Source organism: Akebia trifoliata, chromosome 3 (assembly GCF_017979445.1).
Source record: "Akebia trifoliata isolate Shusen 1 chromosome 3, ASM1797944v1, whole genome shotgun sequence".
Lineage (NCBI taxonomy): Eukaryota > Viridiplantae > Streptophyta > Magnoliopsida > Ranunculales > Lardizabalaceae > Akebia > Akebia trifoliata.
Window position 1 is genome coordinate 46,551,130 of NC_141377.1, and position 143,776 is coordinate 46,694,905.

Here is a 143,776-nt window from a genome sequence, read left to right on the forward strand (position 1 = left end):
ACAAATTCAACTATTGTTAAATGTTTCACAACTACCCGAACATTTTTTATCGTCAATTGATAGAAAGAGAAATACACTATCTTCTTTTGCCTCTCCCACTTTTTCTCTTTCCAAAATATTTCAAACTAGAGAGCCCGAGTGGGTTGGAGGGCTCTGGCTTAGTAAAGTGGCAGTTGGGAGAGGATACAGAGTCCCAAGCCTTAGTGTTTAGAGTTAAACGTATACATGTTTAAAATATAGAAACTGTGGTTAATCCTTGTAATCATACTTGATTTTAAGCCTGCTTAATTAGGGTGGGACACAAATTTTAATTTCATTAAATCAATGCTCGATTAGTGCCTAACAATATCCGGCCCACTACTATATATATAGGGGACTAATCATGGAACATATGTAGAAACAATGTAATAATAATATAACAACAACAACAACAACAATAATAATAATAATAATAAAACATATTATAAATTAACAAAATTACTTGCATCTCTAATCATTTTTCAATTAAGATGGAGATTGAACTCTTATTTTGATAATAATAAATAAAAAAATATTATCAAAGGGTTCCAAATGATTTCAAAAGGTGCATGATATTAATTTTTTACAAAGACCCAAAATCAACCCAAACCTGTAAAAATTGGGCTTTGGGGTCTTTGGCATATTAGGCTGATCTGATTAGGTATAGTTTGCCTCTTCTTGAAGGGAGCAATATTCTTAAACAAGAGGGTCTGATCTTCCATTCTAAGGGAGCTCATTGTACTATTCTTAAACATGTATATGTATATATATATATATATATTTGATTCAAATGACTCCAAACATTTGGAAAAAGGCCTACTAATGCATGAACTTTTGGTAAAACCTGTATTGGGCTCACACACTTGAGCAATTTTCATAATTGACCAAGGCCATCAATTAAAAGGATAGGGTTTCAAACCAAATGAGAAGTTGAGGCTGAAATCTAAGGTCTATAAATTCATCAATCAAGCAGAATATTTGGTCAATAGGACCACCAAGAGCTGATAAAAAATCAAAATATTGAAAGATTGTGCTATGCCACAGGACCACAGACCAGAATAATGTCTGTATTATTAGTATGTGACCTTCCTCTGCCCAAAAGATATACAACAGGAATCAAATCTGCCAAATATCTCCATCCACTGTGTTAGAGATGATCCTTCAATGAGCCTTGTGGAAGGAACTACCATATTCAACTATCATGTTAATTTTAGAGAACTGTTAATGTCGCACCAACTTTTACTAATGCCACACCAATTCCTATGTAACTCGATAACGAATTGCACACGGTTGGTGTGGCGTTAGTAAAGGTTGGTGTGGCAATAGAAACTCTTGTATTTTATTGCAATTTCAGATGGTTACGTGATTGGATAGTGGATCTAATTGACATTCCCAAATTTAGCCGTACCAAACATGTAGAAAATGTGAATTTTAAATACTTGAATTGGTTATAATAATAAAAAATAGTTTGAATTTATATTTAATATAAATGATCTTTCTAGAAGCTTTGGACCCAAATTTTCAATTGTTGTTAGAACTACACATGCCATGCCCTACTTTCGAAGTTTTGCTCCGTCGCATACTCCAAGGAAAGTCCCGGCTTGTGAATGGTGGAGCTTAGTTCCATGTAGTTGTAATCATTTTAAGAATTTATTCTTATCCCCTCAATCATGGTTTTAGAATCGAACAAGTTTTAGTTGAGTTGGCTCAGTCATCTCGAATTTGTCTGTGATGTCTCGTCAAAATTACCAAACAATACACTCAATTCAGCAACTTATTGCAACAACAACAACAACAACAACAACAACAACAACAGCCTTTTATAAAAATCTCAGCAACAACAGCTTTACATACTACCTTTCTCAGCAGATCCCATGTTCTATAACTTGGTGGATGGAGTAGGTTTTAAAATAATGGACGGACAAGCGGAAAATAACAATTGATACATAAGTCCTAAATCTAGATCAAATAATTGATTGCATACCTCTTTTATGGACCATCAAAAGAGGTATTCCTTTTTATGATGATTCGGGATGTCCAATCTGCCTTTTCAATGATTTAATCAATCAGTTCGATTGACCGTATCTAGGCCGTGGATTAAAATATTTTTCATTATGGGCTTATCATGATTGTAGGAAGAATACGTTCAAATAGAACAGCTACAAAATCAGCAATCAGGATTATATATTGAGTCTGTGATGAATGCAACAGTTTCGGAATGTGGCTGACGTGGTCAAGGCACCGAACCATAGATCTTTTTCATCGGAATACACAGGAAAATGATGTGCGGTTTTGTGTCCTTACCACGTCAACTGCATACCCAACTGCGTGCATTCATCATTATTCTTATATATTGCCCATCAATGTTTTGTGGGCCGAAAATAATGGACCCTAAAACGTGTACTATGCGGCTGTTGTTAAAACTTTTCCCTGACACGTGGGGTACTATAGTTTAAAAAAAAAAAGCTCAGTTTTTGTTTTAAAGTTTTGTTTAAAATTCATTTCTTACCTCTAACAACAATAAAAATACAACTCAACTTTTTAAAAGACACATGTTTTAAACACGATTTTTACATTTTAAACACGTTATTTTTAAATAAAAATAAAATAAAAATATCCCATTTTTACAGGTCTATGATTAATTTCTATGGCCATCTTGTTGTTTGTGCTTTAGTTCATTGTTTAATGCAGGATTTAATGGTAATGCTTGATGTTATAGTTTTTTTTTTTTTCAATAATGTGTTATTTTCTTCAAAAGATGTATTGATGCTCAATAGTGTGTTATATATAATACATTTTTTCATAATTTGTGTCAAGAGATATATTTCTTCAAAAGAACTATTGATGCTCAATAGTTCGGTTGACAATCTTGGGATGATGACAAAAATTTTTATCCTATGTAGTTTAAAAGTTTCGGATTCAGCTGATTTTTTGTGAGGATGATCTCTTCCTGAAACTTCTAACTCCATTAAAGTTATTTTAGAATTATGAACCATTGATGTTTTATTGAAAATTTGTATATCACTTTTGATGGATTTAGAAGTTTCAGATTCGGCTGATTTGTGGTGAGGATGATCTCCTCACCATGGAGATCCTCACAAAAAAATCAGTTCAATCCGAATCTTTTAAACAACATAAGACAACAAATTTGTCAGCGTTTCGTCATACTAAGATTGTCAACCAAACACTTCGCCATATATATATATATATGAGTGAGGATCCCTAGACTCAATATCCAATGGTCCCAATCTTTTAAATGCAATATCTAGTGGTTGAGATTTATCCTCGAGATAAGTATCTCCGAGATTTATGTTATGACTTATGAAGATACACATAAATCTCAACCATTGGATTTTGTGTTTAAAGGGTTGGGATCATATGTTTTTTCATGAGTTTTTCTTAGGAGTCAATGGATTTCAACCTTTTATATATATATATATATATATATATGGGTCAGGTTCAAGGGCCATGTGAGAAAACATGTAAGAAAACTTTCATTTTTCAAAATAAGGGTTAGAGGTTTTGGATTGAGCTGATTTTTTGCAAGGATGGTCACTATGATGAGAAGATCATCCTCACAAACAATCAGCTCAATCAGAAACCTCTAAATCCATCAAAAGTGATTTACAAATTAGTGATAAAAATTGAAAAAAAATCGACGGTCCACATTCTAAATCACTTTTAATGGGGTTAGAAGTTTCAGATTGGGCTGATTTTTTTTTTTTGGATGATCTTCCCATCATAGAGATCATCCTCACAAAAAAATCAGCTCAATCTAAAATTTCTAACCCATATTTTAAAATTTTATTTACCACCGAAAGTTTTCTTACATGTTTTATATTAACTATACTCTGACTTGGTGACTATATGGGGTATGGCAATCAATGGATTGGATCAAATCTGATTCGAAAAACCAAATATAAACAAACCGCATGGGTAAACGAAGTATAATCTTATTAATTAATTACACTTTATTGGATAGGGGTCTATTGAAATGGGATTTATGGGAATTTTAAGTTATCAAATTGGATCCTTTATCGAAAGCTAAATTCTCAATCCATATCTAAAGTTATCAGATCAGTTTGGATTCATGTCTGATTAGATTCATTCCTCCTAGGTTGTAGGTTGGGTTTGGAACATTTAGGCCTTTACAGTCAATGGACTGGGCCTTCATCACAGTCGCTAGTTATAGTTACTTGGTGCACTTAGTTGGATGCATTGTGTAATGTGCACGGAGCACCATAAAACGGTTTGGACAAATGTACAACTAGGGATGTTTTTATCTCTAATTTGGTCCACAATCCTCTCATATTTCAATCCTCCCATATTTCTAAGAAATATCAATAGCTTCTGAAATGCTTTTTATTTTATTATCTCACCCAATCAAAACCTATACCCATAACGTGAAAAAAGTCCATATTCGATCAGTCCAATGCCTTCAAATTTCATAAAATTTAACGGGCTTGGACGGACTAAGGCGTCGGTTTTTTTTTTTTTTTTTTCCGATGGGTCAAAATTGTCAAAGTAATGGAAGATGGAAGAAATTCGGCACCTCTAAGCATTCCAAGCTGGGGAACATAAAATAAGGTGACAGCCCTTGATCATTGAAATTCGGTTTCTAAAAATCGTGGGCCATGGCCTGTCAATTTTCCTATAGAATTTTCCAGTTTTCACATGGTGACCACTACCCTCATCTGTAACCAATCCATCTATATTATTTTAACTACAGATGTTTAGAAATTTATCATCAAATGAAAATATATTAGCAGCTCATCCATAGCCATGTCGGTCCAAACTAATGATGGAACAGATTCAAATAATGTCCGATGTAGCAAGCCCAGGACTGGTCCATGATTGCAAATCCAGCCCATTATTGTTGAATAAGCCATATCCTCGATTTTTGGGAAAGCTAGGGTAATAGATAATTCGATACCACCATTTGGGTTTAAAATTGGGTTTTAACAACTTACCCACAAAAATGAACCTGATTATTGTTCTCAAGTTGTAAGATTTGAGAATTTTAAATAGAGTTGCTATTATTAGCACACGAGCTTTTACTTATAACACACCGATGCATATGTAAAGACTAAAGACCTAATTAATTTCAAAAGGATTAGTATGTAGTAAGTAAAAGTTAGTGTGACAATAGAATTTCTCTTTAAATATTAGATACTTTATAACACAACATCAACTTTACAACGTAACAATTTGATTTCCCTCCTTGTAAAATCCATCACTCCTTCCACTTTAGTTCCTGATGTCGCTTATTACAGATCTCTTCCTTTTGTCACGATCCTTCCTCTTTTTCTCGGATCTCTGTCCAAGATTAGGTTGGCCTGACTCGAGAAATGTTGGGGGACCAACCTTTCTATGAGATCGTGATAATACAAGATTGTTGGAGAGGATGACCACCTTGACGATAAGTCAAGGATGTCTAAATGATGGGTGTTCTTCATCCAAGAATAATAAAGATAGATCTATATATAACACATCAAATAAGAATATAGACAAGAAAATAAAATAAAAAATTGTGACCGACAACAACCAACGTTCAATTTCTTTCTTAAGCACACTCTCAATCTTAATTCCTTTAAGCTTAAAGGTTGTTTCTCGTCCAAGTAGAGATTCAAATCAAATAATTACCTTGGAGAAGAGAAGAAATTTAAAAATACAAAAAGTGATCATAAAAAGTAGGCAAGTGGCATGGTAATATAAGATCTATATTATTATGATAAAGAAGAAAAAAAAAAAAAAGAATTAATCTGTAGGCTTTCCAACGTTTTTAGGCCAAGGAAATTAGCAAAAACCATCAAATGGCTGACAGAGAGACGCACTCGCAAAACAGATCCCATAAAAATTACAGTATGACTAGTCTTACTAAGCCTCATCCATTGTAAAAAAAAAAAAAAAAAAAGAAAGACTTCAAGATTCGTAAACAAAATCCTTGAGATCTGCAATAAATCTTGAGATTTTATTTTGCGCATCTCGATGTATATTTTTTACGGTTGATGAGGCTTAGTAAGAGCTTTTTTTTTCCTCACTATGTTAGTCAGGAAAGTGTAAAAATTGTAAAGGAAACCTTTATTGCTCTTTTCATCTCAATAGTACATTTGATGGAGGAGCACAAAAGGTCGTTTGAGGTCAGAAATGGTCACCAACGCACTATACAGCGTTCCAAAAAGCCATTATATGACGTTCTAGAGAGGTAGCATTATAATTTAATTATGTCATTTTTAAAAAAAGATTTTAAAACATAATTATCACATATTGATTCAAAATATCTTCTTATGTTACATTGTTTCTTGAATGTTGCCAAGTGTCCAACTCACATGCCAGCTAAAACCAAGAAAGTCATGTCACCGACACGATACATTTGGCCAGGATGTATCATTATTTCTAAATAAAGCCGTTGAGAACGACGAATTTATATATATAATGTTACACGTTCACAAGTATGATGGAAAAAGATGCTTTGTAGGGGATCATGATCATGATCATGATGATAGTAGTGGTGGATTTGATTGGTTGAATGAGATATGGCCAAGGAATAAGAATGTTGAATGACAAAGTAGAAGCCAACTCACTTGAAGGCCCCACTTCAAATTTTCTTTCAAAAGTGGTTCAACAATATCAATCATCATCAATATCAAAAGAAAGCTAATAATCCTTTATTACAAGGGCTTGTGAATAAAAATCCCTCTTTTTCAGGTTTTGTTGGTGAGATGGGTCCACTCCCCACTGTATTAACCATTAATTTTCATTTGTGTGTGTGTGTGTGTGTGTGTGGGTAAGAAAAGAGAATGTTTCGGGACTATCAGATTATACTATTGGAGTCGTCGTGTCTGACAATAATAAAAGAATTAAATATGTACTTATAAGAGTATGCAAGACAAATATTAACTATGATGCAATGTAATAAAATGTACAATAATACATCAAATTAGATCTAAAGAAGATTATGATTAGGATTAAAGATATATAAAGATTTGATCTAGATCTAATCTATTAGGATTTCTTCTCTTTCTATTTAAGTCCTATTAGAGTTCATGTAATGATTATTCAAAATAAATCCAATTTGAATTGTTGACCGCTTTGTATCACGAAAAAATGATTCGGTACAATTGAATAAATGTGTCATCAATGTAAATGTGCACGAAAGCATGAATTATGAAAATGGTATTTACAATCATCAAACATGCAGGTGAATTGACACGTTCACATGAATTAATAAATCCGCATTCAAACAAGTGAATTGAAGAAACTATACTTTATTGACATCCTTGGATGTAAATTCAAGAGGTTTTGGTGTATTTATATGGAAAATTACAGGAGTCGAACATAAAAAATATACTTTAGCTTTCCTAAATTTTTGTAGTGATTAGTGGAAATGGTACTTGTCTTCATTTTTTTTTTTTTTTTACAAGATAATTAATACAAGAGTTGAGATAATCTGATGCTTTTTTTTCTAGATTCTTTTTGTACGCTCCTTTCATAAAATCGTAGATATTTTACTTCAAGATACACAAGGACAAAATTTTATGATTTTCAAAGAGCACCAGTTTATCACAATTCTTAATATAATGGAAATGAGATACACTTGTACCTTAAAAAAAAAATGAGATACTCTTATAAACATGATTGAAGGTATAAGTAGAGAAATTATTTTTTGGTGGACGTGTTAAGAGTAGGGATATCGTTGTATTTTTTTTATTTATGGATATCAAGAAGAAAATGCAAAAGAAGACATAAAAAAAATTAGGGATATTTAGCAAAAAGTGATTCACTTTTTACGAATGTACGATTCCTGCTCATTGTTCATTTTAATTATGAAAGAGTGAATGATAACGAAATAGTCCCTTCAAACCTGTGAAATAGTTATTTTAATACTGTCAAATACTTTATCTTTCTGAATTTTTTTAACGAAAGCATAATCATTCACGTATTTGCAATTAAATGAACAGTGGGCCAGAATCGTAAGTAACTCATTCTCAGCTCACAAAATGGTAATTCACCCGAAAAATTAAACAGTGTTGAAAGGAGAGAGGGAATTAGATCTTGATTGGCCCATTAATACAAGGATCATGATAAGAGAAGTCGAACCCAATGGCTAGAAATTGCCAATCAGGCTGAAGAGGAGTTTGTATGTCCTAGCTAGGGTTGATTCATTGGTCAATGAGCCTGAATGAGAGGCAACTAGCAAGTAAAAAATAGACCTGGAGTAAGTTAACTTTCCAACTCTTCCGATTTGATACTTGACTTTAGCACAGCCATTGGATCATGAATCTAGTTGTTATAATATGTTGGACAATCTGGAAAGATGACCACTGTACGTTTACAAACCGTTGAAAAAGAATGTATAAGAACAAGAGTGGGGTCGTCATTACAGGTGTCCGTCTATGGAATCATATATTGTCTGTTTGTTTGTTCTGTTCTGGTGAGATTCTTCAAATGGGGGATTTCATTGGGAAATTCGTTTCCCACCGACGTAAACGGAACGGAGATCACGCGAACCAAATAAATGAGAGAATAGCAAACGGCGACTAAACGGTGTTTCTACTTATTGGTCAAAAAATAATTAATGACAACTGAAAAAGAGGCTTTGCTCCTTTTTTGCATGCCACGTGTCATTTTTTAATATTTAAGAATCATTATCCACAGGCAAGCATATTATTAAGTTAATTGGTTGATTTATGATTTTTTATCTTGTTTTGATAGTGTTAGAAATTTCAGAATGAGTTGATTTTTTGGTGAGGATGATCTTCTTATTATAGAGATCATCTTCACAAAAAAAAAAAAAATCAATTCATTCTAAAATTTTTAACTCTTATAAGATAAAATAATTTCACTATGATGTGGGTTGTCCTTATTAATTCGTGGGTGATGCTTTTTTATTATTACACTTTACTAAATCAGCATCAAAGACAAACATATCGTGGGGGTAAAAGTTACGCACATCATCAGAGATCAATCATATAAGATGCAAGAAATTATTAGATTTGTTAAGAAGAAAGCTTGATTCCTTATTAAGAACCTAAACCCATTCATCAAAATACCTAAACATGTTGGAATGCACCAAATTTAAGTCGTTAATTACTTGGGCACATAAGAAACCACCACACTCTGTAGTTGATGTCCACAATGACTTTCACTCTTGGAAAGATACTTCTTGAGTATTTTCTTAGTGGATTTTCTCATAATTTGTACCTTTAGTATTTCTTAGGACTTTCTTTAAGACATTTTTCTCGTAACCTATAACAATCCCAAGTAGTCTTCTTTGTTACTCGAACTTGAGATGTGGGGTTGGCTATAAAACCAAATGTTAGGATCTTAAATCTAAACCTAAACCCGTACTCCAAAAGACCAATACATTTTGGAATGCACCAAATTTAAACCCTTAAATCACTTAGACACATAACATACCTCTAGCAAATGGTCACAGACCAAGGTTAATGATAGGAGGAAGGATAAAAGCATGGAATCTTGTTTGAAAGGGTGATTGGCACTAAATTCAAGAAGTGATTTATTGAACTTATCTCACCTAATGTTCTGCATACTAACAAGACAGCAACCCTCTAACCAAATATGTGTATCAATTGGAAGTTCATGCGACATGACATGGCATGCTCCACGAAAGAGAAACTAGCTATCAACCTTGGATTGGTACAACTTGACCTACATATGCTAAAATTAGGGACCAATTCTATAAATATAAAATGTTGAAGGCAAAAGTATGTAACTTGTATATTTCTAACTTAAAAATTCTATCAAAATCTCAACTAAATTAATTGTCTTAAAGAGTATTTGGCAGACACCACATGAGATGAAGAGTTGGAGCACTATCATTGGAAGGAAGAGTAAGGAAGAAGGTATTGTATCATCAAAAGAATCTCTAATTTTTCTCCTCCAAGAGAAGGAAAATTCAACCTGGACCCACTTGATGTCTCTATGATTGGGTGTCTATCAATCTCAGTGTCTGTCACACAGCACGTTACCTTTTTTGCTGTACAATACTCATTTTTTTTCTCATTCTCTTAAAAATAATTGACGATTTGCATTGGTAGAGAACTCATAGAATCATGTGTTTAGAATTATAAGGGTTTCAGTGCCCTTAAAACCCCTGTGTCGACCGCCATCCATTCGTGGAAATAATTATTAAACAAAAATTAATTTGGGACTTTGTTTGTTTGATCCATCAATGGATCCGAAAATGGCGCTCTACAAGTTGTTGACCAATGTCAGAGAAATGAACCACTTACCTTCCATGTGGCCCCATTACTACACAGACAAATCCAGACTGTTATATTGATCAAACGGTTAAGAATTGATCAAAACCATTGGGATTCGTACAGAATAAATCTCTTGTAATAGGGAGAGAGTGTGGTCTAATATTGATCTGTAACGAATCCATCTCAAATGTGTACTCTTAATGCACTAACTTATATAATAATAAATAATATCCCCAAGAGAGATAAAGATGATATTAAATTGTTAGTGTTGGGTGACAGCTAGTTTGGTTTGTTTGACCTTCCACCGTTCAAGTGATATTAGATATATCTTGAGAGAGCCTCAGACACCCAAGGATTTGAGACCAAAAAGGGTAGAGGATTTGTGTGTGAGGGAGTGCACATGGGCTGGGGCTGGTGTCTTTGTGCATCACGTGTGTCCATGTTTTCAAAAAAGACACTCCCCCGAGACAAAAGCAACCACAGAAGGATCCAATATACTTCTCTTCCTAGGGATTAGTTTTTTTTTTCTATAGAATCCTAGGGAGTATCTTCCCATCTCAGCCGTTCATTGGACATAAAAATACCCCATAATATTTTTAAAGAGATTCTATTGCCACACCAACTTTTACTAACAGCACACCATACCATCAATAATATCCTCACAACTTGGTGAGCTCTTAGTAAAAGTTGGTGTGGCAATAGAAGATCTCTATTTTTATGGATTTTCCTGATGTACAATAAGTAATTGAGATGGACAGAGAAATACAGGTATACTAGGGATCACTTTCCTTGGGGTATCCTAAGTAAATCTCTTCCCTTGATGGATCATTTGTTTGACACTAATTTTTTTCTATTTTTGAACTTAAAGAAACAATCTGCTTTATAAAAATAAGTGACACTAAATCTATCTGCCACAAAATTCAGTAACATGAAACCTACTTTGTCATTAATTCTATCTTAAAATAATGTGGATACAAGACATGTACACAATAAAAAAAATCCTCAAATCAAACAATAGAAAATTCATGGTGTCATTAAGAAATGTCAAGATTATAAAATTTCTTAATCTAATTAATGTGTAATCTAACTAGCTGACCTGAGTAGATCACTTTGAAAGGGTCGTGAAAATCTCCTTCACATCCTAGAGATGAAATCAAACAAGCAAACGTACCATACGACGGCAGGTATAATCATTTTGCAAGAAAATAAAACAACCGCGTTTGTAAAAGGAAATCTTTAATTAGTAAATGCAAATTGATTTGGATAATTGAATCATGTTCGGTTGTCGAGTGTCCAATTGAACGAGCTTTTTGTCCATTTATCAGTTTGTTTCTTAGAACATTGGTTAGCATGAACGGTGTTGGAATGAAATTAGGGTGAGTTACTAAAACATGTCATGAACTCATCTTATTTTCCGATAAGTATACATTCCAAACTATTTATAAAGTCAGTAAAAAAGAAGCATTTTTGGGTAAGTTTTACATAGTTAAAAGGCTATTAGTTATTACTACAAATGCTCCTGACATTTATTTGGTGGAACACTCGTTTTGCCCCACTGTTATCTTATCATTTTAAGAATAATAATAATTATCATAATTGTAAAAAATGTGATATGGTAAATATTTTGGAATGTGTACTGTCCTGGTAATTTTGAGACCTCTAGCCCATGAGTTGGTAAATTTCTCAAGAAATTATCCTTCCAATATAATTCCGTATGTCTAATATGTTATACAAACAAGGGAGCTATTATTTTTTTTATAAATGAGTAAGAGACTATCTCAAATAATGCTTCTACTGATGCACCAATTTTTACTAATCACACATCATTTAATAAAATTACATGACCATACCAACAACTTAATGACATTAAAGAGACTCCACAAAGTCTTGAACTAGAACTTTCTAAGATGATAATTAAGAAAAGCAAGGAAAGCGAAAGAGACAAGGAGTGGGAGAGAGATTTGTAGGGAGAAATACTCCATACAAAAACTCTATTCGAAATTGAGACTAAATGTCGTTCTCCTCCAAACCTAAATATCTCTTTACCTCCATCTTCTTCTGAGCAATCTAAATATCTCTACGGGTTGCATTTATTTGTGATTGGTAGGAGTCGGAAGAAATAGGTGGAATGATATAATTTTTGAACAGTATGCTGTTTGTGGAAAAATAAGTCAAACATCACCCCTTTTCCTTTTTATGTTCTCCGTTTAACGATGTTGAAGTGGATAAACTAATATGTTCTACCCCCGGTGTTGATGATGATGTTTTACTTTCAAATGAACTTAAAAAAATGGGGTTCGATTATTATCTTCTAAGAGAGGAAGAGATGTGAGATGAGATAAGAAATGAGTGAAATTGTAAAAAGAGAAGGAATGGCTATCAACATCTTAGTAAGTTATTTAAATCAAAATTTTGGTATGTTATAAGTAAAATCTGGTGTGGAAGTAGAAATTTTTATTTCAAATTGTTGTCGAATGTCACAAAATGTTTATTTTTCATTAAAGATCCTAGTTAACTTTTTAAAGTCGTTTGGCTGTTTAAATTCTTTGTTTTGGTTTTTTGCCGAGGTTTTTATGAAGGGAAAATTACCATAGAAGCACACAATTTTAAGAAAATTATTGAAGCAACACATTTTAAAAAATTTCTCAAAAACCGTGAAGTTCCCCTATTGAAATTTTTTTTTTTTTTTTTCCAAATTGAAACTTTTTTCTCTTTGACCACTGCTTTATTTTATAGACTATGAAAAATGACCTTAAATACCCTCATTTTCAATTCCTATCCCAAGACTTTTCTTCCAAAAACGTTTATCTTCAGCCTCTATGGTAAATCATTTTAATCTATTGGATTTCACATTTAATCTATCGTTTTCAGCCTCCCCTTCATCCTTTGTAAAAGTCCTTAGATTTTTTTTATTTGAAATTCTCTCATATTCTATTAATAAAAATCTATATAATATAAGAGGAAGATTGTCCATCCCCTCATCTCAATCATTATTCTTTATAAAGTGTGGTTGGATTTTAATCTCATATCTTATTTTGATGACATCTTTCAATTTTATTGTCATCTTACTTATCTCCCTTTCAAGAGTATCCCTCCAGTATTATTGTATTTCTCATCTACCATTCTTTCTAAACTTTATGTATTGTCTTTTCTCTTCTTTTTCTTTCCTAATAATACCCTTCAAATTTTATTGTCTTTCCTCCTCTCCCCCATTTTCCAATAATTTTCCACCATATTTATTATTATTCCAGTATTTCAATTTTATTGTCATCTTTCTTCTCTCCCTTTTCAAGAGTATCCTTCCAACATTATTGTATTTCTCATCTACCCCTCTTTCTAAGAATCTCACTCAACTTTATGTATTGTTTTTCCTCTTTTTTTTGTAACCCTAAAGAGGATGCTTGAGTTGGTTGGCACGAGCAAACTTTAGTCCTATTTAGATTGTGTCTTAATGGTTGAAGTGGATATTAGGTGTGTCAATGGGTACCCATTTAACCAAAAACCCTAGTTCTGATTCCCTATTTACAAGATTTGATTAGAATTGAGTCTAAAAGGATCCAAACCAAATAAAAACCAGAACCAATTTATTTTACCATTTGTTTCATATTATAAATGATTGAATGCATTTGTACCTTCTAAAATTAATAGATATTATATAAAAAATTTAGATTTTCATATAAATTATGTGATCTAATTTAAAATATCCATCTTTCTATAAGTTTCTTACTTGGAAAAGATTGATATTAGATTTTCAAAAAATAAATCAACTTATATATTTACTAAAATAATTTGTAATTATGTCATTAATGCTTTTTTAGATGATTTCTTGAGAGAATTGTATTTTATAATAAATTATAAATGGTATTTTTTATATTTGATGATTAAAAAATATATTTATTACAAGAAAATAAAATGCTACCACCACGTGAGATTTGTTTTTTGTCTTATCCGTTTTATTAGGAACCATAACAGATGGGTACTTGCAATTTTGGTTTCAATTCCTTTTATTTTAGAATCAGAACCGAAATCAAAACCAAAAAAATATGATGGTTCTTGTTCTAAAAATCTTAGGAATCGACCCATTGAAACCCCAATAGATAAATGTTAAGGATGAAGAAGATAGTTTAAATTTTTTGAACGGTAAAGTTGGTAAAATTTCATGGTTGAAGCATAGTGTAACTTAAAAAAAAAAAAAATGATTGGTTTTGGTAAGAAACCAGGTTGAAAACAAATGATTTTGAGAAAAATCAAGGGTTTTCAATCGAGAAAGAACTTAAAATGCCCCCTACTTCAATTTGTAACAAAAAAACCCTTAATTTGTCTTCCCAAAACTACTCATCTTCAAGTTCTATAAGCTCATCTTCAATCCATTGTTTTCAGCTTCACCTAAATCCCTTGTAGAAACTCTTAATTTTTCTATACAAAATTCCTTCATCTTTTTCTTCAAAAATGTATTATTGTTCTTAAGGTCTGATGATTAAGGTAGATAAAATCTTAAGATTGAAGAGGACGATTAAAATATTTTTGAATGTTGAAGTAGATAAAATCTTAGAGCAACTCCAACACACTCGGAATTGGGCTTTGCATCCCCTCCCAACTACAGTTTTAGAGAGTCGGTACCCTTTGAAAGGTCTCCAACGCAGTCTACAATTGCCTATCCATTCTGAAAATTTTTAGGGAGATGACTTTTCTGTTGAGAAAAGAAGAGAGGGAGATTTAGAATCTCTACCTTTTAGAGACGAAGGACGGGGACTGTTGGGTAGGATTTTGCTATAATTGAATTTTGGATAGAATTAAAAAAATACTAAAATATTTTTAGAGAGTCATTTTGAACATGGTTGGAGTACATATCCTTTCAAAATGACTTTCCATAATAGAATAGCTAGTATTTATGGATATCCTTGTTGGAATTATTCTTATGATTTAAGAGTAATGTAATTATATATAAGAGGTTGAAAATCATTGTTTAAAAAAAAAAAAAGTTAAAGAGGAGTAATTTTGAGAAGAAAAACCAAGGGTTTTTCAGTTACTTGTTGAAAGATAACTTAAAATGCCCCCTTCTTCAACCCCCTCCCCCCCTCAAAAAAAAAAAAAAAAAATAGTATCAATCATCTGATACGATCACTTCCCGAACATCTTAATCTTCACATGCCTTCTTTTATTATTAATTTTTTATAAGTTATGCAAATTTCTACTCTTGTTTTTATACTTTAGAATTGTTCCTAATTGTAGGAGATATGGATTGCTAGTTTCTAGTAAAGTTTGCTTGATTGTAGGATAGTTACCAAGTTGACTAGGAATGTAACTATTGAAATAAGATCAATTCAATAAAGCTTTTCAAATTTTGAATCCCGGATAAACGCCCCTTCCCTCTTAGTGGGTCAATTATCCAAGAAATTGAATCTGATATAATTCAATTCTATCATCATCGTCAAGCTTTACCATCTTTAGTAAATTATATTAATCTATTAAACTTTAAATTATGCCACTATTTTTAATTTTGTATTAATCCCTCATAGAAACCTTGGATTTTTTTATATATTTGAAAACGAGGATAAAAACCTTTTCTTCAAGTTGATTTTGGGAAGAAGCAAGGGTAAAAATCTCACCCTTTTATACCTCATCTTAAACTCTTTATTATAATAACGAGAGAAGGTAGTTGGATTTAAAAAATACCCCTACCTTAACATTTAAAATTAATATAATTAGAGTCATTTTAGTCAAAAACCAACATAATTGCAATGGAACACATCCTTAAAAGTTCGTTGAGTTAGTTTTTAAAATTACAATAATATCCTTTAAACTATGTAATCTTCAAAATCACTTTTATTTTTAATATTTTAACTTACAAATAAGCTCTTTGAAAATATGTGCGTTTGCACATGCCCCATAATGGTTGATGTTAGAAAGAAAGAAATCAGCAATCAAGCTAAAAGCTCAAGTTGAAAAGGGCAATAAGAGGTATGAAGGTAATTTAGAATAAACTACAAAAACTAGTCGGTTTAGCATTTTCCATTTTTTATTCTCATCATGGTGAATTTACCGTTTTGATAAAGTTTAAGAACAATTTGGTAAAAGTCTGCTTCATAGAATTTAAAAAAAAAAAGGGAAAATTGTTTAAAGGACCATGACGAACGGATTTATTTCTAAACAGTTCCTAAGTTTTAGACGATAGCTTGATAGGACATTTTGTAAATTTTTTATTTCTTAATGGTCCCTCATTATTGGCAAACTCACTACTTTTTTATTTATTGTTGAACTCACCACTATTTGTTGTCGAGTTTGATTTTTGAGTTTTTTTGACTAAAATACATGAAAATATCAACTAAAAACTCGAGATAATGGCTTGTTTAGATGATTTCAAGTCAAAAGAACCATTCTTAATCAATTTTCATTCAAAACCTAAGAAAAAAAAAAAAAACCCTAAGTTTTTACATACATCTTTAAAATGTTTGAAAAGTCCTTGAGTCTTCGTTCTTAAATCATTTTCGATGGAATGCAGTCTCCGAAATCCAATTGAAATGTTAAAATTCCAATTTTTATGGATGTTTATGACATTCAATTGTGAGAAATGTGGGAGTCTTAAGAAAAAAAAAAAGAAGTTTATTAAATAGATTATTAAAAGATCGTCCAAAACTTATGAATTATTTAGAAAAAAGTCCTTCCATCAGGGTCGCTCAAATAATTTTTCCAAAAAATATTAAAAGGGATCTGTTACACTTGACAGTTCATACTTCACAGTGATACTAACATAGATTAGTGATATATAACGGTGAGACAACGGTGGACAATCCAAGAAGAATGATCCTTTTTTTTGCAGAGTAGAACTAAAGAACCAGACCAGAAGAGAGAGAGATCCATTCTGCATTTTTCCCTCCTTGTTTTCAAATTTCCCTCCACACCCACTCAATCACTGAGAGGAACAAATATAGATTTGTGAGCGTGGGGGAGAAAGATTTTGTTCTTTCTGTGTAAAAAAGAAGAAAAAAAAAATGGAAACTAACTCGGTTTCCAAATTGTTCTTCTTTGTCTGCTTAGTGTTGCTTTTGGGTTTACAGTTGATGCATTGCACAGTGACCTACGATAGGAAGGCTCTCATCATCAATGGGCAGAGGAGAATCCTCATCTCTGGCTCCATTCATTATCCTCGCAGTACCCCTGAAGTAATTTCTCTCCCTTTTTAGATAATTTTTTCCTTGGATCTTGTTTCTGTATGAAATGTGGCTATTTTTATGTTATTTTGTGGTTTGGGTGACATTGGTTTTGTTTGTTAGATGTGGGGAGATCTTGTACAGAAAGCTAAAGATGGAGGTTTAGATGTTGTAGAGACTTATGTCTTCTGGAACGGTCATGAACCTTCTCCTGGAAACGTACTTGGCTTCCTTTACTTCTTGTCTTTCTAATTTTCTTCTACTTCTCGCTCTCATGCTCTGTTCTTTTGGTGGTATTTCAGTATTATTTTGAGGGGAGATACGATCTGATTCGGTTCATAAAGACAGTGCAGAATGCAGGGCTTTACGTTCATCTCCGCATTGGCCCTTATGTTTGTGCAGAGTGGAATTTTGGGTACCCATCATTTTTTTTTAATAGATTTCTTGGATTCTTTCACATTGTGCTTGATTTGAGAAGGGTTTTAATTCTTATTTTCCCCCTTCTGGGCTATTTTTTTTTACTTGATTTGATATGGATTTTTCTTTTTTCTGTCCAGTTATAGAATAAAAGTGTTTGATTTGAGATGGGTAGTGTAATCTTTGCAGGGGTTTTCCTGTTTGGCTGAAATATGTACCAAATATTAGCTTCAGAACAGATAATGAGCCTTTTAAGGTTTTGGCCTCCCCTTCCCACACTTTATATCTGTCTCATTTCTTTCTCCAACCTTGTTTTTTACTCATTTCTGGTGTTGCAGATGGCAATGCAAGGGTTCACACAGAAGATTGTGCAGATGATGAAGAGTGAAAGGCTGTTTGAGTCTCAAGGTGGCCCCATCATTCTCTCTCAGGTATGGGTTCTTAGTCTCTCGCTTTGTATTAAGCTCTATAAGCTGATACTCTCCTCTGTCTCTCTCTCTTTTGGGGTGCAAATATTAGTTCTTGAAATTTTATTGGCTTAGTTGTTCCCATCCAATTTTATGCAGATTGAGAATGAGTATGGACCATCAAGTAAGGTATTTGGGGCTGCTGGCCATGCATACTTGACTTGGGCTGCAAATATGGCCGTCGGATTGGGTACTGGTGTCCCATGGGTGATGTGCAAGGAAGACGATGCCCCAGATCCAGTGGTAAGTGACCTTGTCCTGTTTGCCTGCCAGATCTAGCTTAGCTTCAACCATGTGTCTCCAAAATTATAATAATTCGATCATGGGTGATGTCTTGAAGCTCTTTTCCCTTGCTTGGTTCTTTAGTTGTTGGGCTCTCGGAGTTTACAGTGTTGCATTGATCTATAAAAGGAAAAAAAAAATCCGTTTCCAAACATGATAACAATCTTAGTTTCAAAGTACTGTAATATAAAATAACTAATTTTCTGTCATTAGTTTTCCTTCAGCTTCAATGCAAACAAATTCTGAATCTGTTTTTTCTCTAAAATTTTTGGTGGCAGATAAACACATGCAATGGTTTTTACTGTGACGATTTCTCTCCCAACAAACCTTACAAGCCCACAATTTGGACTGAGGCTTGGAGTGGCTGGTAAAATTTAATCTTACCTGTAAAAAATTTACACTATGGGAAATAAACTAAACTCTTCTCACTCTTATCTCCTGTTGATCAAAATTAAAAGGTTTACGGAGTTTGGTGGGGTGATTTACGAGCGACCAGTTCAAGATTTGGCATTTGCAGTTGCCCGCTTCATTCAAAAGGGAGGCTCCTTCATTAATTACTACATGGTCAGATTACCTTTTAAACTCATGTTCCTGATTTTTTTAGACATCTATGGTGTGAAAGTTTAGTTCATTATAAATGTGCTTTTATGCTTATTGCTTGCAACAGTATCATGGAGGAACCAACTTCGGGCGAACTGCTGGAGGCCCTTTTATCACCACCAGTTATGATTATGATGCTCCCATTGATGAATATGGTGAGAACCTATACTTGTCACATATTGACTTCATGTATTACATTCTTAGGGTTCTAAGAAATTACTTCATCCATAAAAACTTGTAGGTTTGATCAGGCAACCTAAATATGGACATTTGAAAGAACTTCACAAGGCTATTAAGCTATGTGAGAGAGCTTTAATTTCTGCTGATCCAGTTGTTTCTTCCTTAGGAAGCTATGAACAGGTACTTGACCTTTGCCATATTTGTCATCCCTCTATCTTGTGCTTTCATGGTTTGTCTGATTTGACTTGATCATTTGCGACTTTCAGGCACATGTGTTCTCGTCTAAGTCTGGAGGCTGTGCGGCTTTCCTTGCAAATTACAATGTGAAGTCTGCTTCAAGGGTTACATTCAATAACATGCACTACAACCTCCCACCTTGGTCCATCAGCATCCTTCCTGATTGCAAAAACGTAGTTTTTAACACTGCGAAAGTAAGTGAAGCAAGCCATAATGTGGGTTGACTTGACCCATTAGTGCTGCAGTCTATTTAAAAGAAATAAAACAAAAAAAATAATGATATCACTTGGTGTGGATTCTCATTTTATAATGTTTTATCCCACATGAAGGGACTGCTTGAATCATCATTTTTGCATGAGAAAAGAAAAACTTTTGGAAATTTCTTGTTTCCTCTTTTTTTTTTGGGCTCAAAATTGGTTATCCTAATAGGTCCTGAAAATCAAATAGTTGAGTTCTTATAATTTAAACAACATGGGGATTATAGTCATTTGTCATATACTTCACAGGTTGGAGTCCAAACTTCACAGATGCAAATGTTGTCCAGCAACACCAAGTTGCTCTCATGGGAGATTTATGATGAAGATATTTCTTCACTGGATGACAATAAGATGATCACATCTGTAGGCCTCCTTGAGCAAATAAATGTTACCAGGGATACAAGCGATTATCTATGGTACATTACCAGGTGAGACATCTTGGTGAACACATCAATTGTATTTCCTACGCCAGCATCCGTTCTACATGTAAGGACCAATGGGGATGATGCTATGAGCAGAGACTCAAAATTATATATTTATTTGTACCTATTTGAATTGTCTCTCTCCAGCATTGAAGTTGGTCAATCGGAATCATTTCTGCATGGAGGCGAATGGCCCACTCTCATTGTGCAATCCTCAGGCCATGCTCTACATGTCTTTATCAATGGACAAATTTCAGGTACGTACATTATGGTTCAAAGATTCATACTATTTCAGAATTTCCTGGCCGAGTGTAAACCTTGAAGACAACATTTTTTTTTTTTTTTGATAAGTATAATCTATTGATAAAGTGGAAAAGAGTACAAGGAGGCTGAGGAGGCCTCACAAAGAGCAACAAAACAAAAAAGAAAAGATAAAGATAAAACTTCAAGAATTACATAAAGAGTTCCATCTAAAAACAAAGTCATCAAAAGAAGTTCCCCCAAAGTCTATGTTCTGTTTAGACCAAAGATATAAATACCCCAAGATCTCCAAAAAACTGCTGTGTGGACTTCTCATCTTGAAGACAACATTTATCTGAAAAAATCTCAAAAACTTAGAAGTAAACCTATGGTTGTGGTGCTCCAATTTACAGGATCAGCTTATGGGACGAGGGAGAAGAGGAAATTCACATTTACGGGAAAAGTCAACTTGCGTGCTGGAACAAATAGAATCGCACTCCTTAGCATAGCTGTTGGATTGCCGGTTGGTTCCTCCCTATCTTCAATAGTTTCTTTTGTTGGTTTGTCTTTTTTTTCCTCAATGGTTTGATCAATGTTCAACTCATAGTTTGAAAACAGGGTTATAATATCATTGCAAAAGTAACCATAGTTAGTATTTAATGCAAATTTGCTAGCACTGAAATTGGTGAAGACAACTTAAGCCAAGTCTTTGCAACTGTGAACGTTGCGGACTCTCTGATCCAATCATAATATGAAGGACTTCGAAATTGAGTCAATTTGATTGGCTCATTAAACGTGACTTTGAAATAAGATAATGGCTTTTCTATTTCCTACTAACTATTCCCTTTGTTGTGGCTGAAGAACATTGGGACACATTTCGAGACTTGGAACACTGGGGTCCTAGGTCCGGTTGTGCTCCATGGTTTCAACCTTGGAAAATGGGACTTGAGTTGGCAGAAATGGTCCTACCAGGTCAGAAATTCTTACATTGAGCTGAAATATATCTTCTAATGATTATTGTTGATTTTAGGAGTTCTTGCTTAATTGATAACTCTTTTCACAGGTTGGCCTAAAGGGAGAAACCATGAATCTCGACTCTCCGAACGGAATTTCATCTGTGGACTGGATGCGGGGCTCTTTAGTTTCACGAAGACAACAGCCATTGACATGGTATAAGGTGAGAAAACAAGGACAATATGAATTCAATCTTGTCGTGGCGATCAGATTAAGCATTCAAAGTTCAACTACTTTTTCTCTTGGAATTTCAGGCTTATTTCAATGCACCCGAAGGAGACGAGCCATTGGCTTTGGACATGGGGAGTATGGGGAAGGGTCAAGCATGGATCAATGGGCAAAGCATTGGAAGATATTGGACTGTTAGTGCAAATGGTAACTGCAATAGGTGTAGCTATTCCGGGACGTTCCGACCTCTGAAGTGTCAAGTTGGTTGTGGCCAACCAACTCAAAGATGGTAATGAATCTTAACAGAAAATTTTCATTTATGCAGGTGCCTTGATCCTTCGATGATTTCTTACTATAACTTTTTTCAAATTAATGTTGAGCTAATTAGGTACCACGTGCCTCGATCTTGGTTAAAACAAACCCAAAATTTGTTGGTAGTTTTTGAGGAAATTGGTGGAGATGCATCAGGAATTTCTCTCGTGAGAAGATCAGTGTCCAATGTTTGTGCTGTTGTATCTGAGTATCACCCATCAACAAAGAATTTGCACATTGAGAGCAACGGCAAATCAGAAGAGCTCAAGAAACCTAAGGTTCACCTGCAGTGTGCACCGGGACAGTCCATTTCTACCATTAAATTTGCAAGCTTTGGTACTCCTTCAGGAACTTGTGGAAGTTTCCAGCAAGGAACTTGTCACTCTCCGGCCTCATATGCCACCATAGAGAAGGTATTCAAAACTGTCCTCCGTTTCACACTGTACATGCATTCATGCATATGTGAACAATTAAACAGAATTTATAATTTAGTAATAAAATAATGAAGGATAAACTATACGAGCATACATGCATACACAAACATGTATAGAAAAATCGATCCAAGAAGAATGAAAAAAGATAATAGAACAAGTTGCAATCACACACAAAACACAGATTTTTACGTGGTGGTACACCCACGGACCACACCAATTCCACTATGAAGAGAAAATTTGCAGTTACAGATTGCACCCTTTCACCGACAATTAGATATATATATCCCCCCCCCCCCCCCCCACTACCACCAAACTTAATTAGGGTTTTACATAATACTAGTGAAATTACAAAAATACCCTTGACTTGATTAACAGTACCTGCTTATTGACCAGTACCATCAGGCTCCACAAACCACAACACGCATGAGTATGCATATGTACATGGATTGGATTCTAATGCTTTTTTTTTTGGTGTTTATTTACCTAACAGAAGTGCATTGGACAAGAGAGATGCTCGGTGGCAATATCCGCTAGTAACTTCAAGGGAGACCCATGCCCAAATGTGTTGAAGCGAGTTGCAGTGGAAGCTGTTTGTGCTCCTAAAACTCTTAAAACATCTCAGCCAAATTCAATGGGTTGATATGGCAGAGCTACAGCCTACAAGGAGGGATCAAAATATTTCTTAACATAATTATCATTCGGAGTGTTCAACTTTAACTTTATCCTGCCAAGGCAAGGAAGGTAAAATGGAAATAAAAGGGTAAGTACAAGGATTTTCAGTTGAATTTGTTACATTTCACAGTTACAGTTATTCGTTTACAGGGAGAGAAGATGAAATTATGGGGGGTAATATGTTATTGTAAATTAGGGTTTTAAGGAAAGGGTAGGTTCAGGGTCCTGTAACATGGGTTCCCTGATAGATGTTACGTTCAGGTTCCTGGCTTTTATTCGGGAATAAGTGCCAGAATTCTTCCCCCGATAATGAGGTGAAGGTGAATGATTGCTTTGATTATTTGTCTGATTTAATTGCCATGGAAAATTAAACCCTGATTATGATTGTGTTGGGAGTAAATCCTATGATGGGTGATATATGATATTAATTTTATGCTGGAAACAAAAGAAGAGGCCTGTTCCTCTGAAAATGAGTTCTAGATGGATCTCTACTTCAATTTTTTTTTCCTAGAAAATGAATGTTGGTATTATTGTGTTAAGTTTATTTGTGTCTGTTTGTGTGCAAGTTAATGCACGCTGAATTGGTACTCTTGTGTGAACATCGCCACAAATATTCTGGATTTATGTTCCAAGGATAGAGGTTAATTAATGATTTAACCTTGGTAAGTTGCATCTTTCATACATCTTGTGGTTCAGAAACACTCCAAATGGAAAAACCCTATCCATCTCATTTTCTTTTTGTTTATAAAAAGATGTTGTGGAGTCCATGACTCGCGCACCCAGGGGTGTCCATGGGTATACCCATTTAACCGTGAATCAAACAAGAATTGGAAAAAAAAAAAAAAAAACCCAGCTCCTGATCCCTTTTTACTGGAACCGAAACTGATGGAGAAGCAAAACCAAACCATTTTAATTAGAGTTTTCTATGGCTCCAGTTCTGGTTCCATTAATTTGAGAATCAGAATAGGAACCAAACCAATTTTTGTGGATTGGAGGGTCAACCCAGACTCAATTCAACTTTTAGAACCCTCAACCTGAGTTTAACTCAACCCGACCATCAGGTTAGACTACATTTATCCAAGCTCAACCTGAGATTGTGCTTTTAAAATCGGGTTGAGCTCGGATTAACCCAAGTTAAGCAATTTTGGGTGGGTTGAGCTTATTAAGTCTAATTTCATTTTCAAGTTAGGTAATTTGGACGAGCTCAATTTATGTAAAATCGACCATAGCCACAAAGTCAGAGAACTGGTTTAAAACGGAAGGGAAAACTTAGGAAAAAAAGTTAAAAATGAGAAAAAATAAAATAAAAAATATATTAAAAGTTATGAAAAAAATATATATATATCTAATGAAAATTCATAAAATCAAGTTTTTCCTTATAGAAATATATTTCAGAAGAGAACTGTTTTTTTTTTTTTTTTGGCAAGACATTGCACCTAAATTAAGGAGAAAATTATGGGTCCATACAAAGCTAATTTGGCTATGCGAAGGAGGAGATTTGAGCAACTCACCCTACAATCGAGACCCCTCTGTCATGTTCAGTGAATCAGTATTGCTTAAGAACTACCTTCTCTCCCAACTTCTATGATAGAAGAGCTTCACGCATACAAAATATTTCAGAAACTGATTCCATGTGTAAATGCATTAATAAGAAACATTCATCAATAAACTCCTTAATGAACTTTTACAGAAAATCCACCTTTCCATCTGTTTCCATCTGTCACCAGATCCCTCTAAACCAACGTCATAAGATTAGGTGGTTTGGTTTCACAAGCAACTCATCCAAACAAAATCTTGGTCTCGTAACCAACAACAAAGATTTGGCCATGAAGCACCAAAGCAAGGAACCACGAGATCCCAGAACAATTGTACATCCAACATTCAAACATAGCAAACCACGCTAATCTCTGTAGAGGCGCAAATTATATGCATCCATTTGAAGCGACATTCAATCCAGTACATCCCATTGGAGGGCCAATAACGATCAGAATATCCATAAAATCTCATGGTGCAGACCCACTAAATGGTGAGACACATCATGTGTAGCTAGCTTCAAGTCTTCAACCAAATACTATGGAATGAGCATTCCAAATTCTAAGGCCTAAGAGGATTTAAGATTCAAGAAATGCCAACCAAGGAATGGACCCAAATAAGAAAATAATTATGTTTCTATATACTATAATAGAAATACTAAGAAATTCCAAATACTAATTTGTACTGTGTATTAATAAAAAGCTGGACCATCTCTCAGAGAGTCTTTAGTGAGGCCTATCCTCAGATACCTAAGAGAGCCTTACTTAGCATGGACAAACATTTTAACAAGTAGCCAGGTGCTTTGCAACCGTCTGCTGCAGCTCTTCTTTCTTAGCACCCACAACCTTATCCACTATGTTCCCTTCTTTGAGAAACATGAAGGTTGGCATTGCTTCCACTGCCCAATCCTCAGCAAGAGACTGTAAGTAAAGGTGCAAATAACCCACAATTAATAAAAAAGTAAAATAGATGGGAAAACTTGAGAAAAATAGATGAGTGTCACATTTGTTCACCTTCATTTCATCCACGTCCACCTTGAGGAATATGACCTCAGGCAACTTCCTGGCCATATCTGCCAGAATTGGGGCAATGAAACGGCATGGTCCGCACCATGAAGCAGTGAAATCCACCACCACCTACATACATCATTAATGGGAACATTGGTAAGTATGCCTACTAAGGTCATAATAAATGAAACCAAACTACTACCCAGATTAAAATATATGGTGGGCACAATGTAGTAAATTTGTCAAGGAAGTTAAAATAGAAATAAGGAACTCCCCTCTAGGAAGGCATCTGTCATGGAATTAAAACAAAAAAAATGGATATCTGTAAAGAAAAAGAAGGATTGATGTCTAGATTGCACATGGCTAACATAACAGAATACATTGTACCTAAAATCTCCAGCAAATTCTGCTTAAGTTCTGATTAGATTTCTCTAGTGTTTGTTCTTAAAGAATGACTGAAATGCTATTATTTAACCTGATCATTAGCTAACGCTCTTACAAGTAGGAAAGATAAAAGAATATTCCAGTAAGATGACAATTAAAGTACTCATCATCATCAAAGACTTGTCCCATGGAGTTGGGGTTGGCTAAACAAAATGGTGCAAGCAGCAAAGAGATTACACAAACCCAAACCATAAATTTCCCTTGAGACTAGCTTTACATTGAAAAATGCTAAAGTATAATACTAAAGAACACCGCACCATGAGAAAGTAGTAGGGAAGTCCACAAAATTATTATCAATTATAAAGCACACAAAGGAATTATTAATTAACAAACACTATCTACAATGAGGATGGTGGATGAATAGTGGAGAAAGGATTGTAGCCTCTGAAAAAATTCACACAAGTTTACAATGCTAACTTAAGCTCTTCAACAAAACAAATTTCTCTAAGAGGATGATTGCCGATCCTTGAATAAGAGGCTACTTTGCTTGAGCTCTTGTTGATCTTCTTACACCCATATTTAAGTGAAGAATAATATAAGGCTAAATCACACATCATCACAAGTTTCATTTGATACAATAAAACATTCATTATAATCCAAGCAATTAAAAGTTGGTGAGAATGGGGTATGATCCATCCAAGTAGTGAACAACAGTAGACTCTAAAAAGAACCATTTTTTTTTTTTTTTTTGCAATCTTGACCATTAAAATACAAAATCCAACGGTCAACTGGTCAAGATTTACCTTATGGTTATGTGACATGTCCTTGACGTATGTGTTTTATACCAATAGTTGGATTTAATGTTTTAAAAATAGAGATTGTCTGTCCTATTTGGTCATGGAATCTTTTCAAAGTTAGTCTCTTAAGCAAAAAGTCTTTCAGGTTTGTTTATCAGTCTTTAAGGTTTAGGGTCAAAGTTTGATTTGGAGCCTTCAAATATGTGGTTGTAAGACCTATGGGTGCCCATGATTCGGATTTTGGAAAAATTGGAACCAAACCAAACATGATCGGTTCTACAAATTTGAAACTAAACCAATCCAATTACCCTATAGAACCGAACCAATCCAAACCAACCTTGATTCGGATTAGTTCGTAGTTTTCATACTTTCAAAATAGAGAAAACTAGTATTTTTTCTTTCAAAAGAGGAACCCTTTGGATCAAATAATAAATAATGCTTAATTTTAAAATGAAAATGATTTTATTATTAAATTTTGACTGAAATCTGTATAAATTAAAAATGAGAGGAAACTGGATGAGACTAAAAAAACATTACAATTTTAAAATTGGTATTTTGGATGGATTAGTGAGGAAACTAATTCATAAATGGTAGATTAACAAATCCAAGTCTAGGTTCGTATAGTATATTTCATCAAACAAACTTGGTATAAAGGTTTTCATTAAAAAACAATGAATCAAACTCTTTAAGAAAGTTTTTCAATAAATGGGTAAATCCATTTGAGAGTTGAGAGAGAAATTTGTATATATTTTTTATGAGTTTTTGTTAGAAAAAAATAGAGGAGATGAAGTTGATGACTTTGATGAGTTACCACTTCGTAACATACTAACATAGTTGAGAGAGAGAGAGAGAGAGAAAGAGAGAGAGAGAGAGAGAGATGGGTTACCTCTTTGTTTTTCGATGAGGTGGCGAGTGGTGAGGTGAGGGAGACGAACAACAGCTAGGTTTTCTTCAAACTTGAAGAAGAGAGAAATAAAGAATAGAAGAACGAAACTAAGAAATGATTTTATTTTTAAATAAATATATATATATATATTATATATTATATATATATATATATTATATATATATATATATATATATATATATTATAATAGATACTTTGGATTGGTTCGATTTTCAGATTGGTTCGGTTCTATTATACCCCTAATCCGGAACCGAACCAAATCAATCGGAGTTTTATTACAATCCACACCCAAGCCAAACCATACTCGATCCGAACCAATCCAATCCAAAAGGCTTCAGATTGGTTCGGTTCTCGGATTTACCCAATCCAGTGTGCACCCCTAGTAAGACCAACTTGACAAAGAAATGGACAGAAAAAAGGAATATTGGTTAATCTAATAGGATATTGACAGCCCTTCAACTGGACTTGGAGGTTTCCATCCCCTCGAATTTAATTTGTTTTATTTAAATTAAGCCAGTTTCATAATGAGTTTCCAGTAACACCAAAAATAGAATTTAAAGAATTCCAAAATTTGTGCCCATTTTTCATAACCTGTAAACAGAGATTATCCAGGCTTTCTTTCCATTATCAGAGGCATAAAGTAAGATTTTTTCATATCCTATGAGATACTAAAGGAAGAGAGATAATATTTATTTCCATAATTAAAAGAATACTAACAAGATATATTTGCTTTTTTCCTCTAAAATTTCATAAATTCTAAAAATTTTGTTGAAGAAACCTACTCGGAATCGGAATATAAAATTTTAGTAAAACTCCCATAATAATAACTGAAATTTATATGACATCATAAATCTAGCTAGCAAACACGAACCAGAAACAACAAATCAAGTTAAATCGGTCCAATTACATCATTCGATTTCTCAAATTAACAATAAAATCCAATAAGAGAAACCCATCATCAGAACTCCAACAACCCATTGAGCCTAAAATCAAAAACAGCAAATCAAGTCAGATAGAATCGAAGCAATTGGAAGGCATCACTGGAATTCTCACAACAGTAAAACCCAATATTAGAAAAAACCATCCTCAAAGCTCATACAACCCATCAGTGGAAACACTTTAAGCCTTTTATTCAGAATAGCAAATCAAATCAGATTAAAAAAAAAAAAAACTAAATAAGCCAAACGTATCATATAATTTTGACAGAGCCATAGAATCCATAATCAAGAACAGCAGACCAGAACCAAATCTACTCAACTCACATAACCCATCAATGGAAACCCACATATGACATAAACCCTTTAAGCTCTATACCCAGAAAGAAAGAAAGAAAGAAAGAAAAAAATCAGGTTAGATTAAACCAAAACAAACCAATCAATCATAAAATATAAAAATAAAAAACCGTCTTTCAATTTCGACAGAAACATAAAACCCATTGATCCAAAACAGGAAATGAGATTTAAATCTCCATTACAAATCAAACAAACAATCTACAAAAAAATTTGTGAGACGGGAGGGTACAAAGAGGATCTAAAATACGTACCAGTTTCTTGGAATCGATGCCCTTCTGGAGCTGTTCGTCCCAAGCCGCGGGAGTGTGGATGCTGATGACTTGTCCTTCTTCTCCCATTTTTTTTTCCTTCTTTCTCTCTTTCGAACTATTAAAATTATCAGAAAAGAAATCTCTCCAAACCGACACCAACCCCTCTCCTCTCTGATCTCTTTTATAAAGCAACCCTACCCTAATGTGAGCTATTTCAAGAAAATACCCCTCAATTGTAAATGAATAACGAATATGCCACCCAAAAAGACAAAACACGTCTATGTCATGGCACGCGCACTTAATATATGAGAATATAATAATGAAAAAATATATTAAAATACGAAGCAATGATGTCATGGTCAATGATTTTAATGATGAAAAAATATATTAAAATACGAAGGCAATGATGTCATGGTCAATGATATCTGAATTTTAAATATGAATCCTCGTAAATGCACACGTGGAATGGAACATCCTTCGGCGGAGGGGCAACAAAAGAATATTATAATTTTTTGTGGGCTATCTTTTCTTACAGCCAAGCAAGCTGGCAACGTGTGATTCTTTTTTCCTCAACCAAACGAGTTTCGTGCGACATGTGGAAGGTCAAAATTACTATGGTCCAAAGTCGTGAAACAGAAGAATCTAGAAAGATTCCAACAGCATATTTCACTTAAAATACAAAAATGATACATGCAATTAAGTATTGGGGCAATTGGGGGGATTTTTTTCCTATTCTACTCCTCGAATTTTATGTATTGATACGGATAGTAAATATTCATCCATGCATGTTTAAATTGATGAGATTGAGCATTTTTCTCTTGTGAGTTAATTAGATTTTGATGTTCTTTTTTAGTAAGATAATTTGATCTTTCTTTTCCGACAAATTATGATCCCAATGTGGTGTTTGCGAACAATGATTCAACGATCAAATTAGTACTCAGATAGAAAAAAAATGTCATTAAATTTTATTACATATATAAAGGAATTAAATCAATTATATTGACCTATTTTCCTATTAACTTTAAAATAAATAAATAAATCGTAATATTGTCAATCTAAAATAATAATTTGTTACAAGGAGAATTTGATAAATAAAATATACAATTTGAAAAATCTTGTCATGATTATGATCGAAGAATTAGAATATTTAATCAAAGTAGATAAAATTTAAAATTTTATAAGAAACTCTTTTAGGCAAACAGATGTTATAATTGAGTTTAAAAACATTGAAAAATATAATTTAAATTGTCAGTATGCTTAAATCCAAATTTAATATGATAAGTTATGAGAATATTAATTTTATAAAAAAAAAAAAAACTTAGGATGTAAAGGTATTTTGGTTAATAGAGAAAAATCTGTGAGGAATTTCGAAAATTCGAGATACACAGTTCAAATTGACCTAATGTAACGTACATAATGGAAAAGAAAATATATAAAAAAAATATTATTTAAATATTATATTTATTATTAAAATATTAAAATATTTTTTTTTTTGGATTTAAGTGTAATTATTTATATAACAGGGATTGATTTGAAATTATTAAAGTTTAAAAGGGGTGAGGTGTAATTAATATAAATATTATAATATATTATAAGGTATAAATGTGCTAACAGATTAGATACCCAAGGTATATTATTTTATATATTATATTATATATTATATATTATAATATAAATTGATGTTCATTCATATTGTGAGAGAGAAATAAAAATAGAAACGAGTGGATTTATGATAGTAGGTTTATGTACGTTATCTTCGATTGAGATTTAAACATGTTTAGATTTAGATTTATGTTAGAGATCAAATATGTGTTTGAGATAAGATAACGTGTCAAGGATCATATATGTATTCGGGGTCAAATACTTGCTAAGGATCATATATGTGCTAAAGATGCGTGTTAGGGATCAGATATAGGTTTGAAATGATATACGTGCTCGGGAGCTTAGGTCCCTAGGTGATATTGTTATGAATTACTTAAGATATTGATTTAAATAAGTTAAAGAGTTCGGACTCTGTCTTGTCACGTGAGAATAGTTTCATAATTGGGGGTACTTTGTCGTGATCTTAGGTTAGGATAAAAATGGTTACCATGACAATTATGCTCATAATTAACCAAAATCTCAATGCGCATTTGGTGTGGATTCTAAAATTGATTTTATCTCATAATCGGGCTTCCCGATGCATTGACTGGTTTGGATTATTAACCTGATATTTTCATAATCAAAAACAAAAAAAGTATGAAGAATTAGGAAAAAAAAATTCTTCAATTGTTTCTCCTAATTCTTACACACTATCCACTTATTACAACCTTGAAATACATCTTGCAATAATAATAATAATTAAAAATACAAAATCATCATAATTATTTGGATAATCTTAGCATGCCCTTTAAACTTATAATTCACTTGAAAACTAATTGAGAATGATCTAAATGCACTCCTATTCAATTTATTTTCAAACGTTTATCTTTGATTTTTTTTTTCTCTTAAAAATCCATTGTCTTCAATCTCTAGGACAAATATTTTTTACTTTCATTTTCAATCCCAAGACGTGCAATTGGTTAATTTTTTCCACAAGATCGGTTTTCAGAAATAGTGTTAGTCAAACAAGATTTTAGATTATGGAAATTAATTTCTATAATCTAATTTTGATAATCTCTAATCAATATCGAGAATCAGGTTCCACAATTTGAAGCAAACACCCTCTCAAATTGGCTTAAACCAACCACCAAGAATCATAAAAAGTTGACATTGACGTAAAGACATGCACAATCATGAAGCAACAACATGATCCATTGAGCCTATCGCTAGTCATAAGATTGTATACACGTACAAAAGGGTCAACTTCCATAATCATGACCCCTTGTGGTTGACATACATGTGTTTTAACATTTGCAAGTATAAGTAAGTTCAAGCAATGACACCAAACAGAGGTGAAACAATCAAGAATAGTCAATACTATCAGGCAACAACACGATATGAGTTGTATGAATAACAGTCTATAATTAGGATTAGAATGAAGAATGAAGTATATGGAATTCTAGACAAATTAAAATAGCTTAAATTCTATTAAATTGAAAACAAACTTGACTTTGGGAGTGATTGCATGTAAGGAGCAAGAAGACGAAGATATAGACAATTGTTTAAGAGGATTGAAATCTTAATTAACAAGCTAGAAGAGCTTCATATTTATTCGATGGAAAATGCTGGAATGACACAAACAGAGGCACAAAGGTGACACAAATGATGTGATGGCGTGCACATAACCGTAGATGCTTTTTTCCTTGTATCTCGCGAAAAAGCATTTACAGTAATGTACACGACACCACGTCATTGTGTCACCCCTGTGTCTCCCTTTGTGTCACCCTAGCACGACTCTTATTAGATAGGATTTTTTCTTTCTTTTTTTATTCTTCATCCACAAATTCAATTGGATGAGAATTGACATCTTAGAAGAGTCCTTTGAGCCATTGCTTTTTAGGGTCAAAAAGCTAGATTTTTTGGACATAGTGTTTGCAATTTGATGAGATTCCATGGGTGACTACCAATGGTATTGATTGGTATTTAATATATATTGTGGTTGATAACTTTGGTGAAAGTGGAACCCTCAACTACAATATATAGTGACATTGAAAATCAAGAAAATTATTTGATACACACTAATATATGGGAAAAAAATATTTTCAACTGTAAGTGTAAGCACTTAATTATCTAGGTCAAATATGGGAACAATGATCATTATGACCCAGTTGATGCATTGTACTCTGATTGACAATTTTATCTCACTCATTTGTCAAAGCATTTGGATCAATGCTAGCTAGATTATATCTCTACAGGCCCAAGGGACAATTTTTTAAATATAATTAAATCATTTGGAACATCTGTAATTTATTATTATTTTTTTGTCTCAAATCACATTCTACATCTAAGATGGGAGGAAAATATTTAATGAGATATCAATACGTTTGATGCTTATCCTCGAACATCATTTTTAAGGTGAGTATTTTTCTTTTCCTATGTACATTTCTAATCTCCAATTGTGTTTGGTTGACAAATGACAATATCAAAGATACAATTGAGATGAGAGGAAAAAAATACAAGTTTTTTAAGGATCGGCGCATGTTTAATAGGGATCCATTTCATGTTATGTGGAGTCGTCTTCGTTTTCTTCTTCTTAGTTACTGTTCTCCATACTTCTACGATTATTCTTTGCATTCCTATACAATAAGGACCACACCACCGAACATTAATAATTGAAAGAGAACAAAAAAAACCTAATGAAAAAGAACATGGGCTGCGTTTGACACTTTTCTGATGCACGTAAGATTCCTCTCCTTTAGCTCAAACCTTGTCCTCAAGGTTTACTCTAATAAATCATTATTTTCCCCCATTATCTTTCACAATCAATCCCATTTATACTACCTTGTCTTCACCCATTTGTTTTGACCCACTTCTCTCTAAGAAAAAGTTTTTGAATCTTACATTTTATGGCCTAAGGTGAATTTCTCATCCCAGTTATAACAAACTTACGATGTCTATGTTGCTTCAGCTCTACAGATGCACAAGTCTTTTGAGGGGACTTGTTGAATACTTGTTAAGATCACCTGAGGGATTGATTATGTTGGTGTCATTTGAAGGTCTGTTCAACCGTCTTCGAGCAAACACCTTTTCTTTTTTGCATTTAAGTAGGACCGGCTCAAGCATAGGGCCATTTAGGCAATCGCCTAAGGTCCCACAATTCGAGAACGTCCCCCTAAAAATATTATTTCATAATTATCATGTTAATTTTTTTTAATATTTTTTAATTGCACACACCTTCTTAAACATTGAAATCGGGAGGTGTTTTCCAAATATAAATAAATTATTACACTCCTTTATAAGTTGCCCCCCCCCCCCCCCCCCCCACACACACACACACACACACTCACACTCACACAAATTTTTTTTTTTTTTACTGAAAGATCTCTTAGAGAAGATTCTCACAAATGCTAGTTTCCAAATAAAACAAATACTTTTATATTTATCTGTCTCACACATTCCATATAAAGATTTTACTCTTACTAAGGGTCTTTGGGCTCACTTTGTGACATCCAAAAACATGATCGGATACTTCATGGTTATTGAGGAAAAACTTCTATGAATTTTGAAAAAAAAAAAAAAAAATCATTGTTAAATTTGGGAGTTATGTGGAAGTTAAATAACTGTCCATTTTCAAAACTTTGGATCAAGCCCAAAAGAAAATGTTTTTTGAATTTTTATTTAGAGATTTTTCATAAAATCTAGAGAGATGTGGTGTTGGATTTCTAATGTGGTAATCCATTTGAGCAAAACAAATGTAAAGCTTAAAATCGTATTCCACTTAAAAATATTTAACCTATTCTATTTAAAGTAAAAATATATAATTAAAAAAAAAAACTGTAAAGCTTAAAAACTTATTGCACCCATGTTGTATTGGATTCTCCCAAAAAAATTGAAAATCCTATCTAGAAACTTCAAAAAATAAAAATAAATCCACCCACGATTCCATATAGACTTACAAAAATTTAAACTATTCCATTTAAAATAAAAAAATAAAAATGGAATCACGTAAAAATCTTTGTGTTTTGTGTGTGATTGCATTTGCTTTATTTACTTTTTTTATTGTTCTTGGATTAATTTCTATACATTCCGATACTATTTGGGCTTTCTTGATTGTAGGGCTGGCTCGATACAAGTTGAGGCCTAAGGCAAAATCTTAAAACAAGGTCTTTTTTATATTTAATATATTAATATAAATAACAATTAACTATTTAAATAATAAAAAATATTTTTCTTAGTTTTTAAGATGCAAAATTATTTTTATATTCAAAATTTGCTAATATATCATTTTCAATGTTTAAAAGAGTTCTTTCAAAGTTGAGGTATGTCCACGGATCACACCAATTCCACTATAAAAAGAAAATTTGTAATTACAGATTGTCCTTTCTCCAAATATATATATATATTCAAGGAAAATCTAACTAGGATTTTTCTATAATACTAATGAAATTATGAAAATATCCTTGAAAATTTTCTTTCACCCCACCTTTCGAATTTGGGGGGGGGGGGGGTGGGCTGGCCCCCCAACCCCCTAAGCAAGCTCAGTGTCAAGTTTGACTGACATTCCACTTTGTTAAATGATGAACAATACTCTTTCCTGACCAGTACCATCAAGCTTGACAAACCATAACATAGAGATAGTTCTAGGCTTTAACTTTGCAAGTTGAGACAAATTTCTTCCATAAGCTCTCACACAAAACAACTTATCATGAATGACTCATTAAGACCTTCAGTTATGTTCAACCAAAGTGGTAATACGACTTTGATACTAAATCTAGTAAGTAGAGCCTTTGGAAGCTCATTCCATTTAGCAATTGCTCCTGATATCTCCATTTATGTTCTGTACAATCAACCTGAAAAGTCGAATTGATCGAACCATAAAAAATTAAATCGTGATGTTCAAGTTTGAATTGTACAATATATCAAAACCTCAAAGAGCATTCCATTGTTTCAATTGATGAACCTTCATTTGAACTTATACCCCTTCTCCTTGTTTTGTCCATTGGATTGATTCTTGATCTTAAAATCTAAGCGTACAATCCTTTGCATCAAGTCGTGTAACACTTTCCCCTAGACTTCAACGATTTCTTTCAACAAACCTATCATCTCATTGAGCTTAGCATTCCTTGCTCCCTTAGTTATGATATGAGCATTCGCTCTGATACGACTAGTATGTCATTTCTTGTTCTTGACTATTTTGAACTTGCAATGGATTTCCAAGGTCATCAAAATCCTTAAACAATACTTCTAAAATAAAATACAATTTATTGTAGTAATAGCAAAATAAATTTAAATACATCAAATTGTTCCCCATTCTTCTTCAATTACCCACATTCCCTACAATAAAACAACCCCTTTAGAATTTAAGTAAGAGTGATGATAATTTGACAGACTTTTGGTGGACGGACTTGATGCACGCTGACGTGGAAGTACATAACTTATTAAAAAATAAAAATAAAATTTCTCTCTCCTACCCATAGTGAAAAAAGAAACTTTCAGATATGATCACCTTGTGACACTCAAAAACATGATTCGATTAAAAAAAAATAATTATTTTTCACCATTGAATTTTATTTTGAAATTTGGGTGCTCGGTAGCTGTCCGTTTTAAACACCATGGATCAAGCTCGAAAAATAATTATTATTATATTTTTTTTAATATGAATATTTTCATGAAATCTAGATGTTTTTGTTGTTGGATTGTCAATGCGATAATCAATGTGGGCCCAACGATCTTTTTTAAGATTTGAAATCTCCAAAAAAAAAAAAAATGTGGACAGAGAATAGGTAAGAGAGACAAACTTTAAAAAAAAAAATTATTTGCTTTGATGTCAACATGCATTAAATGCATCCACCAAAAGTCTGTCATATTATCAATACTCTTTAAGTAAACTCCTACATGATAAGGACCACACTATTTATCCTTGTAAGCGAACACAACACCAACTAAAAAGAACATGGATTGTATCTGAAACTTCTCTGATGTACATAACATTTCAATTGATATCTATCCATCTTAGTTGTTCCTTTGATGGGCAATAATTTCAAGGGTATTAAATATATATAATAAAACACAATAGTGAACTTCATTTTCTTTATCCCCCCACCCACACACATAATGAGAAGTTGACATTTAATTTTTGAAGATAACCTTTAATTTTATTATTTTTCTTCTTTTATCCCTTTTAACCTCTGAGAGGATAGGTGTTTCAGTAAACACGTGCACTTTCTAGACTATTATCTCTATAGTGCTTATAAACAATTATCAGAGTGTCACGTCAACCACACAAAAAACTTACACCACTAAAATTTGTTAAAAATTGGAGGTTCAAGGTCTTGCTTGGATCATGTAAAAAAAAAAAAAAAATTATTTTTTAAATATTTTTTTTTTTTGAAAATCAGATCTAAACCATTAATACAATGCTATAGAGCACTACAGCCAAAAGTTGCTAATACAAAATGTGAATGGGTTGAAAACTGGAAGAAAAAAGGACATCTGTCGCTTTCCCATGGGTCTACAAGTCGTGGCATACACATCATTTGGATCCACTAAACCATAGATATCTTGACTCAGCTCCTGATATATTAAGCGTACCAAAAAGTAATCGGACTGGTGTTTTCAAATGTCATGTGATAATGGGCCAACACTTTCTCATACATGCTTGCCAAAACTTTTTTTTTAAAATGGAAATCTGGTATCCACCAAACACGTGAGCACACATGTATTGAATGAAATCCCTAATTTGCAAAACAATCTTGTAAGACTTGACGTGGCACGCATCAGAGAGTCTGTCAACACTGTGACAGATAATTTTGTGAGCAAAAAAATACTCCATGTTTGCCTTACTACTTCATGAGTCTAAATATAATAAAATTAGTTATCCTTAATCATTATTCTATGGTTAAGTTAAAAGTTAAGGGTTGTGACACTTAAACTCATAAAATAAAATAATAATAAAAAAAAACACAAATACACCGTGGAATGTTTATAGAATAATAAAATTTTTCTTTGTGTATCTCGAGAAAATAAATTTATGATTTTGTGCACATTCCACGTCAATTGAGTATCTTTTTTTTTTGAAGTCTATTTAGCACAGCTCAAAAGAAATATACCTGATCTTTACAATACAAATCCAACCATTGAGATTTATCCTGGCGATGTAGGATGTATAATTGGGTGTGTGTTTTATCTCAACTGTTGGATTTCATTGGAATGCTGTATTTTTTATGAGTCATCACCCAAACGCAACTCTAGCCTAACTATGAAATAGTTTTTGTCAATTTAAATGATCTCTCTTTAAAGACTATTATTGAGAGGAAGGTAATTTGAAAGCATAGGGAGATATTGCAAATATTTATCAAAATCAACAACTAACTTTTTATTTTTTTGGAAACAAGGGGCCTGTTTGGATACCAAGAGCAGAACTACTCTTCCAAATAACAGGAGCTGAAGTACTCTATGGAGGAGCTGAAAAAGTAATTCTGTGTAGAAAGGGCGTTTGGCAATCAATTCTGTGAAGTACTGGCAGAAGTACTTTTGTGCTGGAAGTCTGTTTGGGAACCATACTGACTTCTCATGACTTCTAGAAAAAAGACCAGAATACCCTTATATTATACCAGTTACTGTTTTTTATCTTTTAGTGTCATAATATGCCTTCAAACTATACTGTTTTTGACATTTAAACTATAAATATTAATATAATATAATATAATAAATATTAATATAATATAATATAATATAATAAATATTAATATAATATAATATAATATTTTAAATATTAAATATTAATATAATATGTTTAAATCCATTATACTCAAAATTTTAAAAAAAAATTGACAGACTGTTTTTGACATAGTATGACATAATAAAAAAAAAATTGACAGACTGTCTTTTAGTGTCATAATATGCCTTCAAATTATACTGTTTTTGACATTTTAACTATAAATATTAATATAATATAATATAATATTTTAAATATTAAATATTAATATAATGTGTTTAAATCCATTATACTTAAAATTTTAAAAAAAAATTGACAGACTGTCTTTTAATGTCATAATATGCTTTCAAACTATATTGTTTTTGACATTTTAACTATAAATATTAATATAATATAATATAATATAATAAATACTAATATAATATAATATAATATAATATTTTAAATATTAAATATTAATATAATGTGTTTAAATCCATTATACTCAAAATTTTAAAAAAAAATTGACAGACTGTCTTTTAGTGTCATAATATGCCTTCAAACTATATGTTTTTGACATTTTAACTATAAATATTAATATAATATAATATAATATTTTAAATATTAAATATTAATATAATATAATATAATATAATAAATACTAATATAATATTTTAAATATTAAATATTAATATAATGTGTTAAATCCATTATATTCAAAATTAATTTTTTTTTTTAAATATTAATAAATGTTTCTTTCATTTGATTTAAGGGCAAATGAATTAGGAATATTTTCATAGAAAATTAATAAAGTTAAGGGTATTTTGGTAAAACGAACCGTTAGATTTTGACTCCCCGCAAAATGAGTTTTGAGAAATAGGTTTTCTCGACTTCTTCACAAAGAGTAATTTTTTGCTCTTGCGCGGAGTAACTCTTTGAAGGAGTTGTTCATCAAAACGCATCCAAACGACTTTTAACTCCCCGCAAAAGTCAAAAGTAGCCAAGGAGTCCTATCCAAACGCCTACAAGGTGTTTGGGCTAAAAGACATGAATCAATTTGTGTATAACTTTATATTGGTTATTAATATATTTTACTTATATATGTAAATTAATGCATTGCAATCAAATTATTTATACTCCAATGTAAGCTCACTTGTATTTTTCTCCTCTTATGGATTTTTTATCTTTTCCACCATGTTTTACCTATCTATTACGATACAAGGCAATTGGCACATATATCAATTAACGATTTGATTAAACCGTTCCCAAAACACTTTAGGGTATGTTTGATTACACATGGAAAATAGGGTGGAAAATCAATTTCCATGGAAAATGACATTTTTCAAGTGTTTGATTGTACATGGAAATGGAAATTCATTTTCCACCCCATTCAAAAAGTCCACTAAATCATGGATTTCACTTTCCCACCCATATGGGTGGGAAAATGAAATCCACCCATATTTTCCATCCTCAATTCTTCCCTACCACCACCACTACCACCACCACCACCACCACCATTACACTAACCTTGCCGTCGTCGTCATCACCGTCGTCACCATCGCCGTTGGCTCCGTCTCCGACCACCTTCTCTCTCTCTTCTTCTTTTTTTTCTTCTTTTCCTTCTTCTTCATCCCTCACCTCCTCCGCCACCACCATCACCACCACCACGTTCTTCCCCCATCTTCCTCACTTACCTCCATCGTCGCGCCATCGTCACCGTAGTCGCCGCTGCTGTCGCCGTCGCCACCGTAGTCGCCTTCGCCGCCGCCACCTTCGTCGTCACATCCTCCCCTCTCCCTCTTCCTCGTCATCTTCTTCTTCCTCTCCCCTTCCTCTCATCTTTTTCCTCCTTCTCTTATTTTTCTTTTTTCTCATATTTTTCCATGATTTTATCCAAGTGAAATCAAATAATGGAATTTGATTTTCCAACCCTACCTATTTTCCACAACTAATTTTCCATGGATTTCAAATTCCATGGAAAGTGACTTTCCATGCAATCAAACATACCTTAAATTAAAAACCTTCATCCTAATCCATCACAAGGATATCTCAATATTACGACCTTTTAATCTATTTGTAAAAGATTCTTTTTATATTGTTTTTCCAAAATCAGTTACGTTATCCCAAGGTCCATGTTTTGTCTCTCTAAAAAAATGAGATGTCATAATAGAGATTTGTTGTTAGCAAAAAATTATGCAAAGCCAATGGATGAGTGGTATGACATGATTTGTATTGAAAAAATTAGAGTGATTAGTTAGACGAAATAAAATTGGGGAATTGAGGGAAACTCTTGGAATTTAAGTATAATACTTGATTTCTATTATAAGAAACAAATAAGGAATAGTAATCTCTAATAAAATCAACTTGGTTAAAAGGTACGTAAACACTTTTTGATGATAGATGGAGCCTCTCGTTTGTACAAGAGAACACAACAACACTATCTCTGAGATTTAACCTAACTTCGACTCGATCCCTTTCTTCTACAAATTTGCACTACACAGTAGAAATTTGTATCTTGCCTCTTTAGGGTGTCAAAGAAAAATAATGAAAAAAATAAGTCTCACAAAAGATTGGAGAGAAAATTGAGAGATATGAGAAATGTGTGAGATGTCAAAATTAATGGGGTTAAGGGTTCGTATAGTGGTGGAGATGTACTTGGTGCAACAAATCACCATTTGTAGATATATGGTCTTCAAATTCTTCTAACTTAGGTGCATTGTACATGTATTTTTTATGTATATATATTTATTATATATATGTTCCAAAAGATCTTTCAACTTTAAGTTCATCTCTTTTGACTAAATTCATGCACGTAGAATTAATGAATGAATCTCGATTTATGAATCAATATAAATGCTATGAACTTTGATCTATGCACGTAAATCCATTAATTTAGGTTCATGAACTTAAGTTTGGATCAAATACAATATTCATTTATTCAAATCATATATCATCTTTAGAAGAAATTTAAAAACTCATTTAATGATTTAATAAAAAAAATTATATAATTTTTTTATTTAAATAAAAAACCAACAAAAACATGAGAAATTTTGTTTAGAAGAAAGTTAATCTAGAATTTCGTAAGATCTAGGATTTGACCATTTGCACGTATTGAGGGCATCTCCAATTTATAAAACTACCCACATTTGATTTCGTGTGATTGGACCATCAAGATTTTGTAGAACTCTATATTACCAACAAAAAAATTTATCGGAAACATATTAAGTATTTGGATTTTACGTTTTTCTATACACATGGTATCATACGCCATTGATTCATCAAATATGGCATAATTTTTTGTTCACCAGCAACAGATGTTTGGTGCCCCTTTATTTCTTTCTAGCAATGTTTCACGATATCTCTCGTACTTGCTTGAGTTGTGTGGCTAACTAGCTCCACGTCTTATTTCAAGACACATGGCATCCTATTGGGCCCACTGAACAAGAGTGCTTGGATTATCACATCAAGGCTTACATAACCAAACGAAAATCTGATTCCATTCATAATCAATCATAAAGTGGCCACTATGTGGACCCACATGTAAGCTCATGACTATAATTATCAAATTCAACGGCTAGAAGCTACGTGTTAGAATGATTTTTCTGTTGACGCCTTCAGATTCATTTTCCTATCTGAGTGACCATTTAATTTTGTAGCTTGCGATGTATCAAATCAGATCATATTCATAAAGATAAATTCTATTGCCAGACCAACTTTTACTGATTACACACCACTGGATTGGTGTGTTATAAGCAAAATATGGTGTGGTAATAGTATCTCTCTTCTGAAAAGCCCTCTCGCACGTCTGTGATTGTTCTTTCGTGGCGTCATGGCGAAAGCCCGAACACCCAGAACTCTAGAATCCTACACCATCAAAGGCACCAACAATACCATCAAAGGTAAGCAACCTTGATTCAGAAATTTTCTAACTTGCGCCATCTCCCTTAACCTACGCACCTCACTTCACCCCTTTTTTTACACAGCTGGGGATTGCGTCCTGATGAGACCAACTGATGCATCGAAACTCCCATACGTGGCGAAAGTGGAGAAGATCGAAGAGAACGTCAGAGGACACGTTAGGGTACGGGTACGTTGGTATTATAGACCAGAGGAATCGATTGGGGGGCGGAGACAGTTTCATGGTTCCAAAGAAGTGTTCTTGTCTGATCACTACGATGTACAGAGTGCAGATACAATTGAGGGAAAGTGTGTCGTACACACCTTTAAAAGCTATACTAAGCTTGATGCAGTCGGTAACGAGGATTTCTTCTCTCGATTCGAGTATAATTCGGCTACTGGAGCGTTCAATCCAGATAGAGTTGCTGTGTATGTTGAATTTTCTATCAATCTTTAATCTTTTTAGTTGCTTAATTCACTTGAGAAGGACGAATTGCGACTTGGGTGTTTGAAATTGTGGCTGAATTAGGTTATTTCTCACTTAATTTTGTATAAGATGTTCTTATTTGAGAACCAATTAGGTAAAATTAGTGGAAAAATGAGTTTTTTATTCTTTCTTTTTTTATACGACTTGATTGTAATTTGGGAATTAATAGGGGAAAATTAAGTGGTTAAATGTTCCAAGCGTGGTGAATTGTGAATTATGAACTATGTAATGGGTGCCCTATTGATCACTCGCTTGTGGATGCTCTTTTCTGGAAAGCCATGATTTTTTTTTTTTTCGCTGAAGCCAAGAAGATTTATTTTGTTTTTTTAAGTATTCTGATGGTTTTTTATGAATGAAGAATGTTCTCTCTACTAAAGGAATTTGATTTTGGAGAGTATTTCTCTTTTATTGTTATAATTTGGTTTCAGGCATTGATGAGTAAATTTGATTGGACCATTTTGTGCTTATGCTAGTTTGAAATTCTAAGGCAATATGAACTTTTTTGAATTTTTGGGTGGTGGGTTTGAGTGTCTTACTTTTCTTTCTTATAATTTATTTCATGTGGTAGATACTGCAAGTGCGAGATGCCTTACAATCCTGATGACCTAATGATTCAATGTGAGGGCTGCAGTGATTGGTATGTTTCCTATGAATAATTTATTTTCTTTTTTTCTGTTTCATGGATTATATGACTTGGTTGGATTCTTAAAGAGAAGTTTCTGATCAGAATATTTTTTCCACTTTCATAAATTTGAGTGTATGTAGAATATGCTAATGTGGGTCTAGGCACATTAGCTCAAAAGAAAGTAAACTGTACGATTCTAAGGTTAAGATTAACCTTAAATTATGTCATTTCACTTACAAACAGAAACTATATTGATACTCTCTTGAAATCCTTAAGGATTGTTAACCAATGAAAGAAAGATAAACCACCTCCATATTAGTGCTATGTTTATACTCAAATATATGAAATGTTCTGTTGTTTCCATGTTGACCTTCGTAGGGAAAATTAATCATTTTCCATCAAATTCTTCTTCTTGGATGGAGATTCTTCAATCTCTAACTTTAAATGAGCGCAATCTTGCTTTTAGGGATGCGGATTTTACAGGCCAAAAATGATGCCACAATTGATACTTAGCACAAGTAGAATGTCATTTACAGATTCATGACAGGCTTTACATACAAAACTACATTGGGTGTAACTCTACTTGTACAAACCAGAGATCAATAGTCAAAATCTTATCAGTTGCGGCCATTCATACAAAGACCAATACCTTTGAAGGGATTGGGTCTTCCTAAATAGACTTGTCAGGATAGAAAGGTTAAGAATTACTTTGTAGAGAGAGAAGGATTAGGAGTGTACCTCAAATACACTTTTTTTGGTTAATTTCATGCAACCAAAGGGTGGCTCGTGCTAGATGGCTGAGGGAGTCAGTCGATCCCTTCTCAATAAGGCTAAAAGTTTTCTAAGTTGTGGGATACAAGAAACCTTGCGTGGATAATTTTGGAATACCTATCACGGAGAACTCCTGTCGTTCGTTCCATAGACTTTTGAAAAGTTCCCAATGGACTTTTTCACCAAAAAACTTAAATTTTTTTTTTTTCACTCAAATCTGCTTTTAAGTCCTCATACTTCTCCAAATGGTTGTTCCATCAATTGAGTAGACTTAATTAGTATTCAAACCGTGATTTCTACTCCCGCATTTGCACTTGATCACTCTCCTCTAAAGAAATTTGGATTGTTCTCCCTTCCTCCAAAGCCACTTGCTCAACCTACCAATATTCATTATTGTAAAGGGCCTCCCACCAAGGCCCTCAACTTCCTCAGGAAAGCCTACTTTACACTTCACGAGGATGTCTTTCCAATTTCTCTAGCCTCATGCCTATTGAATAGTATTGGCATTTTTGGTCGGATATCTATATGTATAATGTATTGTATTGGGGAGGAATTTCGTTTATATTGACATTTGTAAATTAAAAGATTCAGTTTGTGTTCCTTTTATAAGTGAAAATTCTATTTATATCTACAAAAAACATAGTGGGGACTAAGAAGTTGTTGCCAAGCTACTACACATTGGATATGATGTCATCTGCTTACTGATGTTTCCAAACCATAAAGTAAGTCAACTTGCTTATCAACATGAAGAAATACTCACCCCCTCCAACCCCCAGCTTCCTAGTATCTAGGAAAGAATTATCAAGATGTTGGTGGCATTAGATTTTAAATGATTATTACATTACATTGAATCCCCTATATTTGAATCCTCTTTACACTAAACCCCATGTCTTGAACATCAGGTTTAGTCCATCTTCAGTTGGTAACATAAAAGATTGTGTCATCCACATCTTTTAGGGGCACACAACCAGTGTGGCATGTTTGCCTAGTATTCCAATTGAGATCAAATTTCAAATTTTATCTTTATCTCACAGAGAGAGAGAGAAAGAGAGAGAGAGAGAGAGAGAGAGGGGGGGGGGGGTTGATTGTTAACCCAAAGTGGACCATCCCTTTCACTCTAATGTCTATTGAACAAACTGCCTTAGAACATTATTAACACTCTTATTGGGATAGTGTTACCTTTGTTAATAGTGCTTTTCATCGTGACTTTAACATGGTTCTTGTTCCCAGAGTTTTCAACTGTTCCTAAAAGAAGGATAGGGAAAATACATGAAGTTCCTGTCACGCCCTAGTTTCTCGAGATCTGTACTCGATCCAAGATCTATGACTTGAGTCCAAATACTTGATCCAAAAGGGTGAAATAAAGATAAGTAAAAGCAAATTTTATAGGATTTGTACTAGACAATACCACATAAAATAATTTCTACAGAAACCAATACTTAGGATTTTTGCAAACGGTTTCTTGATTTGAAAACTTGATTTAAAGCTATAGTTTCTTAGAAGAATAAATACAAACTAAAAGATCTTGAAAAATTGGTCACAAAATTGATGATCAAATTTTTTGTTTTCATAAAATCTGGTTCGACACAATTTGTGTATAAATGATATCTAATAAATAAAAAATAATTTTTACGTGAGGTATTTTGTTTAGGAAGTTTACTTCCTCCATTATTCCCAGAATTTTAAATAAAATACTATACTTTGTATGAAAATAATTTAGGATATATAACCCTAAAGTTGAAATTTCCTCAAAACTATAGGTGTAGTCAAGTAACAGATCCCAAGGAATTTTAATAAAAAAAAATACTTAACAATCTTTTTAGAGTCTGATTTTTTTTTTTCTTCTGGAAGTTATACAAGGAGTCAAGAAAATCTCACTAAATTTTGTGAATTTTTTATGTCTAAATAATTAATTAAAATTTTCGATGTGGATCTGATCTAAAATTGTTTAAACATGACAACCATTCAGAAAAATGGGAATAAAATGTAAATAAGTCCCAATCGGATCTAACGTTTCCATACCCAATCAACTTGATAGTTAGATATTAAAAAAAAAAATTCTAAATAGCATAATTAAATATTGTGATTCAACAATGTCTACCATGTTTTCAAACAAACATTAAACAAAGGATATTACCTATGAGCAATCAAAAAAAATAAAAATGCAAAAGCAAATAATGTGGTCCTTAAATTAATCCAACAAAATGTAGTTTAATTGCTAACTAGTGATCTAAATAATAATACAAGTTTAGTAATTTTCTCTTGTGTTCCTGAAAAAGAAATGCCAACATTGTCAGTGAGAAATTTGTCTCGGAGGTTTCCATTTACTAAATATGTTTCAAGTCAAAAACACACACACACACACACACACACACACACACACACACACACACATATTTTATAAAAAAAGTTCAAAAGATGACAAGTACAATCATTCTCAAATTTTGGTATGCACAATAATTTTTATTTTCCACCAATCTTATTCCAAGATTATTCCTCAAGGGCTTTCATGTCTTTCACCTAAGAGCCTACACCCTACTTGCTAATTTAGGGACTTACTCATGGGAAACGTGACCCTTTAAATTTCTTTTTCACATACAAATAAATTGTAATAAATCCCTCATCATAAAATATCTCAAGAAAACACTCATCATACACATATCAAAAGAAATTTCTCATTATAAAAATATCACAAGAAAAATAGTTATCATAATGATATCAGAAGAAATATTTTATTCCTCAGACATTTCTACCAAAATCGACCTACCTAAATCGAACCGTTAAACTTTAGCTTCCTTTTATTTTTCTTGATTGGTAAGTTCCAGATTTTCTAGTTTCTCAATTCTCCAATTCCTTTGCTTCAAGAATCTACTTAGATCAATCAAAGGTTTGATAAATCTTTTCTAATGGAGTTTTACAAGAAGTGTCTCAAAGAAAGGAAGAAGATGTTTTTTTTTTGTAAATAGAACTAGTTTAATTTGTTTTGTTTTAATTTATTTTAATTAATTATTATTATTTTTAATGTTCCTGTAACAATCCCAAATTTTTGGGCTTTTATCCCATGATCTTAGATCATGGAATGACATGTGTTAACACCAAAATAAAGAAATATAAATAAAATAATAATGAACCAATAGTAAAAGTATATTTGGCAATACAAAGTGTCTTAACATTTTTAACTTTTGAAACTCTTGGGATAATGGATGAGGTGGTGAGATTTTCTCACCAAAGAAGGTGTTACATACCCCCTTTTTTCTCTAGCTGTAGTTATAATTTTAAATGAATAAAACTAACCTAAATCATCTAACCTTTCTTTTGTACTTATTTACAACACATGCCCCAATCAAATTAATTGCCTATCTTTTGGCATAATTATCCTTACCTAGTCAATTAATTATCAATTGGACCTAAGGTTCCTATATGCATGATCTAACACACTCAACATCTTTATGCATAAGACTTCTTTTATTGATATACTCCTAATCTCCTACTTCTTTTTAAACATAATTCTCTACAATATCCTCTTCATCCTTAGGTTCTATCTTTAGTAGTTACCGGTATTTGCTAATGACTTCCTATCCATTGTTATCTTCCTCGTTAGATTTAGAACTGCTTTCCATGACAATTGAACGGGGTTTGTGTATTGTGTGTGCTCAATTTTTTAGGGCAATCTTTCTTTTCAATCGTACTTTGTCGGGTTTCTACTGGAGTCCTCATTAAAATAATGTGGGGCAATCTCACTCTTCCTAGCAGTTACCTTTGTTATCGTCATTTTCTTGCATCGTGAAATTTTCTTAGATTTATACATAAAATTTAATGTATGAAAGTAAGGATCTAAAACCTATGCTCTGATATCAATTTGTCATACCCTAAGCCCACAATAGTGCAATATTATCCGTTTTGGGCCGAAGCCCGCACAACTTTAAAACACGTTGTACTGTGTAGGTTATGTTTTGTCCTTATAGGTTAGGATCTGAACATTCTCATGTCTGATGTGAGACTAAGTTTCATACTCCTTCCTACTTCCACCCCACAACGTGATGGCTCCACTTCGACCACGAGGTCTCCGTAGCCTTTTCCACGTCCAGCCAGTGGCGTACTGGCAAGGCTGTGACAACATGTTGTAAAATCCTGAAAGATAAAATATTATAAAAAAATGACTAATAAAAATTAAAGTATGTTAAAAAATAATTATTATATGTTAAGTGTGTTAGATCATGCATATAGGACCCCTAGGTCCAATTGGTAATAAATTGACTAGGTAAGGATAATTATGCCAAAAGATAGACAATTAATTTGATTGAAGTATGTGTTTTAAATAAGTACAAAAGAAAAGTTAGATGATTTAGGTTAGTTTTATTAATTTAAAATTATAACTAAAGTTGGAGAAAAAGGGAGAAAATCTTGCCACCTCATCTATTATCCTAAGAGTTTCAAAATTTAAAAATGTTACGACATTTTATGTTGCCACATGTACTTTTATTATTGGTTCCTTATTTTTATTTTATTTTTATTTTTTTGGTGTTAATGCATGTCATTACATGATCTAAGATCATGGAATAAAAGCCTAAAAATTTGGGATTGTTAAAAATCTTACGAGAACATTAAAAAAATATATAATAAATTAAAACAAAACAAAAATGAACTAATTCTATTTACAAAAAATAAAAATAAAAATACGTCTTCTTCCTTTCTTGGAGACACTTTTTGTAAAACTCCATTAGAAGAGATTTATCAAACCTTTGATTGATTTAGCCAATTATTGAAGGAAATGAGTTGGAGAATTGAGGAGTTAGGTAATCTGGAACACTAATCAAGAAAAATAAAAGGAAGTTAAAGTTTAACGGTTTGATTTAGGTAGGTTGATTTTACTAGAAACGTTTGAGGAATAGAATATTTCTTGATATGATTATGATGACTATTTTTCTTGTGATATTTGTATGATAGCCATTTTCTTTTGATATTTGTATAATAACTGTTTTCTTGTGATATTTTATGATGAGGGATTTATTATAATTTATTTATATGTGAAATTTTTTTTTAAAGGGTTGCGTTTTCCATGAGCAAGTCCCTAAATTAGCAAGTAGGGCTTAGGCCCTTGGGGTGAAAGATCCTAAATCTCTCAAGGAAGAATCTTGGAATAGGATTGGTGGAAAAGAAAAATTATTGTGTTTACCAAAATTTTAGAATTATTGTACTTGTTGTCTTTTGGATTTTTTATAATATATATATAGGGAATGTTAACGTCCAAGACCTCATGGGGACATTAGCATTGTCCAAAACTTTTTTTTTTCTAATAATACCCCTCCTCGTTTTATCTTTTAGTAAAACAGACAAGGGCATGTTCGTCTTTTACGCAATAAATCCATTTGTTATGCCATTAATAAATCCATTTATTATGTTGGCATTGATTGCCAAAGCATTGACCAAAAAAAATTATTTAATTCAAAATACATAAATACTTATAGCATTTATTATGTAAATATGCATTTATTGTATAAAAGACCAATACGCCCTTGTCTTTTTTACTGAAAGACAAAACGAGGAGAGGTATTATTGGAAAAAAATGTTGGACAAAGAAGTATTGGATGTTAGCATTCCCCTATATATATATATATCCATGAATGTGTTTTTGACTTGAAACGATGTCAGCATTTTTTTTTCCAGGAACACAGCAGTTTCCAATAGATATAGAAGCATGACTTTCCCTCAATTGAGTTATTATTATTTATATCTCTAGTTAGCATTTAAACTACATTTTTTTGGACAAATTTAAGAACCACATTATTTGCTGTTGCAGTTTTTTTTTTTTTTTTGGATTGCTTGTAGGCATTAACTCTTGTTTAATGTTTGTTTGAAAGCAAGATAGACATTGTTGAATCAAAATATTTAATTATGTTATTTAGATTTTTTTTATTTTTTATTTTATTTTTTGAATATCTAACTATCAAGTTGATAGGATAGGGAAACGTTGGACCCGATTGAGACTTATTTTTATTTTATTCCCATTTTTCTTGATGGTTGTCAAGTTTTAAACAATTTTAGATCAGATCCATGCTGATAATTTTATTTTAATTATTTAGACATAAAAAAATCACGAAATTTTGTGGAGACTTTCTTGACTCCTTGTATAGCTTATAGAAAAAAAATTCAGACTCTAAAAAGATCGTTAAGTATTTTTTTTATTATTAAATTTCCTTGGGATTTGTTGCTTGACTGCACCTATAGTGTTGATGAAATTTTGACTATTGGGTTATATATCCTAAATTATTTTCATACAAAGTATAGTATTTATTAAATTCTGAGAATAATGGGGGAAGTAAACTTCCTAAACAAAAATACCTCATGTAAAAATTATTTATTATTTATTAGATATAATTTTTACAACAAAATGTGTCAAACTAGATTTTATGAAAACAGAAATTTGATCATCAATTTTGTGACCAATTTTTCAAGATCTTTACGTTTGTGTTTGTAGAAAATCATGTTCAGGTTTAGAGAAGAAGAGAAAAAGAAAATAATGGAGAAAGTTGGAGGAGTCGAACTTGACTCTCTCACTATAAACCATGATATATATAAAACTAGAAAACAAATGAAATTACAAAGATGCTCTTATGACACAAATAAAATACTGATATGTCTAATACTCACCCTCAAGATGGAGAATTTATTATATAATCCTAGCTTGGTATACAAAAAAGTAACCCTATCACTTCCCAACAACTTAGTTAACAGATTAACAAGTTGATCTTTAGACTTGACACACATTGTGACAATTTCACCACTCAAAAGCTTCTCATGAACAAAATAACATTCCACCTTAATATGCTTCGTCCGCTCATGAAACATCAGATTGGAAGCTGTGTATGACTGCCTGGTTATCACATAGAAAGGTGTCTATCGTGAAACCAATCTCCTGAAGAAAATTTCTTAACCAAATAAGTTCACAAGAAGTATGAGATCATCTTCTTTGTCTTTAGATCCTGAAACACATAGTGAGAAGGGAAAAATGTCACTGAACAATCAAATTTCTGTATAAGTTGATGAACAAAAAAAAAGCTAAATGGAAATTTAGAAAACATAAAATAGATAAAGAAATGCTAGGATTGGGTTGTGAAGTTCCTAACCCAACAACTTTTGAAAATGACCCAACAACTAATTTAACATTTTGACAAGAAGATGGAGAAATAGATGAAAATAGGTGAGAATTACCAACCAAATGATATGATACACCAGAATCAATGAACCATGGGTTTGTAGATGATAATAAACAAGTGGATACCTTACTTGTCTTGGTTAAAATAGCAGTAGTTGATGAGTTGGAAACGGTTTGTCATACTCCTATCGAGAAAGGATAATGGATTCCTTCTTTGTACTCTGGTTTGATAAAATAGTAGGCTCAGTAACATCCTAAGTTGAAGATAATGAGTCCGAGGGAAAACTGATTTCCTATGAAGATCCTAACAAAAGTCAATAGTGTGCCCATCCTTACCATAATGGGTACACTTTTGGATTCCACGACCTCCCCCTGAATCTCTACTACCACATCTACCTCCACAACCACCATTATGTCCTCTATGACTACTTTTGTGGCCACGACCAACCCGATCTCCAATAGTTGTTAAAGTAGAGCGATCGCTCGTAGGTTGGTTAATGTCTAGTAAAGTGGCTCACTTTAGCCTAGAGAAAACATTTGTCAAGGAAGAAAGACTAGGACTTCCTAAAATTTGAGATTTTACTGCATCATACTCTGATCGGAGGGATGAAAGAAGGCGAATAACATCCCTATCTTGTCTTTGCTTTTGTATTTGAAAGATATCACTGGAAAAAAGGATTGATATTGATTTAGCTTTTCATGCATACACATCAATGAAGTGAAGGTCTGATCTAGAGTTTTATCATCCTGCTGTAAAGAAAAATACCGTTGAGTGATCTCATAAATCGGGTAATATTATTGGATCCCGAATACATTTGCCTCACTCGTTCCCAAATCTCTTTCGTAGTATCCAAAAACATAAAATTAACACTAATATGTGGCTCCATATGGTTCCACAACTAAGTAACAATCTAAGTATCTTCCCGTTCCCATACTTCAATGGTTTTTTCATCAAGATAATCTGACTTTGCTTTGGTTAGATGAGATTTCTTACCCTTGGCCTTCTGAAAGATCTCCATAATCTTCGACCATTGTATGTAGTTACTTCCATTTAAGCGAATGGAAGTCATTTTAGTTCCAACCAAATCAGTAGATATACCCAAGATAGTCTTCTGTTCCATGATGAAACAACTGATTGCCCACGAATCAACAAAATTGCTTTACAATTTTCAGATATTTTCGTGAACTATTTTCTACTGTTGAAAAATCTTCTTGACACAAATTCTTTATAGTCAAGATGTATGAAAAACCTAAAAAAAAGAGAAACCTATCATAGTAAAGTTGCAGGGTTCGAAAACCCCTCCAGATAAAATCGCAGGGTACTTTGAAGGCCAGAAATACAATCTGAAACCTAACCACCACACAGCACCACAACCAACCACTAATAACTGACGAAAATCCCTTGATCGATGATTACATAAGGGATATTTTTCAACCACGACGATAAAATCCTCCAAACAAAGGATTTTAACCACCACAAGGATAACAAATACAAATCAGATCTAAAAAATCTGGTTTATACTAAAAGAGAAAAGAAGAAAATATGAAAATCCTAACTATTGGTTTCTATAGAAATTATTTTATGTAGTATTGTCTAGTATGAATCCTATGAAATATCTTTTTTACTTATTTATTTATCTTTATTTCACCCCTTTGGATCTGGGATTTGGACTCAAGTTATAGATCTTGCATAAAGCACAAATCTCGAGAAACTAAGGCGTGACAAAATGGTATCAGAGCTAAGGACGGCTCTTCCTATTTGTCACGGCCTTGCTAGTACACCACTGGCTGGACGGGGAAAGGGCTGCGGAGACTGCGTGGTCGAAGTGGAACCGTCACGTTGTGGAGTGGAATGGCAAGGGGGAGTGCAAAACTTAGTCTCACATCGGATAAGAGAACGTTCAGATCCTGATCTATTAGGACAGACCAGTCTTAGCCATGGGTGAATGGGTGGGTGCGTGGGTGGGGGCAGGGGGGACTGCATATTATTGTTTGGTTGCAGTCTTAGCCATTTCCTTATTTGGCTCGTAGAGGTCTCCCAAGTGTGGACTGCATTTTATTGAGAGACATAGTAACCTGTTTATGTTTGGGTTTGCATTTGGAAAGCGCTTCCACATTTTTAGTCCCGAGAAGTGCTTTTCGAGTTGAAATTACTGTTTGGAAAATACCTGAAGCATTTCCCACTTCCACTGGAAGACGAAAATGTTCAGAAACAAGAAGTAGGTTAGATCCGCTTTCTACTTTCAGCATTCGTGGGATCTGACAGAAATTCAAAGTTATGTGATTTTTGGACATTAATACCCATATTTATTCGTTGAATGACTAAAATAACCCCAAAATTTTACTAAGATATTAATTTAACGACCAATACTTCTAATAAAATTACTGATATATCCAAAAGCTATTTCCCTAAAAGCACCTCTCAACAAAAAATAAGTTTGCAACTGCACTTTTTGGAAGCAGAAGCTCACAGCAAACCCAAACAGGATCATATTTTACCCAGTACTATCTTGTCATTTTTTTTCTTCTGTGCTTGGTGTCATATGTTTCTGGTTTATAAATGTACTTTAAACAAAAGGTGTTTTAAACCATTGAAGTCTTCGATAAACTTTTTACTGCAGGTTTCATCCTCCTTGTATAGATATGACTGCGGAGAAAGCCAAAAAACTAGAGCGCTTCTTCTGTGAAAATTGTTCCCCTCAAAATGAAAAGAAGTCGCACAATCACACTGCTTCCAGAAACTCAGAGGCAAAGGTAAACCTACTCATAGAGATTTTTGACTTATTATTTTCTAATCTTTACTTGCATTTGCATTACAAGATGATTCACTTAAAATCTTTTTTCAAGAGGTTCAGTTTGGTATATTTTCAGAAGGGAAAGCACCTCTTTATCTATCCTATCTAGCTGTTAATATAATTAAATAATCCAGTGTGACTTCTGCCCCTTGCTCTTTGTTCTTATTTTGAAGAAAGCTGGATTAATACTATAATCACGTAGTTACCAAACCCTGTACACTTTATTTTTTTATAATAGAAGATTTTTTTCTACTGTTTATGGTCCGAATGTTCTTTTCTTATATTTCTTTTTTCACAAACTTCATCTGTATAATACTAAATAGTACAAAAATTATTTATAAAACAACTTAACTCAACGATTTTCTTTGTATATATTACTATTTTGTATTTGAATTCATTTCTAAGTGTTCCAATTATATTGGATACTAGAAATAACAAAGAAATAGAAGTTGAAAAAAAAGAAAAAAGAGAAACTTATAATATCTTACTATTAAAGAAGTAAATTAACAAGAAAAGAATTTAAAGAATGAGGAAGAAATGCATTACTTAAAAAAAAAAAGAAAATAATAATAATGTGTGGCATATGCCATTTAGGCGCCTCATGGTTGGAGTTGTAAGCCTTAGCTGCTTTAAGGTTTTAACCTTATGCCTCAGGGCATTCTTGATGAGCCTCATCTTGAGGCGTATGCTTCACACACCTCTAAAAACACTGAATATGAGTATTTTTAAGGTGGCCTGCTTTTTTATCGAGGCCATCAGAGGTTTGTGGCTGAATTTCATTTTTTTTTTCTCAAAATGCTGGAAAGCCTGAACCAATGCGGTTCAGGTTTGTCTGACAACCATCATTAGACCCATAATTGACTTGTGCATGCATCGTGTTCATGTTGATTTGTATTAATTGTATGTGGTTGCGTTAAAATCATATTAATATGGTGATTTACAGGTGGATACCAAACGTCGAAGGAGGTGACATTATGGTATATATATATACATGCATACTCATAAAAAATACAACAACATAGAATGTACAGGAGGGACTCTTTCTCGGGACGTTTGTAGAAAACAATAGTGCCGAGATGAATGTTTCATGAGCTTTTATTTATCCAAGCAAGGGAACAGCTGAACTGGTTTGAAACACTTGTCTTAACTGCTTTAGTTTCCAGGGTATGCGAAACAGTTCCTTTCCCATGGTCACATCTTTCTTCTTTGGGTCATGGAGGTGCTTGTGGTGTACATAGTTTTCCATTTCTTCCTTTTATTTTAAGGGCTTCGTATGTGTATACCACCTTAACTTGTCTTGAACTGGAAAGCATATGAGAAATGATACTTTCTCGTACTTATTTGGTTCTAGTAAAGATAAGAGGCATGCACTATAAAAAGCAGTGTTCATGAACAATGATAATTCTTTATCATTGTTGTGGAGGACCGAATATATGAATGAATAATAGGCTTTGACTTGAAGATACGATCGGTGATACGAGTTAAAAATGGTAAAATTGGACATGTAGGTGACCTATGTAATCATTTTCCCTTCCTGCAAGGACTTCACGAGTATCTATTCAAAGCCCATTGGACACTTGAAAAAAAACCAAACTATGTAGCTTCTAAACTAGTGGATATCATGTACCAGCTTTCAGGATTTCTTGCTTGTTGCATATTCAACATGCATGTGATCCATCAATATGGCTAGAAAATGATCAGATTGGAATGCAAAACTGATAATCCTCCACATATTTCTTTACTCATGGTTCCAAGCAATCCCTGTAATTTGCTTTGAGTCCCCATTGAGGCGGAGCATAATCTATCCATAAAAAACGGCATAACTTGGTATGGAACCTGTAGCTTCTTTATGTTGGGACCTTTTTTCTTTTCTTTTCAAATTAGGTAATGTTTTGATTAACAAACCTCCTTACCACTCACTCTTAAACACATGCAGTAATCTATTTTGGATTGAATAATTGTCCAAATCTATTGAGGATTAATCATTTGCTTTTAAAAGGCATGTGGATTTATTTTATTGGTTATAATCTATGATTAGTTTTGTTTGATCATCCCGATGTTTGGGATTAAAACCCAACAATTAACATCCAAAAATAAGATTGTCAATGAGGCGAGCCATGTTGGTCCTAATTGGGCCTCAAAATCCTAGACCGATTTCGACCTTCTAATTTTCAGGATGAGAGGATGGGGCGTGGTCCAAGTCTGCCTGGCCCACATATAGCGTGTTGTATCTTTAGTATCTTGTTAAAAGTATTTAAAAAAAAAGTTTTCCATGCATTTCAACGTTAACTAGTTGTAGAACCAGGTGATTTGAAATCCATGATTTAGACCACTTGATTTATTCATTTTTTATTCCGAATATTTAAAAAAAAAAAAAAATGCAACATATGATTAAACAATGATATATCAGTTTAAATAGGACGTACGAGATCTTCTAGAGAAGAGTGAGTGCATGCGTTTAAGCCGTGTTTGTCTCTTTTTTGTGTTACCCCCCACGTGGCAACTCCAACCATGCAGTTTTATCCAACACTACAACATGAGACCGAAGGGAACATGACCTTATCCAAACAATCTTCCTTGATAGAGGAAGGATGAGTCATAAAGTGCTTCACTTGACACCTAAACCAAGAGAATCTGTGTACAGAGCACCCTTGCTCCATCTGTGATTTAATGACGAGGTAGAAAAAAAAAAAAAAAGCAGGAAACGGAGTGATAAGACTCTATTAAGCAACCTCGTATACAATGCCAAGCAATACACCCAGACAAAAAAAAGATGGACACGTGTCGTAAACCCCACCATTTTCATCTGTCTTTAAATGGTAATTCATCCCTTAAAATATTCTCTTGCTTAGTGGCATTATTATATATATAGATAAAGAAAGAAGGCTACTTCCCTCGAGCCTAAAAGGGTTAACTTGTCACGAATCAATCACCCTTCATTGTCAATTTGAAATCATGGAGCGACTTGGGGAGAAGAGAATTATGAAGAAATCAGTTCAAAGAAAATCAAGAAGAGGGTGCATGAAAGGAAAAGGAGGCCCAGAGAATGCTAAATGCACCTACAGAGGTGTAAGACAAAGGACTTGGGGTAAATGGGTAGCCGAAATTCGTGAACCGAATCGAGGTGCACGACTCTGGCTTGGAACCTTCAACACATCAGGGGAAGCAGCACTTGCTTATGATGATGTTGCTCGAAAGCTTTACGGCTCGTTCGCCAAGCTGAATTTACCTGAAATAGGCGTCGATGAAGTAATTGAACCCAACCCCATCACGTCTAATACCAAAATTCAACCCAAACCAAAATCAGAATGTTCTTCATCAGATTTTGAAGAAATCAGGATAACTAATTTCGGAACAAGATATTCTAATTTGAGGAATTTAGAACAAGGAATGGGTGAGTCAACTGACAAGAATGAAGAAGAAGAAGATGATGAGATGAGAGGATTCTGGGAGAGTCTGGATTTAAATTTGCCTGAAGTGGATAATTCTCTTTGGTTTTCTGCAACTGGGCGGACCCAATCTTACAGTTACCATATTGCATCTAAAAGTAAAACGTAGTCCATAGATTTCGCACAGATCCATAGAATTGACATGTGTCACCCTGTACAGTTGTACATATATAACCATGTGATACGAGCGCTTCTGTATATACACATGCTTGTTCTTGTACATATTTAGGGTGCCTATGTAAATAAAAATATGTATAGATGTAAATAAAAATGGAAAATGCTGAAATGACAAAAAGTATTTACTGCGATTCTCACAAGTCTGAAATTACAGTAAATTTTCTTTGGTCAATCATCCTCATTTATTAAACAAAAAATTAACCATAGAATTATGTGTGTTCCTCATCTCTGTTACTGGGCTTGACCCATGTATCTTAACTGGGCAACGCCACCCGTTCACAGAAACTTCAAATTAACATGGCGGAGTACTTCCCAAGATGTATATAGTTCCATTTTGCCATAACTGTACAAAAGCAACGATGGGAGTTCTTCAAACCAAAGGCATAAATGACATTATTCACTGTAAGGAGTAGAATGTTTGATTACAGAGAGAATTGGCAGAAACAGTGAGAAAAAGGGTCTTACATGGGAGTTGGGTATTTATTTGGGAGATCAAAACAAAAGAAAAGCATACATTATCATGATATAGCTACGGTGGATTCATCTATGGGGTTCCAGTATCTGTTGAAGAACCATAAAGAATCAGCTGATACAGCACTTCCATCTTGATTACGGTGCCAACTGTAGTAGGCATGGGTCCGGTTCTTTATGTCGAAAATGGCATGACCAAAGCTGGCTTCACGGAAGGCTGAGTACTTAGGCTGTGGCTCTGTCATGCTGCATTATAAAAATAAAACATCAACTACGTCTGTACGCCATATAAGAAAGCAAAAAAGGAATTCTAGAGATCCACAGCTGCAGAGCAGATGTAAGACAACCTGTCTATCAGAAAGAAATTCTACTGTTTTATAACTAAACTTACTTGGTTGCCAATCCTTCCAGATTCCCTCCATCTCCAATGGTTATGTATACAGGAGCAGATTGATCGTTTACAGGACTGCACACACCATTTACTATGTTGTATGCAATGTTTGATACACGTTCCTGTAGAATGAATTTTATTTTTTTAAAGTATTAAATAGCAATAAACAAAATCTCTCTATTCTTCTTATTAAAGAAAACATGTGGTAGAACTAAGCCAACGCACACCAATGTAGCAGCAAGAGCAACATTTGGAACCCAAATATTTATAATAAAAAAAGTTTTAACCATATAATGATCATCTAAATAGTATTCCCAATTTTCGGAATTTGTTCTAGACTTTGATGCTTGTGTTTTGATATGAGAATCCTTGTGTCATAGCTTTTACGAGGTATTTCGTTGGTGAAATAAAAATAAGTGATACTCCACTGCAAAGAAGCATGAATTCAATCCTTCTTACACTAAATTTGATGTGAAATAATATCACTTACGGATCGCTCATAAGCGTGAACATGACCAGCAAACACAACATCAACCTTGTATTTTACGAACCATGGCTCATACATCACTCTCATGGTTTCCCCTTCCATGTAATGATAGTTGTAGCTGTTGTACCATGGGGAATGCATAAGAACGATCAACCATGGGGTTTCAGTCCTATTCACTTTGGGGAACTCCTCTTCAAGCCATTTAAACTGAGGAGTATATTTGCCTGCACACGAAGAGAGGTAGACAACATCAAGATATATCTCCAAAAGTATGAGTTGAGTACAATATACAATCACTCCTTATATATGATTTTTTATAATTAATTTCCAGTCTTTTCGAAATCACCCATCTAATCATATTGCTTCTTCTAATAGGATTTCTACCAAGAACCATGCACCATTTCCATAAGAGCTAGAAAAAAAAATGTATAAACGAGTTAGATATTTATTACCATATGCAGAATATGAAGACAGGACAATTATGTATGCTGAAGCTCGCTTGATCGAGTACCACAATGGAGCAGTGCTACCAGATGATCTATAGGGGACATGATAACGATGCCTATAAGGCTTAAAAGGTGTGGTTTCACCCTGCAACAAATCACCATAGTATGTCATATTTAAATCTTTCATTGCTCATGTCCTCGTAAATGTGTATACTATTATGGTTGAAAAAGTCTAAATTACAAACAAGAAATCATAGATAAAGAAAATAGAGAAACAAAGTGATAAAATTAATCTAAAAAAAGGCTTACTTTTGTTAATTGTTAGGCTTAGTTCACAAGAATTGGTGCTAGTGGACTTAGTATTATGGGTTAAGCAATAGGGATGTTAAGGCATCAGAAAGCAGCTAAGGTAAGAGGAAATCCAAAACAGTTTCTGACAAGAAAGTTAGAATTCAGCCCATAAAGAACTGGTTCATAATAGTTGAACAAGGAGATTGAAACAGAACAAATAGGCCTTCAAAATTATGACAATTCCCATTATTATCTATTTTCTGTTCCAATGGGCTTTGTCCGTAGTCCACACTACCATCATTTCTACTGATTTTAGTGAGAAGTGTGAAACTATATCATCTAATGATATTATAGATCTGGTCTGCTACCGAGTTATATCATCCCAACTTAATTGAACTCCAGAGGTAAATAATTTAAAGTTGGACAACGGGTCTATCTTAAAGTTGGAGATGGCTATGAAAAGGACCATATTCTAAAAAACATAAAAACGGTCTCAGAATTATAGATTTGAGTGATTAGAGATCAGAACTGATAAACATGGTGGGGTTTCATTAGTATTTGAATTAGTCCAGATAGCTTACAATTTCAGGAACAAAATCAATTTCGTGATTCCCAGCTGTCCATATCCATGGTTGATAAGCAACACTTCTCTCCACAAACCTGCCCCATGTATCCCATCTGACATTATCATGGAATGGATAGTTATCTGCATAAGAGAGGTCGCCGACGAACAATACAGTCTGTCCTTGTGTCGGGTTTGATTCATAGTGTGTAAGTGTTATGTTTGAATCAAAACTTTGACCAAGATCCCCTGCACACAATGCACTATGGGTAAGCACGAAAAAGAAAATGCAAAAAAAGAAAAAAAAAAAAAATAAATACAAGTATGGATGAGTACAAAGATACATTCTTAGAAACCCATGTTAAACCCACCGCGTAATTTAAGACCTAAAAAAACCTCCCCCTAAAATAGACTAGCAAATTAACCGAGCAAAAGATTCATATAAAACTCACCCACTTTTCCGAACCAACTCATATAGATTGATCAGTCAAAACTAAATCAACGTGGTAAGCAAGCTTGTAGTCATGACTACTCAAAGAGACTAATTGAGTAAACTGATATAATAGAATTACCTATGAGACCAAAAGTATAAGGAACATCAGGTCCAACTCTAGGAGGAGTTGTAAAAGAGAACTGCCGCGAGGTCTGTCCAATCCCAACCTCGTAGTAATACTTTGTGTCAAACTGCAAATATGGCAAAAACAGATTACTCCAAGTTACATTCATAAACTTCAATTACTAATTTCTTTTTAATTCTCTATCTCTACCACTTTAGACTAATTTGTTCTCTTAATTTTAAGTTAAATTACATATTTTTATGCCCGAACCCAAATTGCAAAAATTGGGAAAACAGGGCACCTAAAAATTGGGAACCCAAATTACAAAGTTAAATTACTTTGTGTCCACTACTTTTTCAGTTTTTCCTCCCCGGGACATCTTTCACAACAGAGTGAAAACAGGGCAATCATAAATCAAGCTATGCAGGAAAAAAAATAAAAAAAAGATACATCAAATGGTTGAAGACCCACCTTCAAATTCCTGATGGTGCAGTGATGAATGTAGCCAGATGTATAGTTGTAGAATTTATAGGTAATAATTTTGCCCTCGGCATGAGACTTTTTCTTGCTCTTGTCACTCCAGTAAAGCACTTTGTTTGAACCGGGTTCATCCGGAGTGACCCAAGATATGATTACTGCCTTCCCCACATGATCTCCTTGAGTTATATGAACCTTATTAAAACACAACACCCATAACTCAGATAACAAGAAATCAAAACGACCCCACTAAATATTGATGAAAAAAGAAAAAAAACATAAAGCAGAAAATTAACATAAAAATAGAAGTCGAAGAAAAAAAAGAAAAAAAAACAATAAATCACATAACAAGATATTAAAACCATCCCATTAAATCAAAATCTTAACATTGTGGGGAAAAGATTAAAAAGTATAAAATAAATGGTAGGGGAAGGCATCAACAAAAACAAAGAATTATCATGGAAATCATGAAAACAGAAGAAAAATCTTTTAAAAAAGCATAAAATTTATAATAGTAATAATAAATAAAAAATCAAAGAAAAGAAAAGAAGACAAAAGGTCAGTTGGGTTCATCAAAAAACACCCACCCATTAATATTTAAAAAAAAAAAAAATGAAAAACCTAAGAAATATAAATGGATTATAACAAAATTAATATCTAGAACAGATTAGAAAAGGGGTTTAATAAGAAGAAGAGACCTGTTGAGGGGCATTATAGCCGGGAGGCACACGAAAGACATCACTGTCGAGTGGCATATCAACAGTTTTCTCAAGCTTTCTAACAAACCTACTTGTGATTCCTCCATTGCACAACTCTGCTGCATTCAGGATCAAGCAAATAATACCAAAAACAAAGACACCACACATACCCATCTTCCTTTACTTCTTATTATCTTTCTCACCCCAACTCTTCCTTAACCTACGCACACCTCCAACCTCTCACCACTATGTGGAAGAGAAATGCAAGAAACCCAACTAATATTAACTTATATTTCTTCAGCAAAATAAGGGGAATATCCACTGTTGATACGCATATCCAGAGAGATGAAAAAACAAATTTAGAAATTTGGGTTATATTACTCCAGGATTGATGTGAACACAAGTGTGTGAAGAAGAAATTAAAAAAACAAACGAATCGAAATTCAATAGTTGACTTTGAACAGTCACGAGTAGATTACGTCGGTCGCGACATCAACGATAAAGGGCGGGTAAATCCACGAGTAGAATAGTCATCTCTTGTTATAAATATTAAGAATTACTCGTGAAAAAAAAACATGATACAACCCTTTAAACACAAAATCCAATGATTGAGATTTTTCAATATCTTTGATTACACTGATCTCGAAAATACTTATCCCAAAAATAAATTTCAATTAGACATAAAGGATTAGGATCATGCGTTTTTTCCTGAGCCATTCTTAGGAGTTAATAGATCTTGACCCTAAATATTATTAGAAGCTTTTACTGTCCTACCAACTTTTACTTGCTCTTTGAAAATGTTGGTGTGACAATAGAAGCTCTTTATTATTATATCAGCTTTTGAATTTTGGGACGAGTTATCGCTCACTTTTTTCTTGCCACACCCACTACTTATTTAACCCGCTGAATTAGTGGGTGTATGTGACAAAAAATTGTCTGGTAGTTTCACCTCTCGATTTAATTTAAAACACAATGTTGAACATTTCTCACATGAGATCCCATGCAAGAAACTGTTCAATAGGTAATTACCAATCTAAGAACGATAAATTAGATTGAAACATACTGAAAAATATGTTATCATACGGTAGGAACATACCGAATAATTCTTTACATGGGGATCTCATCTAAAAGATTACGTTCGGTATGTACCTACCGAAATAGTGCTGGTGAGTTTGGTCTTGACTTATCAAACGTATTAGGAATTTTGAAAAATATATTAAGATGTAAATGATAAAGATAATATCAAATTTTAACACGATTCATTTGCAAAATGATTAAAAACAATTCCAAAAACAAAAGATAATGAAAATAAATGATAAAACTCACCGCTATTTATCAAAATGCTTAATTATAATAAATAATGGTAAAAAGTAGATTTTAGGGAGTCCTCCAATGACTCAAAACACAATCTTTTAATGAATCTCCAAAGAAAAATTGTTTGATTATGTGGACTCCATCAAACTTTGAAAGGATTTTTTGACAGGGATCTTTTGGTAAGGTTTAATATGCTTCGATTTGGTAAGAGGGAAAAATTTATTAGGTGGGTGTATATGGTAAAACATAATACAACCAAAGAAGGGAAAAATTACGTACTTACACATTATTGACATTTAACGTTTAAGTGGATGAGGTGAGCAAAAAAGTGGGTGTCAATAGCGCGTCCCTTGATTTTTTATTTATTTAAAACCCTTGAGAAATAAGTTTGATTAGTGAAAGCTCCCTGCACTTTGCAAAATTAGTGTCTTCCCTTGACTACTGGTCAAGGAAATTGACTCTAAGCACTCCTAATATTTTAGATCATTGATAATGTATTCCTAATATAAAGATCATCGTACCAAAAATTATTTATTTTATATCTTAAGTTATTTATTTAAATGAATAATCGTGATTCTTTACACTCAAGTCATGTTTTATTGTAACATATAAATGAACTGAAATTTTGTGAAGATGACCTTCAAGATATGGATGATTCATTATAGAGTTTGATCAATTAAAATATCATTCACATGAGTATGATAATTAACCAATTTGAAATATTTTACAGTTTTTATCTTCTTTATGAAAATAAAAATTAGATATGTTCCAGACCTAAATTGGACCCAATCAACACTCAAAAGCATTGGACCTTCGTACCCTTATGCTACACTGATCGAGTGGTACCATATAGTAATTGATGCTTGATGATTTTAGTTCAAATTGGACTTTTGGGCCTTATATAACCTAATCATTAGTGAATGGGTTAGGTCAGGGGCAGAGCTAGGATTTTGCCCATGTAGGGACAATCAACAGTAGAATATTTTTTGTGGGGACACTTAAGAGTGAAAAAGAATAATTGTGGGGACAACTAAGAGTGGAAAAAATGTTTATGAGGGCAATAATGGCATAATGTTTTATCTACAACTCAAATGTGTCGCAATAACTCACAAAATCATAGACTTTGAAAATTCTTGTTGGAGCTTCCCTTTACTCTCTTTCCAAAAAAGTCTTTTTTTTTTCCCCATAAACCACCTATCTTCAATTTTTAGTTTTTGTTACAATTTGCTACTTATGATAATAAACTATTTCATCTTTTAAATTAGTAAGAAAAAATGAACTAAGATTTGGGCTTCAGATGACCTTGCCAAATAAATCAAAGTAAAGATGATGATTTTACAAGAAAGGAAAAATCGATTTTTATTCACAAAAGATTGAAGTGATTATTTTTTCGAGAAACATCAATGATTAAGTCACTGGATTTTAAAGATAAAAGAATGATTTTTAACAAAAAGATTGAAGCTAAAGGTATTTTGATTAATTTTAGTTAATCCCCGTATCATTTGAAAGATCACAGTCAAGGAATCGTGTATATTGCATCATCTAATATTCACCAAAATCTATAATTATAATGCCTAAAATGCCCTTCAATTATTCGGCAACCACATTTCCTTTAAGTCGACAAATTGAACAAAAAGGCCAAAGGAGGCACAAGATAATTTAATAAAGTAGGTCTTACTAGTTAGTTTCGAGGATCAACCTATATGTGATCCCTTTGTTATAGCATGGAGCGTGGGAGGATACTTTTCTTTATAATAATTTCAAAAGTTCAGAAGATGTGAAGTGGAAATTGGATTTCATCTTTCAATGCCTGTATCATCCTTCAATCATGCGCAATTTTTCTTTTCTCCTCTTTTACTTTTGATGGTATATTCTATATCATCTATTGGTTGTTGATGTGTTAGCTTATAAAATTTTAAAAAATATTGAGCCTTGTCACAGTGACTCCAAATTTATACTCAAAGTAGCACTCGAATTGTGCAAAGAATCATATTGTCCTTTGGTGTATAAAACTCTTGATCAAATCCATCCAGGTTTTCTACACACTTGAGTGCTATTTGTTATTTCAAGTCACTTTTTTTTTTAATAGCATTTTTCAAATTGATTTTATATGATATCTTATTCATGTAAAATTTATTTATATATTTTTAACCTTTTCATATCTCTTAATTAAAATTGACTAAAATATTTAAATTATACAATATATAATACCTCACAAATCACACATTGTGTGTAAATTGGGAAAAATCCTGGTGGGTGGTCAATGAGGGGTTTGAAATCAAGATATTTTATTTTTTTTAGGGGTCTTGGTCATTTGTCACGATATCGTCGATGTGTCGTTTGCTAGATGTGGAAAGGGTCGCAAAGACCACGTGATTGAAGTAAACCTGTCATGTTGTGAGGTGAAATGTTAAGGAGTCTAATACTTAGCCCAAAATCAAATGATAAAACATCAGATATTGTTCTATAAGGATAAATCAGACTCTACATTGTATAACGTATTTTAAATCTGTGTGAACTTCAATTTAAAAAGATAAAATTATATTATTATGAATCCAAGATGTTACAAATAATATTAGAACTAAGGATGATTCTTCTTATTTGATGAAGAGGTTATAATAGTCTCGTCAATACACCATTGGTTGAACGTAGAAAAAATCACATAATTAAAATGGAACTACCATATTACGAAGTGAAATGCCAAAGAGGAATATGAAATTTAATCCCACATCAAACAAGAAAACATTCAGATCCTTATTTATATAAGCACAAAATTGCACTCAACACTCTTTGATTTCTAAGAAAGCTAGTAGAAATGAAAATATGTCAAAATTTAATGCCCATGATACAGCCCAACTTCCAATAAAGTTCAGGACTCCGTCTTTTGACCAATAAAAAAAAAAAACAAAAGTGATGAAGTGGTCAACATTTAATTTGATTCGTGACCCCTACTTAACGCAGAGACGAGGCATGCAGTGGGGAATGGGGGATCACCACCAATAGTCTTATAAGATAAGGGCTTTGGCGTCAATCAGTGGGTCCCTCGCCAATAAAATCCCAATGGTCCAAGACGACTTATCAACCAAAAACAAAAGAATGTGGGACCACTTACTGACCTAAGCTCAAAGAGTCTTACTTCATTCAGAATACACAAACACCCAATTAATAAAGCTTCTATAGTCTATGAGCAAGTTGCAAATTTTATTCCATCCCTTCCACGGGGAGTGATTGTTTGCTCACAGTGTTGTGAGCAAATTTGCTTACGGACCAATATCATTTTTACATGTGTCGTTGATAACATAAATAATAATAAGAGATTTTTTTCTTTCTTGCCCTTCGTAAAAAATCAAAATTTCTTAATAAGATGATCTTGTAACATTCAAAAATATGATCAAATACAAAAGTGTTGTAGATGATGAAAATCTATGAATTTTTTAATAAAAAATTATATTTCATCATTATATTTTAATTTTAAATTTGGGTGTTTGGTAACCATCCATTTTCAACACCATTGATCTAGTTCGAAATATATATATATATATTTAGCATGAATTTTTTCATGAAATCCAGAAGGTTGTGGTGTTCGATTGCCAATATGATAATTCATGAAGATTCCACAATACTTTTTAAGATTTGAAATATAAAAATAAAGATTTTCGAGCAGTGGATGTGTGGGTATGAGAGAGAAATTTTCTTTTTATTACTTATGACATCAACGCCACATGCCAAAACAATTCTGGTCTATGAGTAGATAGTGCTATGAGCAAACAATTACTCCTTCCACAGCATGGAAGACTCACATCTTTCAATTATCTATAAGGTTTCGAAGTAGGATATAAAATAATCGATTGGATTTAAGTATATGCATGTTCAGATCTGGTTTTCTATATTGATTCGGATCCAGATTGATATATAGCCTACTAGCTAATATCATATTCCAATCTGACTTTGATCAGGTGAGACATTTTTAGAACAACTAAATGGTAGAATTCTATTTTACCATGATACTCTTTCATTTTATAAGCATCCATGGGTTATTTATTTTCTTGGGTTTTTGACTAAAATCATTTTGATCATAACTTTAAAAGTAACTTGGGGTCACTTCTAAGATTCTGAATTTTGGTGTCCACCCACTTCTAAGGATCTACCTCATCTTCTCTCTCTCGTTATAATAGTAAAGATGAGTCAACGTACTATAAAAAAGTAAATATTCATTTAAAATCTTAGAATCAAGTGACTCCGAGAAAAATACATATCCCTATGGTTAAAATGCAACATCCAATTGTTGAAATTTATACATATTCTAATAGATGATATTAGGTTTATCCTTTGCAAAATCTAATTGTGAATTTTTTTATATTTTTCTAATTTTGATTTAATAATTTAAGTATTTAAATAATATTAAAAAAAAAAAATCAAAATTTCACCATTAAATCATCATGAAAACGCAATCTTGACTGACGATAAAAGGGTAAATCTAATCTTGCATTTTGAAAGGAAAAAACCTAATATCACCAATTTAACAATGGTATTTTTAGAATACCCTTTATGTTTTCTAAGAGTCTCCCGAGTCCTGATCTTGATCTTTAAATGAATACTAAACCCTGTAATTCAAGATGGATTTGATAAAAGTAAATTATCAAAGCCAGAAATCCACACTTACGATCAACAGCTGTGACTTTCACCTCCATGCCATTGCCCTTTCGATTAAAATGTTTGGTCTGCAATTAAAAAAACCTTACACCACACAATAAAAATGATGTGTGTTTCCAGCCAAAAGATTTATTTAATTAATTATTTTCATTAGACATAGCCCACAAAGCTCGTACCTGACAGCTAAAATTGACCAGTAAGGCAGCTGTTGATTTGTTAGGGGTAGGGGTGGGCGAATCATTCAAAGTTAACGGGCCCCATAGAGGGCAATAAAGCTCGTCAGTACAAATTGCTCTTCTAGCGACCTAGGTTTATCAAATATGCTCATTATACAGGGAGGGAAATATATATATTTTTTGGATCGACTAGTAGCATATCAATCTTAAAAAAAATACCTCCCCTGCTTAGTTATAATCTCTCTTAACCTACAAATTACATTTCATTAGGATAACCCTGTTTGTTTATTATCCTGGTTCTAATCGTATTCTCTTTGTTTTAAGGTATTTAATTATTTATTAATAAATTGATTTGATTAAAATATATAAAAAAAAATAGTGGAAACATGTCTTGACTCTTGATCCCTTGGGGAATCTAATATAAAAAAAATCAGCCATGTTTTTTTCACACAACTTTTTGAAAAAGTAATAATTTTTATAGACATGGTTGAAGATGGAAAAAAAAAACAAAAAAAAAAAGAAAGAAAGAAGTGCAAGTTAAAAAAATTATGTGATGAAGTGCAATTGGTAATGGGTGGTGTGCAACTAGTTGGTCTCATTTTTTTTTTTTTTCATTTATTTAAATATTCCCAAACCCAAAATTTAATTGGGAGATAAAATTGAAAAAAATTAATCAAGTCCAAGCCTTACCTGAAGAATTTAGGGTGAGTTGAACCAATCTTATTGAGGATGGACGAAAGAAAACTTTTTCGAGGATCCCAAAACATTGTGGATTTATTATTTTTTTATCGTTAAGCTGGGGTTTAGGGACCCCACCCTTTTATTAAATTAACTCCAAGAATGATTACAAGTTACATGTTCCTATATCATTCTGACAAGCTCTTGAGGATTAGCATTGGCTTCCTCTATTACATAAAATTCTTTACTAACAATTCCCAGCCAAGCAAGGAAATCCATAGCCCTATTTGCTTCCCTCTAGTGAATTCAAAGCAACACATTGTCAATGTGTTAGCCGACAACTAAATCTATTTTACCCATCTCCGCATATTCTCATGGCACCTCGGACTCATACCTGATACTTTTTATTGCAAACAAGGAGTTCGAGCTTACAATGATGTAGTGGTATCCCCTGCCTCGACAAATTTCAAAGCCTCATATATTGCTCACAATTCTTTAAAACTAGTGTTCCTTTCCTTACTCTCAGTCCAGCCTGTGAAGAGAAATTCACACATGATCTCTCCCAATGAATCCCCATCCTCCTCCCTTTGCATTTAACTCACTATCTGTATTTATCTTCAATATTGTAGACATCCCATATTTGTACTTGCTTAATTTATCAAAGAGTCACTCTAGTTGCTATGACTGACTCTAGATAAGATCTTATCCAATAACAGATCTGATTCAATCCGAAAAAATTTGGATTATTCGATAAAATTTCAAATCAGTTTCTGATCAATCCCAATCTGATTTGATGAAAATCTGAATTGATCATTTATACAAATGTAAGACAAAACATCCTTTGAGTTCAACATTTATTGAGATTTAAGGAGTTAACACTTATTAAGACTTAAAAAAGAAGGGGCAGGTGTGACCGTGATCTACAACCTTTATGAATACTTAACCTCTCATCTCTCTATTAAAATTTTTATTTGCCCCTCTAAAATCTATCGTCGTCAACTTCTCCTAAAGGCCATAGTATCTTCTCCTAAAATTCATCATCTTTAATCTCCTTTATCTCTTTCACTCTCTCCAAACCATGGGTACATCTCCCCCAAATCCATTTTCTTCAACTGCCCTCACCTCAAATAATCCTCTCTCCAATTGCTTTTTTTAAAAAAAAAAAAAAAAAATAAAATAAAATTAGTGTTTCTGATATTTGGATGGAATCAGATTGATTTTGGATGAAGTGAAATCCTAATTGAATCGGATTGGATTCAAAGTTTCATTGATATGATATGATCAAATAAGATCTGAATAATAAGACAAACACTTCGGATCGGTAGTGGTTTGGTATTGATCTAGTACCTAACTGATCTATTGCCAGCCCTACTTGTTATTATGGATTCCTAATGATAAATAAAGAGTAATGGTGAACTTGAAAACTCATGCAAAAACTCCTTCAATCCTTTTAAGATTATCAAATTCTTGTCCAATCTTGTTCTAAATTATTACATTCTTTTTCTCCCTCAAATTCGCATATCCATTTTCAAGTCTCTCGAATCATTCTAACATTTATAGACATAGAAACCATGCACACTTAGGTTCACAGTTGATAAAAATCACGAGATTTGCAAAAACTCAATAAGATTATTGCAATACACTTGGATACCATGCTACACCTAGGAAAATATATGCCTGCAAATATAAATCATCAATTATATCTCAAATAAAGTTTTTGCTAAACAATGACAAAAAAGAAAAAATGGTCAAATGATGAAAATGGCCATCATACTAAAAACGGTAAAATGACGAAAATAACCAAAGGAAGTTTTAGTGGTCTTGTTACGCCTAGATAAACACTCCCACATACATGTGGGGGCGTACTCCACAAGTTTTAAACAATTAAATAACTTTTTTTAAAATAATAATAAAAATTATTTTGAATAAAAAATAATAAATACATTTTTTAAATCAATTAAACAGATAAATACATTTTATAATTAGATTTTTAAATTGATAAATTAAAATTTTCAAACAAAATAATAAAATTTTCAAAAATAAATAAATTAAAAGACTGGAAAACCAATTAGGAAAGAGTTTAAAATGATGAAAATTCTAAAACAGCGAGTCTTTAAATCCAACGGTCAAAAATATAAAATTCTTTAAAAACATTCCAACTTAAGAATTCTTCTCGGTTTTTTATCCACATAAATCGACCAAGATTTGGCTAGGATTCTCGCGGGGAGTAAAAAAAAAAAAAAGCGAGGAAGAGGGGTCTTCTCACATACGCACGACTCTAGCAAGACATCCTATATATCTATTAAAACAAGGGAGAAAAGAGTCGTGCAACATACGATAAAAAAAAAAATTGGGAGAAAGAGAGAGGATTAGTTGCTCACAAGGAAATCATTGATACTCTACACTTTTTTAAGTATCCTAGAAATCAGGTACGAATGTGTTACTCCGCGCAAGAGCAAGAAATTACTCTTGGCTAGGATTCCTTGGCTAGTTCTGACTCTTGCGGGGAGTTAGAAGTCGTTTGAATACGTTTGGATGAACAACTCCTTCGAAGAGTTACTCCGCGCTAGAGCAAGAAATTACTCTTTGTGAAGAAGTCGAGAAAACCTATTTCTCTAAACTCATCTTACGGGGAGTCAAAATCTAACGGTTCGTTTTACCGAAATACCCTTAACTTTATTAATTTTCTATGAAAATATTCCTAATTCATTTGCCTTAAATCAAATGAAAAAAATATTTATTAATATATTTTTTTTTTAATTTTGAGTATAATGGATTTAAACACATTATATTAATATTTAATATTTAAAATATTATATTATATTATATTAATATTTATTATAGTATATTATATTAATATTTATAGTTAAACACATTATATTAATATTTAATATTTAAAATATTATATTATATTATATTATATTAATATTTATAGTTTAAATGTCAAAAAAAATATAGTTTGAAGGCATATTATGACACTAAAAGACAGTCTGTCAATTTTTTTAAAAATTTTTTGAGTATAATGAATTTAAACATATTATATTAATATTTAATATTTAAAATATTATATTATATTATATTAATATTTATTTATATATTATATTATATTAATATTTATAGTTAAATTGTCAAAAACAGTATAGTTTGAAGGCATATTATGACACTAAAAGACAGTTTGTCAATTTTTTTTTAAATTTTTTGAGTATAATGGATTTAAACACATTATATTAATATTTAAAATATTATATTATATTAAATAAGAAAAAGATTAATTAAAATAATCATCTTTATTTATTTATAATCGTAATTTCAACAAAAGAAAAAAACATTTACAGTTTTAATATAATTATTGTATAACAATGTGGAATTATACTTTTTTTTTTAAAAAGCATTAAAACAAAGAAATAATTTCTTTAATAAAAATAATTCCATTAATTTTAATATATAGATAAATAAAACATACATATTGAAATATGAATTATGAGTGCAAACAAAACAAAATATAAGAAATATTTTTAAATTATAATTATATTAAGTTCAAGATCGGGAAAATCGGGTTGTCTAATACTTATGCCTGAATCCAATCCAATCTGAGTCATACATTTTTTTGGTGGACTAAACCCGAGGACAAACCCAAATTAATTATGCCCAAACCTAATCGATCGGGTTCAACCCAACATGTTTGGGTTTGGCCTGTCCAAGTTGTTGCCCTAGCAAAAGTTGGTGTGGGAATATATATTTTCTTCTAGAGTCGTGCTGGGGTGACACAGGATTTATTGTGATTCTCACAATTCTAACGTGGATATGCATACATAATTGTAGATGATTTTTACACATATTGCGAGGAAACACATCTATGGTTATGTACACATCTCACGTCAGACTTGTGAGAATCACAGTAAATACTTTGTGTCATTTCAGCATTTTCCTTTCTTCTAATTTATTCAATTAAAATTTGCACCTTTGGGTCTCCGGATTTAATTCTATTAAATTAAATAAACTAATTAAATCCATAATTAATGGAAAGTGATGATCCATTGGGCGAACCAGAATCTATTAATTAGCTGGTCACTTTGGATATCATTATCCTTAGCGTCTCCTTATTGACAAATTTTTAACGTTATTTGTCTGAATAGAAGAGGTCTTGAGTGAGTCTCCTATCTCGAGTTCCCAGTTGAATAGACACGCTTAGCACTCCATGAATATAGACTTTGAACCTCAGCAAAAGTCAACTCGTCCACTCATGGATGGAATAAGAAAAGCCCAGCAGCGCAATGAAAAGGTAGGTTGAATGATTTGGACATTATTCTCCTATTTTTGATCTTCAAAATAACTGTGCTATCTGAAAAAGATATATTTGCGATTACACTCAATTGAAGTTTGTAAGAGTAGAATTGTTCTTATATGTACCATTATGATAGATGTCTTGAATCTAATTGGTGAATGATCTGGTCACAAGGGAAGAATTATGTACACTTATCAACACATATGGGTTTTATTTATATAGGAAAAATGCTACAGTGACTTGAAATAACATTCAAAGTAGCGACAAGAGTATAATACTTGATTGTGTAGCCATAGATGTTTTTTTCTCGAAATACAAGCATATACAGACTAAGGTGTTGTTTGTTAAACTGAAAAAAATAAGTGCTGAATAGCATTAAGCGCTGAAACTTATAAGTGCTGAATTTAAGTGCTGAAAAAGTTGTTTGTTTATTACATATTGCTGAAACTGATAAATTGTCTTTGTTACCCTTACAATCATATTATACATTGTTTACATGTTTCAAATGCTTATTTATTATCAAACACAATAAAATATATTATTTCTTATAAAATTAAAATATAATTTATTTTTAAATAATAAATAATACTCAAATAATCTTCAATTTATAAATAATAATTTCTATTTATAAAAACCCACAAATTTCAAATTAAAAATAATGTCATATAAGTCACTAAAATTTGAAATCAACTTTAAAAGAACTTAATTTTGGATGAATAATTTTCGATGGAAATGAAGGATGTGTAATTATAAAAACACCCTATGAATTAATAAGGACAATCCACATTATAGCCATTTTTTGTTTTGTTTTATATGGGTTAAAGTTTTTGGAATGAGCAATTTTTTAGTGAGGATGGTCTATATGGTCTAGAGATCATCCTTACAAAAAATCAGTCTATTTTGAAACTTCTAACTCGTTAAAAATAATTTTTTTTTTTTTAAAAGGGATAATTTACGATACTTGAACTTGTTTTGATAGGGTTAGAAGTTTCAAGATGTGCTGATTTTTTGTGAAGATGATCTCCTCATTGTAGAGATTATCCTCACCAAAAATCAACTCATTCCAAAACTTTTAACCCATATAAGACAAAATAATTTAGCTATGGTGTGGGTTTATTAATTTGTGGGGTGTTTATATACTTTTATCAATGGGATATAAGAGGTAATATCCTTTTAAGAATAAGGGCATACTTGTCCATGTTCAAAAAAACAAAGGGCATACTTGTCCGTGTTGAAAAACGCGAAGTGCTTACCGCTTCAGCACTTTTTTTCAGCATCAAAATAGTGCTGAATTTTTTTCACTTATTTTCAGCAATAAGCACGAGTAAACAAACGCGCTATTTTGACAAAAGTGCTGAATTTAATTTTTTTCAGCAATAAGCACTGAAAAATAGCGCAAACAAACACCGCCTAAGAAAATCAATGGTTGGTTATGTATACACATGGTGTTATTTCGAGTCACTGGCTCACTGCCCGCCTCATAACAATAATCAAGCCTTGGCCCTGACGAAACTACACTAAAAAGAAGTAGGTTCCCAATTGCTTTTTGACTAATAATAAAACGACGCATTGACACATACATGATTTGTACGTGGCTGATGTGGCAAGGGCACAAAACCATAGATCTTTTCCTTGTGTATCCCAAAGAAAAAGATCTATGATTATGTGCTCTTGCCATGTGCAGACTGTGTATGTTTATCATGACTTGTTTTTTTAGGAGGGGGTAGGTAGTCTTAACTTGATAAAAGACAACAAATTCTCTCTCATTATTAATATTGGAGGATGCTAACTTCTCAATAAATCCTACTTTTATTGCATTGGTAGTTTTATCTACGATTTTAAAATCACAACTTACAACCAAACACCTAGATCCGATTATCCTTTTAATTTCTAATCATATATTGAGAGAGATTAATGTGTACATACAGGAGGAGGATTGTCAGCCTTTGTCGCCAACGTTGGTAAGTAATGGTTTCGTGAACTTTCAAGGGAGAATTGCAGATAAGCGAAAAACAGGAGGATGGAAGGCATCTCCATTCATCATAGGTTCGATATTTTTCTTGTTTTCCAAGCTCCCCTTTGTCTTTCTTATCTTCATTTTTTATTATTGTTGTTGTTATAATTTGTGCTTTTATTTAAGTTGTTAATTAGTTAGTGTGGTGGGTTTATTGGCAGTGAATGAGGTGGTGGAGAGGTTGGCATTTTACGCAATAGCGCCAAACATGGTATCTTATTTAATAACAAAGATGCACCAGGTTCTGCCTAAGTCAGCTACACACATCAACAACTGGATTGGAGCTGCCTTTGGTGTATCTGTTGTCGGAGCCTTCGTCGCTGATGCTTATTTGGGCCGATTTAAAACTATGAACGTCTTCTCTTGCTTCTACGCTCTGGTAAGTTTCAATATTAGGGACTATTAGAAGGGGGAGAAGTCGCTCACAGGAAAGTCAATCCGGGATTTCACAAAATCCTAGATTGATCAATTGCAAAACGTAGTTTTTACTAACTTGGATACTATTGTAATTTGGAGATACTGAAATACACAAAACATCTTGCGATTGGTTAATCGGGATTTTGTGTTTTGTATGATTTTTTTCCTCATTAATTCTACATATTGAATATACCTCCTTCACTTAAAAGAAATTAGAGCCACCAATCTTTAGCACAGATTACAAAATCATAGAGAGTGATGACTTGCCTTAATGAAAATAGACAAAATGAATATGGCTAGAACTTCCATTTTATTTTCTTCTTCTCTAGAGGTCTCATCAGAGATAACTGAGTTGTCTTGTAGAGTCACCTGCGAATCCTGAACCAAGCGAGATGAATAACATAGATAGAAAACCATTAGCTACGGACAAAATCAAAGAAAATGTGGGGGGGGGGGGGGGGGAACTAGTAATGGTAATGTCCAACAGCTTGAAGACCCAACCTTTGAAAATGACATCATTACCCTCATCTTCAACCTTTAAAGAACAGAAACAAAAACAAAAAAAAAAAAAAAAGCCTTTGATTTGTCTTTCCAAAACCAATCATCTTTAACCTCATTTGTAAAAACAAATTTCCTAATTTTCAATATTTAGACTAATCTACTTCAGCCTTCAAATCTAAAAAAATAGGATTTTTGAATTGGAAGATTATGAGATTTTTTATTATTATAAAATTCTATGATTTTTTTTTAATATACAAAGGACGAAGGTGATGTTCAAAACAATGGATTGAAGATGAAATTAAAATTAAAATTAATGTACTATAGAGGTTGATGAGTTTGGAGAAGACTAATTTTAGAAAAAAAATTAATAAAAATTTAGGGTTTTTCTATTGCATGTTAAAATGAGGATATTTAGACCATTTTATGTTACAATAGTAAAGAAGAACAAGATCGGAGGAGCATGTCATCTATTCGAAAACATTGGGGTATCTTAAATATTTACCCATTTGATAAAGGTATTTAATCACTCAAAAAAAAAAAAAAAACAAACAAATTGTGTGGGCGGGGGGCAATAAGGTCAAAGTGGGTATGTCATCAATTTAAACTTAAGTGGGGTATCTCAAATATTCATAAAAAAGATGGATGGATTTCTAAATCACCAAAAAACATGGGAAGGGGCAAAAAATTTAAATATGCATGGTGGGAGGGGGCAACACCATCAAAGGGATCTTGTCAAAGGGCTACAAAACACGGGTAACTTAACTGGCTAGTAGGGGTGCACATGGTTCGGATTGGTTCGGATTTTAGCAAAATTGGAACCGAACCAAACATGATCGGTTCTATAAATTTGGAACCGAACCAATCCAATTACCCTATAGAACCGAACCAATCTAAACCAACCTTGGTTTTGATTGGTTCGGATCGGTTCTCAGTTCTCATACTTTCAAAATAGGAAAACTAGTATTTTTTCTTTCAAAAGAGGAACCCTTTGGATTAGATCATAAATAATGCCTATTTTTAAAATGAAAATGATTTTATGATTAAATTTTGACTGAAATCAATGAAAATTGAAAATTAGAGGAAGCTTAATGAGACTAAAAAAAATTACAATTTTAAAATTGGTATTTTGGATGAATTAGTGAAGAAACTAATCCATAAATGGTAAATTAACGTATCCAAGCCTAAGTTCGTATAGTATTCATCTAACAAATACGGCATAAAGATTATCGTAAAAAAAATAAGGAATTAAATTCTTTGAAAAAGTTTTTCCATAAATGGGTTGATTCATTTGAGAGTTGAGAGAGAGATTTGTGTACATTTTTTATGAGTTTTTATTAGAAAAAAATAGAGGAGATAAAGTTGAAGACTTTGATGAGTTACCTCTACATAACATATATATATATATTATAATAGATACTTCAGATTAGTTCGGTTCTATTATACCCATAATCCGGAACCGAACAACTCAATCGGATTTTTTAATATACAATCTGTACCCAAACCAAATCATGTTCAATCCGAACCAATCCAATCCAAAAGGCTTCGAATTGGTTCGGTTCTCAGATTTACCCAATCCAATATGCATCCCTACTGGCTAGCACTACAAGAAATATCACTTGTAGCGACAAGATTTAGCGACAGTAATGTCTTGACCGCCACTATAGACTCATTTAACGACGGCTTTTCACTCGATCGTCGTAACAGATTTAAGTCTTTATCATGGAAATTTCTTTGGTTGTCGTTGTATGTGCATTCAGCAACGGCCACTCTTGCTTACTGTCGCTAAATTATCCTATAGCGACGATTAAACTTGGCCGTAGCTATAGGGCATTTATATGACATAAACTCTCGACTTCCCCCTTCCCTGTTTTTAGTTTCAGTTCTCTTTCCTCTATATTTCAACATCGTAGAGGAAAATTAAGGGAAAAAGAAGGTAAAACTCTCCAACATTTTCTCTCTCGATCTTTCATACTACAAATTAGATCTAGGGTTTCGAGATTTCAATTTTATTGGATTTTATTTTCTTATTCATTATTTTATTGATTCGTAGTAGTTGAGCTGGTTTGGTTTTTCAGATTGTCAATTTTAACGAAATTTCTCTAGTTTCCATTGTTGAATCGAGCTTGATATTAACTAAGGTGAGAAGAGTTTTACTGATAATTGATTTGAAATCGTTTCTTCAATAGCACTATTCATGATCGTAAGATCTTTGATGGAGAGTTTCTTGAGTTTTGCTAGGGTTTGATGAATCTGAACATGTTGGTTTTGGGAGATTCTTTGGTGAGTTTTGCACCCTTTTTTATTTCTGAAGTGTGTTTCAAATATTTGTTTGTTGACAATGATGCAGGATTTTTGGGGTACAATTTTTTTATTTTTTGTGGGAAGAGCTTTAGTTCGAAGAAGGCGAGTTTTGTGGGAATTACAACGTACAACTGAAGCTTTCTTCGCTGTTGTTTCGAGAATCATCTCCATCTTTTGCTTGTTTTACTGGGAATTACAACATGTTTTACAAACTACAACAACCTCAGAAAATGGAGTTTTTTACAAGACTCTTGACAGATGTAAGTTTATAGCTTTAATTTTCTTCTTTGCATTTTGTATCTTGTTCGGGTAGATTCAAATTTTGGTTTTTATTAACTTGAGTGGTTACATTCTTTTCAAATTCCACATATTAGAGTTTGAACACTTAGTCATGATTTGCCCAGTCTTATAATTGCTTCCTTTCTTGGAAAACTACGGATTTTGGTAGCCTTTCAGCTTTATATACATCATTTAGTTTAAAAGGCCATTCTTGTAAAGAAATTATTGGATCATTTGCTTCTTCTTCTTTTTTTTTTTTGAAGAAATTATTTGACCCCTAATTTGGTCATTACTGCACTCTTTTGTTTGTGAATTTTGCTAAATTAGGTGTCATAAGCAAGTTAGCTTTTAACATTTATGTGACTTTTTGATCCCTTGGATGGGTCATGAGTCTGAAAAGAAGAGAAACCAATAAAAGAAAATTTAAAGAATAATAAAATTTATGTTGCAGTTTCCAAATTTTCAGTTATTAAAGGAGAATGGTTTTCTATAAGTGTTCAATTTTGTAAGCACTTCCCTTGGACAATGTCTCACAAGAATGTGATTCACTACGGTGATTCAAAATCTTTAAATGCCTATAATGTTTTTTTTTTTTAAATGAGAATGATATTCTAATTTGGATCCTTGGCAATCTTTATAATTAAATGTTGCTACTGTATTGTTTGATCTTATTGTAAATATTTGAAGTTACCATCTATAAGATTGTAGTTGAGAACTCTTGATTTCACCAGTACGATGGTTATTTCTATCCTATCTGAAGTTCCACAAAATTTTCATGGATTCATGTGAATTGATGGCATGTGATTTTTTGTGCCAGCTTCCCAAGGTCTTGGGGCTAAACTCTGTAGATCAGGTGTTGTTGGATGCACCCAATAGTGGGACTCAGGTAAGTTAACCAAACTATGCTAACACCCACTTAACTCTCTCAAAGGGGTTTCTCTTCTTTATGCTCCATCTGTTAACATGTTACTTCCTGATCACTCCCAACTCAATAGGTTCATATCAAACTAGTTTTGACTTGGAAGTGGAATCCATATCCAAGGAAAACTAATTGCTTTCTTGCTTGGTCTGGCTTCTTTGGGTAGAATTACAGAAATGGATATTTTTATTTACCCATTACTAGATTGTTATGAACGTTTGTTCATTGTGGAATGTTAGCGTTGAGTATGTTCCTTCTTCATTGCAACTTGGCATGGAAGATTTGGGGATCTTTCTTTACCCACTTATATTCACTGGATTATGTCCTGTTTTGTTAAAGATGTATTATGTTTCTTGGTGATATTTCTTTCTTATGCAATTAATTTGGCATATTTAAAAAAAACGTGTTCACAGATGAAGAGTAAGGTCTTCACAAAATTGTATTTTGCATTATGGGGCTCTTATTCAATGGTTTTTAGTCCTTGAAGAGTTTAAAGGGCTATCTATTGAGGATTTTGTTTTTAGATGTGACCATGTTGTTGCTGAAAATCTACCTATTATGTTGACAGAAGGGGCTAGACACTAAGGAACCAAATTTCAAATATTTATCAAGCACTCAAGATGAGATTAGTGTGTCAAGGGTCACTCCATTATAGAAATAATATGAGAATCATACTAGGTAATAAGTATGATGCTGCCTGGTACGTTATCAAAATAGAGATTGGTGCAAGACATTGTCTTTGATTCATTAGTGGTGTCTTTGTTAACAGGTGGGATAGAAACACCTAGTTTTGAGTTGTCGAGAGAAGACTGAGTTCTGGATGATGTCAAGTATCGAACATATCCAAGTATTGGAAACTTTTCTAGTATTCTTGGGGTTTACAATGGCATGTCATTAATAGTGCACATACCACAAGCTTACCTGTGTGTCAGTCTATTTGGTGACCCTTATGCCTTTCTCATCTCCAAGAGGGGAAAATGAGCCAATTAGATATGTCTAATTGAACCAACAATCTTTTCTAAATAGATAGAAAGCAGGACTAATGATGTATATATACTATACTGCTTTCTCACACTTGCAGCCTCTTGCTGCCACTACTAACAAAATAAGCTCACCTTGAACCACCATTGTCAGAACTGTACATTATAGTCTACTAACTAGTATAAACATTATGGAACTTAATTTGATGTTCTAAATTACGACAAGAGGCGAAATATAGCGCGATTTCATCTTGTCATCTTCATAATAACCATTGTTATTATCTTCTTTTCCAGATTTTTGGTAATACATGATCTAGTAAATTAAGCACTCTGAAAATCATTTAGTGTCTCTGCTTCCATTTATTCCCAGACTTGTATCACAAGTGGCAAGAAATTGGAAGTTCCGCCTTCTACAAGTTAGATTTTTTTGCTTCAAATCCCACGTGCTCCCTTTCTAAAGGTCGAGCTTATTTTGTGCAATGTATTTTGTAGCATTTAACATGGCATGCTCTTGGTCTAGTCTTCACTCTTGAATTATAAATGCCTTGTGTTTGTTAGACTCTCTAAACTAGTTTGCCATTGATCCACTTATTCTATTGCAAATTGCATTTATATTGTGTAGTGATTTTATGCTACCACTAACACCTTGATACCTCAAATTTCATAGATACTAGCTGGATTTTTTATAGGATGAGCTCCTTGATGAAGAGATCCCATCACAAACAATCATACTAGCTTTTGTGGTCTTGGTTTGGATAGCAGGTGAAAGGTGTAGAGATGTCCTCATTTTCTGAGATTGATTTTTTCCTTGCATGTTTGTTTGGTGAAACTGATGGATTGGTTTCTTGGGTGCAAGTTGTGGATTATGGGGTTCATAAGCTGTGGCAATACAACAATGTTCAGGTATGAGATTTACACTTGATCTTGTTCTCTACATGATGAATGTGTCCCTTTCTATAATTGTAGGGATGTTTGGCACATACAGAAATATCATTATTGAGATGCATGAAAGCGGATGGGGAATGCAGAAATATCATTGCTTATATGGCTGAATTGGTTCCGATTTTGTAGTGTTTCGTGGGTGTGAACGATGGAGATAAGTTCGAGATGTTTGTTGTTTCTCTGTATTAGATAAGTTAAACATGTATGCTTCTCTAAAATAATTCAATTTGAATTTCTTACTAGTTAAACACCGGTTAACTAAAATCTTCAATTTGATGGATTTTATGGATTAATTTTCTCTTTAGGAGGGCATTCAATGAATAGCTTCTACATATTATAAAGGATGAAGGTGTTTATCTGCATACAGCCCTCCAAGATCAATGTCCTTAGCGTATTATGAAGAAGACATCGAAACATCGCTTTGTAAAATTATATATTTGTTGAAGCTATAAGAAAGTTCATTAGATTTTGAATTCAAAGCATGCTATGAATTTCAAGACAAGCCATAAAATAATAGTTGTAGTAACTTCAAAGAATTGAAAATCCTAACTTATTTTCCTTATTTTTTTGGGTTAGGAAATGAAGATTTTGAGTTCCCAATCCTCTGTTTTGAATTTTGAGTCTTGATTCATCATGGAATCGATGCTTTGGTTTGATGGTTATTTATGGTATTCCTTTTGGGATTTTTTTTGTAGGGAAAAGTTGTGGGTTAAGATGGTTTAACCAGCTAGATCCAAGGATTAACAAGAGGACTTTTAGTGAGGACGAAGAGATGAAGTTGTAGCCTCTTCCATGGTAGGACTGTTAATGCATAAGAAGATGGAGATGGTCAACCCATGGTCTAAAATCTCGTATTGTTTCAATGTTTCGGGTTTTTTTTAGAAACTGAAACTATACCTATACATTTTGATATAATGTATACATTTGATGTATTCAAAAACAAATCTTCCAGTGGAGACCAAGGTCTGGGTGCATGTCATCGATTAGAAAACGAAAGGGTATTTGAAATATTTACGAAAACAAAGAGGGGGTTATTTAAATAATGGTCTTTGGGAGGAGATCAAGGTCAAGGGCATTCATCAGTTTGAAAACAAAAGGGTATCTCAAATATTTACCAAAACAGTGAGGGGGTTATTTAAATAAGTGGTCTTTGGAAGGAGACCGAGGTCAAGGGCTTTATTTCAAAAGCATTCAAAATCAAAATGTTCCATCAGTCGGACGTTTTGGGGAAAAACAGAGACGAGAAGGAGAGAAAGAAAAGAGGTAAGCCAAGAACTCCACTCAGATCTGAAAATCCAAGAATATCTCTCTCTCTCTCTCGCTCTCCACCTTTGGATTCTCTATTTTTGAGTTTTACTTTGGAAACTATTGAAATTTATCCTTTTTGTTTTAATTTTTTTCATAGGGAATTATTTTGCCAATATAATTTTTTTTGAAATTGAAACCCTATAGCGAGGGTCAAACATGATCGTCGCTATAACCTTATTTTCTATCAGCAAAAAAAGTTTTCTCAAAAAAAAGAATTTCCTTAAAAAAATGCCTATAGCGACAGTCATTGTAATGGTGGTCGTCGCAGAAAGATATAGCGACTTCAGTTATACCGACGAGCAGCAACGATCACTTTGGCCATCGATAACGGAAGTAGCGTCGGACTTTGAAAGATATAGCGAGGGTCTCGGCCGTCGCTATATCTCTGTTTTCTTGTAGTGTAGGGGTATTTCTAATGAAAAAAAAAAAACATTGAGGTGGGCCTGGGCCCTTCTTGGCTCTCACAATGACGAGAGATCGGTTCAACTGTGTGACCAAAATACAGGGATTATTTACGGGTGTTGTTGACAAACACATACACATAATTTGGGCAGCAACTGTTTTGGGCATATTTTTGGCTTCCCACTTTTAAGGAGCTGTTATTGGCACCCCATCTTTTACTTATTACACCCCAATTAAAAATCAAGGAAATAAGTGAATGCTTAAGATTAAGAATAAATGAAAGTTAGTGTGCCAATATAAGCTTTATTGTTTTTTATTAGATTCCTGTTTTTGGGTTTTAGGATTCTATATGAGCCTAATCATAAATGTAAACAGCTACTGTTATTGTTTGAATGAGTGCTAGAAAGTTCTGTAATGTTGAGATTATAATTTGAGCTGAACCTTTGTAATGAAAAATGTGATTTAATCTTTATTTGGGGGTGTGATAAATAATTTAAAAAATAAGGGTGTAATGAGTAAAAGTTGCGGTACCAATAGAAGCTCTTCATTTTTACTAGAATCAAAAGAACAGTGCTTTTGGGCCCTAAATTCTTCCTCAAATTTAATGGGACTCATTTGGCCCTAACTCAAAATCAATTGGCAATGCGTGGAGAGGCTTAGGAGCTTATAAAGAGAGAGATAAAAATAATGAGTGTTTGATATGGGACTAAAGTCAGGCCCGCACTTGTGGGCAAGACTAGGCTAAAATACTTGGAGATATAATCTGAGTGATGATATCATGATAAATTTGGGGGTCCAACTTAAAATCAATTGACAATGAGTGGAGAGGGCCAAGATCTTATAAAGAGAGAGAGAGAGAGAGACAAAGGCTATGTGTATCGGAGGGATAAGACCGTGTGCGTCATCATTTGGAGCCGACCAATTCGATGAAGAGGACGAAAAAGAGGCCCGCAAGAAGTACTCTTTCTTCAACTGGTTTTTCTTTGCGATCAACATGGGATCACTCTTGGGTATTACACTACAAGTTTATGTACAAGTGAAGATAGGTTGGGGATGGGGGTTCGGAATCTCGGCAGTTGCGATGTTCAGCTCCATCGTTATTTTAGTCATCGGTATGCCATTTTATAGGCACCAGAAGCCCATGGGGAGTGCCTTCACAAGGTTTCTTCAGGTTAGTGTGGCTTCTGTGAGGAATCATTTGAGAGGAGTGGAGGTTGGACGAGAAATTGATCTTTATGAGGTCAAGACTAAAGAGTCTGATATAAAGGGTGCTCGAAAACTTCGCCACACCTCACAGTATAGGTGGGTCTAACTAAGTATGATTAATTATGTGGTTATCACTAATCAATCCAACTCTAGGTTTCTACTCTAGGGAGTTGGGTTACTACACAACTCCAGCTTTTCTTTTTGCACCACATGGCAAAATCATTACAGCCCACACGGATAACGACATTAGCAATCCAAAACCACAGCCTTCTAGATTTCGTGAAAAAACTCATATTGAATATATATATATATATATCAACAAGAATTTTTTTCCAACTTCATCCAAGGTGTTGAAATTGAATGGCTACTGAATTTCCAAATTTAAAAGTAAAACTCAACTGTGAAAGATAACTTGTTCAAAAAGATTTCTTCTCTTAAAATTTTGTCCTTTATCCTGTGGCACGGGATCATGTTTTTGGATGCCACAATATTTTGAGCTCACGACCCCTAGTAAGTTTTAAAGTCTTCCTAAGTTAGTCAGGCTAGTCTGAGTGTCTTACTCATCTTAAATAGCCGTTAATGTCGTTAATTAACCGTTTAAAAGTTCATTTTTTTCCCGTTTAATTAACAGGTTCTTAGACAAGGCAGCTGTTATAAAGGACACTGAAGCCAACACTACAAACCGTTGGAGAGTTTGTACAGTAACCCAAGTGGAAGAATTTAAATCCTTCATTAGGATTCTACCTGTATGGGCATCAACCATAGCCTTCTACATTGCATTTGCTCAACTCCATACCTTCTTCATTAGCCAAGCAGCGATAATGGACCGAAAAGTCGGCCCAAACTTTGTCATCCCTACTGGCTCTGTTACTATCTTCAATGCCATCAATGGTCTCATCGTTGTCCCCATCTGTGAAGGATGGATGCTTCCTATCCTTCGACACTACACTGGCCATCAACGTGGCCTGACTGCCCTACAACGAATGGGTCTTGGTCTATTTTTGTCTATATTCTCCATGATTTCATCCGCATTAGTTGAAAAAAAGAGGAGAGATCATTCTAAGAAAATGCCTATTAGTGTGTTCTGGCTTGTCCCCCAATTCTTCATCTTAGGTACTGCCGAAGTGTTCACATATGTTGCACAATTGGAGTTTTTCTATTATGAAGCAACTGATGGGACTCGAAGCATTAGTAGTTCAATTTTCCTTACTGCGATTGGGATTGGGAGTTGGTTGAGTACCGCAATTGTTACGATCTTGGAGAATGCCACTGGCGGTGGAGATAAAGGTGGTTGAGGAGCGATTTGAATCAAAGTCGGCTCGATTACTTCTACTGGGTGTTGACAGTCATTAATGCTATTGATTTCTTGATATTCTTGTTGGTTGCTTGGCGTTTCAAGGGGAGGGATTATGTTAGTAGTAGTGTGAGAAATGCAGGGTTGGTTGATTTGGATGACATAATTGAAGGACATAGTGCTATAAAGAGATAGTATGGTGTTAGGACTTAAAATGGCCAGATCTATATATATATATATGGGTCCCGTTCGGCACCCTAAGTTTTACCACACACTTTAACAAACGCGTTTTGTCTTACATGGGTTAGAAGTTTCGGAATGAGCTGATTTTTGGTGAGGATGATCTCTACACCATAGAGATCATCCTCACCAAAAATCAGCTCATTCCAAAACTTCTAACCCCATCAAAATTGATTTACTAAAAATGGACGGTCCACGATTTTTCAACGTGTAAACATGGGGCTAAACATTTCGGAATGGGCTGATTTTTGGGGAGGATGATCTTCTAATCATGGAGATCATCCTCACCAAAAATCAGCTCATTCCAAAACTTCTAACCCATGTAGGACAAAAAACGTTTGTTAAAGTGTGTGGTAAAACTTAGGGTGCTGAACATTTCCCTATATATATATAGGGAAATGTTCAGCACCCTAAGTTTTACCACACACTTTAACAAACGTTTTTTGTCCTACATGGGTTAGAAGTTTTGGAATGAGCTGATTTTTGGGGAGGATGATCTCCATGATTAGAAGATCATCCTCCCCAAAAATCAGCCCATTCCGAAATGTTTAGCCCCATGTTTACACGTTGAAAAATCGTGGACCGTCCATTTTTAGTAAATCAATTTTGATGGGGTTAGAAGTTTTGGAATGAGCTAATTTTTGGTGAGGATGATCTCCTCACCATAGAGATCATCCTCACCAAAAATCAGCTCATTCTGAAACTTCTAACCCATGTAAGACAAAACGCGTTTGTTAAAGTGTGTGGTAAAACTTAGGGTGCCGAACGGGACCCATATATATATGGGAAATGTTCGGCACCCTAAGTTTTACCACACACTTTAACAAACGTTTTTTGTCCTACATGGGTTAGAAGGTTTGGAATGGGCTGATTTTTGGTGAGGATGATCTCTATGATTAGAAGATCATCCTCCCCAAAAATCAGCTCATTCCGAAATGTTTAGCCCCATATTTACAAGTTGAAAAATCGTGAACCGTCCTTTTTTGTAAATCATTTTTTATGGGGTTAGAAGTTTTGGAATGAGCTGATTTTTGGTGAGGATGATCTCCTCACCATAGAGATCATCCTCACCAAAAATCAGCCCATTCCGAAACTTCTAACCCATGTAGGACAAAACGCGTTTGTTAAAGTGTGTGGTAAAACTTAGGGTGCTGAACGGGACCCTATATATATATATATGTTTGTTGCTGAACATTTCCCTATATATATATAGATCCAATTTTTTTATATGGATCCGGATCTAATTCTGATTCTACCCAAGTGAATTGCTTGATTTGGGTTAGATAATTTCTATTATACTTATTTGTTAATTGTTGTGCTACTTTATTTTAGGAAAAATTACTTAATTGCGATCCTAATGGAGGGGTTTCTTTCTAAATAATCCCTAAGTTTTGGGCGTCCATTTAGTAAAAATATTCTTTCTTAATAGTTTATTATCGTCGAGCTCACCACTTTTTATTGTTTAGTTCAATAATTTTAATATCGAACTTACCACTTTTTGACAATGATTAAACATGACTTAAAAGAGTTGCGTCCATCAAAATATTAATATTATTGAACTTGATGATATTGTTATATTATTGATAAACACGATACTTTTAAGTCATTTAATTATTGTTGAGTTCGACAATATATTCATAAAAAAATTGTTGAACTCGACAATAAAAATGTTGAACTAAACAATTAAAAGTAGTGAACTTAATACTAAGTGGTGTGTTAAACAATAAAAATGTTGAACTAGACAATAAATAGTGGTGAACTTGACACTGTAAATGTGATCCAGATTTTTTTTTCCGACTTTGATATTGGGTAAATCACTTCAAAATACCCAAAATGCATATATCATATATAGATGTGAAAGAAACGCTTGAATCAAAACATCAAAATTCGACATAATCATAAAAAAGTATAGAATCTCAATTTTGTTTTTTATTTTTTATTTTTTTATTATTATTTCTAAATCGTCAAAATAAATTTTTAAAAAAGTATATGTAAATATTCACCATAAAAAAAATCATCGGAAATGATAGCAATCGCCGTTGGAAAACCTAACTATGTGTAATTCAAAACCATTATAATGAGTTGAGGTTCAAGGGCCATTAAGAAAGAATTTTTTTACTAATGAACTATTAAAATATGAGGATTATTTAGAAATAAACCCCTATGTTAGGTTGCGTTAAGTTATTTTCTCCACAAAATTTGCCAAATTTTCTAAAAATTTCTGAATATAATATCACAAAAGGGGTCCATGAAAAAATGGGCTGCTTGAGAATATTAATTCAATACTTGCTGATTATTTCAGTAAAATCATAGATTTTTTGTGGAAGATTTTATATTTTTTCTTTGCCCTTGAATAAAACTTTTTCAACCTCAAAATTTAATTGAGAGTTAAAAATTGAAAAAAAGATCATCAAGTCCAAGCCTTATCCCAAGAATTTAGGGTGGTCAGCTGAATCAATCCTGCAGGATGGATGAAAGAAAAGTTCATGGGGAAGGGGATAAAAAACAATGTGGATTATTATGGGTCAATTTCTTAAGGATTTAACTGAATCAAAAATAAAACACGTAAGAGTTTAGGAACAGATGGTCAACCACTGATTGTAATCTGACCATTTGGATTATTTTTACAACATGAGGAAAATATATGGTGTAGCCACCAAGTGTCAAGCTCAAAATGCATGGATCAGTGGGTGGATTCCTAAAAAAAAGTGCCAGGTGGCATGCAAAGGCAATCTGTAGTTGGGTTGGAATCCAACTCCAGAAACACAGGGCCTGCACTTTGAAAATGAGTTAAGACTTTGAATCAGAATCTTTAGTAATCACAAAGATCAAACGACTTAGATGTAATCTGATAATGGCCTATCGGATAAATATGATCGATTGACTAATTAATGTAATTCTTGGCTATCTCAAAAAATGACTCAATTGATGAAAATTTGCTTGAATCCTAGAAATAGTCAATTGAGATTGATTTTTGAGATTCTCAAGTGGATTGCAACCTACTTGAGACTTAACTTAAGACAAGAAGCTTAGTTTGTATCAATTTGACCAAATCCAAATGTTTGGACGGCAATTTTAAGTCTCCCTACACCAACCATTCCTAACATCAACATCTTTTTAATTATCAAAAGTTGGATTAATGGGCCATCTTTCAACTAATTAACTCTCACAAACCTCCAAACACAAACAAATCGAACTGTTTAATCAAAACAAGGACAACATACCAACACTTATGCTCGGAATTTGAGTCTCTATAATTAGTAGTGCTTATTTAACTAACAACCCATATCAGTGTATTTTTAGAACAGGTCTTGAGTGAGTCTCCTCTTCATTGAATAGAGCTTCTTGCACACACAGCCTCCATGAATGGAATTGAGCCACAACACAAGTCCTCTCATCCACCCATGGATGGAATTGGAAAATCCCAGGAACAAAATGAAAAGGTAGGTTGAGTGATTTGGGCGTATAATTCTCTTTTTTTTTATCTATAAATAAATGTGTTATTGGGAAAAGGTATATTTGCAATCATGGTTCAAAAGATCATATTGATTGAAAAAACTGTTATGGTATCAGCCAATGCATTCGATGCAAACCAATACATTCCCGAAACATTCAATGTTCCAGGGTCAATGTTTCGTATGGGTCTTAGCTGATACCAATACATATCTTCCGATACATTTCAATATTTTAAACCATGTTTGCAATTATGCCCAATTAAAGTTCGTTGGAGTAGAGTTGTACTTGTGTCAATCTGATAGATGTCTTAAATCTAGTGGGTGTGATTGTTCATGAGGGAAGTACCAAGTACTTTTCTTTTTGAATAATGATTTTATAACTAGAAAGTCTTCACTCAGTCAATACTCGGCTAACGTGTTATGGACACAGAATCCAGATCTGTTTCTTAGGAATACACAAATGCAAATCCACATAAAAGATGTGCATTTTTGTATCCTGAAAAAACAAATCTATGGTTTCGAGTATGTAACACGTTAGCCGAGTATTGACCAAGTGATGACTTTCTAGTTAGAATATCAACACTTTTTTTTTTTTTGGGAGGGGGGGGGGGGGGAGAGAGAGAGAGAGAGAGAGAGAAGAGAGAGAGAGAGAGAGCAAAGAGGGGTTAATAGAGGTATCAAGGCCTTAGAGTACACGACTAATCCTTGGGGCAAGTGCAGCCCCCTCCACCCACACGCATTAAGTAATTTTTGGGATAACTGCCTTTAGGGGGATTCAAACTCAAGACCTCTACTGCTTTGAGAAGTGGCTTGGCAATCTCACCAACCCTTAGATGGTTACGTACCATGTACATTTACCGTTGCATTTGTTTTATATAGGCTAGGGTTCCATTGACTCACTTAAAAAACAAAGAATCTATGGGTATTATCATTGGAAATGAAAAATATTGGAGGATGCTAACTTCTTAATAAATCTTGGTATTTTATCTTTGGTGTCAAAATAAAAACTTACAATCAAACACCTTAAATTATTCTTTTAATTTCTAATCACATATTGAGAGTGAATAATTAATGTGTACATAAGGAGGATGGTCAGCCTTCGTCCACAACATTGGCGAGTAATGGTTGCATGGACTTTCGAGGGAGAATTGCAGATAAGCGAAAAACAGGAGGATGGAAGGCATCTCCATTCATCATAGGTTCAATATTTTTCTTGTTTTCCAAGCTCCACTTTGTCTCTCTTAATTTTATTCTTCTGTTGTTATACTAGTGGAATTTTTATTTAAGGTGATAGATAGTAAGTGTGGTGAATGGGTTGGCAGTGAACGAGGTGGCAGAGAGGTTGGCATTTTTTGCAGTGGCGGTGAACATGGTATCTTATTTGGTAATAGAGATGCACCAGTCTCTGCCTAATGCAGCTACACACGTTACTGACTGGATTGGCGCTGCCTTTGTTCTTACCCTTCTCGGAGCCTTCCTCGCTGATGCTTATTTGGGCCGATTTAAAACCATCATCATCTTCTCTTGCATCTATGCTGTGGTAAGTGGAAAGATTAAGCACTCTTATAATCTACTTATATGTTTTTTTTTCTAAAACTTATTTCCCTCATCAATTTAACATATTGAATTTGAGCCTACTTTTGGTCATCTGGGAGAATTTAGGCATATGTTTGCTCACATCCCATTTTCAGGGAATGGTCCTGCTAACACTCTCAGCTTCCATAGACAGCCTACGCCCACCTCCATGCCTTGGCCGAGTTTGCAAACCAGCATCAAATAGCCAGACAGCCTTCCTCTACTGTGCATTGGCCTTAATTGCGCTAGGAACAGGTGGGATAAAACCATGTGTGTCATCGTTCGGAGCTGACCAATTCGATGAAGCAGACGAAAAAGAGGTCCAAAAGAAGTACTCCTTCTTCAACTGGTTCTTCTTTGCCATCAACATGGGAGCAATCTTGGGCATTACACTTCTAGTTTATGTACAAGCGAATGTAGGTTGGGGTTGGGGGTTGGGGGTCCCAACAATTGCGATGTTCTGCTCGATCGTTATTCTAGGCATGGGGGTACCATTTTATAGGTACCAGAAACCCATGGGGAGTGCATTTACAAGGTTCATACAGGTTGGTGTGGTTTCTGTGAGGAACCATTGGAGAGGAGTGGAGGTTGGACAAGAAGCCGATCTTTATGAGGTCAAGACCAAAGAGTCTGATATCTTTGGTGCTCGAAAACTTCGCCACACCTCACAATACAGGTGGGTATAAGTATGGCTAATTATGTTGTTATCACATATCAACCCTACTCCAGCTTTGTACTCCAGGGAGTTGGGTAGTTACACAAGTCCAGGTTTCCTATGTGCACCACGTGGAAAAATCATTAGGCCTACTGACTCATTTATAATGGATCAATGCCCTCATCATAACCTCTATCATACTTGGGACAATATATATAAGACTAGAAATGTATAGATACACCTGGTCATGAATTGCCGTTAATTAACCGTTTAATTTTTATTTTATTTTTATTTTATTTTTTCGTTTAACAGATTCTTGGACAAGGCAGCCATCATAACGGATCATGAAGATAATACTAGAAACCGTTGGAGACTTTGCTCAATAACTCAAGTAGAAGAATTCAAATGCTTTGTAAGGGTTCTACCCGTGTGGGCATCAACCATAGCTCTCTCCATCTCATTTGCCCAACTTTCTACTTTCTTCATTAGCCAAGCCATCATCATGGACCGAAAACTTGGCCCAAATTTTGTCATCCCTGCTGGCTCCGTACCCGTCTTCAGTGCCATCAATGCTCTCATCCTTGTCCCCATCTATGAAGGATGGATGGTTCCAATCCTTCGACGCTACACTGGGCATCGACGTGGCATAACCTCACTACAACGAATGGGCGTTGGTCTATTCTTGTCTATATTCTCCCTGATTTCGGCCGCATTAGTTGAAAAGAAAAGGAGAGATCATTATAATCCAAAGTCCATGAGTGTATTTTGGCTTCTCCCCCAATTTTTCCTCATAGGTAGTGCAGAAGTGTTCACATATGTTGGACAATTGGAGTTTTTCTACGATGAAGCAACTGATGGGACTCGAAGCATTAGTAGTGCATTGTTCCTTAGTGAGATTGGGATTGGGAGTTGGTTGAGTACCGCAATTGTTAAAATCTTGCAAAAAGCCACGGGTGGTGAAGATAAAGGGTGGTTGAGGAACAATTTGAATCAAAGTCGGCTCGATTACTTCTATTGGGTGTTGACAGCCATTAATGCCATTAATTTCTTGATATATTTGTTGGTTGCTTGGCGTTTCAAGGGTAGGGATAATGTTGGTTGTAGTGTAAGAGATGCAGCGTTTGTTGATTTGGATGATGGAATTGAAGGACAGGATGCCATAGAGAAATAGTATGGTGTGTAACTGAAATTTATAACTTTTGTTTGTTTGTAATTGTCCTTAAGCTATGATTTGAACAAATTTGTAATTGTCCCTTACAATTCTATGCGACCTTCTAAATTTTAGACAAAATGTATTATGTAGAACTACCGAATGATGCTTTAAGAAAAAATAATTAATGAATTATCCTACATTTATCAATTGGCCATGAAGATTCGTGAGTCATAGTTGAAAATTGTTGAAGATTTTTTTTTTTATGGCAAAAAATAGTAAAATGAGTTGCTTCATTGCATTTAAGATACTAAGAATAAGGAAAACACTTGCCTCACCCCTCATTGCAGCTCTCCCTCGTACAAATGATTAAGATCCTCGGGATTCTTAAGAAAAATATACTCTTAGATAAAATTGTACTAATCTTTAATTAAAAGGTCAATTCTTATCTCTAGGAAATCTTTATTCTTCCTCTTATTTCAATCATTTCGCCTCAATCATGCGTCGAAGTTAGAGTAGTCCTAATGAATAATAAATGGGTCTTATTAACTTATGCCCTATGTCCTCAAAAATAAAATAAAAAATCCTAACAAAAACAGAAAAAAACTTTGAAGTGGGCAATCCGCTTCAAAATTTTGAACACCATGTGAAAATTCCACTGGCCAAAGCTCACAATTTTTTTAAATTGAATTTTGAAGGCTTATAAACATTGAGAATTTTGATGTTCCTCAATTCAATGGCTTAGAGCCAACAAATTTCTCCAATCCTCCATTAATTTAACAGTTTTGATTCATCAAAAAAAAAATTTGACAATGAAAATTTTGATTTCTTGATTCGTCGAATTTTATGAAATTCGATGGTCTTGAACCGTCAAATATAAACTTTTTTGTTTCACATTGTGGAAGGAACCGTCTCCATTGAATTACAACTGATATTTTCAATGAGGTATTTCAAATTTTGGCAAAAATGTAAGGCGTGAAATAAATTCAAAACACCGTATGTCATGTGACAAGGGGGGCTCCTTCACATTTTGAAGCGGGCTGCCCTTTTCAAAGTTGGACTCACCAAAAACACACTCAGATGCTTATTTTCGAAGTGTTTTAAGTGCTCCTTAAACATGGGGACAAGTTGATAAAACACATGATAAATTTAGGTAACGTTAATTACAGCATTTATGTTGGAAAATTTAACCAGACTAAGTGACTTTGTTTCAACATTTCTGTCAAGAGTAGACAAATAGGTATCTTTTCTTGGCTTACATCATAGGCCCCTTAATCATTTTAAATAAAGGTTAGAAAAAGAGGAAGCCAACATGGGAAAAACAAATGGAATATATGGCAATGATTTCGCACACTAACTATAAGATTTGTGCTCTTGGGATCAGTTAATAACTTAATACTACCTTACCTAATCTTATTTTAAATTAAAGGAGACACATTGATTGAAGTTTTGCCGCCTCGCATGAGTACAGTCCCACTAATCTTCAAAAGTGTAAAGTTTTTCAGATTTAGAAAAAAGGTTTCTCGTGACATGTTTAGAAATTGAAATTTCAATCCACGCATAATTAACATTAATTATACTTTTTATATCCTTGTCATCACATTTTATCTCAAAGAATTAAATGATTCTTATTCTTTCCTTCGATTTTCTCGAGAGCCACGGTTCCATATATATCATCATTTGGAGCCGACCAATTCGATGAAGAGGATGAAAAAGAGGCCCGCAAGAAGTATTCTTTCTTCAACTGGTTTTTCTTTGCCATAACATGGGATCACTCTTGGGTATTACACTACAAATTTATGTACAAGTGAAGATAGGTTGGGGATGGGGTTCGGAATCTTGGCAATTGCGATGTTCAGCTCCATTGTTATTTTACTCATCGGTATGCCATTTTATAGGCACCAGAAGCCCATGGGGAGTGCCATCAAAAGGTTTCTTCAGGTTAGTGTGGCTTCTGTGAGGAATCATTTGAGAGGAGTGGAGGTTGGACGAGAAATAGATCTTTATGAGGTCAAGACTAAAGAGTCTGATATAAAGGGTGCTCAAAAACTTTGCCACACCTCACAGTACAGGTGGGTCTAACTAAGTATGATTAATTATGTTGTTATCACTAATCAATCCAACTCTAGGTTTCTACTCTAGGGAGTTGGGTTACTACACAACTCCAGCTTTTCTTTTAGCACCACATGACAAAATCATTACAGCCCACACGGATAACCACATTAGCAATCCAACACCACAGCCTTCTAGATTTAATGAAAAAACTCATATTGAAAATATATATAATATATATATTGAAAATATATATATATATATATATCAAAAAGAATTTTTTTCCAACTTCATCTAAGATGTTGAAATTGCATGGTTACCGAATTTCCAAATTTAAAAGTAAAACTCAACTGTGAAAAATAACTTGATAAAAAAGATTTCTTCTCTTAAAATTTTATCCTTTATCCTGTGGCACGGGATCATGTTTTTGGATGCCACAATATTTTGAGCTCACGACCCCTAGTAAGTTTTAAAGTCTTCCTAAGTTAGTCAGGCTAGTCTGAGTGTCTTGCTCATCTTAAATAGCCGTTAATGTCGTTAATTAACCGTTTAAAAGTTCATTTTTTTCCCGTTTAATTAACAGGTTCTTAGACAAGGCAGCTGTTATAAAGGACACTGAAGCCAACACTACTAACCGTTGGAGAGTTTGTACAGTAACCCAAGTGGAAGAATTTAAATCCTTCATTAGGATTCTACCTGTATGGGCATCAACCATAGCCTTCTACATTGCATTTGCTCAACTCCATACCTTCTTCATTAGCCAAGCAGCGATAATGGACCGAAAAGTCGGCCCAAACTTTGTCATCCCTACTGGCTCTGTTACTATCTTCAATGCCAGCAATGGTCTCATCGTTGTCCCCATCTATGAAGGATGGATGCTTCCTATCCTTCGACACTACACTGGCCATCAACGTGGCCTGACTGCCCTACAACGAATGGGTCTTGGTCTATTTTTGTCTATATTCTCCATGATTTCATCCGCATTAGTTGAAAAAAAGAGGAGAGATCATTCTAAGACAATGCCTATTAGCGCGTTCTGGCTTGTCCCCCAATTCTTCATCTTAGGTACTGCCGAAGTGTTCACATATGTTGCACAATTGGAGTTTTTCTATCATGAAGCAACCGATGGGACTCGAAGCATTAGTAGCTCAATTTTCCTTACTGCGATTGGGATTGGGAGCTGGTTGAGTACCGCAATTGTTACGATCTTGGAGAATGCCACCGGTGGTGGAGATAAAGGGTGGTTGAGGAGCGATTTGAATCAAAGTCGGCTCGATTACTTCTACTGGGTGTTGACAGTTATTAATGCTATTAATTTCTTGATATTCTGGTTGGTTGCTTGGCGTTTCAAGGGGAGGGATTATGTTAGTAGTAGTGTGAGAAATGCAGGGTTGGTTGATTTGGATTACATAATTGAAGGGCATAGTGCTATAAAGAGATAGTATGGCGTTGGGGCTTAAAATGGGCCAGATCTATATATATAGATCCATTTTTTTATATGGATCCGGATCTAATTCTGATTCTACTAGATAAAATCATATCCGAATAATTTTGCTTTTACTTAATCCGAGTATCACCCAAGTGAATTGCTTGATTTGGGTCAGAAAATTTCTACTATACTTATTTGTTAATTGTTGTGCTACTTTATTTTAGGAAAAATTACTTAATTACGATCCTAGTGGAGGGGTTTCTTTCTAAATAATTCCTAGGTTTTGGGCGTCCATTTAGTAAAAATATTATTTCTTTATAGTTTATTATCGTTGAGCTCACCACTTTTTATTGTTTAGTTCAATAATTTTAATATCGAACTTACCACTTTTTGACAATGATTAAACATGACTTAAAAGAGTTGCGTCCATCAAAATATTAATATTATTGAACTTGATGATATTGTTATATTATTGATAAACACGATACTTTTAAGTCATTTAATTATTGTTGAGTTCGACAATATATTCATAAAAAAAATTGTTGAACTCGACAATAAAAATGTTGAACTAAACAATTAAAAGTAGTGAATTTAATACTAAGTGGTGTGTTAAACAATAAAAATGTTGACACTGTAAATGTGATCCAGATTTTTTTTTCCGACTTTGATATTGGGTAAATCACTTCAAAATACCCAAAATGCATATATCATATATAGCTGTGAAAGAAACGCTTGAATCAAAACATCAAAATTCGACATAATCATAAAAAAATATAGAATCTCAATTTTATTATTTATTTTTTATTTTTTATTTTTTTATTATTATTTCTAAATCGTCAAAATAAATTTTTAAAAAAGTATATCTAAATATTCACCATAAAAAAATCATCGGAAATGATAGCAATCGCCATTGGAAAACCTAACTATGTGTAATTCAAAACCATTATAATGAGTTGAGGTTCAAGGGCCATTAAGAAAGAATTCTTTTACTAATGAACTATTAAAATTTAAGGATTATTTAGAAATAAACCCCTATGTTAGGTTGTGTTAAGTTATTTTCTCCACAAAATTTGCCAAATTTTCTAAAAATTTCTGAATATAATATCACAGAAGTGGTCCATGGAAAATATGGGCTGCTTGAGAATATTAATTCAATACTTGCTGATTATTTCAGTAAAATCATAGATTTTTTGTGGAAGATTTTATATTTTTTCTTTGCCCTTGAATAAAACTTTTTAAACCTCAAAATTTAATTGAGAGCTAAAAATTGAAAAAAAGATCATCAAGTCCAAGCCTTATCGTCAGCTGAATCAATCCTGCAGGATGGATGAAAGAAAAGTTCATGGGGAAGGGGATAAAAAACAATGTGGATTATTATGGGTCAATTTCTTAAGGATTTAACTGAATCAAAAATAAATAAATAGTCATGGCCATCAATCATTAATTGGCTTATATCCACGTGGCATTCGTTAAAACACGTAAGAGTTTAGGAACAGATGGTCAACCACTGATTGTAATCTGAACATTTGATTATTTGTACAACATGAGGAAAAAGTGTCGAGCTCAAAATGCATGGATCAGTGGGTGGATTCTTCAAAAAAAAGTGCCAGGTGGCATGCAAAGGCAATCTGTAGTTGGGTTGGAATCCAACTCCAGAAACACAGGGCCTGCACTTTGAAAATGAGTTACGACTTTGGATCAGAATCTTTAGTAATCACAAAGATCGAACGACTTAGATGTAATCTGATAAATATGATCGATTGACTAATTAACATAATTCTTGGCTATCTCAAAAAATGACTCAATTGATGAAAATTTGCTTGAATCCTAGAAATAGTCAATTGAGATTCTCAAGTGGATTGCAACCTACTTGAGACTTAAGATAAGAAGCTTAGTTTGTATCAATATGACCAAATCCAAATGTTTGGACAGCAATTTTAAGTGCTCCTACACCAACCATTCCTAACATCAACGTCTTTTTAATTATCAAAAGTTGGATTAATGGGCCATCTTTCAACTAATGAACTCTCACATACCTCCAACCTAGGGGTGTCAACGGATAGATATCCGATCGGATAGTGATATATCCGAATCCGAAGTCAAAATTTTTTTAGTGATATCCGAATTCGAATCCGAATCCGATCGGATATCAGTAACTAATATTCGAATTCGTATCCGAAAAAATTATCGGATATTCGATATTATCCGATTCGAAAACTATCTGAAATTTATCCGAAAATTAATCGAAGGTGAGCCAACGCCGACGCTGATGGCAAAGGTCTGAAGAGGAGACAGAAAATAGAGCAGAAAACAAACCCAATGTGAGCCGACGCAGATGCCGATGCCGATGTCGAAGGTGAGGCCGCGATAGCGAGGGTTTGAACTGTTGAAGTCGTGAGGATGAGGTGAGGCGATGAGGGGCTGAGCCGTTGCCTGGGATCGTGACTGTGAGGGGTTGAGGTCGCGAGGCGACGCCGCGATGAAGAGGAAGAGCTAAGCTGAGCCGCAGCCTGAGATCGTTGAAGACGACGACACAACTGTTGATCTGTGCTTCACCGCGAGCTGTCCGAGTGTTTTTCGACAGAACTTGAAGTTCAGCTTCTCTAAGAACTTCTAACCCTAACGAATGAGAAGTTTATTCGATTTTAAAATTAAAATAAAAAGGTATTTATTTTATTGATTTCGGATCGGATATTATCGAATCGAATTTATCGATATCCGTATCCGAAACGTTATCGGATATTCAAAACTATCCGAATCCGAATCTGATATCCGAAAATTTCGGATAATATCCGAATTTTCGAATTCGAATTCGGATTTCGGCTATCCATTGACACCCCTACTCCAAACACAAACAAATCAAACTGTTTAATCAAAACAAGTAAAATGTACCAACAATTATGCCGGTGTTTGAGTCTCTATAATTAGTAGTGCTTATCTAACTAACAACCCATATCAGTGTATTTTTAGTAGAACAGGTCTTGAGTGAGTCTCCTCTTCATTGAATAGAGCTTCTTGCACACGCATAGCCTCCATGAATGGAATTGAGCCACAACACAGGTCCTCTCATTCACCCATGGATGGAATTGGAAAATCCCAGGAACAAAATGAAAAGGTACGTCGAGTGATTTGGGCATATAATTCTCTTATTTTTTATCTATAAATAACTGTGTTATCTGGAAAAGATATATTTGCAATCATGGTTTAAAAGATCATATTGGTTTGAAAAAACTGATATGTTATCGGCTAATGCATTCAATACAAACCAATACATTCCCGAAACATTCAATGTTTCAGGGTCAATGTTTCGTATTGGTCTTAGCCGATACCAATACATATCTTCCGATACATTTTGATATTTTAAACCATGTTTGCAATTATGCCCAAATTAAAGTTCATTGGAGTAGAATTGTAGTTGATCTGATAGATATCTTAAATCTTGTGGGTGTGATTGTTCGTGAGGGAACTACCAAGTACTTTTCTTTTTGAATAATGATTTTATAACTAGAAAGTCTTCACTTGGTCAATACTCGGCTGATGTCTTATGGACACAAATTCCAGATCTGTTTCTTCCGAATACACAAATGCAAATCCACATAAAAGATGTGCATTTGTTTGTCCTGAGGAAACAAATCTATGGTTTCGAGTATGTAACACATTAGCCGAGTATTGACCAAGTGAAGACTTTCTAGTTAGAATATCAACATTTTTCTTTTTTCTTTTTTTTTCGGGGGGAGGGGGCGTTGGGAGAAACAGGGGTTAAGAGGTATCAAGGCCTCTTAGAGCACACGACTAATCCTTGGGGCAAGTGCAGCCCCCACCACTCACACGCATTAAGTAATTTTTGGGATAAATGCCTTTAGGGGGGATTCAAACTCAAGACCTCTACTGCTTTGAGAAGTGATCTTGGCAATCTCACCAACCCTTAGATGGTTAAGTACCATGTACATTTACCGTTGCATTTGTTTTATATAGGCTTGGGTTCCATTGACTCACTAAAAAAACAAAAAATCTATGAGTATTATTATTGGAAATGAAAAATATTCGAGGATGCTAACTTCTTAATAAATCTTGGTAGTTTTATCTATGGTTTCAAAATAAAAACTTACAATCAAACACCTTAAATTATCCTTTTAATTTCTAATCACATATTGAGAGAGAATAATTAATGTGTACATAAGGAGGATGGTCAGCCTTCGTCCACAACATTGGCGAGTAATGGTTGCGTGGACTTTCGAGGGAGAATTGCAGATAAGCGAAAAACAGGAGGATGGAAGGCATCTCCATTCATCATAGGTTCAATATTTTTCTTGTTTTCCAAGCTCCACTTTGTCTCTCTTAATTTTATTCTTCGGTTGTTATACTTGTGGAATTTTTATTTAAGGTGATAGATAGTAAGTGTGGTGAATGGGTTGGCAGTGAACGAGGTGGCAGAGAGGTTGGCATTTTTCGCAGTGGCGGTGAACATGGTATCTTATTTGGTAATAGAGATGCACCAGTCTCTGCCTAATGCAGCTACACACGTTACCGACTGGATTGGGGCTGCCTATGTTCTTACCCTTCTCGGAGCCTTCCTCGCTGATGCTTATTTGGGCCGATTTAAAACCATCATCATCTTCTCTTGCATCTATGCTGTGGTAAGTGGAAAGATTAAGTACTCTTATAATCTACTTATATGTTTTTTTTTTTTCTAAAACTTATTTCCCTCATTAATTTAACATATTGAATTTGAGCCTACTTTTGGTCATCTGGGAGAATTTAGGCATATGTTTGCTCACATCCCATTTTCAGGGAATGGTCCTGCTAACACTCTCAGCTTCCATAGACAGCCTACGCCCACCTCCATGCCTTGGCCGAGTTTGCAAACCAGCATCAAATAGCCAGACAGCCTTCCTCTACTGTGCATTGGCCTTAATTGCGCTAGGAACAGGTGGGATAAAACCATGTGTGTCATCGTTGGGAGCTGACCAATTCGATGAAGCAGACGAAAAAGAGGTCCAAAAGAAGTACTCTTTCTTCAACTGGTTCTTCTTTGCCATCAACATGGGAGCAATCTTGGGCATTACACTTCTAGTTTATGTACAAGCGAATGTAGGTTGGGGTTGGGGGTTGGGGGTCCCAACAATTGCGATGTTCTGCTCGATCGTTATTCTAGGCATGGGGGTACCATTTTATAGGTACCAGAAACCCATGGGGAGTGCATTTACAAGGTTCATACAGGTTGGTGTGGTTTCTGTGAGGAACCATTGGAGAGGAGTGGAGGTTGGACGAGAAGCTGATCTTTATGAGGTCAAGACCAAAGAGTCTGATATCTTTGGTGCTCGAAAACTTCGCCACACCTCACAATACAGGTGGGTTTAAGTATGGCTAATTACGTTGTCATTACTTATCAACCCTACTCTTGCTTTGTATTCCAGGGAGTTGGATAGTTACACAACTCCAGGTTTCCTATGTGCATCACGTGGAAAAATCATTAGGCCCACTGACTCATTTATAATGGATCAATGCCATCATCATAACCTCTTATCATACATGGGACAATATATATAAGACTAGATATGTATAGATACACCTGGTTATGAATTGCCGTTAATTAACCGTTTAGTTTTTTATTTTATTTTTTCGTTTAACAGATTCTTGGACAAGGCAGCCGTTATAACGGATCATGAAGATAATACTAGAAACCGTTGGAGACTTTGCACAATAACCCAAGTAGAAGAATTCAAATGCTTTGTAAGAGTTCTACCCGTGTGGGCATCAACCATAGCTATCTCCATCTCATTTGCCCAACTTTCTACTTTCTTCATTAGCCAAGCCCTCATCATGGACCGAAAACTTGGCCCAAATTTTGTCATCCCTGCTGGCTCCGTACCCGTCTTCAGCGCCATCAATGCTCTCATCCTTGTTCCCATCTATGAAAGATGGATGGTTCCAATCCTTCGTCACTACACTGGGCATCGACGTGGCATAACCTCACTACAACGAATGGGTGTTGGTTTATTCTTGTCTATATTCTCCCTGATTTCGGCTGCATTAGTTGAAAAGAAAAGGAGAGATCATTATAACCCAAAGTCCATGAGTTTATTTTGGCTTCTCCCCCAATTCTTCCTCATGGGTAGTGCGGAAGTGTTCACATATGTTGGACAATTGGAGTTTTTCTACGATGAAGCAACTGATGGGACTCGAAGCATTAGTAGTGCAATGTTCCTTAGTGAGATTGGGATTGGGAGTTGGTTGAGTACCGCAATTGTTAAAATCTTGCAAAAAGCCACGGGTGGTGAAGATAAAGGGTGGTTTAGGAACAATTTGAATCAAAGTCGGCTCGATTACTTCTATTGGGTGTTGACGGCCATTAATGCCATTAATTTCTTGATATATTTGTTGGTTGCTTGGCGTTTCAAGGGTAGGGATAATGTTGGTTGTAGTGTAATAGAAGCAGAGTTTGTCGATTTGGATGGTGGAATTGAAGGACAGGGTGCTATAGAGAAATAGTATGGTGTGTAACTGAAATTTATTACTTTTGTTGTTTGTAATTGTCCTTAAGCTATAATTTGAACAAATTTGTAATTGTCCTTTACAATTCTATGCGACCTTCTAAATTTTAGACAAAATGTGTTATGTGGAACTACTTAATGATGATTTAAGAAAAAATAATTAATGAAGTATCCCACGTTTATCAATCGGCCATGAAGATTCGTGAGTCATAGTTGAAAATTGTGGAAGAATTTTTTTTTTTTATGCCAAAAAATAGTAAAATGAATTGCTTCATTGCATTTAAGATACTAAGAATAAGGAAAACACTTGCCTCACCCCTCGTTGCAGCTCTCCCTTGTACAAATGATTAAGATCCTCGGGATTCTTAAGAAAAATATACTCTTAGATAAAATTGTACTAATCTTTAATTAAAAGGTCCATTCTTATCTCTAGGAAATCTTTATTCTTCCTCTTATTTCAATCATTTCACCTCAATCATGGGTTGAAGCTAGAGTAGTCCAAAGAATAATAAATCGTTCTTGTTAACTTATGCCTCTGTCCTCAAAAATAAAATAAAAAATCCTAACAAAAACAGAAAAAACTTTGAAGTGGACAGTCCACTTCAAAATTTTGAACACCATGTGAAAACTGAAAATTTTGAAAGAAAATTCCACTGGCCAAAGCTCACAAATTTTTTAAATTGAATTTTGAAAGCTCATAGCCATTGAAAATTTTGATGTTCTTCAATTCGATGGCTTAGAGCCATCAAATTTCTCCAATCCTCCATTAATTTAACAGTTTTGATCCATAAAAATAAAATAAAAAAATTGACAATGAAAATTTTGACTTCTTGATTCGTCGAATTTTATGAAATTTGATGGTCTTGATCTGTCAAATATAAGTTTTTTATTTCTACATTGTGGAAAGAACCCTCTCCATTAAATTACACGTGACATTTTCAATATGATATTTCAAATTTTGACAAAAATATAAGATGTGAAATAAATTCAAAACACCATATGTCATGTAACAAGAGGGGTTCCTTCACATTTTGAAGTGGGCTGTCCGTTTCAAAGTTGGACTCACCAAAAACACACTCAAATGCTTATTTTCAAAGTGTTTTAAATGCTCTTTAACATGGGAACAAGTTAACAAAACCCATGATAAATTTAGGTAACGTTAATTACAACATTTATGTTGGAAAATTAACCAGACTAATTGACTTTGTTTCAACATTTCTGTCAAGAGTAAACAAATAGGTATCTTTTCTTGGCTTACATCATAGGCCCCTTAATCATTTTAAATAAAGGTTAGAAAAAGAGGAAGCCAACATGGGAAAAACAAATGGAATAAATGGCAATGATTTCGCACACTAACTATAAGATTTGTGCTCTTGGGATCAGTTAATAACTTAATACTACCTTACCTAACCTTTTAAAGGAGACACATTGATTGAAGTTTTGCCGCCTCGCATGAGTACAGTCCCACTAATCTCCAAAAGTGTAAAGTTTTTCAGATTTAGAAAAAAGTTTTCTCGTGACATGTTTAGAAATTGAAATTTCAATGGACGTATAATTAGCATTATTATACTTTTTATATCCTCATCATCACATTTTATCTCAAAGAATTAATGATTCTTATTCTTTCCTTCAATTTTCTCCAGAGCCACGGCTCCATATATATCATCAATAAATTTAAAAAAAAAAAAAAATTAAGGCAGAATTTATAAGTCACTCATAGCTCCATATATAAATAAATAAAAATTGGGTGTTTCACTACCTAATTTGAAACATCCTCAAACCACCAGCCCTAAAAATAATTACATAATTATAAAAAATTACTTAAAGGTCCTTTGTGGAGGGACTTCTTTCTAAATAGTCCCTGAGTTTTGGATGACTCTTAATAGTCCCCGATCACATCTCACACATTGTAATTGAAATACCCGAACTACACTTTTTTCTCATCTTCTTCACATAATTAGGTTTTCCAACAATGAATACAATCATTTTCGATTATCGTGAATGACGAATGGAAAAGATTAATGCTAGAGTGACCTCAATGAGGGACACACAGAGGACATCTTGACGTTGTGGCACTCGCATTCCCATTGATGTGTTTTCTCCGAGATACGAGTAAAATGCATCTACGGACATGTGCATGCCACTATGTTAAGGTGTTCCCCGTGTGTCCCTCACTGAAGTGACTCCAGCACGACTCAATGGAGAATGATGTGCTCTTAATTTTGAACATTTAAATGATATTTTTATTTATTTATTTTGACGATTTATAAAATAATGAAGAACAAAGTTAAAATTATAAAAATAATTATGATTTTGTTGTAACCATTGATTTGAGTGTCTGTTTTGCAATTATGATTTGCGTTTTGAGCATTTTAATAAGATTTATGTAGTATCGAAGTCGAAAAATGAAGAAAAAAATTGGATCACATTTACTAGATCAAGTTCACTACTTTATATTGTCTAGTTCTACATTTGTATTGTCGGACTCACCATGTATTGTCGAGCTCATCACTTTTTATTGTCGAGTTCACCATTTTCTATTATTGAGTTCAACAGTAATTAAACGTGATTTAAAAGCATCGAGTTCATCACTAATTGATATTAATATTTTGACTTTGATTATATATAATTATAGATAAATTTGACGCTTTTAAGTTGTGTTAGATTACTATTGAACTTGACAATAAAAAGTGATGAACTCGACACTAAAAATGTTGAACTCAATAATAAAAAGTGGTGAACTCCAAAAATAAAAATATTGAAATCAACAATAAAAAGTGATGAACTCGACACTGTAAATGTGATCCAAATTATTATTTTTTTTTTCCAATTCGATACTCGATAAATCTTCTCAAAATACCCAAAATGCATTTATCTTACAACATTTTTTTATAATCATAAAAAAAACATTTAAATGTTCAAACTTAAGAATATATCATTCTCATTCATCATTTGCAATTTAAAAAAAATCATCAAAAATGATTAGAACCACCATTGAAAAATCTAATTATGTGAAGAATATGAGAAAAACGTAGTTCATGTATTTTAAAAACACTACAACATGAGATGAGGTCGAGGGAAGATTAAGGAAAAAAAAGTTAACTAGATAGACTATAAAGAGATCACCCAAAACTTAGGGATTATTTAGAAAAACTCCCTCCACGAAGGTCCTTTAAGTAATTTTCCCAAAAAAAAAATGCACTAGAAGCTCTTCTATGCGCGAAAGGAAGTAGGATTTGATTTTATATTAAATGAAGAGGTTTTCTATTGCCACACCACTTAGGGCACTCCAATTAATATGATGTTGAAATATAATCCAACGAACAGAATAATAATAACTAATGCAAAATACCTTGAGCAATTTTTCAATCTAATTTCGTGTATAGATAGATAACCTTTTCAATCTGACTTGAAACAAAGAAGAAGGTCGAACTGAGTTGAGGCGCGGATTTAGTCACTTTCTATAAGGCGTTTCAAGACTACACAAAAATTTGAGTGTGCAAGCAGAGTATTGGCACGTCTGCCCCCAAGGTACAACAACTTGATTACCACCAGATTAGTACTCATCTACTCATTGCACCAGAGTAAGTATCACCTAAATCCACACCAGTTTCATTTGCCAGGATATAACGAAATTGAATGAAAGAAGTTTAGTGTTTTTGGGAGAAAAAAAAAACTTGAAAGCTTATATTAGCACTCACAGAACCAGAAGAAAGTTAACAAGATTGAGAAAGATAGAAAGATGTTTTTGTTCATATCTTTTCCTAATCTACGTGGAAGTATATATATATATAGAGATGTCCATTTTCCTCTCCCTTTCAACCAAGTTCTTTTTTGTACATTTTGCTAAAAGGAAGACATAAAATAATAAAAAAAGACAAGTACAAGTGATATATAAGAAAAAACTTTTTCTTTAATATATTTATTATAATATTTTTATTAAACATTTTTCTTTAAGAGAGCTGCTATTAGCCAACTTTTACTTATTACACCCTAATTAAAAAATAAAGAAAATAAGTAAATGATTGAGAATAAGTAAAAGTTGGGGTGCCAATAAAAGTTTTTCTCAATTTATATATATATATGGGAAGTGTTTGGAGACCCTAAAAAGAGCCAAACATTCTGCTGAACATTTTTGAAATAATGAGCTGATTTTTCGTGAGGATGATCTTTATAGTGAAGAGATCATCCTCACCAAAATCAGCTCATTCTGAAACCTCTAACCCTAATTTACAAATTGATGAATTGTGAATCGTTCAATTTTTATAAACCACTTTTGATGAGGTTAGAAATTTTGGAATAGGCTGATTTTTTATGATGAAGATTTTTATGAAGATGATCTCCTCATTATAAAAACCATCCTCACAAAATATCAGCTCATTCTGAAACCTCTAACCCATACATAGAAAAAATGTTTGACTCTCTTTAGGACTTCTGAACGTTACTATATATATATATGGGGACGGTTCAGCAGCCCTAAAGTTTGTCAAGTTTGGTGCCAAACATTTTTCAAAATATGGGTTAAAAGCTTTGGAATGAGCTGATTTTTTGTGAGGATGATCTCTATGATGAGGAGATCATCCTCACCAAAAATCAGCATATTCCAAAACTTCTATCTCCATCAAAAGTGATTTATAAAAATTGGACGGTCCACGATTCTTCAACTTGTAAACTAGGGTTAGAAGTTTCAAAATGAGCTGATTTTTTGTGAGGATGATCTCTTCACCGTAGAGATCATCCTCACAAAAAATCAGCATATTCCAAAACTTCTAACCCCATCAAAAGTGATTTACAAAAAATGTTTGGCACCAAACTTGGCAAACTTTAGGGCTGCCAAACCGCTCCCTAATTGTAAACAACTACTGAAATTATTTGAACGAGTGTTGTAAATTGTAATGTTAAGAAATAATTTGAGTCAAAACTTTTTAATGTTTGAATGATGTGTTTTAATCTTTATTTGGGATGTGATAAATAATTTATGAAATTGAGGGTGTCACAAGTAAAAGGTGGGTGAGCAACGGTAAGTCTCTTATTTAATCATCAAAATCATGTAGGCATAATTGCCTTAGGTTCAAAACCTAGGGCAGCCCAAAGTGAATCCAGCTACATTAAGCAGGCTCACCTAACCTAACTCTTTTAATAGGTAAAAATCAAGAAGCAGTATAATTTTATCCAAAGTTTTGATTGTGTATCCATTAATTCTGCATTTTATTTTTTGGGTATCGTAACATTTACGAAAATTTCCAAATATAGAATCCAATGGAATAATTGATAGGATCGATTGCCTTGGGAGAGGAGGATGAATAGTTAGTGAATGATTGTAATAGATCCCCTCGGATGTTTGGGGATTAAAATAGTGTGAATTGGGGGAGGAATTGTCGGGTCCACTAATTCATTTGAAAATTCAGATACGAAAGCTTTAAGTCATTTCAAGCCATTATGATCATTGTCACCCTCACCATGGATACATTTCCTTGATCATCATCTAACTATATTAAAGTAACCATTCTCAACCTGCCAAAAAAATAATAATAAATAATTATTTCCAACCAGTTTGCCCGGCCATTTCAAAATTTTGAAGGAATTCTCTTTGCACTATGACATATGGCTTTTTGTACTTAATTCGCATCCCTACTTTTTCATTAATTTTGGAATACCTCTTTAAAGATCCCATGTACGTGTCATAGTGCAAGGAGGATTCCTTCAAAATTTTGAAGTGGGCTGCCTGCTTTCATAAAAATTAAAAATTCATTTCAAACTGTAGAGCTTTCTTCTTCATGGAGCATAGATATGGAGGTAATATTTCCCAAAATATTTTTTATTTTTATCTTTTAATGACCACTTGCATCTGAAGGTATATATGATGTGCCTCTTCAACTTAATACATATTAGACACTGATATAATTCGTCCTATAGATGAATTAGTGTCTCTTGTATACATACCTCGTGATCACTAACAAGATATGGATTTTTCTCTCGTGTCTCTATTACTCCGAGGCACCACCCATGTGGTTTTTATAAGGTATATATATACCTTAGTATGATACAACATAATTTAGTACTCTAGTAACGTTGTTGTGGTATGAAGCGATGGTGGTGATTAATGGACATTAAGAGGAGACAATTTTGAGGCAATGCTAAAGCCCCTCTTTCTTCAATAGCTTTTTGGGTGTCCAATTTCATCCAAATAGGATTGTAGATAACATTATTTGCACCAACTTGACTAATTGAAAATGATCTTTGCAAAATTTAAAATGAATGAGGAAAAAAATAAAAAGACGAAAGAAAGTTCTTTATGAAGTGATGGTTTCGATTTCTTTGGATTGAATTAGGGTTTGGTCATTCAAGAACGAACTCGATTTGTAAAGGGTAGTTAGGTCATATATGTTTGTCTAAAAGAAAAAATCCTAGGTGAAGAGGGTATGTCATTAGCTTGAAAACATTGTGTTATGTTTAAAAGAAAAAGTCCTAGGTAAAGTCAATAACCTGATGATTTTGATCTCCGACAGGATTATATAAAGCTTACCTAACGTTATGTAATCGAGCTTTAGACCAATTGGTTTGACACATTGCAAAACAACTTTGAGATCGTGGTTTCAAGTCCAGCTTACCCATCGAAAACATAAATGAACATCATCATGTAATCCTAATTACATCAATGATGATGAAGGCATTTATATAGTAAAACATAATAATACTTTAATAGATACCTATTAGAGAGAATGCCTAAGTTTTAAAATAGAATTAATAATTCCCTCCATAGTTCTAAGATTTACTTTTTCTTGACCTTGATCTATTAATTTTCATTTACACACTCATCTATATCAATTCCATGACCCTTAAGGACTCAGTTCTGGACTTTCATTTACTTTTGTCGCTAATTATATGTGTAAAGGTTTATATCTGCACCCTAAGTAGGATTGGATAATTCTCAAATTAGGGATTATTTCACCTATCAATACCAGACTATTTACCTTTACCATTTTTCTTTATTGAGGAGACGACTAGATGTGTCAAATATGACTCATAGAACAGTTAAGGTAAAACAAAATTACTCTTTTATAAATAAAATAAAATATAACAAGAGAGCAAATCAAAGTACAAGTAAAATAAATAAAAAAGCTTCAATACAAGCACAATCTCTCTCTTTTTAACTTAGTACTGTAGCTTAAGTTCCGTAGAACACGAGTACAATAACAATTCCCTTTTGTCCCATCACACATTTTCGGTGGACGAAGGTAGTAGAGGCTGAACGAGGGATGATTTGGTGTGGCTTGTTGTCCTGTTGTTCCCGTGCTCCGTAATGGATGGAATCACAGCAACAGCTGCAGCGGCAGCAAACTTTCTCTCTTCACTCTTGCCCCATAGAACCAAGTACAATCCAATGATGATCAGCACCGCACCAATGATCCTATACACCACATTCAAAGCAAATTAAAATACATTACAGAGATTAGAAAAATCTTAGCCGTGGGATTTGGGGGACTGACTGTTATGATGGATCATTCAATCATGGGCCCACCTATTGGATGGACCAGGACCATTTCCTTCAATCAAACGGTTGGAAATGTCCAAACTCTATGAGTCATGTGTTATTAAGGTAGGGCCCATTAAGTAGATGGTTGATGGGTTTTTGGACAAAGAGAAAAATAAGGATGGGTGAACCTACCCTCCCAAATAGAATTCTTCGCCTAAAGCCATGGAAGCCATAATAGCGACAACTAAGGTTTGTACAGGTTGATACACCGCAACGAACACCGGGCCACCCCTGTCGATGCACCATATCTGTACAGCGAAGGCAATCCCCGAAGCTACGAACCCCTGCAACCCCAACCGCTTCATCATGTCAGTTGTGTCACCATCACTAAAAACTATAATAAATAAAACTTTTTTTTTTTAATCCAGATCCTGTACTCCAAGGAGTTGGTCAGCTAATGAACTCCCTGATGTACAAAATCACTTTTTTTAGATGAATCACCACCTATCAAAAAATATGAATCAATCAATCAAACAAACTCACAGCATAGAAAACACTGAATAATTCACCCCCAGAGTGGACCATCCAAGCTTGGGAATCCCTTTCCAAGGCAGCAGCAATGGCGAGAAACTGAAGAACACCAAAGAAACAAGTGTAGGAGGTGACAGAGAGGCGAGCAGGGTATTTCTTGAGAACAGGGGCTTGGAGGACGAGCCAGGCTGACCAGGAAAGGCAGTGACCGATGAGGTACACGCATCCCAAGGTCCAGTTCTTTCCCTTGGCGTCTCCAAGGGAAAGAAATAAAGACGATGTTATTGTTTGATGCAGTGGAGGGGTAGGGGTAGGAGGAGATGGGGAGAATATGGTAGGGCCTTTGTAGAGTGTAATGACCGATGCACCCGCGACGCACGATAACGTGCCCAGCACTTTCGCAATACCATCCTTTCTGTTTATGCGCACTCTCTCTATCCTGACAATCATAACAATAACAATAACGACATCATCAGATTATATAATAATAATTATGCTAAAGTTACCCCAATATTGTACGTCATATCCCACTTTCCGTGAAAGTGTGAAATGAGGTACAACCTTGAGGTCACTGCATCTAGATTCAAATAATTGACATGAATTCTAAAAGACTAGTCTGACTCTTACATGTTAAAAATTAAGGCAACACTTTATAATATCACACCAATATTTAAAATAATGGACTTGAAAGAGTGAGGATAAATTTTTTGGAAGAAAATTGCTAAAGTGACTTGAAATAATATTCCAAGTAGCACTCCAGTGTTTAGAAAATTGTAGACACTTTTTATTTAGATAAAAGTGTTATATACTCCATAAAAATCAATGTGCAAAATGTCATAAATATTTTTTCTCGAGATACAAGTGTTATATAGTCAAGGACAATTGATGTGTTAAAAATCGTAGATGATTTTTCTCAAAGACAATCGATGGTTCTTAGTATACTCAAGTGCTATTTCAAGTATGTCCTTGTGAAAAAGTCTATCCCATCATTCATGTGGTGCACCCATAAACTTTACTAGAACTCGTCAGATTGATCACGGTATCAACCCCTGAGACTGATAGACAAGTCATCTCAAACTTAATTTGTTTATCGAAAATCAATCCATTGTCTCATTGTTGAAGGAGACAATTCAATCTCATTCATGGACAAGTTCGAGTACTGTAGATTTGTACACCTAGAGATACACGAATACACTTCCCCATAAAATAGAGTATCTCGGGGAATCGTGAATCCCGAATTGTACAAATCTACGGTTCCAGAACTTGTCCACGTCAAGGAGTCATTTGAGTATGCCACCTAATGAATCATATCATCAGGACTCTATAATAAAATCATTTATGGTATTTATTTATAACATATAATGATAAGGTAATATCATTATAATCGAAACAGAAACAAATACACTTTCGTAACTAACTTACTTAGTAAGGCTAGTTGGACCCTAATCAAAATATGGTGAAGTTTTTAAAAAGTTGCCCCTGGTTGTTCTATTGTCGTAGACTTGTAGTCAAGGTATGCAACGTTAATACTTTAGAATTATGGAGGCATATAAAAAATATATATAATTGATAAAGGAGGTGAGTTTAAATTAACCCAAGAAAAGAGCAAATGGGCTTGCCTGAGTGCAACAGCCATGAGGAAAGTTAAAGCTGGAACAGAATTCTGAATAGCAGAGGCGAAGGTGGGGGATGTATTATCCAAACCCAACAAATAGAATCCTTGATTTGCGGTTATTCTGTGGTGAGAAGAACCAAAATGTAAGTCAATCAAAGATTTTTACTTTCTAGTGATCTGGAATTATGTTGTTGAATTTTACCCAATAAGTGCAAGTACGAAGAACTGAAGTATAAAAGAAAAAGTCATGCCCGGCCTCTCCTTCCTATACAAATTCACAGTATGTTAAAAACAAAGAATATTAAAAGTAAAAGAGATGATTGTGAGTTTTAAAAAATAAAATTGTTTGAATGTTTGCTTACTTTTCTAGAAAATAAGCAAATGGTGCGAGCAGAAGCAAAGCTATAATGTTCCTATAAACAGGAAAAACAACTTTGCTTATTCCCATATTAAGGGCAGCTCTTGAAACAACGTGAAACCCAGCATAACCAAACTGCAAGGCCAACATGGCCAAGTGCAGCTTGGTTCGTTCTGGAATGGAGCACATTCTACTGCCCCAAGTTGAACCAGTATCCGCCATTGAAGCAGACACCAAGATAGTAAGATAGAGAAAGAAAGAGAGATGAGTAGAGATGGGAGTGATAGGGGGGTGAGGGTTGGGTTGTAGATATACTCGAGAAGGAAGTCAGAGGGTCCCACAAGTGGGCCCTAAAATAGGTTATGTCGACTGTTAAGAACCCTTCAAATGTTTTTTATTGTCTCCCACTTTCTTCTCTTCCTCATATCCTTGACTGACAAAGGGTCCAGTCCCAACTCTCTATTTTAGTTCTAAGTGGAATGCACTTTGGAAGCCTTTTGATTTGATTAACCTAAATACCGATTTAAGGCGATTCGTAATTAGAATTGTTTATTAGACCCCAATTAGGGTTAGTTATATTGAGTGTTAGAAGCTCGTTTAGACTTATATATTTTCGATATAAAAGGAGCCCTTTTGTTTGCAGACCTTATTAAACCCAGGTACTATTCACATATAATACTCAAAATGTTGAAACAAACCGCTCCTTACAAGTTGCTCACCTTGCATTTAAAACTTTGTTATGAATTATCCCTTGATAAAATCAATTATTAAAAAAAAATGCTAAGCTGACTTCATATAACACTTCCTTCAACATAACACCGTGATACCTTGGTGGTGTGCAGAGAAAAGCATTTATGCACACCACCACGTCAGTGCAGTATTGTAGGAAGTCAATGTAGCACGAACATATTTTTAAATGACAAGATTACAATCTCATAAATTATAAAAATATAATCATTTTTTTTTTTATAATTTTGGACATAAAATATTCAAATACCATTAAATATTAAAATTAGTAAAAAGAAAAAAAATATATCATTCACTCCATTTGTAAAATTTGTTTGTAGATAAAATATGAAGGATAACTAAAGGCCAACAATATCATACACAAAATGCCTATCCATTTGTAAAATTTGTTTGTTGGGCCAACAGTATCATATACAAAATGCCTATCCATTTGTAAAATTTGTTTGTTGATAAAATATGAAGGATAACTAAAGGCCAACAACATCATACACAAAATGCCTATCACCTTCAAGATTGTGCCTTACGTATATTAATAAATCAAGATCATGAAAAATTATTAATATGTCTTTCATGGTCAACTTCTCAGCTACTACAAAGAATGTCACTTAAAAGGATTTTTCAATGTATAATGATTGTGTAACTCAACCCTACAAGGTAACTCAAAAACTCAACTGATATGTACCATGCAAGAATTGTAGATTTTTCCCCTCAAGATATACAATTGCACATCCCCATATAACATGTGCAGTTGTGTATCCCGAGGGGAAAATCCACAATTCTTGCACCTGCCACATTAGTAAGTTTTTTGAGTTACCCTCTCTGGACGTTACAAAATCAGTACTCCTTTTCAATTATTCATGATACATATTTTATATGAATATTATGTTATACATATATAGTTTTAAAAAACTAAAATTAGGTGGGACATAATCATGCATGTTGGCCTATTCTTTGTTATTTTAGAGAGTGATGGTGAAAGAAGAAAAAAAAAAAGATATAGAATAGAAGCAAGCGAATCTACCCTAATTTTCAAGAATAAAAATAATATTTTTTAATCTTAAAATAATAATATTTTAATGGTGATGGATACTTTAGGACTAGCATCTTTTGGACACCATGTTATCCTCACTCATTCATAACCTCCGACCTAGGTCACATGTGTGGTGCTTACCAAATTGCCTCCGAAGCAAAATTTAAAGGGTGAATTATCATTTTGTGGGTTGAATTTGATGAATTTATGTTTCTGGCTCACTGTTCATTTTAATTACCAAAATGTGAACAATAACAAATTCATAGGTTTGAAGTGATAATTTTATAGATTCAAAGTGACTATCTTGCTAAAAATAGTGAAACCAACAAGATAGTCACTTTAAACCTGCAAAAGTGTCGCTTTAAAACCTTTGAATCCGTTACAGTTCATGTTTTGATAATTAAAATGAACAGTGAGCTGGAATTGTTATTTCATCAAAAGTTGATCACGTTTTCATAAATATCTCAAACTTAAATCACAAACAAAGATTTTTCTCAGAATGCAATACTCTCATGTTCAAATACCAATAGTCCCTAGCACATACACCATTCTACTATTTATAGGGATCTCCCACCTTTGAATTTGGCTGTTTCCTTGTACCACATCTTTTTTTCCATTATCAAAGAGATTTTCTGTATGATTCTTAGAATCCATCTATATCTGATCCATGTTTCGTTGGTTGTTGAGTCTTCACATAGCCTTCTGTCGTAACATTTTAACTATTTGATGTAACTAACTTACATTCAGGATCCATTCCTTAATCAAATCTCTTCGAATAATGACACATGCGGTTGTGATCCATGGCCTATGCACTACGTGAAAACTGCAAATTCGACAGGCCAAAACCCACAAATTTTAGAAACCAAATTTCAATGGCCTATGACCGTTGAAAATTTTTATGTTCCCCAATTCGACGGCTAAGAACCATCAAATTTCTCCCATCCTCCATTAATTTGACGGTTTCGGTCCATTGAATAAAAATGTTGACGCCTTGGTCCATCAATTTTATGAAATTCAGCGGCCATCGAATAAAGACGTATATCACGTTTTGAGGCACACCCCCACCATGAAACATAATTAGGAAAAGAGTAAAGTTGAGACCAGTCTCAAATTTTACCCTGTACAATTACATTAATACTTACAAATTCCAAAATTACAAGAAACAATTCTTAATACCTTTTTTTTCCTCTTCAATTCATTTCTTTATTAATTATGAGAGAATCACTTCCATAACATCAAAATCTAAAATTAGATTATAGTTAAGAATCAGCTTCTAGGATCTGAACCAAACCACATTTTTCATAATTAAAAACTAAAATCACCAATCAGAGGATTCTTGGTAGAGTCCTGATAATATGACATGCCAGGTGGCATACTCAATCGACTCCTTTGATGTGAACAAGTTAGGGAATAATAGATCTGTACACCTTGGGATATACGGTTATATTATCAGGACTCTTCTTGGTATCCATGTACACCTAACTAGATGTGATCGAGTCAGACAAAGTGGGCCTGTTTCACAAAGCCCACCAAATAAATCCACTTTCAATGGCAACAAAAAAAAAAAAAAATAGTTGAAGTCAAGTACAGGACTGGAAAGAACAAAATCGGTGCGAAATTGGAAAACCAACTCCTTGGAGTACAAGATTAGCACTCTTTTGACAAGACAATTGTTGTCGCTGGTAGAGGAGAGAGAGAGAAAGAATAATAAGAGGTTCTGTTTGGCTGCATGCGATTAAAGATGATAATTGAGGAGAATAGCAGTCATTGATACTGATTAACAGCACGCACGAGGGAAGTTGGTACACCATGCGCCCCCACCCCATTCATACCTGCTGATCCCCTGGCCCACCACCTCCACCAGCCTTCCACTTACTCTTGTCTCCCCCCGCACACATGTTTAATTTATATAAGGAAAATTACTTAAAAAGACGCTCGTGGAGGGATTTCTTTTTAAATAATCATAAATTTTCCGTGGTTGTTTGGCAAGATATTTAGCAAATTTTTTCTTTCTAAATGGTCCTTAGACCTCATCTTTCACATTTTTCATCCAAAAATTAGATTTTTGGTATCTCAGTTGAATTTCTAAGAAAAATTTAAAAAAAAAGAGAAGAAACTATTTTCAAGAGTTTTTTTCGAATATTTAAAAAATGTATATACAAAAATTAGGGTTTTTTCACTTTTTTTTTTCTTAATTTTTGGATGAAAATCAATCAATAATGATTCTTTTGGGTTGAAATCATTTAAATAAGTCATTATCTCAAGTTTTTAGTCGATATTTTCATGTATTTTAATTGAAAAAAATTCGAAAATTGGAAATGGGTAACTTTTACCAATGTCCACCACTTTTTATTTTAAAAAATAGTGAACTCGACAATAATTTAAAAATTGTCGAGTTCAGAAGTAAATAAAAAGTGGTGAACTCGACATAAATAATGGTGAGCTCGACAAAAAAAATTGTAAACTTAACATTAAATAATAAAGCGTCGAGTTCGATAGTAAAAATTATGAACTCCACAGTACGAGGGACGAAAAAGAAAAAGTTTATTAAATGTCTTGTCAAACTAACACACAAGATTTAGGGCTATTTAAAAATAAACCCTTCTAAGAGGGTTCTTTAAGTAATTTTACCATTTATATATTTTTGTAGGCCAGTTTTAAAGGCACCCCCATTCTTAATAAGGTCCCCAACAATATATATCAATATTTGTTGTGGATTAAAAATTTCATAATGAATTGAATTTTGAGATCATCCTCATCAAAAATTAACCCATTCCGAAACTTCTCACCCCATGAAAACAAGTTGAAGAATTGTAAATCGTCCATTTTTTAAACCACTCTTGATGGATTTAGAAGTTTCAGAATATGCTGATTTTTTGTGAGGATGATCTCCTCATCATCAAGATAAAGATCATCCTCATCAAAAATCAGCCCATTCCAAAACTTTTAACTCATACAAGTCAAAAACTTTGGCTATGGTGTGGGGCGTCCTTACTAAGAACGGGATGCCTATAAACCCTACCCATTTTTGTATCAGATTATCTATCAACAACCATACAGTTAAAGGAACCCCGTAAAGGAGATCACTACTTGTTTATCTAAGAATTCTTACCCTTAAAAGGAGAAAAAGAAAAAACTAAGGAGCCAAGATTCTGTACTCTTTATGGTCTTCTTTGCAGATCACATGGTATAATATTTTGGAATGTTTAGCCCAAGTTTTCTTAGAGATGCATAAAAAATCCATCCTTATTGGTGATTTTCAGTCACAGATGTCAAAGCTTTTATATGAAAATAAAAATTTTAGGATAAAAATTTTCTACTTTACCTTAAAAAAATTATTTGTACTTCTCAAACCGTGAACTTTTTCCATTGCAAGTTTGATACTTAGTTCAATAAGAATGTAACTTTCCAATGAAGTTGTAATCTTATAAATACAACGGAGCTTGAACTAGGCTTAATGAATGGGATCATATCTGAAATTTGATCAATTCTCTTCTTTAACTATTTGGATCCAAGATTTGACTATCAATAAGAACCCAACTGATAAGGATTCCATTTGATAATTAAAGAGTTGGTTTTGGATCTACCATATCCCCATCCAATGGCGTCCTGATCATATTATGTGAGAAAATATTTAAATTAATATAAAAAATTATATATATAATGGATCCTATTCAGGTGTCATTTGGCCAACACTTTTTGTCCTATACGAGTTACAAGTTTCGGAATGGAACGATTTTTGGTGATGATGATTTCTATGATGAGGAGGTAATCCTCACCAAAATTCAGTTCATTCCGAAACTTCTAATCCCATATTTATGAGTTGAAGAATTGTGGACCGTCCTTTTTTGTAAACCACTTTTAATAAGGTTAGAAGTTTTGGAATGGATTGATTTATGTATGACAAAACGTGTTGGCCAAATAGTTGGCACTTGAACGGCTCCCGTGTATAATTTTATTTATCAAATTGGATTTGTTCTAATCCAGACCTGCCCTACTATCATCAAATCAAATTTGAATCTAAATGTTGTGATTCGATAAAAATCCCACCTGATAAGAACCCAATCCAATAACTTTCGGATTAGTTCAGGATCCGACTTAATTTAACCAATGGGTGATAATCAATTTTATGATCATCTGATCTAGCTGTCTTTCGAATATAGGAGATAACATTCCACATGGGTCCGTTGCTTTGACGCTCTAGATCACGATTGATCAAGATGAGCATCGATTGTAAAGTAGATTCCCATACCATATATTTAAAATACAAGGGACCCAATCCCAAGAAAATGAATCCATCTTTTTTTTTTTTTTGCTTTAAGAAACCAAATAACTTCTGGTGTTCTAATAATTATCTCTCTTACTGACCTTATTTAATGTGTCTCTCTTTTGTTTCATGCTATTAATCCTTGTTTCCATGAACCTAATGAAATATTTTTTTCCCACTCCCACTCATCACAAAGTCTCTATTGATGACTTCTTGCTTTAAGAGACATACTGTTTGTTTCATTGAGACCACCATCCTTTCAGATATTTTTTTTCCTTTCGATGAATAAAGTTGTGTCCTCTGGCAACCATGCTTTATAAAAGAAGGGACTATAGTCGCCGATCTGACCCGGTCGGTTTGAACCAGCCTCTGACACCACTCTGGCCAATCCAGGTAGTAAAGAGTAATCTTGATTCTTGGCTCCTCTTTAGATAACACAAGTACGTAGTGAACAGCTAGTGTTGATTACGGTTTGAATAAGCTAGATGAGTTTGACTCGAATGAGTGAGTTGTGTTTTGGGTTGAATCGACTGGGTTATGAATCAACTCGTAACTCTGTCAGAACTGTTGAGAAGTTGTTAATTAAAACAGAAGACATGGGATTACTTTTGCTTAACTTTCCACACTAAGGATTTTGGAGTGAAAGGAGGCTCCAATGATGGGGAAAAGGAGGTTGTAGACGACGATGCTATATGAGGGTGGGATAGCTGAATAGGGTTGTTTATCCCCAATGGGTGGTGCTACACCACCACCACCACCACAACCCATCCATGATGAAGTGGATGATGTTTATGTGATGTCACCGTCATAACATGTCCACTGGAGAAAAGTGGCAATGTAGAGTGGCCATATAGCCTAGACCGATATTTGGGGTACGGCACAAACATTTGTTAGTTTAGGATAATTATGAAGTGTCATAACAAGTGAATAAAGGTTTAGTTGATACGGGAGTGTAGAATCTATAATAAATGCACATGAGAATGATTGAAGTGACTCTAACTTCTATCTAAATCATGTCAATGATCATTCGTTTTCATTTTATAGATTATGAAAAAATGATAAAAAAGAAATGAATTTGGCCTCTCCTAAACCTAGTCAATGACTATTAAGTACATTGTTGAATAGATGAGGAGATGAATTCACGAGAGAATGAAAGAGAACACTAACTCATCCACTAATTGAAAATGGGTGTCCTACTCTCCAAGCTTGGTTTCATGGATAAAACCTCAATCCAAATATGTCAAGTGATCCATACCAAAAACTAGGCCTATATATCCAATAAGATAAATTGGCTCATGATCGAATCGACATATCCATCAAAACATGTTCCCATAAGAATAAAATAACCTGATCATGGACCCCACATCTAAGGAGATTGGTGGAATCCAATAAAATTCTTTAAAATCAATCAATTATAGATTCAATAAATTAGACTTTTAAACCAATTAATAAAAATCTATCAAGTCAAAGGTATAAATGAGAAATGTATCTCACCTTACATCTATAAATATCAAAACCAACGTTATTAAGAGAGATCCTCAATCATTTATCTCAAAAGACATAACTCATATCTAAAAATAAGAACCTCACATACCATTCTCGAAAGAGGAGGCAAAGTTCTCCAACAATACCACTCGAATCTCCAAAGGAGATGGAAGAGTGCAATACCTTTCAATCATATTTCTTAGTTGATCAATCTTCCATCTAATATCTTCTCAAGAAGCAATGCATGTTTCTTCGCGAATTTAAATTTGAGTCATCAGAAAAAGAAAAGTCGAATGAGCCTCTAGAAGCAAAGTCTCATTCTCAATCAATCAAAGACAGCACAAACAGAAGAAACCACAGTCCTTTCTTCAATAAAGAAATCAACCTTCGTCTTTCCATATGTATAACAGTTTGATTATGAATCAAAGGAAATGATCAATTGACAATGTAATTAAGATCTATGTCACCATCGCATCCTTAGCCCAAAGATATGCGAAACATGAGGTCAACAAATCCATGAATATGTTGGTTGGCCATTGTATGATTTTGTCATTCGATACTGAGTACCTATTAAGAATTTTAATTCTAGTGAACAATTAAATGTTGGATTTCATTTAAAGCCTCCACATTCCAAACACGCCCTAGTAGTTTTGGAAAAAATGAATAAAAGAGCACACATGCTCTTTAGGTGAAACACTAGAGTTAGTTAGGATGGACTTTTACCATTTGTTTCTTCCAAAACAAAGGTTTTCTTCTATCAAACAAAGAGTTGTCTGCTGGAGATAAAACAACAATAAAGGTCAGATAAGTAGGTGTGAGATTCAAACAAACAAGTCCTCCCTAATACCCTCTTAGTTTTATGTAGTTGGCTCCTATGTGATAAATTCCAAGTGGAAGAATGCACGAGTCAATCTTTAAAGCTTTTTGTTTGTCCGTTTTGATATATAAAGTGATTCCCACTATAAACAAAGAAAAGATATTTAAGATATTGGATTATTGGTCACATAGGCTTTTGGATTCGTTTGTCCTTTATCAATCACTACTTTTTTCTTTTTTACCAGGATTCCTGATGAAATGAGAGTCGTTGAGATTGATGATTGACCCTAGTTATTTTTTTTCCTTGTTAACGAGTTTAGATCCTGTACTTCACACAGTTATATTGAAATAAGACTCTTGCTTTACTTCCAGCCAAGTGGCCCACGCTTGGTATAAGCATGTAAAAAATTCTCAGTGGTGATTTCTATCCATTGATGGGATTAAATATATTATCAACTTTACAACTCTGTTATTTAAAGGGTCTTGTATTCAATTTGTGATTGAGATCCCAATATGGAGATTATTATGTCGAAACAAATTATTTGTGTTTTGAAGGTATTTATGTAATCAGGTTTAAAGTATAAACATACAACTTCGACCTAAGTTTTTCTATTCTTGAGAGAAAATATATTTTAGAGAGGGAGATGGAGAATGGTGATTCCAAACATTTGCTTGTGATGATAAAGACGATCGATCTCCTCCAAGGAAGTAGCCTATAAAGATGAACCTCGTAAATCTCTATCTCTATGTTTTCTATTTTATTTTACGTTGTGAGTTTATTATTTCTGAACGTTTTTCTCTACACACAACCCATTGGTGAATTACAAGCCCCATTATGAAAAAGAAATGGAAACAATGGCTAGGGGAGCTCTTAATATGATGTGGCATATGTGAGATAAAGAAGACCAGTATTTTTTATCTCAGGAAACAGGAGCGGAGCTAGTAAGGAGCTGGTGGGGGAAATTGCCCCCACAAAATTTTGAGACACCCCTATATTTTCAATTAATTACATGCCCCATTTATCCTCACCCCGTTACCTCTCTCACATTTTCCCCCACACCCTCACCTCTCTCCAATTCACCCCCCACCCCCCACCCCCGCTTTAATTTTTTGTTGATGACATTGCCTCTTGACCGGCCTTCTCATATGCTAATTGGAAATGACCTAAATATTTTTTTTACAATTTTTAATCAAAAACCTCTGAATTTCTCCCTAAAATCATTCTTCTTCAACTTCTTCAACTGTACAACTAACCATAGTTTGCCCCCACTACAAGAAAATCCTGGCTCTGTCCCTATCAAGAAATTATCTTAAATTCACAAGAGAAAAATATGAGAGAGAAATCTTTAAAAATAAATTAAAACTTATTGATAATGTAAATATTGAGAGAAAAAAATATCTCACAATAGTTTAAATAAACTTTCAGACTTTTAATTTGATTTCTATTATCACTCACCCAAACTTGGTAAAAGATTATACAACCCAAATTAAAAAATTTCTAGTAACCTTAGAATACATAGAAATGACCTTCGAAACGACAACCTTTATTATTAGAGGTTATTAATCAAATTATTTTTATTTATTTTTTGTATGTAAATTAATCGAAAGTGGACAAAACCTTAATGGGCCTGAGAGAATATGACCACATAGGGTGCAGCATGGACTATAGGACCTACATAAATCCTTCAATAGATATTCTGTCCTCCCTGCGACAAGTTGTTTCCATATAGAAAATACAACACTCAAATTGCAAAAGATCCTTGAGAATATCTTTTGGAGGGAATCTTCACCACCACTCATAGTTTCTACAAAACAAATAGCAATTCAAATGTAGTAATAAATGGGGTCCCTTCTATGATATAATTGAAGAATGTTGCATTCAGATTTGACCCATATGAAATGGGTTTCAAAGTTGAGACCAACCATTTGATGGTCTTACACATTAAATTTCTAAGCAGAAAAAATAAAAATAAAAAAGTTTATTTAGGAAATCAATCCAGGTTTTGATAAATATTTGAGATACGCTAGCATTTTCAAACTGATGATGAAGTACCCTTTGACCATCGTCTTCTATGAGAAACTAATAGAAAATTACCAAATTACCACCTTGAGTTTTACTCCACAAATATATCTGTGACAATCTTTAGGGTAAAAACTGTTGTTCTCTCACAATCAAAGGATTGAAGAACGTCATCTTCAATCCTTTGATTTTATTTTAAACAGTCATTTAAGATTTTTTTTTTAAAATAAAAAAATTATTTATTTTCTTCTCATTGGTTTCTTAAATGAAACTATAGTGAAAATCCAATAATTAATCAAATCATTCAGGGAATAATTTGAAGAGTCATGCTGAAATAACATTGAAATTGACATTGTTTAGGACATTGGTATGCACAGAACCATGGATGCTATCTCGATGAAAAACATCTATGATTCTATAGACACATCCACGTCAGCAATTTCTCAAACAATGTCAATTTCAATGTTACCTCAGTATTTTCCTCATTTGAAAGTAATTTTTCTAGAAAAATTCAAGGGATTTTAACAAGAGATTGAAGAAGAGAGTATTCCTGCCATTTTGTCTCTTTCTAAAAAAAAACTCTAGCCAAAGGGTATGTCAGTAGGTTTGAAAGCTTAGGTATCTTTAATATCCGCCAAAACACAAAGAGGTGTATACAAATTACCCGGATAACAAACGCTGATTCAGGCCATTTTATCTAATTATAGGATCCTAACCCACATCTCAAAGTGAGATTTCAAAGCAATCTCTTCATAGAAGTAATGACGATACCTCGATTGCCATTTCCCCCACCCCATACAGGGTCCCATGAAGAGGGCATCTCTTCACCTAAAGAAAGTTCATGTCAAGTTCATCCATTCTTATTTCAGAAAGATAGTATTGGAATCTTTAGGGATAAAAGATGCTCTAAATATCTTTCCCTACTTAAAGTTCACAAAGCAGATTCCAAGTAAGTAATTTTCAAGATTCTCGTTATGGACCAATGCACGTATCAGTGGATGACACTTCAAGGACCACCCCCACTCTCGGGAAGAGTTCATTCAAGGCACTGTGTTGCAGTCAACTGTCCTTCCCTCCATTAAATCCAAATAGTCTTTTAGGGGCAGAGTTGAAATTTTAAAATACCTTAAAAAGAGTTCGAAAGGCAGAATTGAAATTATAAAATATTTTAAAAGGGTTTATTTCCACTTTTGGAGAGAAAGAAAACTCTCCTCTTTTTTTTTCTCTCTAATTCTTTTCTCTTTTCTCCTCACTTAACAATCCAAACAAGAGAAATGTAGAGAAACCCATTTATTTTCTCTTCCCTTCTCTTCTCTTCTCTCCATTTCTCTCAATCTAAACACAGCCTAATCCACATATTCATTGCTCTTTAAGTTGTTTGTTCTCACTTATAGCAAAGTGAAAAAAAAACAAACTAAAAAATAAGAAGGATTAAACATCATCAATTAAGGATAAAGTCGTCAAGGGAAGAATTTTACATCCTCACATGTTGTACCTAAATTCATAAAAGATTCTAAAAACATTTGTTCCACAACCTGGAATAAGGGTCAACATGGTGTGGCAATCAGGAAGAATCTGATAGATTTGTCGGAGTGGTGGATGACCTTAATGCTGTAATGAGCGTAATTATGTAATTATGACGGAGAAGAAAGGCGTGTAAGATGTTATGGCAGACAACTAGTTATGGTGACTAAATTATATAGTTTTCCAAAGAGGGATCAGGCAAGGTGATCCTTTTTCATTGTGTTTCATTATTATCACGAATTTGAAGCCTTCTAATGCTATATTAAGTCAATTAATGTTGGCATGATGATGACACATTTAGCATACGCCACCCCACAATTAGACCTTCAAACTGTGATGAGTAGAATTGCCCATGGCCTGAATTTTAATTTTATGATGCAAGGTCAAGCAGAGCCGATTAAAAAATTATCAGAAGTCAAGCCCCAGCCAGGCCCATTAACAATCCTAGTAATAAGCTTATTATTATATTTCTCATTCTTGATCAAGTGTTTGCAAGTGAGTGCCTTAAGCAAGAACTAAGAAGAGATCGAATTTGAATTCTAGACAACGTGTTTGCCTTCCTGATAGAAAGATGTGGTTCAGACTTTGAAGGCATCCTCTATTACATAATTTGTGAAGTAAAGAAGTACTAATTTTCTAAACAATGATGGGAGAGAAAACGGTCAGTCCAGGGTTAACCCAGAACTGTACACTGTATACTAAAGCCCATTTAATTTTATACCCAGATCCAAATTCAGCCCAAAACACCAAACTTTCAGAATCCCATACCCTAGTCCAGTTCAAGATTATTTCTTGACTCATTCGTTTTCAACATGGAACTAGTTTTGTGCTAATATTGTTGGTCAAAAGCAAGCCTTCCCTTTCTTTTTTTCTCTTCAAGACCTATTGAGCTGGTTCTACGTCTTTTTCACAAAAGCAAGAATTGAACCAGTTCTAGAACCGAAAATCATATACAATCCATAAAAAGGAGGCCAAAAAGTTTGTTGTGTATGTGAATACCTTATAGATGTCCACATAATAATTTAATCAAACACCTTATGTGTCACATCTTGGAAGACCTTATTTGATAATGACAATGAAATATAAAATTCAGCTATTAGTAACAAATGCAAAAAGATAAATAATCACAAAAAAAAAAGAGTAAGAACATAATACTCACAACACAAGATTTTACGTGGTTCACCCAAATGTTACGTTCAATTATCAACGTTGAAACTCAATTTCACTATTTAGAAAACAAGACAAATCGATATAAGGAAGCACTTATCACTTAGCTTCTCCTTCTTCTAGATCTCAATCTTTCCTAACCTCTCAACCTCTCCTTTCGTAAATTTTCTTTCTTTCTCTATTCTTTCCACTAGAAAAGACTTGGACTTGCAACAACAACAAAAAAGAAAAAAAAAACCCTCATTTTACAAGAACCACAAAAGTGTGTCACTTACATAAATTAGTAATTCAAACCCAAATTATCTTGGACCGACCCAAAAACACATTTGGACCGAACCCAATATGTTTTGAGTCATACTTAAACAATCTCCACCCTGGCAAAAGAATTCTTAGACCCTTAGAAATGTTGAAATCTTAATGTGTTTATAACACTTCCACCCTCATGAGAAACATCTCATCTCTATATACCTCAAGTGGGAAGATACCCTCCAATCTCAACAAACAATGAGATTAAGCAAGTTCAAGCAATGGTCGAACTTGTCTCTTGTAACTGGCTTAGCGAGAAAATCCAAAACATTCTCATCTGTATGAACATTTTCAACATTGATTTCTCCTGAGTTGACCCAATCTCGAATCCGATGGAATCTAACATCAACGTATTTCGTTCCAATATGGAACACTTGATTCTTGATAAGACAAATTGCACTTTGGCTGTCACATTTGAGCTTTTCAATCTCAACTTGTTTACTAACCAGCTCAATCATATAACCTCCTTGGAGTCTTCCACTATAAGCCTATACTCCGCTTCGGTAGTGGATGATGCACTTGTAGTTTGTAGCATTGATCTCCAAGAAATCGAATCTCTACCCAAAGTGAAGACATAACCCATAGTAGACTTCCACTTGTCAAGATCTTAGACATAATCGGAATCCACATAAACAATCACATTAGCACCCCCATGTTGTCTTGCAAACATTATTCGCAAGTTTCTTGTGCTTTTCAAATAATGAAGACACACTTGAATGCTTTCCATACTCTTTACCTGGATTTGTTATGTATTTTGAAACCACACTAATTACTTGAGAAAAACCAGATCTTGTGCATACCATAGCATACATGAGACACCTAACGGTACTTGCATATGGTACTTTCATCATTTCTACTTTGGAAATCCATACATCTTTGCACAAACTTGAGATTTTCATCCATTGAGAGTAGATCTTCACAAGATTTCAACACAAGGCACGCACCTAAAAAGCCAGGTTCAGCCAGCCAGGTTACCTTCACAATAATTATTTGTCATTTCAAGATACTTTGCGACACAACGAAGTGCTGCCACATTGTGGACTGTAATCTCAAAGTTGACACTAATAGAATTTTGCAGCCTTCTCAAAGATCTCAGGCCCTACTATGATTTCCAAGAGATCGATTTGTGTCAAATCTGCTTCTTTTGATTCTATTCTCTTCTTACTTATGTAACCACTCTACGCCACAAGCAGGAACCGCATGCATTAATTCCATAATATCATGAACAACAACAAGACCAAGAGTTGGGACTGAAACATACATATTTACAGTAGTCACAATTGCAACTAATAATCTAATTTTTGTAATCTTAATTTCAAACCACATAACACTTTATAATTTCTCTACAAAGGGAAGGAATTCTGACCCTGTGAAGAGAGCAATTGGCCTCTCCAACTTCGACAACAACTTTGGATGGGAGACTAATGTTACTAAAAAGAGATGTTCAAACTTCATCATGGGGAGTTTACCTCTCTTTTCTACCCCCAATTTTGAGCAACTCCATAAAAATCCACATCCCAGGTAACACCCAATTCCGACTGTGAGACCATTCGACAAAAAGTTAAAAGGCATAATATAATTTAGAAAGTTAACACAATAATTTACAAACCAAAAATGAAGATACAGCTTCGATGATGATGACCCTTGATCTTTACCAAAGGTGTAGTCACTCTTGATAAAAATATCTGAAATATAATGGAAACAACTAATCATTAAAGAAAATAGTATGTGACAATGCAGTGGGATGGGGTTGTTATTTAGGTGTCCATATCAAAAAAATTTTAAAAAATCATTTTCATTCTTCATATAGACAAGCAGACATACATGACCTTTTACGTCAAGTGTTCGAAACCCCATGAAGCTATCAATTTCTTGGGGCCACCCTCCAGGGTCATGTTGACCCTTGACCAACTTATCGCACGTAGGATTTCTGAGAGGGCGGCGTGTGACCGTGGGAGTCCATCCGAAGGGTGGGGACAACCACGATATCAAAAAAAAAAATATGAGCAAAATAGCTATTCATGTTCATAACTGTTAATATACATAAAAGATTATTGGCATATACACCCTAGAAAAATGAGTAAAAGGTGATTTTGTTGGTTTATCTTTCAAAACATGTTAATGAATGTGAAACACTCCTGGAAAATCTAGTCATAATCACACACCAACATAATAGTGATTCCTTGATAAGCTTCCACATGAATAAGGAAAGTTCAATAGTAAAAACAGGTAAGTTTCTTAAGAGAAGTCACTTTCCACACAAATTACTGTCAAAATCATGTCAAACAATTCATCCCCTGAATTGTACAAGAAAATTTTAATACATTTATGAGATTAATCTCATAAATTGATGCCCTGAACACAAAAAACTAATTTACAATTCTAAATGAAGATTGAACCAATGATGTGGACATCTATGTATCAAAAGAAAACAACTTACAAGTGTGCATACATAATTCAGATGAATGGTTACTTGTAGAACTTTTTGTAATGTGTAGATAGTGCAAGCATGTATGACTGAAGAGGATGCATGTTATCCTGGCCAGCTTGCATTGGAGCTAAAGGGAACAATACCTACAAATTTTATTTCTTTGTTGTTCACTTAAAAGAATCCCCATGATGCTTCCAGACAAGACTACTCAAATTGAAATAAGGACCGAACTCTTTACTCCCTTATACACTAATAACCACTACAACCACAGTAAATCACCAGCTAAGTTTACCGATGAAAAACAAATAAAACAACAATAGAAGGGCAAAGGAACTCACTAACAATCCAATCTTCATGATTTTATTCCCACCCATTTCTTTTCCCTGAATATCCAAAAAGGAATTCTGCTTTTCATGTGCCAACCAATCAAAACACCAATCATTGCTTTCCTTCCTAAAGTAAAGTCCCCTCCACGTCCTTGTACAAATCCTGCTTACAGCACACTCCTCTTCATTCACATTCTCCATGTTTACACAACCCTTCTTCTTACCTCCCAATTTTCTATAACCAGAAACACTCTTCCTCTTTGGCCTAATGATTCCATTTTCACCACCAAACATCTTCCCCTCTATGGTTGTCTCCTCCTCAGCTCCAACACCTTCACAACTTGGTATTATACTCTCCTCGTTAATTCGACTACGTCTCCTACAACGAACATAGACCTTTAGTTCAGATGAGCAATGCTGCTCAAAAGAGGCTTTGCCAGGCACAACCATAGCTAAGCAACACCAATTATTGTCACTTCCCCTTCTTGTGCATCTCAATTCTAAAGAAATACCTAATGGGGATGTAACCTTTGTGCTTTCACCTTCACCATTGAGAGTCCTGCTTACAGCACACTAGTCATTCTCCTGACAAAAACAGCCACAATTTAGACAAATAGCTTCATAATTTAACCAATTCCACTTCGGGGGGTAAAAAAAAAAAAAAGAGAGTTAAATTTAGAATAATCAGGTTAGTATAATTTCACACAGTTTACTTGGCATGTAATATTTGTGTTAAGTTCCAACCCCCTGCATCTTTCACAACCCGATAGCATCATTTAAGACCTTGGTTGGATACTTCATCATCTTATGGTCAAAGGCCCTTGAAGAAGGTGGGACTAATACCACTCTTGATGTAATGGGAAGTATATCACATTCATCCACAACCAAAGGTTTACGATGCTGTATAGTTGGGGTTACCCACGATATCCAAAAAAAAAAAAAAAAGGTGCCAAGTAGTTAAATAAAGAGCAAACAGACGCGGGTCCAAATAAAACCACATGAAATTAACTTATGTTGGTCGTTAAATGAGGGAGAGAGGTGAGAAAATGTGACTGAATTTCACTTTTGGACAGTCGGCTATTTTCAGTTTATTTAACACAGCTTAACATAAACATTTGTTAACAAGGCAAATCCAAACACTGAATTGACCGATTTCAGTTTATTTCACCTATGGACCCATTTCCCAAATAGAATTGAACTCTTTTCTTTTTATTGGTGAAGCTTGCTTCTCAAATGGATGGAAATGCATAAGTGCATGATCCAATACCAGTTGGGATACTCATTCAATCCCTATCTTCTTACCCTCCGTTTTCCTATTGAAGTCAACTGTTAGGAAAATTACAGTTATATCACATACTAACAGTGGCTTTTATTTTCTAGTAGAAATACAAACTTATATTCATTTGTTTCTATAGACCATGTTCTGGATGGTAAACTAAAAGTATAAAAACCATACTTGCATAGAAGACAATAATAATAATAGAAACTGAAAAGAGTCAAATTGAGATGGTTTCAGAATATGCAACAAAGATCGTGACATCGTCAATTAGAAGGACAATTTGCCAAAATTATATATTACTGCAATGACTCCCTATAATTTTCCTTGAGAAACCAATTTCTTAAATTTTTACATTTGTCTTAGATAACTACAATCTGTAAATTTGTAATCTAGGATTTCTCAAAGGAGACAAGACAGATTTACATACCTTAGCATCTCCACTCTCCATTGGTATAAGACGTTTGCCTCTGCCAAAGTAGTGTAGCAATCTTGTCAATTCACATTTAAGATAGTTTGGAAGAAGAAAAATATTCAATGGTATCGCAATGCTAGGTACAGAAAAAGCCATCGTATTAATTTATAATTCAAAATTTTAATTATTCCCTAAATTTTAAGTATTCTCAATATTTACATCATTCCACAATAATCCCACCATTTCTATAAGAAATTGTCTTAATTTCAATACTAATGATACCTCAAGAATCATCTATCACCACAACCCAAAATGATTAAGTGAAAACTCACACAACTCCAACACCTTCAAGTTTAACAAAAATTCCTGCCTCTCCATCTCAAAATGCTATTTACAAATGAACTTTTTTGGTCTAAGGTTGGTTATCCAGTCATCCGACACCAAACAAAGGAACAAGAGAAACAAGAACAATAAGTCCAGACCATATTTTCTTGTATCATTAAATAAAAATATGTTGTCTAAGTTGCAAGCTACTATGGTTCATAGAGACATGTAAAACTCAGAAAAATTCAAAACTAAATTACAGGGCAATCAATCTCTATCCTCATTTATTGGGTCACTGACGATTGATTGCCAAGTTCTAATGATTACCAATTGGGAATCGGTGATCATTAGAACCACAAAGGACCCACTGCAGCCAGATAAAGCAAACACTCATTTTCTCCCTAATTTGGTGGAACTGGAAAAGAGAAGCCATATTCTTTTTTGCTAATATTCCAAGTATATTCTTAACCCCTCTCACTATAATCAGAGTTCTCCCTACTACTTAAGTATCTTTTGTGCCAAATCTTCCTTAGTCCTGAAGTCAAAAGTTCAGTATATATGTCATCTCACTAGTTAATGCCCGTGCCTACAGCATGGGTCATTCAGAGTTCTCCCTACAGTTTCAGGCACATAATTAAACAACATTTTTCGCATTTACATAATTACTTGAAATAAAAAATCATAAAATTATTCACTCCAAGGTAAAACTATGAGTGTGTAGTTTTGCAAGATCAGGGGGAGCTTTCCAATAAAACTATTATTGCTCGAGTGCAATGATTGTAGTGCATGCAAATGACCTATTGTTGAATGATAAATCTTCAATCACCAACATCTATAATTAATCCAACAATGAAAGAGTCGGAACTCATATCCAAATATTAGAATCTGGAGAATTCAGCAAAATTAACCTTGGATAAACACCTTTTAAATAATTGATAGAAAGATCCAAGTCTTTTAGCTCTAAAAGATGTCCTAGGCTTTCTAGAAAGATCTAATATTATTATACCAAGCATTCATACTGTCAATACATATCAGTGTAAAATTCTCATGGGAAAACTCATTAAGTGCAAAAGAGTGAAACACAAAACAACATGACAATGTAACACCTACCATGGCCAAAAAAAAAAAAAAGTAAATTCAATAATCCATGGAAATACTTAATATTAGAAACTTACCAAAAAAGTGATTTTCAAAAGTTCAGGAGGGAACCTAGGGCGTAATTGGGATCGAGCAATATATATGGCTAATGAGTACTTATGCCTTTTAAATGTAAGTATTGATTCTTGAGGGGTCCTTGCAACCCTTAGATAGGGTGCAGCTTCAGTTTTTGATAATATAATAGAAAATGTGTGACAAACCCCACAACTGCTTCCTCATACTTTGAAGCATAGGCAAAGCCCCACAACTGCACAACACAGGGAATGGGACATTGCTACATGAACTTATGTTTCAATGTCACAAAGTTTTAAAGTGCTCAACCTCCTTAACTTCAAAGTCTTGTGTGTATGCAAGGCAAGGATTTCCAAATGTTTCCAAAACTGAACTTGACCCATTCAATCATTAAAATGGAGAATAGCAATGATTCTATGGAGCACAAAGTAAAATACTGATTTGCACCTGCATACTTTACAAAGGTAATAAAACATTCAAAACAAAGGGCTGAATATTGGGGAAATAGGTAAATAGGTGGGCAGGTTTAGCACGTGGGTGAGTTGGGGTCAAATGATGAGAATGGACTTTGTTCTAAATAATGATTAAATGGGCTGGAGATTGGCATACAGTATTAGGTGGCTGTGTTGTCTTTATTAGGGTTTATAATTTTAAACCCTAATATCAAGAGAGCTTGATAATGACTACAACCAGTAGAAATGGATAGACTTCTTACTAGAAGAAGACCAAAATAAAGCCAATGATGGTGATTGATTTAAAACTCTCGATGAATGACGCTAAGGGTAAATAAACTATTGATGAAAGAAGGGTGTGGATCTGACCTGTGATCTTGATGAGCAAATCCCTAACTCCTTCAAATTCAATATCTTAACAGTTGATAAAATTAACAAGGGCATCAAGTTTTTGTGTTGAAGAATGGACAGTGTGACTGTAACAATAATTCAGATCGATGAACTATGTGGTTTATCTCCAATAGGTTGGGACAGTCGCTGGTTGGGTTGTACTGGCAAGCTATAGTTCACAGTGTTAGTTGTGGGAACAAGGGAAGATGGGGGCGGTGATTGGTGGTTAGATGCTGGTGAGTTGTGATGATGTTTAAAATTGTTGATTCAATGGAGTCGTGTTGACAAATATATTCAGATTTCAAGTTTGCGTAGTGATTGCAGAGGCAGTTTTGCATTCCTGAAGGATTCGGGGAACATCACTCCGATACCAATTGATACAATCCTAGATCTTATCGTCACGATTAAAACACAATTAAAGGATATAGTATGAATAAGATGAGAGATTCATCCAACTAAAAGCAGATTCGACCTCAACCAAGTCGAGATGGTCAATATCCTTAAACCAAAAGGATATTTTTATTAATTTTCTCTCATTGACTTTCAAATCAGAATAGATTGCGTATTTTATAGATTTAAAAAAAAAAAAATCTATATATATATAGATTCTCGTTCAATGGCTAATTTTTTGGCAAAACAATTTTCAAAACATGAGTTAGAAGTTTTGGAATGGGCTGATTTTTGGTGAGGAAATCATCCTCACAAAAAATCAGCCCATTCCAAAACTTCTAACCCATGTTTACAAGTTGAAAAATCGTGGACCATCCATTTTTTGTAAATTATTCTTGATGGGATTAAAAGTTTTGGAATGGACTGATTTTTGGTGATGATGATCTCCTCACCATAAAGATCATCATCACCAAAAAGCAGCTCATTCCAAAACTTCCAACTCATGTTTTGAAAAATGTTTTGCCAAAAAGTTAGCCATTGAACGCTACTCATATATATATATATATATATGGGACGGTTCAGCAGTCCTAAAGTTTGGTGCCAAACATTTTTCAAAATATGGGTTAGAAGCTTTGGAATGAGCTGATTTTTTATGATGATGATCTCTATGATGAGGAGATCATCATCACCAAAAATCAGCCTATTCCAAAACTTCTAACCCCATCAAAAGTGATTTATAAAAATTGGACGGTCCACGATTCTTCAACTTGTAAACTAGGGTTAGAAGTTTCAAAATGAGCTGATTTTTTGTGAGGATGATCTCTTCACCATAGAGATCATCCTCACAAAAACTTCTAACCCCATCAAAAGTGATTTACAAAAATTGGACGGTCCACGATTCTTCAACTTGTAAACTAGGGTTAGAAGTTTCGAAATGAGCTAATTTTTTGTGAGGATAATCTCTTCACCATAGAGATCATCCTCACAAAAAATCAGCTTATTCCAAAACTTCTGACCCCATCAAAAGTGATTTACAAAAAATGTTTGGCACCGAACTTGGCAAACTTTAGGGCTACCGAACCGCTCCCATATATATATATGGATTAGGATCCGTATACACATAAAGCTACTCATAAAGCTACAACGTGTTTTGTCTTATATGAGTAAAAATGTTTGGAATGGGCTGATTTTTTGTGAGGATGATCTTTACGGTGAGGAGATCATCTTTGCCAAAAATCAGCCCATTATGAAACTTCTAACCCCATGTTTACAAGTTAAAAAATTTAGACTGTCCAATTTTGTAAATCATTTTTGATGAGGTTAGAAGTTTTGAAATGGAATGATTTTTTGCAAGGATGATTCCCACACCACAGAGATCATCCTCACAAAAAATCAGCCCATTCCAAACCTTTTTAACCATATAAGACAAAAACGTTGTCGTTTTATGAGTAGCTTTATGTGTCTACGGAACTTGACCCTATATATATATATCAACATTTGTTAGATTTCCTTTTGAAGGTAGTATGACTCTTTTAAATTGAAACAAATAAAGGAAAACACAATGATAAGACCCACTTGTAGGGGACAAACATCTCATCCATTTATTGTAACTCTATTTTAGCTTTCCTCATATTCTCTTTAATCTTATTATCTTTACTCTCTCTCTCCCACCATATCTTTTTCTTTTTTCAATAACACCTCTCTAATTTGATTATTTTTTCCTTTTATATATTTTCTTGACTTTAAAGAATTTTTTAATACATCTCCAATTTTATATTTTTCATTTTTTACCCCTTTAACCCCCAAAGAGGATCTTTGCCTTGGCAGCAACGGCTTCAACTTCTCATTTTCATGCGCTTCGCACTGCTGCAGTAGAATCCTTAGTTGCTTGAATAGCTCCTCCTGATTTCTCCTCCTTTTAGTGCAATCGATCGTAAGCTTGATTTCTATCATCACAAAATCTATCACTCTCCTTCTATTTTAGCTCCTGATGCCACTTATTGCATATCTCTTCCTTCTGTCGAAGTCCTTCCTCTTTTTCCCAAATCTCTGTCTAAGACCAAGTCGGCCTATTCATCCTTGAGATGAACTTATTAGGTCTCAAGGGCTACTGTTGTGCTTGTGTCATGCGAACTCTAATATATATAATAAAACACAATTGTAAGCCCATAGTTGTTACAAATTTTTTTTTTAAGGGGGTAAACGTCCCATCAAATATAATTTTATAAGATGAATCTTCCATCAAAATATAATCTTGTGAGACCCACTTTATTTCCTCTACTTTCACCCTTCCAACTTTTCTATATTTTATTTTTACTTTTTTAATCTATTTAATTATTTTTCATCTTTAACCTCATTTTGTTTTAAGTCCTCCAACTTTATTTTTTTCACTTTTACACCTTTAATACAAAAGAGAATGTCAATGCCATAAACATGGGCAAACTCTAATTTATATAACAAAACATAATTGTAAGGCCCATTTTTTGGGGGAAACAAACTTTCATTCAGTAAGATAAACATACCACCCAATTATAAATTTTGAGGGACCCATTTAATTATCTTTCCTCTTCTCCCCTTCCAACTTTAATTTATCATCCAAAATCATAAATTATCCTTCATAATAAAAACAAAATTTTCCTCATATTTCCCCTCCAAAGCATGATGGTCACTCCAACTAATTCATGTGCATTACTTAATTATAATCTTACTTAAATATAGACTACACATTACAAATGTTAATTGTGTAGTCCATGGTATTCAATAAAACAATATTTTTCTATGGTGGTATGAGATTACTTAATTTCAAATTTAGGTAAGTAGTGATCCTCTTGTGTATTTGAGTATGGTGGATGCCCACATTTATGAGATACTATAATTAGGACCCCCCGAATCAACAATTTTTTGTCTCATAATCCATGAACAACCCCCCCCCCCCCCAAAAAAAAAAAATAATAATAATAATAATAATAAAAAATAATAATAATAAAAATAAATTGATCAATCGAGTTTAATGGAATCTCAAAAAACAAGATAATAATAATAATGGTCTTTTATCATAGATCAATGTTAAATAATTTAAAGATCATCATCTTCAACTTCTAGTCAAAAGATCCTTATTTTTCTCCAAAATAATGTCACCTCCAAGCTCTTTAACCTTCATGATAAATTTCTTTTGATCTATTCAACCTTAGTTTCAGTCCATCGTAGTTTTTTATATTTATCCAAAAATCTTATCTTTCTCCAAGGCTTAAATATTGAAGTAGATAGAATCTTAAGATTGGTGATGAAAAATAAAGGGTTTTTCGCTACAAATTGAGGATGGGTATCTAGGTCCTTTTCCATTATTCTCAACAGAAGATATTGTTCATGGGGGGTACAACGTCAACTTAAAAATAAAAGGATATCTCAAAGGGAAACACTCACAAAAATAAAAGGATATCTAAAACACTCAAAAGAAAAAGAAGAAGAAGAAAAAAAGGGAAAGGAAAAAAACATGTTAAGACTCACAAATATTCTTCAAAACGTATGGGTGTTATAAATATGTTATTTATTTTTAATTAAGGGATAAAAAAAAATGATGAATTTTTTATTTTTTAAATGGTTAAGAAAAACCTACTTTATAGAGTAGTAAAAAAAATTCCACTTATGAAACAAATGGTGACAAAATGTTTTATAGAAATTTCAAGTGTTTTCTACTAAGGAAGATCATGAGGTAACTACTGAAGTCTTCTATGAAGGATAAGGTGGAGTTGAAAACAATTGATTGGGGATGAGATTCAATAAATAATTTGCCACAGTGGTTGAAGAGCTTTAAAATAGACTGTTTGGAAGAAGTATACAAGATTTTCGTTAAAGTTATTTTCATTGGTCCTTAGAGAAGATCGAGGTCTAGAGGGCATGCCGTTAGTTGTTTGAAAACATTAACCAAGCCGTGAAGGGCATTTCATTAGTTTAAAATTTTACCGACTTAGAGAAGAGAGGCATAGGCAATTAAAACCTATTGCTTGAAATAAGAGATGTGGGCAACTAAAATTATAACTACAAAGATAAAATAAAAGGGTTGGGATCCGTTGACTCATAAGAATGACTCATGAAAAAAAGAACACATGATCCTAACCCTTTAAACACAAAATCCAATGGTTGAGATTTGTGAGTATCTTGATAACATAAATCTCGGATTTACTTATCTCCAAGATAAATCTCAACCATTGGATTTTTCATTAAAAGGGTGGGATCATGTGTTTTTTCACAAGTCATTTTTAGGACTCAAGGGATCCTAACCCAAAATAAAAATGGGCTTAAACCCATAGCTTGGTTGGTTTGACACTTTGCAAAGCAACCTTGAGGTTGTGGGTTCAAGTCCAGCTTTCCCATAAAAAAAAGATAAAATAAAAATTAAAAGTATATATATTAAAATTTTGATGAACAAGAAATGAAAAATATATGTTCTATTCGCTTTTAAGATGATAGCTAATAATAGATTTTCTTGTAGGATTTTCTCAATTTTCTTTTGAAAAAATTAAGACATAGATATTGGATCATGTATTATTTAGTGTGGGGCATGAAATGGGTTAAACCTGGGTCATATCTAAGTATGTCCATATTCAAATTCGATTTGTTTTGTATTGATTTGGATTTGGATCCAAATCCAGACTTGGATCCAGATCCGTCTCGAGTTTAGAACCCTCCTCCCTTCCTTTTTTTACTTATTTGAAAGTTTATAATAATATTTTATTTACCATTATTCAACCCTTTTTTTTATTTGAATCTACCCCCAAAGATCCAAACCGACTAAATTCAGTTTTTTGGATCACTTTGGCATGTAAGATTTAATTTTATTCAATAGTACATTATAACTAAATATTTTTTTTTATCCATAACTAAATGTTGTGCAGACATAAAAGTAGGAAAACATTAGCCCCAACCCACAATCAAGGTTCTCCATCAATCACAATTGACATACTTGGGATTCATAAGGTGTATTTGATTAGGCGTGAAAAATAGGATGGAAAACTCTTTTTCATGTGTTTTATTAAATTTTTCAATGAAAAATAAATTTTCACTTTCATTCAAAAATCTAAGAAAGGTTGGATTTTATTTTTCCTACCTAGACCATAGAAAAGTAAAATTCATCCCCAAATTTAAGGTATAATCTTTCTAATTTTTCCCTTCTACTTTCCAACCATCACCATCACCACAATCATCGCCACGTCCACCGTCGTTGATTACCATCGCCATCATCTCCATCATTGTTTCCAATGTTGATCGCCCACCTCTCCTTCCCACTCCCTCTATCTCTCTTCTTTTTCTTCTTCTTTATCACCACCTCCTTCTCCTCCTCCTCCTCTCTCATTCTCTCCTTTATTTATTTATTATTATTCTCCTTTCTTTTTTACCCTTCTGTATTTTCTAAATGCAAGCAAATAATAGACTTTGATTTTTCCACCATACTTGTGGAGGGATATATTCTCTAAACTTTAGGATAATGACATGTGTCACCCAAGGTTTGAAGGATTGTCTGAAAGTAAGGTATTGATCCAGTGATTGGTACCACTCAAGTGCATGATCGAGGGGATGGACTAGGATCATAGTTGAAAAAATAGAATTTCGTAAGTAGAAAGCCCACAAATCCTTGGATTCATGGGATTTTAATGCCATCGTTTAATAAGGATTCTAATTGAGGAATTTTGCATGTCCCTTATACCAAAATAAAAGGGAATAAGAAAGGAAAACGTGCAAAATAGAAATCTCTCTATAAATAGAAGAAGACCCCCACATTCAAAGATACATAATTTTCTTGCATTGATATTATGTTAAAATTTCTATGGAACTAACTTGGCATCGAAGGCTATGTGGAACAGAGAAAAGAGATAATTTCGAAGAGATTCACACCATTCGATCCAAAGAGTGAAGATTTCGAGGTGACCACAATGATCACATCTACAATACCCATTTTTCACCAGCAGCCAAAGGGGAAGTCTGCGTTTTCCCTCCTAACTTAACCGTGGTGAGCCTCAACCCAGATTAAAAAGTCCATCAAAGTTATCAAATTCAACCGTAGAAATATGAAGCCTATCATAAGATTCTAATGCCCCTTTCAACATCAATGTTTAAATTTTGTTTAAATATCTTCTACGTCGGACCACCTTGGGGTTCATTGGTCAAATGAATCTTGTCCAATTTTTGGAGTAATTACGTCACTAAAAATTGGACATATTATGACCCTTGGATTTATTGTCAGGATATCGGATAGGTTAACACGTCGTTGAAAACAACCAACCATTTATTCCAACCCAATCCCGAGGCGAAAAGAAAAAAAGGTCATCACGTGTCAAAATTTCGTTCGCTAAAAATTACCTACCCAACTCTTGAAATCCATATATTCCTGTAAAATTGACATCAGATCGAAGCTCTCTCTGCAACAACCCCCCCAAATCATGGATCTCTTCTCTCGCTTCGTTCTCCTCCTTCTCTCCGCCTCACTGTTCTTTGCTGCAACCGCTTCTACTGTATCATCCGATGATTCGGACGATCTTTTGATCCGTCAAGTCGTATCACACGATGACGATCTTCTCTTAAACGCCGAACACCACTTCACCAACTTCGTTAAGAAGTTCGGCAAAACATACGCCGATTCGGAAGAACATGCTCACCGATTTTCGGTGTTCAAGTCTAACTTGCGCCGCGCTAAACTGCACCAGAAGCTTGATCCGTCCGCCGTCCATGGTATCACGCAGTTTTCCGATCTTACACCAAAGGAGTTCCGAAGGACTCAGCTTGGTTTGAGGCCTTTGAAATTACCTGCTGATGCTCAGAAGGCTGCGATTCTTCCGACAAACGATCTTCCGTCCGATTTTGATTGGAGAGATCACGGAGCCGTTACTGAAGTTAAGGATCAGGTGCTAACGCCGTTTAATAAAAATATATATTTTTAGATTAATTTTATTTTTATGCTTTGACTTTTGACTTTGATTTGGGGTTAGGGTTCTTGCGGGTCGTGTTGGTCTTTCAGCACTACTGGAGCATTAGAGGGAGCGAATTTTCTTGCGACAGGGAATCTTATTAGCCTTAGTGAGCAACAACTTGTGGACTGTGATCATGAGGTTTGCGTTCTTTATTTCTTTGATTTTTGTTTGAGGAGCATATTTCGTTGACTCGTTATAATTTTTAATTTTTAATTTTTATGATTTATGTGCTAGTTTTGGTTTATCTCTATCTATTCAGTTGGTGGGTTGACTTGATGGCTGTATTTTGCTTTATTTCAAGACTTACAGAAATTGTAATCTTCTTGATGATGGTGGTTGAAAGATTTGGTAGACTCGATCTTCACCCTCAACTCATAGTTGCCCTTTTATCTATGGTTTTGAAAATCGTTCGAGACCAAGTTGACTCCCGAACGAGACATTCAATATGAATCAACCTTTACATGGACTGGCATAGATCTTGTCCGGGTCTATTGGGCTATTGTATTTTTATTTTATTTTTTTAGGATAAAAATAACTAATTTTAATCATTTAAATATGGGGAATGTTAATGTCAAGACCTCATAGGACATTCCACCACTTTTTTTTTTTCCAATAATACACCTCATTTTATCTTTTTAGTAAACTTTTTAGTAAAAAAGACAAGTGTGTTTTAGTATTTTACATAATAAATACATTTATTATGTCTTTAATAAATGTATAAAGTATTTACTTAAAAAAAATATTTAAATCAAATGACTAAAATGTCCTTAGTATTTATTATGTAAAAGACCAACATACCCTTGTCTTTTTCACTAAAAGACAAAATGGGGAGAGTAATTGTTTAAAAGTGAATTTGGTGGACAGTGCTAAGGTCCCCATGAGGTGTTGGACGTTAACATTCCCCTTTGAATATTTATTATCTTAATAAAATGTGATAAGATGACTAAGCATCTTCTAATCCATCTTACTTTATAAAAATTTTATAATTATTTCAATACAAATATAGGTCAAGAAAGAATTATAAACCAAGTTAGAGAGAGTTCTTACATGGAATAATACTATGTAACAATCTTGTATGACGTAAGATTAAACCTCTTTACAAGGTAGGACCCGGGGAAATATATTATATCAAGGATTAGAGGAAAACTTGTTCTTGTGGAAATGATAACCCATGTTATATATTAGTTCATTGGGTTGTGGAGATCTATAGATTAATTCATTTTCCATCCAATTCAATTTACCTACTTGATTTAGAGATTCAAAACATGAGTTAAGACAAGCATGATTATCGACATTTTGTAGTACTATGGTTTGGAATTGGGGAGATTCAATAATCTTATATTTTGAGAAAAAAAAATGATCCATGTGTAACATGTGTTGAATATTGAAACATCTCTTTTATAGATCGCCTTACAATTTAGCATATTAACATGCATTATTTTTCTATTCATTGAATTTTCTTTCAATGAAAAGAAGCGGAGCTCTTGAGTTCGACTCCCCCCTTTTGGGGCCACCTCAGGAATTTCTCCCAGAAATTACCTGGTGCGTGTGTCAGGAGGGGACTGCACGTGTCTTGGGGATTATTTGGGTGCTCTATGAAGCCCGGATACCTCAGTGCCCCCCCTCCCCCCCCCCAAAAAAAAAAGAAAAGAAAAAACATTCAAGATGATATAGGCTAATAACTCTCTGAAAGAAACGGAAGGATCATGTGCTAAAGCTCAATCAAGGTGCCAGCTTGCTAAGTTGGTAAAGTCAGTGGGTGACCAAGTATGCCCATGAACTGTTAGAAATTAAGATCTCTACCTTTTCCTACTACTATGTTCATTATTCGTAAGCTCTCTAAAATAGCGACATCTTATAAAGATCATACATATGATGGGTGTAGTTAGTTCTCTTTAGTATTATCTACCCTTATGAACCAAACTTTCCATGTCAATTTTGTTTGTCAGCATGTCCACTTTCCAATTGTGTAACATTTTCCTGTAGACAATTTCTTTTGAGATGCATTTTAGTGTACCCTAAAATGATGAGGTAAATGTTAAATGGAGTTTCTATTAGCTTACTATGAGAAGAAGAATCATGTTCCATTCCTTTAAGTGTAAGGTAAATTATCTTGTAATTGTCAATCATTCCTCATTGACTTGAATTTTGCTTCAGTTCCAGCCCTTTGTCAAGCTGTTCTCATTATCTTCTCTTTTGACTTAAATCATTTTTTCTTCTCTTTGGCAGTGTGATCCAGCAGAAGCAGGTGCATGCGATGCTGGGTGTAATGGTGGGCTGATGAATAGCGCCTTTGAATATGCACTCAAAGCTGGTGGACTTCAGCGAGAAGAAGATTACCCATACACTGGGACTGATCGTGGTGCGTGCAAATTTGACAAGACTAAAATTGCTGCATCAGTGTCAAACTTTAGCGTCGTCTCCCTCGATGAAGAACAAATTGCTGCCAATCTTGTGAAACATGGTCCTCTTGCTGGTGAGTGCCTGTTAAAGAAACCCATAGTGGAATTTAATTTAATTTTTTATTTGTATTAACTTTTTCTAATATTTGGATTGTGGGTTTAGTGATCTCAATTCATCGATGGCTGAAAACAGGTGATAAAGGACTATAGACTATAATAATAATTTCCATTTGCTTTCCATGGATGCAGTGGGTATCAATGCAGTTTTCATGCAGACATACATTGGGGGAGTTTCATGCCCATACATATGCTCAAAGCGACTGCTGGATCATGGGGTGCTGTTGGTGGGGTACGGCTCTGCAGGTTTTGCACCCATCCGTCTGAAAGACAAGCCATACTGGATTATAAAGAATTCTTGGGGGGAAAGTTGGGGAGAGAATGGATACTACAAGATCTGCAGGGGTAACAATATTTGTGGGGTTGACTCCATGGTCTCAACTGTGACTGCGGCTGCTATTCACACCCACGCCCAGTAAGTTCTGAAGTTATCATTTGAAGATTTATAGATGCATATGTAGGAAGTATTATATGATGATTGCAGCTCCATTGTCTTAGCCTAGCTATCAAGAATTAAGTGTGTACATCAACAAGAACTATTTGTGCTTTCGGTCTGTATAGGAGATGAATTATGGTTGCATTGTATATATTGTATGTGGACTTGTTTGCTTTCAACCTCTATTACTATTCAGTAATAATTCTATCAGATGAAACAGAAAAGTTCTGGTTTAAGTTATATTAAGTTGTGATCCCTTGGATGGTGAAAATGGTATCTGCAACTTACAAGTGCATCAGCCTGGACCAGTCATTTGTCACCGCTGGGATAGAGCTGTA

General features: G+C 33.8%; 12 protein-coding genes and 2 pseudogenes across 36 annotated transcripts; 10 read left to right on the forward strand and 4 right to left on the reverse strand.

The window, feature by feature from the left end:
* Positions 1-17,000: 17,000 nt before the first annotated feature.
* On the forward strand, positions 17,001-23,576 carry LOC147407407 (beta-galactosidase 3-like). The gene is made up of 19 exons (XM_086435962.1): positions 17,001-17,407; positions 17,519-17,614; positions 17,698-17,810; positions 18,002-18,068; positions 18,151-18,243; positions 18,379-18,522; positions 18,840-18,928; positions 19,020-19,125; positions 19,229-19,316; positions 19,403-19,521; positions 19,608-19,772; positions 20,085-20,263; positions 20,405-20,514; positions 20,911-21,020; positions 21,359-21,469; positions 21,561-21,674; positions 21,766-21,968; positions 22,068-22,404; positions 22,916-23,576. The coding sequence occupies exons 1-19, from the start codon at positions 17,237-17,239 to the stop codon at positions 23,063-23,065; spliced, it is 2,565 nt and encodes an 854-aa protein (XP_086292088.1). The 5' UTR covers positions 17,001-17,236; the 3' UTR covers positions 23,066-23,576.
* A 1,671-nt stretch (positions 23,577-25,247) lies between these two features.
* On the reverse strand, positions 25,248-29,430 carry LOC147407408 (thioredoxin H-type 2-like). Its single transcript, XM_086435963.1, has 3 exons — positions 29,269-29,430; positions 25,644-25,766; positions 25,248-25,550 (listed from the first exon to the last, which is right to left on the reverse strand). Exons 1-3 carry the CDS (start codon positions 29,353-29,355, stop codon positions 25,413-25,415), a joined length of 348 nt encoding a protein of 115 aa, XP_086292089.1. The 5' UTR covers positions 29,356-29,430; the 3' UTR covers positions 25,248-25,412.
* Positions 29,431-42,288: 12,858 nt separating this feature from the next.
* On the forward strand, positions 42,289-55,612 carry LOC147407409 (chromatin remodeling protein EBS-like). Its single transcript, XM_086435965.1, has 5 exons — positions 42,289-42,444; positions 42,529-42,871; positions 43,498-43,566; positions 54,103-54,235; positions 55,220-55,612. The coding sequence occupies exons 1-5, from the start codon at positions 42,375-42,377 to the stop codon at positions 55,244-55,246; spliced, it is 642 nt and encodes a 213-aa protein (XP_086292091.1). The 5' UTR covers positions 42,289-42,374; the 3' UTR covers positions 55,247-55,612.
* Positions 55,613-57,126: 1,514 nt separating this feature from the next.
* Positions 57,127-57,851, forward strand: LOC147407410 (ethylene-responsive transcription factor RAP2-12-like). Its single transcript, XM_086435966.1, has one exon. The coding sequence runs from the start codon at positions 57,232-57,234 to the stop codon at positions 57,832-57,834; it is 603 nt and encodes a 200-aa protein (XP_086292092.1). The 5' UTR covers positions 57,127-57,231; the 3' UTR covers positions 57,835-57,851.
* Positions 57,852-58,248: 397 nt separating this feature from the next.
* Positions 58,249-62,784, reverse strand: LOC147407411 (purple acid phosphatase-like). The gene is made up of 8 exons (XM_086435964.1): positions 62,283-62,784; positions 61,579-61,779; positions 61,123-61,234; positions 60,570-60,799; positions 59,704-59,842; positions 59,255-59,475; positions 58,765-58,886; positions 58,249-58,619 (listed from the first exon to the last, which is right to left on the reverse strand). Exons 1-8 carry the CDS (start codon positions 62,454-62,456, stop codon positions 58,421-58,423), a joined length of 1,398 nt encoding a protein of 465 aa, XP_086292090.1. The 5' UTR covers positions 62,457-62,784; the 3' UTR covers positions 58,249-58,420.
* An 8,659-nt stretch (positions 62,785-71,443) lies between these two features.
* Positions 71,444-76,259, forward strand: LOC147407412 (protein NRT1/ PTR FAMILY 8.3-like). 2 transcript variants are annotated; one of them, XM_086435967.1, is made up of 4 exons: positions 71,444-71,532; positions 73,240-73,385; positions 75,317-75,434; positions 75,564-76,259. In XM_086435967.1, the coding sequence occupies exons 2-4, from the start codon at positions 73,302-73,304 to the stop codon at positions 75,806-75,808; spliced, it is 447 nt and encodes a 148-aa protein (XP_086292093.1). In that variant the 5' UTR covers positions 71,444-71,532; positions 73,240-73,301; the 3' UTR covers positions 75,809-76,259. The 2 variants fall into 2 exon arrangements, with proteins under 2 accessions (XP_086292093.1, XP_086292094.1); XM_086435968.1 differs by having other exon boundaries at positions 71,446-71,532; positions 73,243-73,385.
* A 1,664-nt stretch (positions 76,260-77,923) lies between these two features.
* Positions 77,924-83,001, forward strand: LOC147407413 (uncharacterized). Of its 20 annotated transcripts, none has more exons than XM_086435970.1 (7): positions 77,924-78,253; positions 78,396-78,458; positions 78,668-78,881; positions 79,718-79,786; positions 81,559-81,702; positions 81,871-81,943; positions 82,047-83,001. In XM_086435970.1, the coding sequence occupies exons 3-6, from the start codon at positions 78,822-78,824 to the stop codon at positions 81,928-81,930; spliced, it is 333 nt and encodes a 110-aa protein (XP_086292096.1). In that variant the 5' UTR covers positions 77,924-78,253; positions 78,396-78,458; positions 78,668-78,821; the 3' UTR covers positions 81,931-81,943; positions 82,047-83,001. The 20 variants fall into 20 exon arrangements, 11 of the variants coding, with proteins under 11 accessions (XP_086292096.1, XP_086292101.1, XP_086292105.1 ...); XM_086435979.1 differs by lacking the exon at positions 77,924-78,253 and having other exon boundaries at positions 78,263-78,458; positions 81,489-81,561; positions 81,656-81,702; positions 82,437-83,001; XM_086435978.1 differs by lacking the exon at positions 77,924-78,253 and having other exon boundaries at positions 78,264-78,458; positions 81,489-81,561; positions 81,656-81,702.
* Positions 83,002-84,322: 1,321 nt separating this feature from the next.
* LOC147407414 (protein NRT1/ PTR FAMILY 8.2 pseudogene) lies at positions 84,323-86,163 on the forward strand (annotated as a pseudogene). Its single transcript, XR_015175722.1, has 2 exons — positions 84,323-84,753; positions 85,289-86,163. The product of XR_015175722.1 is annotated as a protein NRT1/ PTR FAMILY 8.2 pseudogene (transcript).
* A 4,557-nt stretch (positions 86,164-90,720) lies between these two features.
* On the forward strand, positions 90,721-93,176 carry LOC147407415 (protein NRT1/ PTR FAMILY 8.1-like). The gene is made up of 4 exons (XM_086432839.1): positions 90,721-90,845; positions 90,969-91,186; positions 91,338-91,897; positions 92,189-93,176. Exons 1-4 carry the CDS (start codon positions 90,776-90,778, stop codon positions 93,045-93,047), a joined length of 1,707 nt encoding a protein of 568 aa, XP_086288965.1. The 5' UTR covers positions 90,721-90,775; the 3' UTR covers positions 93,048-93,176.
* A 1,674-nt stretch (positions 93,177-94,850) lies between these two features.
* On the forward strand, positions 94,851-96,520 carry LOC147407416 (protein NRT1/ PTR FAMILY 8.2 pseudogene; annotated as a pseudogene).
* Positions 96,521-99,477: 2,957 nt separating this feature from the next.
* Positions 99,478-103,103, forward strand: LOC147407417 (protein NRT1/ PTR FAMILY 8.2-like). Its single transcript, XM_086432840.1, has 5 exons — positions 99,478-99,622; positions 100,689-100,803; positions 100,927-101,144; positions 101,299-101,858; positions 102,141-103,103. Exons 1-5 carry the CDS (start codon positions 99,542-99,544, stop codon positions 102,997-102,999), a joined length of 1,833 nt encoding a protein of 610 aa, XP_086288966.1. The 5' UTR covers positions 99,478-99,541; the 3' UTR covers positions 103,000-103,103.
* Positions 103,104-110,042: 6,939 nt separating this feature from the next.
* LOC147407418 (protein WALLS ARE THIN 1-like) lies at positions 110,043-113,273 on the reverse strand. The gene is made up of 6 exons (XM_086435982.1): positions 112,987-113,273; positions 112,827-112,889; positions 112,629-112,745; positions 111,022-111,448; positions 110,671-110,822; positions 110,043-110,412 (listed from the first exon to the last, which is right to left on the reverse strand). The coding sequence occupies exons 1-6, from the start codon at positions 113,202-113,204 to the stop codon at positions 110,217-110,219; spliced, it is 1,173 nt and encodes a 390-aa protein (XP_086292108.1). The 5' UTR covers positions 113,205-113,273; the 3' UTR covers positions 110,043-110,216.
* Positions 113,274-124,617: 11,344 nt separating this feature from the next.
* LOC147407419 (uncharacterized) lies at positions 124,618-133,653 on the reverse strand. Of its 4 annotated transcripts, XR_015176794.1 has the most exons (5): positions 133,108-133,653; positions 130,808-130,847; positions 129,614-129,686; positions 128,169-129,480; positions 124,619-128,029 (listed from the first exon to the last, which is right to left on the reverse strand). XR_015176794.1 is itself a non-coding variant. In XM_086435985.1 (4 exons), the coding sequence occupies exons 2-4, from the start codon at positions 130,813-130,815 to the stop codon at positions 127,946-127,948; spliced, it is 639 nt and encodes a 212-aa protein (XP_086292111.1). In that variant the 5' UTR covers positions 130,816-130,847; positions 133,108-133,653; the 3' UTR covers positions 124,618-127,945. The 4 variants fall into 4 exon arrangements, 2 of the variants coding, with proteins under 2 accessions (XP_086292111.1, XP_086292112.1); XM_086435985.1 differs by having other exon boundaries at positions 124,618-128,029; positions 129,114-129,660; XM_086435986.1 differs by having other exon boundaries at positions 124,618-128,029; positions 129,114-129,660; positions 132,292-133,653.
* A 6,254-nt stretch (positions 133,654-139,907) lies between these two features.
* On the forward strand, positions 139,908-143,678 carry LOC147407420 (putative cysteine protease RD19B). The gene is made up of 4 exons (XM_086435983.1): positions 139,908-140,417; positions 140,502-140,621; positions 142,713-142,959; positions 143,135-143,678. Exons 1-4 carry the CDS (start codon positions 139,956-139,958, stop codon positions 143,419-143,421), a joined length of 1,116 nt encoding a protein of 371 aa, XP_086292109.1. The 5' UTR covers positions 139,908-139,955; the 3' UTR covers positions 143,422-143,678.
* Positions 143,679-143,776: the final 98 nt, after the last annotated feature.

Excerpts from the sequence above, each read along its gene's own strand:
- LOC147407417 (XM_086432840.1), top strand. The coding sequence starts at position 99,542 with ATGAATGGAATTGAGCCACAACACAGGTCCTCTCATTCACCCATGGAT. Across the intron at positions 99,623-100,688 it reads CCCAGGAACAAAATGAAAAG|GAGGATGGTCAGCCTTCGTC; the intron begins GTACGTCGAGTG and ends TGTGTACATAAG. Across the intron at positions 101,859-102,140 it reads CGCCACACCTCACAATACAG|ATTCTTGGACAAGGCAGCCG; the intron begins GTGGGTTTAAGT and ends TTCGTTTAACAG.
- LOC147407415 (XM_086432839.1), top strand. The coding sequence starts at position 90,776 with ATGGACTTTCGAGGGAGAATTGCAGATAAGCGAAAAACAGGAGGATGG. Across the intron at positions 91,187-91,337 it reads TCTCTTGCATCTATGCTGTG|GGAATGGTCCTGCTAACACT; the intron begins GTAAGTGGAAAG and ends TCCCATTTTCAG. Across the intron at positions 91,898-92,188 it reads CGCCACACCTCACAATACAG|ATTCTTGGACAAGGCAGCCA; the intron begins GTGGGTATAAGT and ends TTCGTTTAACAG.
- LOC147407411 (XM_086435964.1), bottom strand. The coding sequence starts at position 62,456 with ATGGGTATGTGTGGTGTCTTTGTTTTTGGTATTATTTGCTTGATCCTG. Across the intron at positions 61,780-62,282 it reads GCTATAATGCCCCTCAACAG|GTTCATATAACTCAAGGAGA; the intron begins GTCTCTTCTTCT and ends TGTTTTAATAAG. Across the intron at positions 59,843-60,569 it reads TTGATTTTGTTCCTGAAATT|GGTGAAACCACACCTTTTAA; the intron begins GTAAGCTATCTG and ends GATTTGTTGCAG.
- LOC147407408 (XM_086435963.1), bottom strand. The coding sequence starts at position 29,355 with ATGGGAGAAGAAGGACAAGTCATCAGCATCCACACTCCCGCGGCTTGG. Across the intron at positions 25,767-29,268 it reads GCATCGATTCCAAGAAACTG|GTGGTGGTGGATTTCACTGC; the intron begins GTACGTATTTTA and ends TGATGTATGTAG. Across the intron at positions 25,551-25,643 it reads TGGACGTGGATGAAATGAAG|TCTCTTGCTGAGGATTGGGC; the intron begins GTGAACAAATGT and ends CTTTACTTACAG.
- LOC147407420 (XM_086435983.1), top strand. The coding sequence starts at position 139,956 with ATGGATCTCTTCTCTCGCTTCGTTCTCCTCCTTCTCTCCGCCTCACTG. Across the intron at positions 140,622-142,712 it reads TTGTGGACTGTGATCATGAG|TGTGATCCAGCAGAAGCAGG; the intron begins GTTTGCGTTCTT and ends TCTCTTTGGCAG. Across the intron at positions 142,960-143,134 it reads GAAACATGGTCCTCTTGCTG|TGGGTATCAATGCAGTTTTC; the intron begins GTGAGTGCCTGT and ends CCATGGATGCAG.
- LOC147407407 (XM_086435962.1), top strand. The coding sequence starts at position 17,237 with ATGGAAACTAACTCGGTTTCCAAATTGTTCTTCTTTGTCTGCTTAGTG. Across the intron at positions 17,615-17,697 it reads ATGAACCTTCTCCTGGAAAC|TATTATTTTGAGGGGAGATA; the intron begins GTACTTGGCTTC and ends GTGGTATTTCAG. Across the intron at positions 21,969-22,067 it reads GGCCAACCAACTCAAAGATG|GTACCACGTGCCTCGATCTT; the intron begins GTAATGAATCTT and ends TGAGCTAATTAG.
- LOC147407410 (XM_086435966.1), top strand. The coding sequence starts at position 57,232 with ATGGAGCGACTTGGGGAGAAGAGAATTATGAAGAAATCAGTTCAAAGA.
- LOC147407413 (XM_086435970.1), top strand. The coding sequence starts at position 78,822 with ATGTTTTACAAACTACAACAACCTCAGAAAATGGAGTTTTTTACAAGA. Across the intron at positions 79,787-81,558 it reads CACCCAATAGTGGGACTCAG|CAGGTGAAAGGTGTAGAGAT; the intron begins GTAAGTTAACCA and ends TGGTTTGGATAG. Across the intron at positions 81,703-81,870 it reads GGCAATACAACAATGTTCAG|TGTTTCGTGGGTGTGAACGA; the intron begins GTATGAGATTTA and ends CCGATTTTGTAG.
- LOC147407418 (XM_086435982.1), bottom strand. The coding sequence starts at position 113,204 with ATGGCGGATACTGGTTCAACTTGGGGCAGTAGAATGTGCTCCATTCCA. Across the intron at positions 112,890-112,986 it reads TTTGCTTATTTTCTAGAAAA|GAAGGAGAGGCCGGGCATGA; the intron begins GTAAGCAAACAT and ends GAATTTGTATAG. Across the intron at positions 110,413-110,670 it reads GAAGAATTCTATTTGGGAGG|GATCATTGGTGCGGTGCTGA; the intron begins GTAGGTTCACCC and ends TGTGGTGTATAG.
- LOC147407412 (XM_086435967.1), top strand. The coding sequence starts at position 73,302 with ATGAATATAGACTTTGAACCTCAGCAAAAGTCAACTCGTCCACTCATG. Across the intron at positions 73,386-75,316 it reads CCCAGCAGCGCAATGAAAAG|GAGGAGGATTGTCAGCCTTT; the intron begins GTAGGTTGAATG and ends GTGTACATACAG. Across the intron at positions 75,435-75,563 it reads GGCATCTCCATTCATCATAG|TGAATGAGGTGGTGGAGAGG; the intron begins GTTCGATATTTT and ends GTTTATTGGCAG.
- LOC147407419 (XM_086435985.1), bottom strand. Across the intron at positions 128,030-129,113 it reads TCATGAAGATTGGATTGTTA|ATATTTTTATCAAGAGTGAC; the intron begins GTGAGTTCCTTT and ends ATTATATTTCAG.
- LOC147407409 (XM_086435965.1), top strand. The coding sequence starts at position 42,375 with ATGGCGAAAGCCCGAACACCCAGAACTCTAGAATCCTACACCATCAAA. Across the intron at positions 43,567-54,102 it reads TGTGAGGGCTGCAGTGATTG|GTTTCATCCTCCTTGTATAG; the intron begins GTATGTTTCCTA and ends TTTTTACTGCAG. Across the intron at positions 54,236-55,219 it reads CCAGAAACTCAGAGGCAAAG|GTGGATACCAAACGTCGAAG; the intron begins GTAAACCTACTC and ends GGTGATTTACAG.